This window comes from Brienomyrus brachyistius, chromosome 14 (assembly GCF_023856365.1).
Source record: "Brienomyrus brachyistius isolate T26 chromosome 14, BBRACH_0.4, whole genome shotgun sequence".
Classification (NCBI taxonomy): Eukaryota; Metazoa; Chordata; class Actinopteri; order Osteoglossiformes; family Mormyridae; genus Brienomyrus; species Brienomyrus brachyistius.
The window spans coordinates 2,794,428-2,901,596 of record NC_064546.1 but is presented as its reverse complement, the minus strand read 5'-3'; the positions used below and the strand labels follow the sequence as shown (position 1 = coordinate 2,901,596).

The window sequence follows — 107,169 nt, the reverse complement described above, 5'->3', positions numbered from 1 at the left end:
GAAAATCATTCTCTGGGCATGCTGGGTCACCATTCATCAGCAACGGTGCAAAGCATGTGCTCTTTTTGGATTGTGGTTCATTGGCCAGTACAGTGTTCCCCTGCTATATCACGGTTCAGCTATTGTGCCCCCGCTATATCGTGAATTTTTCCCACAGTTCTCTGCGTATCGCGTACCTTGCTTGTGGTCTAATTGTTTTCGTTTTGTTTTAAGCCCTACGATGGCTCCCAAGCGTCCTGCATCTTCTAAGCCTTCTGGTAGTAGTGAGTCTAAGTGCCAGAGGAAGACCTTGACCATTCAGGAATATAAGACCCATATATATTTTTATTCTTACATGTTCCATTACGTATACAGAGAGAGAGCACGAGAGAGAGAGAGAGAGATAGACTTATACATTACATAATCTTATTATTATGTTACTCATATCCTTAGCCCGACATTCACATATCATATGTGTTGCTTTAATAAGTTTACATGTGTTCAAAGCATGTGGGAGGGATATTTTAAGTCTTAAACTATAAAAAAAATGTTTATACGGTCTTTCTATATCGCAGATTTTCACCTATTGTCTGGAATAGGTGGGCGATAGGCGAGGGATCACTGTACTAACCTCATCTCTCATGGCACTGACGTATGGCAACATGTTGAACGCCGCTCTTCGCAGACTTTTTTTTAACGTTTTTGCCATGACAATGACCTGTCTCTGAATATCAGCAAAACCAAGGAGCTAGTCATTGACTTTCACAGACGAGATGTAGCACATGCCCCCATTTACAGTCAGGTCCATAAATATTGGGACATCGACACAATTCTAATCTTTTTGGCTCTATACACCACCACAATGGATTTTAAATGAAACGAACAAGATGTGCTTTAACTGCAGACTTTCAGCTTTAATTTGAGGGTACTTGCATACAAATCAGGTGAATGGTGTAGGAATTACAGCAGTTTGTATATCTGCCACCCACTTTTTAAGGGACCAAAAGTAATGGGACAATTGGCTGCTCAGCTGTTCCATGGCCAAGCGTGTGTCATTCCCTCATTATCTAATTTACAAGGAGCAGATAAAAGGTCTAGAGTTCATATCAAGTGTGCTATTTGCATTTGGAATCTGTTGCTGTCAACTCTCAATATGAGATGCAAAGACCTATCACTATCAGTGAAGCAAGCCATCATGAGGCTGAAAAATAAAAACAAACCCATCAGAGAGATAGCAAATACATTACATGTAGCCAAATCAACTGTTTGGAACATTCTTAAAAAAAAAGTTCGCACCGGTGAGCTCAGCAACACCAAAAGAGTTGCGAGACCACGGAAAACAACTGTGGTGGATGACCGAAGAAATCTCCCTGGTGAAGAAAAACCCCTTCAGAACAGTTGGCCAGATCAAGAACACTCTCCAGGAAGTAGGTGTATGTGTGTCAAGGTCAACAATCAAGAGAAGACTTCACCAGAGTGAATACAGAGGGTTCAACTAAAGATGTAAACCATTGGTGAGCCTCAAAAACAGGAAGGCCAGATTAGAGTTTGCCAAACAACATCTAAAAAAGCCTTTACAGTTCTGGAACAACATCCTATGAACAGATGAGACAAAGATCAACTTGTACCAGAGTGATGGGAAGAGAAGAGTATGGAGAAGGAAAGGAACTGCTCATGATCCAAAACATACCACCTCATCAGTGAAGCATGGTGGTGGTAGTGTCATGGCGTGGGCATGTATGGCTGCCACTGGAACTGGTTTCCTTGTATTTATTGATGATGTGCCTGCTGACAAAAGCAGCAGGATGAATTCTGAAGTGTTTCGGGCAATATTATCTGCTCATATTCAGCCAAATGCTTCAGAACTCATTGGACGGTGCTTCATAGTGCAGATGGACAATGACCTGAAGCATACTGCGAAAGCAACCAAAGAGTTTTTTAAGGCAAAGAAGTGGAATATTATGCAATGGCCAAGTCAATCACCTGACCTGAATCCGATTGAGCGTGCATTTCACTAGCTAAAGACAAAACTGAAGGGGAAATGCCCCAAGAACAAGCAGGAACAGAAGACAGTTGCAGTAGAGGCCTGGCAGAGCATCACTAGGGAGGTAACCCAGCGTTTGATGATGCCTGTGCATTCTGGACTTCAGGCTGTAATTGACTGTAAAGGATTTGCAACCAAGTATTTAAAAGTGAAAGTTTCATTTATGATTGTTAATTTGTCCCATTACTTTTGGTCCCTTAAAAAGTGGGTGGCAGATATACAAACTGCTGTAATTCCTACACCGTTCACCTAATTTGTATGTAAATACCCTCAAATTAAAGCTGAAAGTCTGCAGTTAAAGCACATCCTGTTCATTCCATTTCAAATCCATTGAGGTGGTGTATAGAACCAAAAAGATTAGAATTGTGTCGATGTCCCAATATTTATGGACCTGACTGTACATCAGAGGATGTTCTATGGAGAGGGTCAACAGCATCAAATTCCTGGGGGTAACTGTCACTGATGACCTCAAGTGGAAAGAGCACACAAGAGTTATGAAGAAGGCCCACTAGACACCTGAGAAAAGCTTGGATGGCTAATACAGTCCCGGGGTAACTTCTATTGATGCACGGTGGAGTCCCTCCTGATTGGATGTATTACATCGTGGTATGGCAGCTGTTCTAGAGAGACCATGAAAGCTCTACAAAGGGTTGTGAAAACAGATTAAAAAAATCATTGGCACAGAGCTTCCAGCAATTCAAGATATTTATACCATGTGCTACATCAGAAAAGCAGGCTGCACTACCTAGGACCCCAGAAATCCAGTTTTAGGACGTTTCTCTTTCCTGATAAATGACTCCTGACCATCAAATCAGTCACTCGATTTAGGGAAAGCTTTTCTCCTAGTGCAATAAGACTACTCAAGTTTCAAACTGATAACTGGTTATTGGTGCAGTTGTTCTACACTGGCATGATTTCTCCGGTTCATTCATTTGGAGTCATTTTACCGTTATTATAGTGTTATTGTATGTTAGTATGAGTATTGAAGTTCTGCTGTATGAAACTCACAGTGTTTCAGTTTGTGCTCAAGTACTCCACTAATACCTTAGATACCCTGTGTGTTAGTGTTTCTTAGTTTGTATATACTGTACAGTTTATCATAATATAACACTTTTCGTTGACTGTTTATGGTATCGTTGCATGTAGATTGTTAGTCTGCAAGAAATTCAAGCTATAATTTCATTGCACTTTGTACCAGTACACTGTACATATGACAATAAACCTTTGAATCTTATCGTAGCCTTGAAGTTACATGTTGGATTCCTGCCCCGTTCTGTGTAATTATGCACGTTCCCCTCCCACAGACCAAAAAAGTAAATCGGTGTCTAATCTGTCCAGTTCCCCCACAAGGGATTAACCCCCAGTACCCCTTGGACAGGTTCACCATGACATATATGAATATCCTGTAGAGGCTGGTTCATACTTCTCCAAGTGCAACACTTGCATATCCACACTGCGTATGCCGGCAGAAAAACATTTATAGTTTTTCGGCGAAGATGCATACTTTGTGCACGCAAATTATTATTCTCATATTCCCTGCACATGTACCACAGTAGTGAGATTTGGGTCTATGTTTTAAAAATTCAGCGAGCCAGTCACAGGGTACTATATTCACCACCATGTGAACACAAAATTGGAAGTGCAACATATGTTCATCTGCAGAGATACCCAATGGCGTCAAACGCGTCATAGAAGACCTCTACTAGTACACCTGAGGAGAAGTATGAACCAACCTTAAGAGTGATGTAGAACTGAATGGCCTCTGTTGAAGTACAATAAAAATTGAAGAGATCACTTTACCCAATTAGGGATATGTAGCCTATTTCATTGCAAGAAAAAGGTTCACAATGCAAAGCAAAGAACTACATCATGGAAGTGATTTGGGGCAATTTATTATGCATAATACCAAGCATCTTCCTTTCCTCCATAAAAATACATACAGATTCCTTCTTTAAAATCCTCCATCTCCACTGTAGCAAGTCCCTGTTCTCCAGCACGTACCTCTGTACCACATTTCTCAAACCTTCTTTTCCTTCAATGAAGTTTTCCTTACACATACAGTTAAGCATCTAGGTTTTCATATTTCTACGCTATAATTCATGCAATGAGTAAGCAGTAGCGAGTTATTAGTTACGTGAGGCACTCCCTCTACTCTGTGCACAACACGGCCACCCCCCGTTCATAGAAGTTGTGTGGGTCTTCCTTGGTGGCGATGTCGAAGTCCACTGTGAAGATCAGGTCCGTTCGGGTGAAGTTGAGGTACACGGGCAGAGTCACCTGGGCAGGGAAGTGAAAACATTAATCCAGAATAAACACCCATCTCCCTCTTTTTTCAAGCAAGTTAGGACTGTTTGCCCAATAATACAGTTGGTTGTCTCTCAATTCAGGTTAAGTGTCGACCCCATCCAGAAACTATGTGCAAGTCCATGCACTTGTAACTTGGAGCCCATGTTCGTTTCATTGTAATGTGCTGCTGATAGTGCTATACGGGTGAAGCTCACCATGTTCCTCTTCTCAGCACTGCTCTGTTTGAGCCAGCGCAGCTGGGTGAGTGGCAGCTCGGTGGAGATTGCTGTCGACAGGGACAGCTTGTTGTTGGTGCAGGTGGCTCCCTGCAGCTTCAGGCCTGTTGGGGATGGAAGGAGAAGTTAACACATGCCCGGGCCTAAAATGCCAGGAACAGGAAAGCGCTCTGATCAGCAGGCCTCATGCTAAGCCACGTTTTGTTGGCACCGTCATCCCACCTTTGATGCCGAAGCTGCAAGCGTCCAGTGCGGCCCCCTGGGAGGTGGTGACGTTGACCTCTAGGCAGAGCTCCTCCAGGGACCAGCTGTTGGCCTGGGCCACGTACTGCCGGGTGGCCGTGATGTAGGCCTCAGGCACAAACAGGCTGCCCAGACACACATGGATGTTCTAAAAAAATATCAATATCAGTGTGTTAAAACCATTCAACAGAAACTGCAGCTTTTCTCCTTGTGATTCCAGCTGTAGTATGACCACCATCACTAAAACAGCTGCCCTTCAGCTGTAAGCAGACCACAGTGCATGTCCAGATCCATCAATTCTGGACTAGATTTCCTCCCTGCCGGCTCTGCGGGCTTTTTTATCTCTTGCCTGAGGTAACATCAGCTCACCTTGAGCTCTTTGGCGCCACCTGTCGCTGCTGCCTGAGAGATCTGCTGCAGCTGCTTAATGCGCTCGCTGAAGTCGGCCACCCACTGGATGACCGTCATGGAGGTGGGGACCGTGTAGCGAGACCAGCTGCGAGGCAGGATACCTGGGGGAGGATTAGCAACGCAACATTAGCAAGTATGCTAACACAGCAAGGAGAGCGAGACCATGTAGTTTGGAGACAAGAGCAGGTGCAGAAGGGAATGTCCTGGTCTCCAAGAACAGATGCACGGCAGTATAGTTCCAGTGAAACTGCAGCAGGGCACAGCACCTTTGACGAGGTCATTGATGAGTGAGCGCAGGTCATTGGTCTGCTTCTTTTTGCCCTCGCACACCTGCACCACGTCGGTGAGATCCTGGCGGACATCCTGCAGCATCCGGGCACCCATCTTCACCTCCCGCTCGAAGAAGCGGAACAGAGGGTCCTATGGAAGATGGTGCAGCCACAAGACAGCAGAAGGACACAACAATAATAATTTTTTTTTTTACCTCTATATTCACCTGCATACATACATACTGGTTTTTCCATCTCAGGCAACATTTTTGAAGCATTTTGGAGGGGGTATCCTCAGGACATCTGTCTGACGTCTGATGGGATTTTCTCGATTTTTTGCCAGGAAACAGCAAAGCCTCCAGACGGTGCTGGTCCCCCTCACCTTGATGTTGTCCACCGTGCGCTTGAGAGGGCTGACCAACTGCGGGATGAGCTGCAGCCAGTTGCAAGCGGTGGTGTGCAGCGTCCTCATCCAGGTGGGCTGGTTGTCGGATGACGAGCTGGTGCGCTGTTTCTTCTCCGTCTCATAGGCCAAGTCGTCCTCATCCTCCAACATCTGCATTTTCAGCATCTTACCCATCATGTCAGTGCCTGAGGCACGCAAGCAGATGGGTTGGGATGGGTGCATGGGAGGGTGTCGGCAGGGAGTCCCGGGGGAAGACAAAATTAATGCAAAAACAAAAAACCTCTAATGATCAGTCACAAACAAAACAGTAAGGATAAAATGATTAAAGTAATGCAGTAATCAAAAACTACTGTGGCAATTTTTGTCAGTCACGCAGAACAAATAAATCTGACACAAAATTGAAAAAAAATTTAAAATTATACTCCAAAATATATTACATACAAAATATACTATCAATAGTAATACTCCAAAATATACTACCAAAAATTATTAGTGACCATGTGTTACAATAAAGTAAACAAACTGGGGGTGGGTGGGAGCCAAGTGGGAAAAAGACGGGATGGGATGGAGAAACACTGAAAGCGGGAAGCGGGGGGCCATCAGGTGACATGATGGTAGTGAAATACAGCTGCTGGAGGCTGAGGAGACCTCCCCCACCCACTGCTATTAGCAGAACACACCCGCTGATATGTATGGTCAGAAGCGGCATCATGTTTAGCACACGTGTCAGACGAGGCCATGAGGTCAAGTGCACGGCCAATGACACCTACGCTGGGTCATCTATTCTGACTGCATTTCACTGGCCTCCTCATCTCCGCATACAGTACAACATCCACAGACCAGAGACCTCAGAACTACCGGCAAACTTGCCATAACTTTCAGTTAATTCAAGTTGTTAATGAGATGGACAGAAGGCACCATACATAGAGAAAGATGTGCTCTGTTAAAGCAGAATGGAAGAGATTAAAAAATAAAAAGTTGTACTGTGAGGATTAAGCCTGAAAAACAAGACTCATTAACAAAAACAGAGCAGTACAGAGCACCATGGGAAAACATCAAGGGAACAGAGATGAATGAGAATGAGAGTCTGTCCCAGGCGACAGCTGGAATGGGACTTTACCCTGAGTGGTGAGCAGAACTCGCTCAGCGTTGCTAGGAAGCCCAAGCCAGGATGGGGTCTGGGTGTCAGGGAGCAACTCCACCCAGTGTATGAACTCCTCCCGCCTACAGGTCAAAACACACAATTACTCAGACAGGTAGAACATCCTGCTGGACTCCAAACTACCATCATATTCAACAAGGAGGCAGCTTTCAGGGCAGATTTGAAGTAAAATGATCAGTTTACAACAAGTAGACCCTTCACTGACCGGATGCCATCAGGCATCTTGATGTCTTTGTGCCCGTCCACCTTGACGGCCAGTTTAAACTCGCTGTCAAAGCTGCTGGTGGTGAAGATGCGCTCCAGGAACGTGTTGAGCAGACGCTGGTCAAACTCATTGTCGATGCGTCCTCCGTAGATGGACTGTGCCATGAGCGTCTTCAGGGCTGCCCACGGGATCTTGTCGGGAGAGATGTTCTGTCGGCCCTGCAGTGCAAGACGTTCGAGTCGCTGTTGACATTGGTCTGCTAAGGACTTTAACCATTTTCCTCACTGAAGGAGGAAAACAGCACAACTATGTGATTTCTGTTATTTTGATACACGCCACATAATGGAAAAACATTCTAGAGTATACCATGAGATTATTTTAATCTTGCTTAAAATGAGATTGCTGTATAATCTGAGAATATTTTAATGTAATCACATATCACAAAAAGACAATGATATCGATCATCTAGAAGAAGTTTGAGAAAAAAAAAAAAAAAAATTGGCAGGGGCAATCTCTTCTGATGACATTGCACAAAAACTACAGCGGTAACTTAAAGCAGGTCTACATTTGCACCTTGGCGGTGTCGTCCAGCCAGGTATCCACGGTATCACACGCCGAACGCAGGTCCGACTCCCCAAACTCGTATTTCTTGGACCAGCCGAGGGGGGCATAGCGCAGACGCTCCTGGATGACCGCATGGAACCAGGCCAGGAGGAAGTAGAGCCGAGCTCGCTCGTTGGGAGACTGTGGTTATGGACAGAACGACTTAATGCACACCAGACACTGCAGCTCTTCCATTTTGTTTTCTTGTCAAGCTAAAGGCGCAAAAAAAGTTAGAAGAAATTCACAACAGCAGGTGTTTCTAAGGTTCGTTCTCTATTCTCCATCACCTTGCACATGCGAGCTACAGGGATGCTGCTGAACGTCCTCAGCATGTTGGCTTTGACACCAGGTGGTGGCTCGAAGACGAAGATGCGTCCGGCACGCAGCAGGTTCACCGGCACCTGGGAGAGAGAGCGGCGTAGAGACGGATCTCAGCGGCCAGACACCAGATCAAGCACCGATAATGGATGTTCAGACACCAAAAAAAATCATCAGCAGTTACAGTAATGCCAACCTTGGGGTTGATCTCCATGGTGAGGAAGAGACGGAAACTGGCGTGGGGCTGCATGGAGTGAAGCTTCTTCTCCAGCTGCATCAGCCAGCCTGGGGCGAGGTGAACATTCTCCAGCATCACCCATCTGCCACACAGAAGATTGAACCATGTTATTCACACACTTCAGTGAGAAGATATAGGTTCATCCTAACAAAGATCGAGCAACATGTAAAGAAAGCAGCGTCTCCCACCTGCCAGATTTGACTGCTGTGTTGATGTCGCGATCGGCTTTATTGAATCCCTCGGCAGACCCTGGAAATGGAAGATTACAGTGAATTCAGATCGATTTCACAGCGTCACCCTGCATCAGATGGAGGCATTAAGACTGAGCCCAGCCCTACCGATGGAAACAGAGGTGATTTGCTTGTTCTGCTCAGCCGCCAGATCCCTCACGAGTCCACTGGCATCGTAGCCGGGTACAGAGCACATCAGCACTGGGGTACTGGGCTTTACCTGGGTCAAGGAAGATGCAATACATTTGGGATGGTGCAAGGGGTGAGAATGCAGTCAAGAATTAAAAGCAAAATTTTTCTACCACACAATAAATGGTTTTCTATACAAGAGACCATAATTCGAACTTTCGATGCAACAGTAAGACGATACAGTAAAAGCCTTTTAAAACAAATTATGAATCGCATTAGAAATTAGATGCTTTGTACACTCAGTGGCTATTTTATAAGGCACATTTAGCTAGTAACAGGTAGGGCCCAATTTTGCCTCCTGAACTTGCTTTAAAGACAGGAAAGATGTGATCTGTAAACTCCAGATACTGTAGCATGAGCCAAAAAAAAAAAAAAAAAAAAAAAACAGAAAAGTTTAAGATCCTGGAACCAAACTGTCTGGCACTAATGATCATGCTGCATTACAAATTACCTGGATGACGCATCTTAGCCATTGTAATGCTTAGGCTGACAGTAACAAACTCCTGACCCCGTCCGCTTGCCATACGTAGCCACATGATTTGCTGTTTGGAGGAGCTGGTTGCTCACAATAAGCCAGTGAACCCAACAAACTGGCCACTAAGTGCATGTATGAAACAATGCAGCAATTGTAACTTAACACATCAGTTCAGGGAGATAATCTGTGGAGTTTTTTTTTTCTTTAAAGGCCTGGATTTCGATGCTCCCGGCTTTTGAAATGCAGTGACATCTAATGGACACAATTAGAGTTGAGAAGATTCGTCAACCTCATTGTCGACAATGCTGGCCAGGTCCAAAGGCTGCTCGATGATGGACATGAAGTTCTCCCCAAGGACTTTGGACACGAAAATTTGTGCCATGGCCAAGAGGCGATCCGGTCGGAAGGTCTGGATCAGGAGCAGCTGATGTACAGCCAGACCAATGGGAGCTGTTCAAGAAAGAGAGACTTCACTGTAGCAATTCAAAACAATGCAATTTTCAAGTCCATTTCCATAAAGACGATAATGTATTTAAACAATACAAATCCAATGCTTGGTTTGATACTCACTTGATGTTTTCTCCTCTGTCCAGAGGTAGGGCACAGACAACTCTGGGGAACTGCTTTCAATCCACATGAAGAATTGCTGCAAGAATATCGTAATGTTATCTTCCCACACCAAGCGGGACGCAGGATGAGCATCTGCAGCTAACAGGACAAACTGGGTCTCCCCACCTCATCGGCCTGCACTTTAGCCAGTAGGTCTTTGAAGGCGGGCAGGCGGCCAAGTCGAATCATGGCCTCTGTCTGCTCTGTGTTCAGCTCTTTCACTTTGGGCATGGAAGTGCCGGTGAGCACGATCTCCTTCCCACGGAGGAAGTGCTGGAACTCAGCATCGTAGGACGGTTCACTGCAGGAGAGCCCGGCATCAGTGCTGAAAGCAATGCCCAGTCGCTGGCCTGACTGACGAGTTCGAGAGCTATCCGGCTGCCTTACCTGGTCATGCCCTTCAGGTTGATCTTGGCCAAGAGCATGGCAAAGGTGATGTGGTCGCTGTGAAGCATTCCTCTGGCCACTCTGTTGAAAGCAACCTGTAGGAAATACAAGTCGCCATTATTTACATCCGAATACAAGGATGACTGGCCATCTGAACTGCATCTTCCCCCAGGCCACTGCCCTCCTACGGCAACGGCAGACTCATTTCTTGATGGAATTTGTTTAAAAGTAATGCACTATAGCTGTTAATTACGCAAGAAAACAAGTGTTCCAACTATATCACAATACTCGCTGTATTCAAATCGATTGCAATATGAATGTTCATGATCACGATACGATATTTTAATCGATCACCCAGCCATACTTGCCCACTAAGGGACCTTCCCACACTTAGCCACCAAATGTGTATTTTAGTATTGACGACGTGTTAAACTAAACTTGAGGAACCACCAAAGCAAAAATTCCTATTACGTTTTGCACATGGCGAATAGAAAGTTTGATTCTCTACTTCTAAGTCACACACGTGTGACAACTTGTCACGGCATGCCACAGGGTCAAGCTGTACATATGTTTAACGAAACCGTACAAAGAAAACTTTTGTTTTAAAAACTATCCTTAACAGATGAAGCTCATGGCTTTTCCCTTATGTTAGCTCTTTTCCTGTTTATTTTATAGATGCGATTCCCTACATACACAAGACAATAACACCTGCTCATTGACGACAAAGTCCTGGCCATACCTGGAAGAGATCCTTGGTGATGTGTGACAGCCGCTGAGTGTGGTCGCTCACGGCCCTCAAGTTGGCATTCTCGTACAGGACGGTGTGGTAGATGTCCAGGAAGAATTGCAGTGAGTACTGATACAGGAAGTGAATCTGAGAACAGAAAAGGACAATTTCAGTGGTGTAGATAACCACAACATACCGGGTGAGACAACCCCACACTGGGTGATCGGGTGGGGGCGGAGCCAGGGCACAGAGCATCACCTGATTCAGGGCCTCCATGGTGAAGTAGATGCTGCTGCAAGCCGACGAGAGCGAGAGGTACTGCTGGGACACGGACTCCACCTCCTGCATGACAATGTCCGTCTCCTCCACCTTTCGCGTCACCTCTGCCGCTTCTTTCTTCAGATTTTCCAGGGTGGTGATGATGGTGTCGTCATCCAAAATGCGACCCTTGACCTCGTTGAGAGCCTGCAGCAGTGACTTTTCCAGCTGTCGCAGACGCAATTGGAACTCGCCTACAAAGGACAAGGGTCATTTTAATGCAGATCCCTTTGTCCAGGGGCTACACCACAAGACATTCCCTACAGAATATTCCTTAGTTCCTGGACTAAGAAAACTGAATTGGAGATGTATGGAATATTACTCATTATTCCAACCCTCCCTCCTTCCTTCACAGAACCTGGAACCTGCAATTTATTGTAGGGCAAAAAGTTTTATTATGACCACTAGGGCAAATGTAGTCAAATTAACAGCTATGATAATGACACCAGCCAGTTACCCTGCAGCTTGAGGAGGTCTGAGCGCTTCTCGTCCACGTCGGGCCGCTCTGCCTTCAGCACCTCGTTCAGACACTGGCTCTGCAGGCTGCTACGCGTCACCGTGAAGTTCACGAAAGTCACACGAGAACACAAGTCTGGAGGGAACTCCACCTATAAAACAAGTCCAATTGATTGACCTCTGGAAAAGACTAATCCACAATTATTTTTTTTTGCAATAATTGACTCAAATTTAGATTCTTTAATTTGTTTTGACACTGAAGTTTCAGACCACCGTACCAAGTGGGTACCAATGTAGGGGGAAGTAGTAAAATGCTTACGGTTGGGTCTCTGGTGGACAGGAAGATGACAAACGATGGTGACAAGTCAATGTCCTGGTCGCCAAGGGTGATGAGCACACGGCCACCGGTCCTGCGCACTTCTCTGTTCAGCACCGGGTTCAGGATCGGGTCGTAGCTCTCCACATCCTAAAATAAGATCCCAGCTTTCTCATCATGTACAGCTTCTCCCAACTCGCAGCCACAGCTAACATTTCATGTGTAACACACCACTGACACGAACTACTAGCAAATATTAGCAGTCCCTCAAGTTACATCAGACCCACACTTAACAGGAGCTGTAGGATATTCTGGCCACTAGCTTTCTTACCTGCACCAACAGAGGATTTCCAAACCGAAGGGCACTCTCCAAGTTTTTCCTAAAGGCATCATCCAAGAAGCTGGTCCTGGTAATCTTACGGTCTTTGTACTCATTCATGATGAACTCAGTGGCCTGGCCCGATGGGTCAATGATCAGAGGGTATCTGGGCCACAAGAAATATGGTAACTTGAATATTCAGTCTTAAAAATGATGTAGTACAAGAAGATAACGCAAAACACAGTAAAATCTATGGACAGGGCTGCAGATCATAGAAGTATAGCATCATGCTAACCTGTTGAACCGTTTCAGCATAATGGCATTCTCAGTGCAAAGGTCATCAGCAGGCAGAGAGTTAGCTTGCCAGCGAAGTCGTTCGTCTGCATTTGACAAGTATTCAGTCCTGGCTATGTCTGTGCGGAACTGGGGGAGGGGGGGAACACAGGACAAAAGCACAGGTCACATGGTTGCAGGGGAGGAGGGGAACAAGTGTATCAAATTCATAAGGAAGGAACACAGATAGTATAATTCCAATCCCAAGGTACCTGGATGTTGGCCTGCTGCAGGTGGTGTGACCAGGTGGTGAAGAGGTTCTGCCGCATCTGCTGGTCGAAGTAACCAGCGTAAGCGATGAAGGCCGCCGAAAGCAGACAGTCGCCGGCAATGGTGGACATCTGGTTCTTGAAGGTCTCGCTGGTCTTCTCCCAGCGCTCCCTCTCGGCAGACAAGCTCTTGAGCAGGGCAGTGCTGCGGTTCACCTGTGCAAAATCAGAAGCAAATTTACAGCTGGAGCACCACAGACACAGGAAGACCCCCCCACCCCCACCTCCGAGCCCAGGGGGGCCCATTAAACCAAAGTGCTCAGGGACCCCACCTTGGCCTCCACAGCCGCCAGGTCAGCCTTGATGGCCTGGGCCTCGGAGATGAGCACGGCGTATTCCTCCTTGTAGCGGGCGATGCTGGACTCCAGGTCCCGGATCATCTGCTCGACTTCCTCAGCCTTGGACTTGTTATCCTTGGCATCGTCCTCCAGCTTCTGCAGCTCATTGCGCAGGGGCTCCACACGTTTCAGCATGTCAGCGTAGTTAAGCTGTGGGGCATTGCACACAGATGGCTTCAAACCAACATCTTCAAACAATACCGAAACACACACTTTTATAAAACAGCTACTAACTAGCTTTAATATGCAGACAACCATGCAAGAACCAGGCCAAATTAGCATCAAACATGCTAACATAGCCACCCGTTGGATAGAAAAAAAGAAAAAAAAAAAAAAAAAAAAAAAGAGAGCAATACTTCAAGCAATTCTTGCAAAAGGTGTGACCAGAAGAAATAAGGTGATGTGTCCTGTACCTGAGCAATGGCCCATTTCACCATAGGCCCACAGGCTAGGGAGGCCCTGTTGACCTGCTCATAGTTGTAACTAGGGTTGGACATGTAGTTCTTCTTCATCTTCTCACGGATCGAGTCGCTGTTATTAAAATGAGCAATGAGCACCAGAACAAGTATGACATCACTGACAATACGGGTGTTAGAACTTAACAGAGCAGGGGAAGGTGGGGTAGGATTGAGGATGGCAGACGAAGTACACGAATCATTCCAATAATTAGGTGTTAAAATTCTATAAGGATTTACTATAGTAAATACTAGGCTACAGTCAATACATACCTCCATTGCTTAAATTGTAATTACACTACTAATTATAAGCAAAATGCCTTAACCAGCCAAGGCAATTTCCAAATCACCAGGAGTGCTCAATTTAAAAATCGTTCAATAAACAGACAGAGCCCCTCTCATTCATGTAGGGGCTAGATTTGTAATAATCATGGTTTAAAGCCCAGGACAGGAGACCAACAGCAGGGTGAGGCAAGGAAGGTTTCCGTGCTGTCTGACGAACAGGAGACACACACACAGGACGGATGACACAAAACAATACCTCATGTCCTCAGAGACAAAGTTGACTATGCTGGAGATGAAATTGTCCCTGATAATAACTTGTCTGATCTTTTTCCAGTCATTAGTCTCCTCCCCCAGCAGGAGGCAGATTGACTCTAGCGCCAGCTTTACTGCGGCGGGTGGGTTGGCCATGGCACGCACTTCAACAAGGTGCTGCTTCTTAATTGAGCTGACAGCTGGTGATGGTTTGGAGGGAGGGAGGGGGGGGGGGGAAAGATGGGAGGGTGCTTTAGGAACATGCAGGATCCTTGGGGTGGTGCGGGCGCCAATGCAGAGCAAGGAGGGACACCTCAAGCGTTAGGCCAGGGTTCTTCAATTCCTGGAGGGCCAGACTCCAGTACAGTTTGCAGATTTCCCTGCTCAAACTCATCTTAATCAGCTAATTAGCAGGTTTAGTAGGTGTGTCTGAACAGGGAAATGTGCAAGGTGTTGGATTCTGGCTCTCCAGAACCAGAATTGGGGAACCCTGATAGGCAGTGGGCTTCTTATTCCTTAAAAATTGGTCAATATTTAGTCAAATATGTATTTTATAGTCTAAGCCCAAAGAGAACAGCAGGGAGTATGACAGCTCACTCTACTGCTAGTTCCGTTTTGTCCCTTTAAAGGGCACCCCTCTGCCCACCAGCATCGGTGTTACTCCTCTGCATATCTGTGGCCACCGCATACCCTCCACTTGCTCTGGTCACCTTATCTCATCAGCAGAAAAATTAACAATGGTGGGGATGAAGTTCTCGCGCATAATGATGGAGCGGATCTGCTTCCAGTCTGTGGTGCTTTCCCCTAGGAGAAGGCAGATGGACTCCAGGGCCAGCTTCACTGCAGCCGGAGGGTTGGCCATGGACCGCACCTCCACCAAGTGCTGCTTCTTAATGGACTTAACGGCTAAGCCCAGCCAGCAGGGGGCGCCAGCAGAGAGAGATGTGACAAGGAAAAAAAAAAAAAAAGGCAAGAAAAACAGCAGAGAAGTTAGCAAGATAGAAGAGAAAGACAACCAAGGGTGAACAATCCAGAGAAAAGGTGAAAAATGCAGGCGTAAGGAGAGGTATTTAAAATACAGCAGGTTGTAAAATTTACTGTACAGCAAGCAAGACACAGTGGACTATACCAGCTAATACAGGACTTCAGCAGTACATCCACCGCACATTGAACCTGACATGTACAAAGAGAAATTCAACAAAATGCTTTGACAAGCAGTGTTCATCCCCAGTAAGCACACTAATGTGCACTTAATTATAAACCCGAGTGCTTCAGAATGTCTGCCACAGAGTACTAAGAACAGCATGATTGTTTCCAGACACATGGCGGGATAGGCTGTTAAATCTTTCATTTCACTTAGACCAGCCTTACCGTTCTGAGCCTCAATGACAGCAGGCTCCACCTGGTCCAGATCTTGCTTCACTCTCAGCTGCTTGTCTTTGATCACTTCCTGCTGCTTGTAGACTGCTTCCTGTATCTCCTGACTCATGACCTGCATGGAAAAAAAGCACAAAGACACCAATCAACCCAAGTATCTCAACCTGGAACCATTCAAAAAGACTGAGTTGGCTATAGCAGGCGGCAGAAAACACACAAACAATCTCACATTACCTTCTTTTTCTCAGCCTCTTGCTGGTCTTTCACCATCTTCTTTAGCTTGTCATTGGCTGCAGCATTCTTCACTTCTAGCTCTTGGCTCTTGATCCTCAAGTCACGACGAAGTTCCTCCACCTAAGACAGAGGAGATGTCAACGGATGTCTGCGGCTAACAGTCAAGAGATGCTATTAAGTTGATGCATTTGAAGACAAGAGCTCTGCATTACCTGGTCCACAGTCTCCTTGATCTTACGCAAGCCCACGTTGAGATGCATCTGTTGCTCCTCCAGCTCACTGCGCTTCTCGTTGAACAGGTCTGCGTAGTGGTTGATGAAGTCAAGGTAGTGGCGCGGCGTAATGGCCATAGTGCGCCCGCCACGTTTGGCCAAACGATTGTTCGCCTGCAATAAGCAAAACATCAAGCAACTTTTTGTGCCAAGGGAATAAATCACACAACATTGACTTGTTTCCCAAAAACCGATGGCAAAAGACAAGTGCCAGTCGTTCATGGAATAAGGTAGGACAACAGAGAAGCACAAGCATGTTTCTGACCTGGTGCAGTGTTTGGTGAACGAACACACAGCCGTTGACGATGGCCTCGCGGTGGGTGGGAGGCTGCGGCAGCTTATCATACACAGTCGGCATATAGTCGGGAACTTTGTAGTTGGGTTTCTCCAGGTCCATCTTGCTGGTAAATTCTTTGCCCACCTGGTACAGAGCCTCAGTAGACCAGTCACCAAACCAGTTCAGCACACACCTATAAACGGGTGCAGGTTGAAGGATCACTTTCTGTATTTATTGCTTGACACAAATAGGGTGGACAGTCATAAAAGGCCATCGAGGTCTGACAGTAAGGCCATAATGGTACACATTATGCAGGAATGCCGTGATTCTGCCCAGCATCAGACCATAATCCTACCTGTTGAACAGGGCGGGGGAGGTGGCAGCACGGTCTTTCAGGCCCTCTGAAGAAGGATTCATGGTGAAGACCACATGCAGGTTCCTGATCACCTGGCTTGTGAACCACTTGTAGAGCTCCTCATGAGTATCCAGCATTAAGCCCTCCTTCTGGGCCCCCTCCTTGCACTGGGTCATCAGTGTGGCATACTCATCACCTTCAAACAAACCTGGAACCTGGGCACAACAGGCACACAGCATTGAAAAAAAATGAAACAGCAGCTCGTACCTAATTATAATAGTACCTTCACTAGACTAACCGCTCCATATTAAAGTACTTTGTGCCCTCACCTCTCCATTGGCCAGCAATGTGTTCATGCGCTCCAAGAAGCCAGAGTCCAATACATTAGACTCATCCATGATGAAAGCAATTTTTTCATTCTTGCAGCCAGAGCGGCGCAGGACTGTCCTCAAGTCTTCGTCAAAGTCCTCGCCTGTGTATTTTCTGTGGACCTAAACGAAGCAATGAGAAGCACTTCAGCAGACGTTCAAGCACGATCACAAGTACCGTATGGCTCTATTCACCAAGTTTAGGCAAGTGTACAGTCTTGAAAGCAAACCTTGATCTGGTAGACACTGAGTCCGTTCATCCAAGCCACAAACCGAGACAGGGTGGTCTTTCCAGCACCACTAACCCCAATGAGGAGCAGATGACCCTGTGGCTGCCGGAAGATTCTGAGGAGAGAGTGTGTGGGCCATTCAGACAGGATAGAGAAGGAAAGGGAAGGGACAAATTCCATCTAATCGTTTCCATCCTTATTGTAAAGGCACTTGCCTGTCAATTCTGAGGACGTGATCTAGGACCTCATTGAACAGCACAAGAGGAACATCAAGTTCCTCCTCATAGAAGACCTTAAGACGTGCTTTGACGTAATCTCTCAACTCCTCTTGATCCACAGGGATGTAATCCTGGAAAACAGTACATTACCAGATAACCAACCCAACGGCGTTTGATGTAAATGCCACTTTTTGAATGAACAAATCCAAAAAGTGTGGTTTATTAATGCAAGGCTCAACTACCAAAATTAGCTCACCTTGGACAACCAGTTGCTGTACAGGATCGGTCTGTTCAAAGCCTTTTCACGATCAATGTTAGGGAAATGCTTGAGGGCCACGATGTCAATATTCTCATCTGTCCAGCGTCTCTCCTCATCCTCTACCAACCTGTAAGTATGTTGAGGTTAATCCACAGAGCAGGGAATCCATGTCATGGTGTAGTTCCCTATGAACGTCAACTTGCACACGTGTTTAATGTGCAAAGAAGGCCTTATGCCATTTTTAGCCTTAATGCTCATTTATAAGCATTAGGAAAAAACACTCATTGTACTCAACTTCTTACCTATCCTGGAAAAGACGGAGGGCTTCATGGGCCCAAATGCGGATGAGACCTTCCACAGGGAGAGTCTCCAATGGTCGCAAGGCCTCAAAGATACCTCTCACCCAGCGGGTCATCTCTCTGGGCGAGTAAATGTAGTGAGGTTGGGTATCTTGGGTGAAACGCTCCTGTCAACAAAGACAGTTCGTCAGTCTAAGAAAAGTCATTCATAAATAAACAAATGTAGAAATACTACTACTCTGAATTTAGCTTTCAATTATCCAGTTAACGTATGTTAAATGAGAATTTCACCTTTTTACAGATTAACATTTTTACGGAGAGGGGCTTTTTTATATTCGATAGGAGGTAAGGAGCATGCACGGATTACGGTATGTTGCCATGCCCACCACACGACCAACCACCACAGGGATGAGAACCTGAGTGCAGCCATGCAGGGGGTGATGCCTCAGCACCACATGAGTCCTAATGGACCAGTATGAGTTTTTTCCAGTGGCTGGAGTGCCTATCCTGCCACCAACCCCCAAGTTCTTCACTGCAAGTTGGATGACCTCCTTTCAGGGCTGGATGTAGATTAACATATCCAGGATGAAGCAATTGTAGGTTAAGGGCCTTGCTCAAGGGCCCAACGAAGTAGGATCACTCCAGGCATTCATGGAATTTGAACCAGCAACCTTCCAGTTACTGACACAGATCCCCAGCCTCAGAGCCATCACTCCGCCCACAGGCACTCTGCTATATTCCATAGCTACACATTTATTCTAACATCACCGATGGCTTGTGAGAATAACCAAACCTGAGACATGGTGTAGAATTCCACCATGGCAGCGGTCAGTGGGTCGGCGTAGGTACGCAGAGAGGGGATGAGCCTCAGCATGGCCCGGTTGAAGGTTCCATAGATCTGTGTGAGGGAGGCTGGACCTGGGTAGTCCACGTACACCACTGGGACATGGCGCAGGAATCTGAGGACAAAAAGTGACCATTTCAGAGAAACTTTTTTCCTCCCCCATAGAGTTTGGGGGGGGGAGGGGGATGTGGCTTCAGATCGGCTGTGTACCTGTGGGTAAGAGGTTTCCTTCCAGGGTCGGTAGGGGGGTTACATGCCCCAACAAACTGAATCCTCTCCAGTTTGACCCAGGTCTGGTCTGAGGTACGGTAGAATCCTCCATGCTCCACCATCTGAGGAGAAATTACAGTAGCTGAGCACAAAGCATCAAATTAAAGACAGTTCACACCCAAGCAGCTACTACTGATTTCTACATTACTACACTGGCTGCCTGCCTTCCTCAGACTGAGACACACCTGTCTGAGGAAGGAAATGACCCTCTGGGTGCCATATTTGTCCATGTCTGGCAGGTTGATTTCGTCACAGAACAGCACCAGCCACTTGCCAAGCTGCACTGGTGCCAGAACCACGCCGTTGGGAGTCCGGCGGTACTCGCAGTAGTGGTCAAAGGTCTTCAGGAGGAGTTCTGGGGTGGTGGCACTGGAGAAGTTCAGGCCTACAACCTGTGAGAGGATAGACAGGCAGACTTATGAACATGATCATCATGTTCCACTTTTTCCATTACATCTTTATGTTTTATGATTGAGTCATCACACACACTCACCTCCATGTCAGGCAGGGCCCGGAGGGCACTGAACAGTGTCATTGTTTTACCAGACCCAGGAGGGCCACATAGGACCAGGGGCTTGTGTTCAGCCAGCCATGTGTAGAGTAGGGCCTCGTGGCGCACAGTGTCCAGCGTGGGCACCACCACATCAGGTGAGGCCACCTTGTGGGTCTCTACCTCAATCTGGGGCACCTTGCCCTGCCAAGACTGCCATTCTCCAGTGATGGATACCTTTGGAAAATAAGCGACAGGTGGGGAGGCGTTTCAGCACATGGTGCTTTTCCTGAGCATGCAAACATTGAGAACTTTCAGACAGATACAAACGCAACCAGCGGCAGGGAAGTCTTTTAAAACGGCTTAGCAGGGAGATTCACTTGTCCTTGCATAATAAACCACTGAATTAACAACTCAGTCTAACAATGTAGGGACGAAAACAGCCAAAAAAGAATGGATGACATTTTAATATCTGCCTACCTCATAGTCAATGATGGGCACGTTGGGTGCAGATGGCAGGGGGATGGTGGTGATGCGGCGGATATACTCGCCCAGCTCTGCTCTCATTTTCAGACGGCCGTCGCCGGAGAAGGACCAAAGGATTGCGTAGATCAGATACCTCTGTAGGGTACATGAATTCCACATTGAGATGTATTGTTAGAAGGCATATTGGAACACTATGAAAGGACTGAACCAAGAAAGATGGTAGACACAATGTATACAAGTAACAACTTCAAGTTCTCAGAAGTCATGCATCATATCCTAACGCTCATACTGCAACAAGTGTGCCATTCAATGATCAAGACTGGTGATGGTGTGGAAGACCATAGCTCTACACTGCGGGTGGGTTGGGGGTGCTGACCTGCATGTAGCGCTCCAGCTGGTCGATGGGCATGGGGAAGTCTGGGTGGTTGTTGTTGTAAAGGGCCACGTTTCTGCATGCCTGGTGCAGCATGGAGAAGAGTGAACCCATGCAGCGGAGCCGGGTGAAGTCCATGATGTGCTCCATCTTTGAGGCATGTTCCAGGGCCTTGATCACCAGGCCAGTGGAGGTGAAATACGGCTGCAGGATGGCAGCTGAATCTCTTTGTATCTGGGGGGGGTCACAATATGGGAGCAGCTTTAATGTATAATCAGCTCAATACTACCACTGGTCTGAGGGGGCTGGACCACATAGGAAAAACACAACCAGGAGAATGAACCATGAAGATACCTGCAGCATGGGGGAGGCGGCCTCCTCGCCCTCGTCCTCCGTGCCTTTGCGCATGCGCTGTGCCTCATCCTCGCCCTCATCCAGCGGGATGCTGCGCAGCCGCGATAAGAAGTTGTTGAAGATCATGTCCGTGCTGAGGACGTCCTCGCTGAACCACACCATGCCACAGCGGGACACTGTGGCCAGCGTGGCATACTTCAGGTCCTGTACCTCAAACATGATGCGGACCTGGGGGAGACAGTCTGCTTAATTAGAATAGGTTTGACCTAATTTGTCTCAACATGCAGTTCTCTCATTTGGTTTTGCATTTCAAATGCTGTAAATTGCTCCATCTTATTCTTGATGTTACACAGGAGACAACAGCTCTATACTCAGGTAGTGGAGATAGGGATCAAGACCTACGTTTGGTGGAAGGCTGAGACGCTCTCCGTTGGGTAGCGTCAGCAGTTTGTTGTCATCCAGCACAGAGTTGAGGTTTTCGACCCACTCAGGGTCTACGTCACCATCAAAAATGATCCACTGTCGCTTTTGGAGCTCTCCTCTGACGTTATCGATGATCCTGCGAGTATGGAAGATTGGTTAGACGAAAGCTTGAGTCTCCAATCTACCATTCAAGCTTTACTTTAATAAATCGAGATTGCGGAGAGCAACTACTGTTCCCAGCATAATTAAAATGACCCTGTAAGAGGCACGGCTTACTTTCTGAGTACGTGTGTGAAGAGCCCGTCGGTCCATTCGCGAGTGTTGGGGTCCAGGGTCCCGTACAGATGGTCCTTACTGATGGCCTTCGGGTCGATAATGTGGGCTACACCCTCAACCCCCTCTAGTCTCTCCAGGGCCTTGAGCAGCACCCTCCATGCCATGGTTTTGCCACTGCCTGAGGGGCCGACCATCATGAGACCGTGGTTGATCTGGGTGATCTGGTACAGCTGTAGCACCTGTGACACAAGAGATCTCAATCAAAATAATAGTCACGAAAGAAACACCTACTCAGCTCCAACAGGAAACACTCAAATGTCAAAGCCGAAGAATACAATGATTACTCGGGGGGACAAAATGACTAAAAGGGAAGTTGTGCAACAGCTTGAACTGAAATCTGCGTAGATGCAGGCAAGTCTGGTGTAAAGACTACAGATGCAAAGATGATGACATCCTATAGTGAGGCACATACCTTCTCAACCCACATGCTGCCGACATCGTCGCCATCCCCGTAGGTCAGGTACATCTCACCACAGACCTTCTTGAGTTCCTCCCGGAGGGCCGTCATCTCCCCGCGCAAGTACTGCACGCCGGGGAAGACGTCCGACAGCAGGCTGAACAGCAGGGGAATGTCTTCGGCCACCAGTTTGGGCACCATTGTCTCGCATACACTCTGGATCAAGATCTGAGGGGCAAGATATACAGTCATGAGGTCATGGTCAGCAGTTTCAAGAAGAAACCCAGGATACAACCTTCAGCAGTATGGACCTACATGGATGTCAAGAAATCCTTTGGGCATATTAGAATTTGTTGCAAACAAATTACATAGTTATAAATTTAAGACAAACTATAGCCAAAGCAAGATACCATAATCCCAGTAATATTTTGACATCTCCGATAAGTAGCAATGCTCAACTGAAAATAAAATGCAGAGTACTGTTTCCGAGCTCTCATCATATAAATTTTAAGCTCAAATGACTCAACAGTTTTTCAGTTCTGCCATGACTGAGAATAAAAAGTAAGCAGTTTGCCACTAACGATGCTCTGGGAGGACTTGGTGCATCTGGGAGGAGTACAGGTGTTACCTCCTGTTCTGGAAGGTTCTCGGCGATGTCGTTCTCGTCCACGTCCTCGCCCCGCTCACATTTTTCCCGTTTTATCTTCTGGATGCGCTCCCGCTTGACGTTGCCGGCGCTGACCAGCACACTCTTCAGGGCCCGCAGGCCGAAGTCGTAGTGGCTCTGGGAGGACAGCTGCTCGTCACAGAGCCTGAGGAGACGCAGCAAGCGAGGACCTCAGAGAAACGCCTATTTCATTTAAGTTGAAACATTTCAGATACCGTGTCCATCATGGTATGGTTCAAGTGTGGTTCAGTTATACTAATGCAATAGATTCCAGAGCTCACATATGCAATCAGATCTATGCCACATGGACAATAAACAGATTCACGCAACAGTGTGAACTAACTTGAAGAACGGGACGATCTTTTTGGCCAGGGTCTCGGCGGTGCGGAATCCCTGAGAATACAGCATGACCTGGGCGATGAGCTGCCGGTCAGGCTTGGTCATGGCCAGGCTGCGGAACAGCTTCTTCAGGTTGTCGGGCAGGTTGGAACGGCCAGCGTAACCAGGGTTCATGGTGATGAAGATGGCCATCTCAGGGCTCACCTTCACCTGCTTATTCAGCAGCTCACAGGTGATGGGTGCACCTATCCAGAGGAAATTCAGTTAAAAAAAATAAAAAACACCACTTACTTTTCTGATATAAAATATCCATGACATCAGGAAACAATGAAATCTCAACTGAAATATGTAGCTTCACCATCCTTAATCTCCAATACCCAAGAGTTACATTAGCGACAAGAGAGGTGACTACATACTGCGGTCTCTGTTGGGGTTGCTGTGCTCCCTTAGAGCCACCTGGATGTACTGGACCTGCTGAGAGACGGCTGACAGCATCCTCTCCTCCAGCCGATTGAACTCGTCAAAGCAGCCCCAGGCGCCCACTTGACACAAGCCCACGAAGATGCGGCCCATTGCCTGGAGGGATAAACCAGGGTAGCTTCACACAGATGCGCAAATCACGAGCATAACCTGAGAAAAGAGCTTGGCTTAGATGAACCAGTCATACCTGAAAGTCAAAGGTCTCGTCGCAGTTGAATACCAGCACAAAGCGGCCCAGTTGATGTCCAAGAGCCTTCACAGATTCCGTCTTTCCAGTTCCAGCGGGCCCTAAAAAAAAAAAGAAATAATGCAAAATTATGGATGAATCTCTCCTCACTGAATAAGCAAACTTCTACAAATGAGAAGAACATTGTACAAACTGTGCACACAGACCATAGGATAGACAAGTTAATGTGGACTGAAATACTGACCGAAGGGGGAGCCTCCAAGCCGTGCCTCCAGTGCCTGGGTCATGGTCAGGTAGCAGCGGTCAGTAAGAGGAGTCTGCACAAGTTTGTCTTGAACACCGAGATACTCAAAGCCGTAGTTAAACTTGGCATTAGCCATTTGGATGGAGAGCTGCTGGAGCACGTCTGTCTGCTTCGGGTCAAAGTAGAAGCGCATCTGGCTCAGCCAGTCGAAGGACTTGGGGTTGTCAATCTTGTTCTTGATCAGGGTCCTGGTCACATCCCTCTGGTGGACCAGCTCTGTAATCTGAAAAGAAAAAAGACAGGATTAATACCAGAGTACACCATACCAGTCCTTTCCATGTGATCCTCTAACACTCAAAATTACCTTCACGCTGCATTAGGAATGAAGCTTTTTAACATGGCAGCGTCAGATTCCACTCACCAAGTGTTCTAGCTTTTTCCTCCGCAGAGGGGGCTGTTCCATTAGCACAGTGTCAGCCAGAACATTCAAGGTGGCCTCCACGTTGGACAGGACACCCTGGAGGGGTGACATGTCCCCACTGCCTGAGATGGTGGTCAGGGCACTCTCCACATTCTCAGACCAGTCAATCTGAGCAGACAAGACCACCAGCTGGGCCTGCACAGGACAAAAAAATTGGGTTTGTGTCGTGACTTGTCATTACACAAAAATGATACTTTTCGATGAGACTGGAATAAATGGAATACCTGATATCTGTCGATCCAGTCGATGTAGGTGCCGAGATCGATGGCCGTGCCCTTGTTGAAGGCACCCACCTCTGTGACCGATTCAGCCAGAAGCTTGGCCAAGGTGACCCGCATTTCTTTCTCCACCAGTGTTAGCCACTCATTGATTTTGGGGTGCTCCGTGATGGACACTGGCGTCTTATAGAGGATCTGAAAAGGAGGAGACAATATTTTAGCTCCAGCGTCAGCATCTTACGATGTATTATAGTTTCCCCCCCAGTCCGCATCAGACGTACTTCCTCTCCTTCACGGGAAGAGATACCCAGAACTTCAGTGTTGTCTTCATTCAGGAGGATACTGGACACTCCAGCAAACATCTTCTTGAAGTGCTTCTGCAGTTTGGCAACGTTCTTGCTATTGCCAATGATCTCCAACAGATCTTCATCACCAACAAAATAGAACCTAGAAAGGTAAAGAAGCTTTAGTCACAAATCAGTCTACACAAATCATCCAAGAGTGTACTATGGCAACGTCACCAAAACGTAACGTGGCAGGCGTTCACCTGGGGAAAGATGAGCGCTCCCGCTCTAGGTACTCTCCAAGGGCTTTCTGAATCTTGCCAAGCAGATCAGCTAGTCTCTCTAGGGATCGTTGCACTCCCTGGATGTTGAGGACGTCCATTACCAGGGGTGATTTGGTGACTTTCTTCATCAGAGCCAGGAATTCTGTGCTTATGCTAAAAAGAGGTTAAAAAGGTAAAGCTTGCATTGCCACAAAAGTCTTTCCAAAGACCAACTCCTTACCTTGTGTTGGTGACAGAAAACGTTAAGAAATCAATGGTGGAGGAAAAAAAAAAAAAAAAAAAAAAAGGTGCAGCTGTTTACCTTTGGAATCTCTGGGTCTCAACAGGTAGCAAGTGCTTGATATCGGCACTGCCAGTGAAGATTCCCTCCAAGTAGACCCAGCGTCTCTGGACATCAATCCACACGTCAAACAGGGCCATGATCCGATTCAGTTTGTCCTCCCAGCTCAATGCATCCTCCTCAAAGACCTACAACCACAGGAAGAAACCCACCCCCCAAAAAAAACTGAAAACAGGCACCCAGATAACTATAAATTTATTCAGCCCAGCAACAAGACATTCTATGGTATAAGGTAGGTCATTAACAGCACTTACTTTGTAGTAAGGGGACAGCTTCATTGCAGACACACTGTTAATGTGCTCTTTGACCTTGTTGAAGAGGTCATCCCACCCACGAATCAGACGGCATTTGTTCTGATAGTTCACCAGATCCAGCTCATAGGAGTTCCAGACTTCTCGGATCTGTACACAATTACACACAAGTCGCAGGGCTATATCTCATCTATGCAAATTGTTGAACACCGCTGTCAACCAAAGGACCAAAATGCCCACCATGCTGAATTTGTGCTGACCTGCTTAAGGAACTCCTCCAGGGCCATTTCTCCCTGGGCTACCAGCAGCACATCCTTCACCACCATCTCATTCTTCTGCAGGTCCACGTCCCAAATCTGGCCCAGTGTCAGCTCAGACAGAACCCAGTTCACATGCAGCCTCTTCATCAGCTGCTTCCAGTGCCGATCCTTCAGTGCTTCAGACTTCAGCTCAATCACCAGCATGTTGATCTGTGTAGAGATACACAAGAAATTGGGCTCATCAGAATTAGAGACTATAGACACAAGAGTGCCATATTCTGCTAAATGATAACATACTGAAAATCAAGGAATTTGGATTTTAGGTTTTATAAAACACACACACTTGAAACAAATGTTTTACTTAAAAATACTTGGTTTCTTTTAACACTCTGAAATTGTTTTACACATTGATCTGACAGACTCACCTTCATGTAGCCCTTCAGCAGCCTCTGTACGTATTCGTAAGATGCATACTGCCGCAAACGAGCTGGGAAATTCTTCAGCTGGTTCAGGAGCCCATCCAAGCTTTGACGCAGCTATAGACAAAGCAGTGAGCATTCAAGACCACTGTACGAAGCAGGATCTAAACAGTCAAACACAGGAATAACTAACCTTGCGTGGCTGCACAGACACCCAAGGTTGCTCCTTCATCTGATCGATCTGCTCCCACACCTTTGACAGCTCAGACCATACGCCTTTCAAGTCCTGAAGCTCTTCCAGAGCCACCTACAAGCGAGGATCACCAAAGAAATATATGGCTTGATGGCTTGAGAACCAGCACATCTTCCATAACAGCTGGGTCTTTACAAACTAAGTCTACCTGGACTCTTTCTTCACTGCCACTGAGCAAGCCAGTGTCAGTCAACTCCAGGGCCTCCTTTGCCTTGGCACACTTTTCCCGGTCATCCTTCAGGCGCCCAAACTTGCCCTCATAGATGGTGAGAGACTGCAGTGCCTCTTCGGGTCGCAGGTTGCCCTGTACAGTAAAATCAGTCATAAATACAACACAGCCTGGCCATTTCGAAGACATAGAAGGTCAAGATAAGAGTCTACTCACGGCAACCGGCTTGGTCTTCTCCCAGTCTGTGAGCAGATCGGTGGTGCGGTTCTCCACAGCACGGTCCTCCTGCACAATCTTCATCTGCAGGTTGGCTACCTGCTGCTGGATGGCAGTATCCTTGCGCTTCATAATGTCACTGAAGGCGCCCCACTCACCCTCAATGTTATCGATATACAACCAGGAGGGCGGGAACTGGAAGCGCTGCTTCTCCAGCAGGCGCTGGCCATTACGGAACAGCTAAAGGACATGGAGAGGGGAGCCTGTTTAAGTTCCCCAGCATCATGATATATAGGTATCAAATGTAGCTACAAAAACCAAACAGAACTCAATTTATGCCAATCATACTTACATCAACCTGCTTCTCAAACTGCTTGATCTTGCGTTTAAGAGTTTGCACATAAGTGATAAAGGTCACTGCATCTGAAGTGCTGGCTGTATCCACAGAGTGTTGCTCCAGTTCTTGGCGGGACTGGATGAGGACACACACACACACACACACACACACACACACACACACACAATGAGTCAGACTGTCATCAATTCAGGTGCAACAGTAGAGTCACATGCAGATGGGCTTACCTTAGAGATTTGGGAATGGAAGTCCTGCATATTGTTGCCAAGCATTTGGCCAAATTTGCTCAAGACCTCTTTGTGCCAAGAATCATATTTCAGATTCACCTTTGATTGAACCTGGATTTTGAACAGAGAAAGGTATTAGACGAAACAGTTCTGCTTACTGCAATATTTTCTCACAAAACTGCACAAGGAAGTGTATACCTGTAGAAGGATGGGAAATATTCCTATTTAAATAAAAAGCTTACCTTGCCATAGTCGATGACTACAGGGCCAAACTCCTTCCTGGTCTCAGCGTTGTCAAAAGTGCCTCTGGCCTTCCGAATCTGCACTAGGAGGGCTTGCCACTTGTTGAGATCCTCACCTAAGCGATTGTAGATGTTTTCTGCCTGCATGTCCCACAAGCACTGGTACTGTAACCACACCTGAAGAGAAAAAGGCAGCAAGAGATGACCAATTCGTCTCTACGCAGACCGATAATGACCACTGTCAAATCTGCGAGACAGATCTCACCTTGACATACTGCTCCACCTCACTGACAATTTCTTTCACTGCATTGTAGGCTTCCTCCAGTGCTGCAGGACCATCAGGCATCCTGGTCAGGGCATTCCGGTAAAATTTCTCTTCCTCAGACAGCTCATAGTGCACACCCACCTGCTCAGAGCACATGAGTAGAAACATTTACATCTGCACTTGCAGCATATCCATCATCAACTTGGATCACTTTACATCCAACACTGGAAGCTGCGTCTGACCTGGTAACGCTGACTCTGGATTCGTGGGAGAGAGAGGATGACCATCTTCCAAGAGAACATCTCTTGGTAGAGCTTGTAGCGGCAGTCTTCGATGGGGGGGTTTAGGTAGATGACTTGGTTGGTAATTCTTAGCTCGTGTACAACATTCTGGAAAGAGAACAACCAACAGAAGTTGGGGAAAGAAGGGTAATCAGCATCATTGTTGGTAACATCTCTGTTACGTTGACTTCACAGTATATGAGGATTTGAAGTTAAATTTTTCAACTTTTAAAACAAAATGATAAAGTATCCAAAACAGACATCTACTTGGAATACTCCAAAAAGCACTGGAACACTTACACAATAAATTAGAATAACTTCAGCACTAAGCCATATAGAAAGCTCAAATCAGTCTGTTAGCCAACCTTGATTTTTGGTTCCCCTCCAGGCTTGTGGCTGACTTGTGGAGCCTCTGTATCCATGTCCACATCAGCCTTGTCATCCATCTGTCCCCTCAGCACTTGTGTCCAAGCCCTTAGACCAGCCTGGAGACGTACCCCCAGGATCCTCTCGATCTAAAGATATACCAGATAGTACCTAGCTGAACTAACATACTCCAGGAACAGTCAGGAGGGAGTTAGGTCAGCTTATTTTTGTTTCACCCCAAAAAAAGGCATGTGATCCATGAATATAAAATGGTTTTACAACATCTACAATACACAAACCTCAATGTCCAGTTTGTTGACCCAAATTGGCAGGTTGGAGTAGGAGTGTAGATTGAGGTCATCAACAGCCTTCTGGACACGATTGAGGATCTCAGTAAAGGTCTTGTGATCATACATGCAGGTCTCCAGTGAGCGTACCTCCAGGTCAATTTTCTCTTCAATCAGGAGGAGATCATCGACCTAGACACAAAAAATAGGACTGTGGCTTATGGCATTTTATGCACAAATACTTTCCTATCCTCCTTTTAGATTAAAAAAAAAATATTCACACTGTATAGCCTTGCAAGACAGTATCCTTTAAAAGAATCTCCAAGGACAGAAAAGAACAAACCTTCTCTTGGAAGTTGAACACAGTTTCAGCCAGGCGCTGGACATAAGGATCAAGCTTGTAGGATTCCCAAACGAGGGCGATACCCTCTGTGATCAAGGCCTGCACCTCCTTCTTCAATCCAGCCACAAGCAGGGAGATGGAGGTGCGCTCCTCCACCTTCTCGCAGGTGCGCTCATAGGTGCGCACACTCTCAATGAGAGAGATGGCAAATGGGTAGAGCTGATTGGCCTGGTGTGCCTTGTTGACGATGGCCAGGGGCACACGAAAGCTAAGCCACTTCAGGTTGCGCACCTCCTTAGAAAGTGTGATGATTTCAGGCAAGAAATTGACCTTGAGCTTCAGTATGTTGCCAGTGCGACCCCTGGCACGGCTGCTCTCAATGGTGAAGATTCGACCCGACACACCCAGGTTGCGCTGCTGAACTTTCCGGGCCCAGTCATCAAAGATCTCCTGGGTGTTGAGTTTCGCACGGAAGCTGTCACCATCTTGTTTGAGCTTAAGCCCTTCAACATGGTTCTCCCAGCCTTTGCCCAGAACATCCTCCACACGCTTCATATAGGCTGTCAGTTGCCGATCTATCTGCTTGGCCCATATGATGGAGCCAGATACTGGGGGCAAGTCACGCACATGGCTCATCTTGCACGACTGGCTCTGAGGGTATTGCACCTTGAACTTGTCATGCAGCGACTCAATGTCATCCTTCACACGTTGGATGAGCTGCGTCTGGTACTCACGAATGGCGCCGCGAATGTGAGGCCGCACGAAGAGGGCATTGAAGCGGGAAAAGATGCGGAACATTTCGTTGGCGTTCTTGGCGGTACCCAATTGGTCACGGAGGCGGGCAGTGATACGAGTCTCCACACGGTCAATGCGCTCATCGTAGCGCTTCATGGCTGCTTCCCAAGCCTCCATGCCCTCCTTGGAAACATCCAGGCCATCAACCTCCTTAACATTCTCGTACGCCAGGTTCACCTCCTCGATTGCATTGGCATCAGCTGCATCAAAGAGAACTTCTGCCACCTTCATATCGGGGGGCTCTACAGCCTCACCCTGAGCATGCTGGGGCACAGCAGATACCTACAAAACAAAAACTCTTTTAGCAAAACACACTTGGGGGAGGGGATCTTTGGACTTGGAGGAAGTCTCTATACCTGAGGTCTCAGCACACGCACTATGACAGCTCTCAACTGTTCATGCTGTCGCCGGAAGCGCCTCATGTGATCCAGGCGTGCTTGCAGCTTGCGGTGGGCAGGGCTAAGACGCCACACCATCTTCAGGTTCTCCTCCCTCTTTCTCTTCACAATGTCCCTTAGCAGAACCTGCAGCTTCTCATACTCATCCTCCCAGGTTTGGAACACCTCAAAGCAGGCCACCATCACCTGGAGAGACACCATAAGATGCATAACACACACATACAGAAAAGCATAAACAAGCACATTATTATCAAGAGACTACCAACAACCCACCTTCTCAAATTCCTCATAGGCAACATGCATAAGCTTTCTGGTGCCAAGGACTTTCAGGAGCTGGGAACTGAGGTCTCGAGAGATGGCCTCCACTAGGCGCAGGGCACGCTGGATGGGGTATTTGGTGTTGCGGATCTTGCGCAAGTGAGTGAAGATGGCGACCAGGGCCTGGCGAATTTTGTCCAGCTCAGTGGCTGACAGAAGGTCATTGAGTGGGAAGTCCTTCATAAGGGGGTTATAGTCATTGACTGTCTCCACAGCCTGCTTCAGACCTGTGGAAGAGTAAGACAATTCTAAATAAACCCAATAAACCACACAAATAACTACGCCTCGAGAGATTTCATCACAGAACTGATCCAGGACAGCAGCAAAGAGGAACTGGATAACATAAGCAATTCTGCACATCTGTTCCATGGGACACCATCTTGGAGCATCTTTAGCAAACAGCTCATTCCTCCACAGTATGATAAGAAGCACTATTGGGGATCCTTTCTTCCTATCTGCTGCCATCAGACATACAATGCTTCCTCCCAGTGTACTACCCCCCCCCCCCCCCAGCTGTAAACACATCAGGAAGCATTCTACATTTGACGTGGTAAAGTCCAGTGCTATCCGCTCATGTACTGTGTATGCACAAGAATTTCCCCCTGCGATCAATAGAGTTTCTTGTTAGATGGGGAAAATACAGCTTTTTGGGCGACAAATAATTCTTACCCGTGTCTGTGTCAAAGCTGACTGTGGCATGGAAGCGCTTGCCATGCTTCAGGATGTCCAAGGTGAGCAGCACCTCTGGGCTCTCTCGCTTCTCCTGGATGCGATTCAAGGCTCGCTCCAGATTAAGCCAGAAGCTGATCTCCTGCAATGCTGTCCCAGAAGCAGGATCTCGGTCCAGCTTGGTCACCTATAAGAAGGCATGCAGAGCCAGCGGTCACCGAAAGGGTTTAAAAAAAATGTTTTCAGTCATGATTTAAAAAAATAAATAAATAATGCATAAGTCTTAAGATGCTTACCAACTTCTGTGTACAGAACCTTTCCCAAGCAACTATGGAAACCTCACCTTTAAAAACATAAGCATGTTAAGGCTTGCTCACCTTCTGGATCTCCCTGATCCAACGATTAACCCCCGACTGCAGCTGGTTGAGGAATGTAGGGTCTTCCACTTTGTCACCAAAATCGGTGACCTTGGGTTTCTCCCCACGTTCGTAGCACTGCTTGGCAACGTTGGTGATGATGGGGTGAATGAGGAGGCTGATTTCTGGGATCTCGATGTTCTGCTGCAAATGCAGCAGCCCCATCTCCAGCTCAGCGATCTTCTTCTCCACAGAAGGTGCCATTTTGTCCCCATCCCTGGAGAAGCACATAACATCCATGGAGACATTAAGCGAAGCTGTTACGAGCATATTTATGTAGGAACACCCCCCCCCCCCCCCCCCCCAATACATTTCATGCTACAAAGAACTCAGACCACACAATGACCTGATACAACTCAAGCCTACCTATCAGCCTTGCCTGACTCCCGGATGTAAGACTTGAAGAATGGAGCCACTGCATTACTAATGAAGGAGTGCAGGGTCTCATAGGGTGAATCCTCACTCAGAGTCAAAACACGCAGTTGGGAGGAAATGGGCTTGTCGGCATCGATGACACCAGTCCTCTTGATAAAGGCCAGGCTGGGGGAACAATTTTATATTATACACATACAAACAAGAATCAGTCCATCACATAAAAACCCATTCAGGTTTATATTGACAAATCAAACTGATGTAACAATTTATATGAAAAAGGGTGCGCTGGCCTAGATCCCAAAGAACAGTTAAGCTAACAACTCATAGGCCACATGCATGTAGCATATATGCCATTAAGGTTTTTACTCAGAATAACATTTTAATACTCCAGTAATGACCTATTGACTGTGCAGAAAATGACTAGTGCATGAGTCAGTACCACACCTGTTGGACTTCAACCCATAGTGAATGTCGATGTTGACGTTGTAAGAGATGCACTCTTTCTCCTCCTCACCCTCATCACCCACATCCTCTATAAAAAGGGAGGGGGGAGCAACAGACACACCGTATTGGAAGAGGATGAGAGGAATATTTAAAATGAAACCATTAATAGGTAGCTGGAGCCATGCTGCTAACAAACTGTCTTTATTTTAAAGCACCACGTTCTTTAACCAACAGCAAAACAATACAGACAGACAAAAGCAAGAACAGAATTACATTCATAATTTGGACTGAATTCAAAATGTGCACATCAGGCATAAAGATATGCAATTTGTTATTGACAACTGAATGGAAGAACATGCAAGCTATATAACCATGTTAAGTAAGCATTATACCACATTATTAAAGCATGACTGTAACTCATTGTCACAACTCTGCTACACCCTATATTTAGTTATACTTTTCTTAAAACACAGCAGGAATATTATAGCCTAATGAGAACTATTTACACATTACACTATTGGTATAACAGACTCAGTTGAATTCTCTCCGAAATTGCATTTGTAATCAAGAGTTCCCATGATTGTTGTCACAAGTCAGTGGCAGCAAGGAACAAGTGGCAGAGTGATGGAAGGGAATTCACAGAGAAATCAGCATCAGCAGCAATTTTCTTTCAGGCTCCCTGCCAGCTGCAGACTCTCAATCCTATAATGGCAGCTGAATGCTGGAGATGCTTCCTGTAGATATGCCACTTTCCTCGATTTCAGAGGCACGAGAACTGCTGCTCAGAGAAACCAGGAAATATGGGAAACATCCGGGAAACCACTTTCGGAACAAGGATTTTCAAAAAAACCAAAAACTACCAAATGTCCAAGACACCCCCTTTGTATTCGAGTACAAATTCTCAAAATCGCTTAAGACGCAGCACAGATAATAATACTTATTTGAAACGTTAATCGGGGAAGTGAAAAGAATTATAATGTTGGACGACTGGCTCTGGGGGGTGCAGATACAATGGTGCTAAATAGATCATAATATTTTTAGTATTCAACATAGGTATGGTGTAAAGGGATGCCAATCATTTACATATAACGCAAAGGATTGCTGTCCCAGACAGCTTCAGCATCAGCTGATGTCTGGGTGGGTGGTGCTCCTAGTGAAATGATGTCATTGCTGCAGAAGATATCCAGTATCCGTAGGGCCAAATCTGCAATGCAGCACCATACTTCCCAAGAATTTGGATTTATTCAACTTTTATTTATTTTTTAAACCCCCAACACATGAAACAAACAGGACAGGCAAACAGCCGAGTCAGGGCAACATCAGCTAACCCGCTGACAGAGTAAGATACTTATATAACATACAAAATTATTCTAAAGAAAAGCAGTAATCAATTTTCCTGAAAGGCATTTAATAACGTTAAGGGTCAAAGAGTGTTTAGGGACTTTTTACTCACACAAATCATGTCCTGTTCCAATTTTAAAGCTCTCCTCCAGTTTCAAAATAGGAAAAGGTTAAACCAGGATTTCTGAATGTGTTTTTTTTCCAGGGCTGGGATATAAACTTAGACCTTCAGATGAACTATTTATAAAGGGAAAGCCTAAATTACAAAACGGCCAGATGACCATCATCTGCTCGAAAACTATCCGCAAGGCATGAAGGCAACGATGCATGTAAGGAATGGTTCATTTGCTAGATGGTAACCTGAAGGGGGAGGACTAGCATATCAAAGCTGTCAGATGCGCGCCACAAAAACAGCAGTCTTCCACAAAAAACCCGACATTTAGTTACTTCGGTAAGCTAGATACTCCACTTAATTCAAAATACTTCCTGGCTAATCTGTTCATATTAGAGGGATGCCGTTATTTTCATTGACCACAGAAATAGTACAAAATTATCCCGATTTGTTCTTTAACATCTTGCACATGCTGTCACGCCCTGGGAACTCCGTGCTCCACACAATGATGCCCTTCGCGTTATCCGTATAAAAAATGGGGAAAAAATATATGTATAAATACGGATCAGGCAGCAACACTAACAGAAATCATGTGGGGATAAAACTGAGAATTCATCTACATAATGACAATGTCTGCCATCTTTCTTCAATACTGTAGTTAACTAAGATGACTACTAGATCCGCTGCATCATTAGGACATTGTTCATGCAACCACTGAAAAGCACACGAGACACGGATGTCCAAGGCAATGCCAATAAACCAACCTTTCAGTGTGCTTCTCTCTACCAGGATCGTATGTACTTGAGGATCTGAAAGGAATTTCCTCATCTGTTCCACCGAGCTCTTCTCTTCCAGGGTGGTTTCCAACGAGGCCGGAGCCTCGCCGCCATCTTCTAGGAGCAAGGGGACAAGTTTACGGATGTGCTTCTGCAAAACCGAAATATCTGCAACTGTCTGTACGGCAGCAGACACTTCCATAGTGACTGCGCTGTCATCGCCTCCTCCACCGTCAGACATTTTGAGCGGGGAAAAAAGAACAAACAGTTGTTGAATAGAGAAAAACCGCTACAGCATAAAGAACCGACAACACCGCCCTTCACTCTCCTCACCACGGCTGAAGTGAGGCTTGATATGCGAACACAGTCGAGTGACAGCGGGGCCAGACAGATATGGGTGTTCTGGGATTTGGTGTTCATAGTAAAGCAATGTGATTGGTTACTGCCCCAGTAAATAATACAAAACCCACAATGCAACGAAGTGGTGAAATCACAGCCAGGCACCGACACGAGACTTCGCTTTGTTTTTGCATTGTCATGGAATACGGCTGCTAGAAGTTCGTTAGCTGGCGATATTATAGGCCTATTCTTCTAATACGCTAGTATGCACATTTACACAGAACATTTTTGTCTGATTGTTTCGGGAGAAGTTAGTAAATGTTGAAGATTTTACAGGATGAAATGACTATGGTCTGCAGAAGAATATTTGATTTATTAATGTGCATATTTATTTTTAATATTCAGTCATCGATACATTCAAATATTTATTATGCGTCTTTCTTATATTGCGATTACTATAGCGATATCTTGTGTCGTAGGCCTATTGCTAACTTCATTATCATTGCTAACTTTTTCGGAGTAATTTCGTAGATTTAAGCTTTAGTTTCAGGTGTTACTCAAATGTCATGCTACTGAGTAAGAAGTACCCGTAAATGTGGAACACATTTTTCATCGTAATTATAAAATATCAAATGCTAATTAAATCTCTTTCAGAGTGAACCGAAATTTGTACATTTTATATAGACCAAGCTTGTTTGTCCGAACTGCAAATAATGTAATTATTTTAGTATTAACAATTGCACATATATCCTAAAATATGTATGTAAAATCCAGTATTTTCTATTTGTAGTATATTATGTTTATTCAAGAACGTGTGTTATTCGTAAATTATTTCATTTCCTATGCCAGGATTGTTGCCGTATTATTAGTAATTTTACAATTCTTTTGTAATTATTGATTTTACAATAGCATGAATGTTGGAAATCTCCACCAGAGGGCGGGAAACTTTCACAAACGATAAACGTTATCCATTATGTATTGCTGGGTTTTAACATCTATATTTATTTTCTGCTTTATTCAACAGATCAGCATTTAATCGACAAAGAACTCGTATTCTTCCTAAAATCGTGCAAATACATGCTTATATATGTTTAGATTTTTCCATCTAAGCATTTTCATTTTTAAAACAATCTCTGAATATATACGTATATAAATACATTTGACATTTTTCTGGTCTTATCGATCTATCCATTTTCCAAACCGCTTATCCTACTAGGTCGCGGGGGGTCCGGAGCCTATCCCGGAAGCAATGGACACGAGGCAGGGAACAACCCAGGATGGGGGGGCAGCCCATCGCAGGGCACACTCACACACCATTCACGCACACATTCACACCTACGGGCAATTTAGCGACGCCAATTAGCCTCAGCATATTTTTGGACTGTGGGGGGAAACCGGAGTACCCGGAGGAAACCCCACGACGACATGGGGAGAACATGCAAACTCCACACACATGTAACGCAGGCGGAGACGAACCTGGGACCCAGAGATGTGAGGCAACAGTGCTAACCACTGCACCTTTCTGATCTTATTTTTATTATAAATATACTAGCCACGTCACTCTGTATATTGGGTGAACCTGACATCCATAACCAGGGTTTTTAAACAACTGCATTCCTCCGTACGTTTTAATAGGTCATGTAAGCAGCTATATGATATTGCAATACAACGTACGTCCATCCATCCATTTTCCAAACCGCTTATCCTATTGGGTCGCGGGGGGTCCGGAGCCTATCCCGGAATCAATGGGCACGAGGCAGGGAACAACCCAGGATGGGGGGCCAGCCCATCGCAGGGCACACTCACACACCATTCACTCACACATGCACACCTATGGGCAATTCAGCAACTCCAATTAGCCTCAGCATGTTTTTGGACTGTGGGGGGAAACCGGAGTACCCGGAGGAAACCCCACGACGACACGGGGAGAACATGCAAACTCCGCACACATGTGACCCAGGCGGAGACTCGAACCCGGGTCCCAGAGGTGTGAGGCAACAGTGCTAACCACTGCACCTTTCTGATCTTATTTTTATTATAAATATACTAGCCACGTCACTCTGTATATTGGGTGAACCTGACATCCATAACCAGGGTTTTTAAACAACTGCATTCCTCCGTACGTTTTAATAGGTCATGTAAGCAGCTATATGATATTGCAATACAACGTACGTGTTTTATAATTTTCGTTTTCAACTGAATCTAGTATATCTTACCAGTCGGGATGAACTGGTCTGTCTTATTCCCCAGATTTAATAATACAGTACCGGCACGGTGAAAACACCATTTCTGATTCTTAGCACTTAATACCCTGGAACCGCTCACATTTTTTCAGAGTGACACAACTTTGCCCAAGGGAATTGGTCTGGATTACTCAGTAGATCTAATTATTTGAGTTTGAAATAGAAGAGTTATTGTACCAGCAGCTATGCAGTACTCAGAAGACCAGTTCAGCTGTCCAAAATTTCACTTGATTTCAGCTACTGCATTTCAGCCAAAATATCTACTCCGGCTTTAATTGGTAATGTCACTTTGAATGCTTCCATTGTTTATTCTTCAAAATTAAGCCGACATAATAATAAAACGTGATACAAAGACATATTATATGAGACATATAAACATGCAAATAAAGCATTATAACGGTTACATGGGCCTTTTAGGATTTTTTAAGAAAATCAAGTAAGCTTTGCATACTTGAATACTGCCAGCACCTAAGCCGCAGAGTGACTTGGGTCATCTGACCAGCGTTAGCCTATCAGATTGATGAAGCGCAGATGAACCGCTGCACGGTGTGTCGGGGTGTGTGTGCTAGCGAGCGCGCGTGCAGGACCGAGAGCGAGCTAGCGCGCGCGTGAGAGAGAGTGTGTGTCTGTCTGTGTGTGTGTGTGTGAAAATAGCAGACACAAGAGAGTGTCGGCAGGGGGACGAGGGAGGTCATTTCTCTGCGATGCCGAATAAAGCGAAAAAAGAGAAGGTGAGTTCTTGCCTTTTCTCTTAAACGCAGTTTAATATCTGAAGTGTTTATGGACATATGAGTCACGTTGCCGTCTGCGGTGTTAAAGTATAAAAGAATAACAGTAAAATCGGTGTCTCAGACTAATGAGGTATCTGAGTAGCACAAGTTAGGTGGGAGTCCCATAAGTTAACCAGTTTTGGTTATGTTACCCTGACTGGCAGCTGTCTGTCTTACTGTCTGACTGACGGTCAAGCCGCGTCCCTGCAGTGTAGGTGCGCTGTCTGTCATTAGTCAGATTGACTTATAAGTACATTACACAGCGAGAGGACGGTTAAATGCGGGGAAGCCGTATGCCTCATATATTCATCACTGTATTACATAAGTGGAGATATCAGATGTCTTGCTCGCTGTGTCTCATTTTGATAATAATGGTTTGTGGTGCGGGTTGCCTTTGACTTAACTTTCCGGGTTGTTATGCTGTTCTGTGTTATTGGAAGATGTCGGCATCTTATGAATACATTAACGTGAGGCACCCATTTGCTTCTGACTTCGACGTAACGCCCCAGTTCCCTCATTTTTCAGGAAACTCCAAAATCTGGAAAAACGGGCAAAGCTGCTGGCAAAGATGGACAAGAAAACTGCGAAAACGAGGTAAAGGAGGAGTGGAGTGGAGTGGATTTGCATGGCGCCGTTCACACGTGTCTCTGTGTTTGGTTTTCACACACTTTGAAGTGCTTTCGTGACACACCTGATAGTCTCCAGAAAACTTTTTCTACTTCAGTAGAATTTGTTTTAAAATGTTTCGCACAAGTTTTAGTATACATCGATTTTGAACGACAAGCCACATTTTAAGTAATTATTTTTGTTTCGGATCTCATTGTACGCGATGATTAGAGCCATTTAGGTATTTAGACTCAGCTGAATTTTTGACATGTAAGTCTTCTGACAATCAGCTGCAGTATAGTTTACGTCTGAGTTGTTAAGCACGACTTCCTGTCTTGCTGGTGTTTTACTAGGTACTTTCTTTTCCCACAGTATTTACTGGCTATGTATGCTTTATAAAAGTCATCTGAATTCTATCTGAATTCCATTTTTTCACTGCTTGTAATACTGGAAAGCATGTGGAGTCTTTCTCTCAAGGTATTGTTTTTTTTGTAGTGATAGTGTTTTTTTTCTCTACATGACCAAATAAATGGCATGCTTTGAGAGGATCATATCTTGTACCTTTCAACATGCACATATTCCCTGCATAACACAAATCAAGATGACTAACTTCACAGGCTCCTGAACCCCAGGAGAGCACTGAAAATGATTTATTGTATGTGCACCATGAGGGTCTATAGAAAGTGATGTGTGATGTTTTAATGGCAAGCAATATTTCTCATGCATTATTCACTCCTGTAACATGACCTTTATATCTGTACTTTAAAAGAATTGCTTTATTTTTGTCTGTGGTTACTGGAAGGGATGGGGATCCAGCCACCACCGAAGTCACAAAAAAACTTTCTTTGTGCTGTTCTGTATCAGCTTCAGGCACTGTGATTGTAGACCATAGGGCCAGAATCTCTGTCTCCTCCAAAGAACAAGCACTTAAGTAAATCCACAGGCTGTAGGTGACTGCTCCGTTTCCCCGGGGACGAAAATGGCTGCCGATATTAGGGTGGATTATGGAGTCGACATATTAAGTTTTCAAGTTGCTCACCCCTGCCGTGCTGCCTAATCTAGGTTGTCTGTTTGGTGCTTTGTGTTTTCTTTGTATCGTATGTGAGTGTGAGTTTTAAATCAAATTGCTGCTATAGCTTGAGGCTGACCACCCCTCCTTTTACAATGATGAACATTCACAAGAAAAAAGTTTCATGCTTCTACCAGAGTTGTTTTCTTAGCTCAGTGGGAATGGCCTTGGGCTGATCCAAGCTGAATTACCGCCCTTTGCACGCTCTGCTTTGTGCAACACGCATGTTCCAGAAAACTCAGAAGAATGTGGTTCAGCATATGAATCTATAACCTGTATGTATAATGGCAGATTTAGTTGGCACAAATGTCTTGGGATGTTTAGAAATTTGATATGGGCTGGAACCATGGTTTTCCACATGTCATTGCTGGTCCTTCTACATGGTTGTAAATGTCTTCGCTTATCCTTTCACTGGGGCCGTTCAAACTCGATCTTGCGTCATGAGACTTGTTGCAGTCAGGTTACCCTGCTTCTTTACTGTTTCTCTTTTGTTTCTGTACGGCACTTTAGCGGAACATTCATTGCGTGGGGGAGCGATTACAGCGAGTGGTGCCCCAGAAAGTGCTGCCTGCTGCAGTTTTGCTGCGTGTTCTAACCACCCACCAGGTCTGCCCACATCCCTCAGCTGATTTAATCAAGGTTATCAGTCTTGTATTGATGGAGGTGTAGAATTTACCATCACGTTGTCTCAAGATCTGAAGTCCACCAAGCCCAGTTGTCAATTAAAGTTTGTCTGAACTAAACCAACAGAGTCCAAGGGGAGAGTTTGGTTCTTCTTGTTGAAATTGATATGTACATCATAATAATACACGTCATCTACAGCAGTGTATTTAAATGATTGGATTGACTTAAACAACCTGGATGAAATAACACAACACTGCTGTCCTGGGTGGTGCAGGTCAAGTGTTAAATTGGAAGACTTCTTCCTCAATACAGCACCTTTAATTGGAAGAGATGTTGGAATAATAATGATTTCTTGGATATAGTTTAAAGTCCATTGTGATGTTGACTTCACAGAAAAAAATGAAAGCAGGCTTGCTAATGAGTCTTTCTTTGTCCGTGACCCTGCTTGTGAAGAGAGGAAAAGAGCTGTACAATAGATGCGGCTAATTTTAAAGAATGAGTTGGTTGGAACTGCTTCAGTAGAGCCTTTATTAGCACTTAAAGTGGAGTCGACTGCATTGTCAAGGCCTCGGTTGCTGAGCTCCCGTGGCTTGCCGTCCCTGAGGAGGATTCGGAACATGTTGTCAAAGTTGTCTGACTTAATTTCTATGGATTATCAAATGTATTGTGACCATTCCAGAGGTGTTTTGCTCAGACGCATTTCACTGCCAAAATCTGAGTCCGCTAGTTTCTGATTTAATGTGTATGCTGTTGGTTCAGTGCATGCTGTCAGAATGGAATTGTACTGTTAGAACAAATGGGAGCGATACTAGGTGTTTTGCTCAGTAATACGCTTATGTGCTGCGTAATGATGTTTAAGTCAGACGCACCGCATATACAACGGTGGTCCCATAAGATTACAATGCAGCTGAATACTTCCTATCAACTAGTGACATCATAGCTGTCGTAGCGTTGTAGCACAACACATTATTGACTCATTTGTGATGAGCTTGGTGTAAAGAAACCTATCGTGCTGGTAATTGTCTAAAGGTCTAACACACACAATTCAAAACATAATTTATTTGCCATTTGCACAAGTACAGCTACATTGGAATGCTTCTCTTTGCCTACCCCATCTTGCTCTCCATAGCTTGGGGATCACAGCACAGGTGCAGCTAACATGTAGCGCCTGTGGAGGTGGGTTTTACAGGCACAGAGCTACTTACTCATGTGCAGTACATAATACTTGATAGAGATGGTAAACAACTGTTACTGGTTTATTTATTTACTATACTGTACTTTTTATTGTTATTTAGCCTATAGTGTATAGTCTAGGTGTATAGTAGGTTCTACCATTTTGGTTTAATAAGTTCCCCTATGACCCTGCCTCGTGCCCATTGCTTCCGGGATAGGCTCCGGACCCCCCGCGACCCAGTAGGATAAGCGGTTTGGAAAATGGATGGATGGATGGAAGTTCCCCTATGATGTTTACCTAATGATGAAATCGCCTAATGATGCATTTGTCAGAAAGTATTCCAGTAGGTAAGCGATGCATAACCTTGTGTATACCATTAAAAGAAAAGAAACATCCAGGTTCTAATGGACTACACCCAGAAATGTGCAGGTTCTAAGCACAGGAGGGGACGTGGTATTTGACTCTTGAGTGGTGTAATCTACCTTCCCTTTGTAAATATCCGGCCATTTAAGCAAACACAGTGGTGTCTTTCCTTAAGTTAGGGCAAAACATTTGTGCAGCCTATTGACAGGGGAGTCTCTGCACCATGTTTCTGGGGGCAAACATGCCCTATTTGGCCATTCCAGAAGTAGCTGAAGAATGCAGCTTTTTTTTCTCCTTCTGGCTGGACTGATGTGGAAAGGGCTTGTTACAGCTATGGCATCCTGACATTACGGATCCTTTTTTGCCTATGTTAGATATGATCAATTAAGCTATAACAATCTGTTGTTTAAAATAAAATGATCTCTGTCCTCCACCACATTTTCAGCTGCCAACCCATTTCTCATTGATGTAGCTGTGACCTGGGGGTATGAGTTTACTAAACAAGGAGTTTATTCCATTCTTGTGTGCTGTGGTTTAAGTATTGTGTACTGTTTAATTATCTTTAATCACCTAAAGCCAGCAAAGGCTTCAGAGGCTTGCATGATTTCAAGATGTTCCTCTCTGAGATTTAGCACACCACATCAGCCTTTAGACTTATTCACGTGTCGAGTTAGACATATACTTCATTATTGTCCTCAGAGGTATACAGTGCACACATCGTTTGCCGTGCCCTTTCCCAAAGCTCCTAATTATGCACCGACTCACTGGTCACTGGTTGTGGAATTTACTCCCCGTGGGGAAAGTACTGATGCCAGAGAGCCAATTATGAGAGTTTGGTTGTTCATAGGGCTTTGTGGTGCAGGAATGAAATGTAATGGAGTCTGCCTTTGTTTTACCTGCTGTGGATTGAAGTGTCTTTAAAAGTCTGGTGGGATAAAAGGAGAGAGAACGCTGCATGGCAGTCAGGGCTCTTTAATCATTTTAAGTCATTTTCATCGTCTGCTGATCATTTGTCATTGTCTGCTGCCATTTTTAGGATTTTGATGGAGAAGTCTGGACCATTGCCCATTGTCATCCTGTGAGATCAGGGCACCCAGGCCAAAATAACATTTAAAAGATTAATGTTAAAGAGATCTTCATGTAAAGACATTTTTGTTTAAGGGTTCCGCAGGTTGCTTTGCATAAGTCATCAATCAGGGTTGGTCCTTCAGGAGAAGGCAGCAATGCTCCATTTGTCATTATTTTCCTTGAATCCTGTTGTGTTTCAAATGTTCAAAATAAAACAGGAAATGTAAAATGAATGGGCTTTGTGTTCTACCCAAACCGGCCAATCAAAAGATGTATCTATTGAGACAGCTAATCAAGAAGATCTATACCACTCTTAAGGAAATTAATGTTAAATAGTTTGGAACAAGTTTGCAATAGTCACTTTTTGTTGGGTTTATTTGTGTATTTGCTTCTTGTTTTTGCCCTTTTTTCATATATATTAATTACCAGAGCAATGTTTAGTCCTGGGGCGGCATGGTGGTGCAGTGGTTAGCACTGTCGCCTCACACCTCTGGGACCCGGGTTTGTGTCTCCGCCTGGGTCACATGTGTGCGGAGTTTGCATGTTCTCCCCGTGTCGTCGTGGGGTTTCCTCCGGGTACTCCGGTTTCCCCCCACAGTCCAAAAACATGCTGAGGCTAATTGGAGTTGCTAAATTGCCCGTAGGTGTGCATGTGTGAGTGACTGGTGTGTGAGTGTGCCCTGCGATGGGCTGGCCCCCCATCCTGGGTTGTTCCCTGCCTCGTGCCCATTGATTCCGGGATAGGCTCCGGACCCCCCGTGACCCAATAGGATAAGCGGTTTGGAAAATGGATGGATGGATGGATGTTTAGTCCTGTGTGCCTCACCTGAGGTGCCTGGCTATTTGTAGGCCGAGCACTCGGCTTAAAGTATGAGCAGCAGTGTCACTCAGTAGTCATTTCTATACTGAGAGCATCTTTCGGAGAGCATGAAATGCAATGACCACTCTGTTGGAAGTGCTTTTTGGTGTGCATGTGTAGCTCTGCGGGTTAAGGTTCCATACCTGTGACTGGAGGGTCATGGGGTCAAATCCTGTGGCCGGCAGGGTAATTAAATTGCTGTTAGACATTTGAGCACGGCCTTTAACTACAGCTGCTCCAGAGATGGTAGCTGACCCTGCTCTCTTATTCTCACTTGTGCATCACTTTGGTGTTGAATCAATAAAAGTGTTGTAAAAATTTCTATTTCTGGTGGAAGCTTAAAATCTCATCAGCAGCCGCAATTGAATGATCCTAACTAACAGCGTCACATGACCTGTCTTCTGCAGTCGACCCGGTTCGCTGAGGTGGACACATACTTGATGCCACACTCCACTTTACAATGGACATATAAGCGGAGGGCCTTCTTCCCCTGCTGTCCTCCTTAAGCGTCTTGTCTCCTCTTGGCACTTAACCACCCTGTGGAGGGGAAGCTTCCTAGCTGTGAAGGAGAAGAGTGCCATTTTTAACCCATTGGTAAATGTTGGAAAACTGGCTGCGCGTTTGCTGGCAGACAGTAGGTGTGCAGATTAATTCAACCTCCTAAGTTAGTGCGTGTGACTCTTCTTTTTTTATGCTCTGAAGTCCATCTTCCTTCCCTCTGTCGCCCACATTGTCATCCGCTTCATGTCTCAAGATACAAAGAGACCCATTCCTTTTCAGATTCCCCCTGTGGTTCTGTAAATGGAAATGAAAGATCATCCTTTTCAGGCAATGCAAGCCTGACCCCTAAACATTAACTGAATAAATACAGTATTGAGTGTGTGTGTGTGTGTCTAATATACAGTATCTCACAAAAGTGAGTACACCCCTCACATTTTTGTAAATATTTTATTATATCTTTTCAAGGGACAACGCTAAAGATATGAAACTTGGATAGAATGTAAAGTAATCAGTGTACAGCTTGTATAATGGTGTAAAGTTGATGTCCCCTCAAAATAACTCAACACACAGCCATTAATGTCTGAACTGCTGGCAACAAAAGTGAGTACACCCCTAAATGAAAATGCCCAAATTGTGCCCAATTAGCCCTTTTCCCTTCCCGTTGTCATGTCACTCGTTAGTGTTACAAGGTCTCAGGTGTCCTTGGGGAGCAGGTGTGTTAAATTTGGTGTTTACACACACTCACACGACATACCCATCACCTTGTCCTCTTCCCACCTTAACCAAGCCAGGTGTCAGCCCCAATAACAGACCCCCATCCCCCCCATCTTCTCCCAGGCTATTGGCAGAAAGAGCAGTGGGGGCAGCCCACCCCCTGCACAGCTGATGAAGGGGAAGCAAACCGGGCCACAGACGCCCATCAGGAAGGAGAAACGGCACAGCTCGTCCTGCTTCAGCTTGAGCAGCAACAGGGAGCTTCAGAAGCTGCCTGCCTTCAAAGGTAATCACTGGCTCTACCTTGGGAGTGGGGGGCATCTTGCTGTACTTTCTTTGATGGTCCATGCTCCCGGGGGTGTTGTTCTCTAACCCTACATTTGCAGAGGTACAGGTGTGATTTATCCTTAGGTAATAGTTTCAATAATGTCTGACTTTCTTGGACTCCGAAGCTAACAGCTTGATTTTATATGTTTATGCAGATGTGTTTAAATTTGTTCCTAAGTTATCTGAAGTTTCCAGCTGTTCAGAGGCTTATGCTCACATTGAACTACTTGGATAAAAGTCTTGAATGCAGTTTAAACTGTCCCATCTCTTTCCATTTAAAGCTGCATACCTTTTGTTGGGTTGGTGTATGCTTTTTTTAAACTTTTATTTAGTATTGCCTTTGCAAAATGGCTTTTTAAAATGTACATTAGCCTGAATAGCTCCCCATTTATTGTGATTATAATACTAACATCTGACCAGTGTTATAATGTTAGCCAAAAGATGTTCCTTCTGTGGTTTTTCCAAATAACATTGTGCTGCATCGAAGGATGCAGCCAGCTTTAAGGCTGAGTGAAGTACTGTGAACTGGATCTAGGATATATGCAGAACTCATGATAAGTATTACGCATCACATTAAAAGTGAATGAAAATGCAGTCGTCCAGCAGTATTGCAAAAGAGAACTTGTATATCACAATAGCACAAATGTAATGCCAATAAATTTTAAAAGAAGACATTTCAGGTTTGACAGACTCACCCAATAAAGCGAGGTTAGCTGATGATATGTGCCATTTAGCCTTTTGGGGTAGCCTAGTCTGTCTTTGTTATTATTTTGACTTAAATTATTTTGCTTAATTTACTTTCTGATGTTAAAATAATCGCTGTTAAAACTAAGGTTAGCCCCATTGCTTAGCTACGTCATTTTATATAATGTAGTGCAGGACCGACCCTGGGTGTTCGGACATACTTTGTGAAATATTGCTGAACCAACCCACCCACCCACCCACCCACCCACCCACCAGAGCAGCACATTTTTGTGAATTCATTTTTTTTAAACATTTCAGAAGCAAGGGGTATCTGGCTGCTAATGAGCTAGCTAGCATCTGTTTCACAAGAAGAGTAGTGAAATATTAAAACTAGTGTAAATAACTGTAATGTCATGGAATGCAAGCAGAGGTGTCACCTGTAGGGTGGGCCAGCCCTGATATGGTACATAGTAACCATATAATATATACAATATCTTATTGTGTATTTTGAGTAGGGCTGAACGATCTTGGAAAAAAATTCATACTGTGATATTTTAAGTTTTTGAAATATTTGGGAGTTGAAAGCGGGGTGGCATGGTGGTGCAGTGGTTAGCACTGTTGCCTCACACCTCTGGGACCCGGGTTCGAGTCTCCGCCTGGGTTACGTGTGTGTGGAGTTTGCATGTTCTCCCCATGTCGTCGTGGGGTTTCCTCCGGGTACTCCGGTTTCCCCCCACAGTCCAAAAACATGCTGAGGCTAATTGTAGTTGCTAAATTGCCCATAGGTGTGCATGTGTGAGTGAATGGTGAGTGAGTGTGCCCTGCGATGGGCTGGCCCCCCATCCTGGGTTGTTCCCTGCCTCGGGCCCATTGCTTCGGGGATAGGCTCCGGACCCCCCGCGACCCAGTCGGATAAGCGGTTTGGAAAATGGATGGATGGATGGGAGTTGAAAGCTATTTATATAGACAAATAAAACTTATTATCTAACAATAAAGTCTGTCAGATAAGCTGGTGGTGAGTGAGTTATGCTGAAAGACAGAAAGCAGTGCTGACATATCGCTTGGTTTTGCTCAATATCATCTCCATGGAATACAAATTTTTTCCACAGAGAAGATGAATGTGTTTTCATGACCAGTTCTTGTTTTCACCTCTTCTCTCATTTTTGTTTAATTTCTCAGAAATGCCACACGGTCTATGAGTGAGTCCAACAGCAAGGATGAGTGGTTATTATTGAGAGCGCATGCCGAGTTCATGCAAAAGCAGCGGCAGTCAACTTTAGATATTTTTTAATATATTGTTGAAAAGGAACTATCATTAAATTGCAAAACCGACAATTTAAACAATGAAGTTGTATATAATATATTAAGGTCTGTGAGAATACTGTATTTAAAGTGTGAGGGATTTTTCCTGTTTTGTTTGAGTCTGACCTTCCTTCATTTGAGAGTTCTGACTTTGTATTAAAATTTTATAGCTCCGGTGGTTCCTAACAACTAGCCTGTTTGATGTTCAGTGGCCTGCTGCATAATTTATAGGAGAAGCACTGATAAGCAAAGTTTGTGTCTTATCTCATGGAAGCGTGTATATCCGGCCTTATCCTTTTCGAGAAATAAATAAATGAAATTCCAGGAGCCGTCATATTTGAAAGGGGTTTTTTCTTATGTTGTAGCAAAGTTGAAAGGTAGGCTTATCACTAGGTCTGTCATTCTAGCATGTTTTAGCCTTCTGAGCCGTGACGTTTCTTGAAAGTTCCAGTTGATTCTGTGATGTGACTCACCCTGTTGGCTGGGACCAACGATTTGCCATAAGCAGCAGATCCAAAAAAATCCACTGCAAAACTTTGTATTTATTTTTTTACCCTGCTAGACTTAGGTGTCTCCCGTGATTTAAAATTATGTTCTGAAAAGTTTTTCAGGATAATATGTAGTGTTTTGGTTAACCTGCATTCTCTGTGCTTAATATGCCTCTGTTCTGTCAAAGTGGGGTAGGCAACGATGTCATGCATCTCTTTCAGATCCAGTGTTTCCATTTATTTAGGTTTATGACCATATTGCTTCCCCCTCTTACAGCAGAAAGATGTATTGCTCTGCTCCTTGGTAGAGCCGCTGACACAATCGTCATGCTGCTGGTGTCCAATAACAAAATGTGCCCAACGTTTAGCTAGCCTTATTATTCTGCAAAGACTTTTACAGGGTTAGAGGGTGCCAGTTTGGCTGATATTGGGAATACTGGAGAAGTGATACTGGGGAGCAAAACTCATTAGGTTTTTTATTTGTTATTGCTACAGACAAGGATATTATGGCTCGTTTTCTTTGGGTAATCTTGCTTTTAGGTATATCTTGAGGTTTTTATCTTTAGATTGATCAGGTTCTTTGCCTGTCCTGGTTTCTGTAAACACAGAGGGCTTGACCATACAAACACAGGCCCAGATGAGCCGGCTGGTCCTTGTGGTCCCACGTTTACATCACTAAGTAATATTGGTGATGAATAATGCCAGCATCCCCCAGTGAATGAATCCAGGCAGAGCTCAATAATAAGACTTTGCTGTTGCAGATTGCCCAGTTGGAGAGAATGACCCCAGCACAAGGCATAGTGCTGTGTGGTTAATTTAATACAATCATTATTGGTACCCCATGCTTTTTTAAGTTATTGTAGGCTAACAGTAACATAATACTGCCCTTTAATGAGCACGGCTGTCACCTGGAGAAACGGGTTGTTCGTGTCCCTTTAAGACTGGAAATGAAACATGACCATGGTGCAAATTTCCAGTTTGGCTACTGGCTCACTGTTGTCACTCCATGTTTTTATTCTTTATAAACGGTTTTTGTAATCCCGCTCGGCAAGTGTTGAAAATCCAGGTTTTGATAGGGTTAGACTTTAATAAAAAACCATCTAGCCATGATTCTCAGATTTTGCAATAGATCAACATTTCAACAAAAAAGAAAACTGTGTAGGAAAAACATTAATAACTTCAGGGCACTGAAGTGAAATGATCTGTGAGCTGAAACTAATTCTTTATGTACCGTGTGTCAATGATATTATGCAGTAAGATAATTCCCTAAATTAACTGTGTTCTCTAACCTTTTTATTTTTTGCTGTAACCCTAATTCTTGTATTTAGGTTATCTGAATAGTCAGAATCCTGGACCCTAAAATGTATTGATTATTCAGTTTGTCTCTTAGCTGACTTGATGGACATGATCTGGCTGGTAGAAGTAACTTAGTTAGCCATAGATCTCTAACAAAACAAAATATCCTGGTTCTAGGATGACATTCTGTAGAGAAGATGGTTTCCATTTCGCCTGAGTTATTTGTCGCTGGGGTTACCATGCATCAATGTTTAATGATATCCACTCAAGAGCGGATATCTGGGCTAAGTGGCGACCTGCGAACTTTTTCCAAAACAAGCCACGCCTCTCTCTCCTGTAGGAACCATTTTTTTTCTCGTTCATTTGAGCAAAGCTGTCCTGTCACCAGCCCATCTTGCGGTGGGTTTTTTTGGCAGTGGCCAAGGCCCTGCTGAGCGTGTCAGAACAGGACCAGTCACATGCACGAGCGGTACAAGTCAGCCCCCAGCCTGGCAGCTTTTACGGGCCGTGGCACGGTCGCACAGCTTGCAGACAGCAGTCTGGACGATGTGCTGTGGGAGCTGGGAGGAATTTTTGTATGCTGCTTGAAATGTTCCATGCATGTCGACAGGGTACACCCCCAGTGAAGCATTCCCACCTCTGCAGGCATTCCTAACTGTCTCCTGGCCCCAGTAACATTCTGCCCTCTTCCTGATAAACACAGTCATGATTAAGGGTGGCCAGCAGTCAGTTCATTTCAAAGGTTTCCCCAAGCCTCAAACTGAGCTCTGAAAACTCCTCGTGTTAACTATGACAAAAAGTCCCTCCTCGGCCTCTGTGTCAACTTTGCTTTGCCTGTTCTTTGTCCTCAGAGGTGATACAGTATCGATAATCCCATCTGCCTGCTTTGGGAGACCAGGTATAAATCGCAGTGTTGTGGTGTGACTCATCTCCTCCAGTGCTCTGACGCCCAGTGCACGTCCGGTGAAAGAAATGCATGATTGCATAAGCGCTGGAGGAGCTGCGTGGGGGGTGGGGGGCTCCACGAATGTCGTTTGTGTAAATAGAGTTGGCAGATGAATTGTGCTTATGAGCCCCTATATTTAGGGGTAATCCCAAGATAGTCTTTTAATGCTGGGTCATTGATGTAGAGCTGATAAGTGGACCAACCTTTATATTAAAAATAAGTGTTATTGGAGGCAGAGATGCTTGTCATTTATCACCATGCAATGGTGCTAACAGATAATCTGAATTTAGCACTTGATTTTTTTGATTCCCCCTTCTGTGTAATGAAATTGTGTGTGTGTGAGATGTATGATATGTATTTTTTTTTATTTGGCTCTCTTGTGGGAAAAGAGTGATCTCATGCCTTACGTAATCAAACGGGGTAACCCTTTTGCTGCTGTGCGTTATCTGCTGGTTGGGTGAAGAGCTGCACCAGGGCTCTCTCACAGGGGTGAGTGTGTGTGTGTGTGTGTGTGTGTGTGTTTGTGTGTGTGTGGTGTGTGTATAAATGGGGGAGGTCAGATATGCATTACATTATGGGGACCATTTTTTCAGCCCCCAGAAGGAGAAATTCAGTTTTATAAAAATCTGTGAATGCAATTAAAAAACTGAAAATGCCAAAAGTCTTTTATATGTTGTTTAGTTACTTATGGTTAAAGTTAGGGCTGGGTAGGGGTTAAGGCTTTCATTGTTGGGATTAGGGGTTTGCCCATAGAAATGAATAGACAGTCCCTACATAGATAAGAAAACAAGTGTGTGTGTGTGTGTGTGTGTGTGTGTGTGTGTGTGTGTGTGTGTGTGTGTGTGTGTGTGTGTGTGTGTGTGTGTGTGCGCGCGCGCGCGCGCGTGCGTGTGTACTTGTTTTCTACTTGTCCATTTCTAGTACTCACCTAGTGCTTGCATTTAGTGTTAAACCAGTCCTGGCTAAACTTAGGATCTAGTGAGAGAGATCAGTGCCTGTGGCAGCATTAATCAGGGATCAGGCTGCCTTAAGCTTTTTATTTATTTTTTTGCAGCTATTTCTGCTGGTAGATGTTTTTCTGGAGAGCTTCAGGTTAAGCACCATGCTTATCAGGGAAACAAACCTCCAGGTTATGAATCCATGTTCTTAGGACCCAGATTAAACAGTTGGTTTTTGTTTCCTTTAAATCCTTGAGGCAAATTTAACATCTTTGCAAACTGTTCCCTCTCACAGCTCCTGTTTGTCCTTGCTTTAAACCTGTAAGCCTCCGTCCCAGACTATTAATAGGCCTATCCCTGGAAAGAATTGATTGGTTTAAATTTGCCCTCAATATTCACACTGGTCCAAACCGTGTTCCTAAAGTGGTTTCTGTTGGTGATCGACTAGTGACAGGTGTGTGCATGTGTGTGCCATAAGGATAGGCATACCCTACATGTGCGGGTGGGTATGTGTGTGCGTGTTATACACACATGTCTTTGGAGAACTAATGTTTAGTTGTCTGTATGTCACTGTCTCATTCGTAATGGTAAGAAAGAGCCATGCTTATATATTGAAGTCAAAATATCTTGGAGGGAGTGTGGAGTAGCGGGAGTGGGGGGGGGGGCATCAACCGTTAAAACCCAACAGCTGTACAACTGGGTCAGTGTTGGATGTAAAACAGAGATTGATAAAAAACAGTTTTGTCCTTGATCGCTCAGCTTTCCTCTTTAATAAATAAAGCGACTGAGAGTGAGTTTTCAGCTCTCGTGGCAAGACAGCGTTTTGTAGAACCTGTTTTTAATGAGCCGCAAAGCCTTTCGCAAGCTTCTTGTGGGGTGGCTTTTTTTCCTCCATGGTGGAGATTTACTCCGAAAAGCACCCCTGACATCTTTCTGCTGAATGACCGTTTTGTTCCCCCACCTTGGAGAAGGAGGGGAGGGCGAGAAAGATCGGCCCAAAGACATGGATGAGCTGGTACTCAATGAAGGCTGGCTCAGCCACTGGGCATCCAGAGGATCGCGGGGGCGTGCTCCAGGCCTGTGCTCCCTGCGGGGGTGAACAGATACTGTACCTTCTCATGTGCCTTCTCATGCTGTACTGCACGTAAGCCTTTCTGGGCTGAGCAAGTACTTCATGGGGAATCCTAGGTAGCTGTTATCACTCGTTTACATCAGAGGGGAAAAAAATCACGGCTTCGAGAAGCAGAGTAGGTGGTTTGTGGACTGCGATGGACTGTCATATGTATATAACTGTGATGGACAGCTGGATACCAGCTGCCAAAATGGAATTTCTATTGCCTTATCTCATTGGACGGTTTTGAGAAGTAAAACTGTGAAGTGAAAAAAGATATATAAATATTTGCCTGTATTTCTTTCTGAAAATGAATGCCATTTAAAGGCCCACTTGCAGCTAGAACGTTAATTGGTTGCAAGTAAGGTCATGTTGAGTCAGTCTGCTGATTGTTCTACCACAAAGTTAGCCCAGTTGTACAGCTCCGGTCATTCTGACGCTTAGCTGCTCCTTTTAACCACAACAAGTTAGTGCATTATTTACAGAAGCGGACATTTAAGGTCCATAATGTAAACCAGTCCAAACCAGGATTTTGTTTCATCCAACCAGTTGAGCATAAAGAGTCACAGTCATAGAGTACTCAACTGGTTGATTGAAACAAAATCCTGGTTTGGACTTTTACTTTCTGGACCTGAAATATCTGCCTATGATTATTTATCTTGTGTGAGTTTATTGGTTTTGAATGGTGGTCCTTGTATGTAAATTGCTGATGAGGGCTTTTCTCAAACCTCAAGTCCCTGAGCTCTAGGCCAGTGTAAAATTTCATGGGGCGGGGCAGGGCAGTTTGGCTGAAAATTGGTAAAATCTAAATCTCTGTACAGATGCAGCAATCATAGTCAATTAAATGCTGTCTGTTCATTTAATTTTTTACTGAAATCTGTTGCTTGGATTAGTTTTGTGAAAATCTTCTGTGAAATTATATTCTAAAATTCCTTCCTGAATGTAGTGTTTGTGAGATTTGATTGCTCTGAAAAACCGGAGGGTGATGTGATCTTTCAATGGCCCTACTTCATGTTTCAGGGACGAAGATTCATGATGCTTTCTGAAACAAATAAAATATAATCAAACTATGTTTAGCATTTTTGTGTATAAGGAAGTTAGTTGCTGGTGTGTAAAGGTCAGCTTGGTGTGGCGTTTAAGAATAATGGGCACTGAGATCCCTTGAATCTTTTTTTTGCAGCTTAGACTGGGTTAAAATTTGCTCTTTTTCTTAATCCCTCAAGAAAGGTGAGAAAACGTCTCGCTCCCTCTCCTCTCCTCTCCCCAGCTATTTTGGTCCTCCCCTTGTCTTCGTGCGTCAGTTTGTCTGGGGAGTTCTGTAGGATCTGCTTCAGTAAGTGTGAGGCAGTCTGACCGAGGAGAGGGGGAGGGTCGTTTCGCCCATCAGATCTTCAGTTTTTGTTTCAGAGCTCTTACTTTAGCTGCTGAACATGGACAGGATTTGGCCATTTCTCTAAAAATCACCATTGCATCAAAGCGATTCTTATTTCATTTCTCCATATTACTAGGTTTTTTGGCCAGCCTTTCTGGTTTACAGGTGTGGGCATGGGCATGGTAAAATTCCAGCATGTCCTTCCATCCCTTCGTCTTCTAAACCAGAGTACATGGAAGAAACTCACTTTGTCCATAAAGAGTGGGGTATCTACCAAGTATTTAGTTGGAGTTAGTCTTTAACTTGTCAGCTACCTTATGTAAATTGTTTGTGAAATAGCTCCGTATTTAATATTCAGGCCATCACTCTGTCAGTGATATTATATACGGAAAGGATTCTGTAGCACAAAGTTGCTCATAATATCCTATATTTGGTAAAATGTTTATTGTAAAAACTACAGGAAATCCAAAATAATGAATCTGCTAATGAAACGTAAAGATTTTTAGTCTTCTCTGTCTGTCAGTCTGTCTGCTTTTAAGCTGCGTCTACACTCTGACCCAGCAATGAGTTGGTATTTTTTGCACATGTACTGCCATCTATTGGCTAAAGGCTGAACTCATTTGGAATTCATTTTCTCATTTGGAAACAGAGATCAGCCGATTGAGTGCATCAGTTTGAGTGGGATTGACCGCTACTTGGTGCTTTGTGGGAACGTAAGTCTTAGTGCTGTGTTCTGAGCTGTCTTTTCTCTAGTCTTTTGAATAATAACAAACCATTTTCCTTTAAACCAAATGCAATAAATGGAATATTTTGCTTGTATCAATATCCTCAATGATGTTTGGTTTTGTACCTTGTTCAGTTCCCATCCTAACCTGGTCAGGATTTCCTACATAAGTCAAAAAAGATCAAATAACAAAAAACACCAATAGGGGAGAAAAGAAGTTCGCTTTGTCCTGCTTTTTTTGCTAAAGGTCCCAATGGCAAAAAAAAAAAAACAAAAAGCCTTTGCAGGATGAGACCCCAAAGGAGCAGCGTGTGACACTGCAGTTACTCACTTGTAGTGGTGCTAAGGGTTGCTGGGCCTGAAGGCCTGTCTGTATCTTCAAGCAGATGACTGTTTAAAATCTATGCTTCCAAGATGGAGCAGTCTTGTGGTGGGTTCAGAGTAGCATTAGGAATCTGGAACAATCAAAGGGACTTTTTCTTTATCTAGAACTGATCCTTTCTAAAATACTTGGAACTATTCAATTAATTATTCATCCGTACATCTAACAAACTCTTATCTTCATCATGACCACTGATGGGGTTGGAGCCTATTGTAGTTAGCACAGGACATAAAGCTGGGCAGTTGATGTTGTTGTAAGAAACATTCATGTAACATTAGGTCTGTTAACCTGATGTCCTTTGGCTGGGGCTGGAGCGCATTGTGCAGCACCTTGACTTTTGCTTTGCAGTCTGGGTTTTGCAGTTTCATGATGGGGACAGCTGAGGTCCTTATGACGATGAAACAGCAGTGAGTGTTTCTCCCCCCACAATGCAGGGTCCATCACCATAGCAACCACCTTGCTGACGCTTCTCTGTGGTTACCATGAATATGGAATGTAATGACACTCGCAGGAAGCCACTCTGGCCCCCCGGTCACAGGCGAGAGAGAGGCCTCCATGCGACAAATCAATCTAGCTTTCTCATCTTTCAGGCGGATACGCCAGAATTATCCAGTGAATTATTTAAGGTATCCCATCTGCATCCAAATGGCACCCATTTCCACCGACCTCTGGTGCACGTGGACTTGCATTGCAGGTGATTGATAATGAAAGGTTGCAAATGGGAAGTCACACTAACACCCTTGACTTCCAGTTTTTACTCAGGTCTGAATCGGAGTTGTTGATGTTGTTGCTGTTGTGCGTATACACGCACGCACACACACACACACACACACACACACACACACACACACGTGTGTTAGGCTCTCCTGGGCTGTTTATGGTTTACCATTAAGCTTTGTCAAAGTTCTCTTCTCTGAGCCAAAAGCAAAAACACCAACATAAACCACATGTACATTTGTAGTACTCTGTTGATGGTATTTAAATCAGTCTTGTAATATTTGCACAAAAATCACACCGTGGGCAGACATCTCAGATGGCCCAGGTATACAGTAATGACTTGTTGGCTGTGTCAGCTGTTACCCTTATTTCCTGATTCGGCACGTCATTCACCGCCCCGAGGGTTCTGTCTAGCTTCCTCCAGTTGGACCATCTCTCTGTCAGTCATTTCAGCTCTTCATTTGGTCTTGAGAACAGCCTCTGCTGTTCTGCTGTAATGTGGATTTAATGCAGGAGAGGCCTGTTAGGGAGTCATGGTGCACCCATAGGGTGAAGGGGTGGAGAGTGGCGCTGCCTTGCATGAGCATGTTGCCGCATCTGAGGCCAGCTGTGGTTCACAGCAGGTCGCAGTTAGCAGCATGCCGCCGTCACATCAAGCCCCAGCTTCCTGTCCCACGTATAGCTTGCACCACAGTTTCTGTCAAAGAAAAGAAAAAAAAAAAAACTGTGGTAAATACACGCTCCAAAATAAAGAGGACAGAGAAATGCTGCTAAAATTAAGGGCTGCCCTGGGAAAATTTGAGCTGAACTTAGAAATTTACCATATCTAAACAAACAGCTCACTGAATAAGTGATGTGTGTCACTGATGAGGCAGTGGCTATCAGGGGATGTGTGGCCTTCCTGTGCCCTCCAGCACCATAGGGTGGTGCCACTGAGTACATCTGTTTGAGGTGTCTGTCTTAGCTGCCTGGTTTCTTTTTGTTTTCTATTCGTTTGTTTTTGTTGTGTCTTTGCTGCGGTGCCTGAAGAGCTGAAGAGTGCAAGGCGTACGGCTGGGGCATACCGTAGACAGGATGCCTGTCCATCACAGGCCAAATACACAAACACGTTTGTATTCCTATCTTTGTGAGGACCGTCCATTCATTCCTATGGGCAAAACTCTAATCCCAACAATGACAACCATAGGGGTACCCAGCCCTAACCTTAACTGTAAGTCACCAAACGAAATAATATACGTCATTTGGCTGTTTGAGTTTTTTGATTGCAGTCACAGATTTTTACTAAATTGAGTTTTCTCTTGTGAGGACCTAAAAAAATGGTCCCCACAACATCAAAATAACAAGTCTTTATGACATTGGGGGACAACTGGTACCCACGATGTAATATAAACATGACCCCCCGAGAGAGAGGGAGATTTTATATATATATAAATATATATATGTGTGTGTGTGTGTGTGTGTGTGTGTGTGTGTACACACACACACACACACACACTACAGGACTATCCCACAGGGCCAAATAATTGTATTAAAATGTTTGTGTATTTAGAAACGTGTTGTTGGTTTGTGTGTGTGTTTGTAAAGATTACAATGTGGGGACCAGATTTCTTTGGTCTTACTTTGTGGAGACATTTTTCCAGTCCCCTCAAGGATAACCTCAGTTTCATAATAATTTGTAAATGCAATCAGACTAAAATAGAGAAAAGTCTTGTGTTTTGTTTGGTTACTTATGGTTACGATTAGGGTTGTATAAGGATTTCAATTGTCATAGTTAAGATTAGGGTTATACTCATAGAAATTAATGAAGAGTCCATACAAAGATATGAATACATGGACTGTTTGTGTGTATTGGTACAGTAAACCACACCTTTTTGATTTTCACAGAAGATTTTTTTAAGTAATAACTTCCTCCTGTTAATAATGGTTAAATGGATTGCACTTACATGTGAGCTGTATTGAAATACGTGTTGAGAAATACCAGTGAGTCAAACAGGAAGTTTAATTAAGGGAATTATCAGTGTGTTAATGTGACATGCCGAGCGGCCTCAGCTGCCTTCATTTCGAGGCAGCTGCAGTAAAGTGCTGAGAACCTCTGAAATGCCACAGAGGCTCTGGGGGGGGTTGTCTTATTTTTTCAATGGCCCTTCCCCTCTACCTCCCTGTTCCATCTCCCATATGTGATGTGTAACCTGTGTGTGTGTGTGCGTCTGTGTGTGTGTGAGTTTGCATAGATCACATTTGAGGACCAAATTGATACCCTAATTTCGGGACACTTATTCAGGTCCCCATTTGGATAACCTCAGTTTTATAAAAATCTGTGAACACAATCAAAAAAGTAAAAGTATCAAAAGTCTTGTATTTGGGTTGGTTACTTATGATTAAGGTTAGGGCTGGGTAGGGGTTAAGGGTGTTGTGACTGGGAATAGGGTTTTTTCCATGGAAATGAATGGACGGTCCCCATTTAGATAGGTAGACCAACTTGTGTGTATGTGTGTGTGTGTATTGGGGGAGGGGGGGGTTCCATCGGATGAATTTTTACAGTTGAATGACTGGGGGCCAGCCGTCCAGAAAAATATGAGTGTGGCTCTTTGTGCTTCTTTAAGGTGCAGCAGTCTTGTAAATACCCGTATTATGATGTATAGAAAGGCTGGTGCGGATTAATGATTAATGAGCAGGTTTGTTTACTAATGCCCTGGTTCTCGTTCTGGGTATCACACAGGACTGTGTTTCTTCTGAACTGGATCTGTACAAATATTCAGCATTTATAAATGACCCTGACCTTGAGGGATTTCACCATATGAATAGTCATACTGGCATCTGGTCGTCAGCTCTATTCTATGAGGTTATGCTCAGGTAAAAATACTCAGCTTTTGTCCTTGCCACTTTACACTTGGCTGTCTGCGACATTTTCTCATGAATACGTAAGCTATTGAGTGGAGAGTGGTGGATGTCACAGAAGCCTGTACAAAGTGTAGCACGTAACATAGATGTCAAGATTGCAGGTAAGTTCCAGTTCCAGGAGAGAGACCTGCAGCCCTGCATCTGAGCAACATCCCAGCTAACAAGGAATGGTCCCAGAACTTTAGCCAAGGTTTTGTGAAGGTCTTCTCAAAGCTGGGAAGTTACATTCTTACTGTAACATTAATGGAATGTTATTTCCACATTTTACATTAGGGCTGAACGATTTGGGGAAAATATATAATCTTCAGGTAGATATTGCGATTTGATGTGCAATATCATTTTTTAAAAGTCAAGCTTCAGTTCAATATATAGTGTATAACAGATTTAAAACATCACGCCACATTACCACATGAGATACCATCAGAATATTAACTGCTCTATACTGTAATGCAAGGATGAACTTAAAGATATGAATTTCTTCCAACATGTATTTACTACTTTTTTAAATTAGCAGAGAACAAATGAATATAAACGGGGATGCACATAGCTGGTATGCATTTACCTTTGTTGTAACAACACAAATGCATTTGTATTTTATGTGCATTTGCTCTGCTTTGACAAGAAATTACCATGTATTTCAACCTTTATATCGCAAAAGAAGCCCGAATTAGCATATAAAGGTTAAAATGCATGATAATTATTTGTCATATCAGCGTGAATGCACATGAAATAAGTAGGCACTTGCACTGTTACAAGTGATTGCTGCCCGTATCGCTTTTGAATGTGAATGCGTACTTATGTACCAGTTATGTGCATCCCTGAACATATATCACAAATATCACAAAAGCTGTGTTATATTAAATAAACTAATATTAAATAAACTAACAGTTCCAATAAGAAAAAATAAGGACATGCAGCTAACCTTTCTGTAAACAAATCTCTGACCATGAAATAGGTAGGTAATTCATTCATAGCTGAACAGAGGAATCGATCATTTTTCGCACCGGGAATATAAGATTTTCCTTGGGTTTCACGTGTTTGTTGTTGTTTGTGAGCCTATACGCAATCGCCTTGGGCCACTTCTGTTCGGTGAGAATGACTGTGACACAAGGAGGATGGCATGAATTTGTAAAACTATTCTCACGATCGTTTAAACCCTAGGTCAGACGTGCTGTATAATGCATACCCCATATTGCAGTCTTTGCAATTCGATAATCGCGTTGCCTCAAATCACGATTTCAAATCGTGATTTGAAATTGAAATCGATAAATTGTTCAGCCCTATTTTACATTTTAACAAAGATTCTGAAAACATCAGCAAGATAACCTTACCTGAACATCCATGTTATGCAATTAATGTTGAAAAATAGTGTTTTATAATAAAATATTCTTTTATCAAAGTGCTGTATGTGGATATTGAGAATGTGCTATCCAGCCTTGAACCCATGACCTTTGAGATACAAAGCATCAGCCTTACCTCCTGCTCCACTATACCCTTCATCTGTTTTTGTGTTGTAAATCTTAGGGCGTTTTTCCACCGCACCAGGTACTGAATTTTTGGTACTTCGAGAAGGCATCAAAAGTGCAGTACTTCACTTGCCAGAAAAACTGCTACTGGTGCTGAATGACATCACAGTGCAAGGCTTGTTTTTTTTTTTTTTTTTATTGAATTCAAAAAATGACTGTGGTATATTATAGGGCTGGATGATGTAAAATATTAATACCAATATGTCATGCACATCCAGTTCTTACATCGCTAGTCAGTATATAGCTATATTAAAATAGGACTTTTTCTTACTTTAAATTCTGCATGGACATTATAGCGTGGGGGTTAAAATTTTGCTAAAACATTTTTACTTTTACTCTGTCATAGGAATAAATTTTAATTATAAGAATGTATAAAATGAATAATATGTTTAAAAATCAGTTTAAAGTTTACCTCCGCTGCTTTTGCATGAGCTCTACATACGTTCTCTGAGACGATCATAATCATTTTCATTCTTAGGTCTTTAAATTACTGGAAAATGGGTTTGTGAGAAATTTCTGGACTCCTTTTTTGTTTTATAAATACCCCAATATTTATTACAATAAAATCGTATCACTAGGACAGCACACTATTTGTCTACTGTATTAGTATATATAGCAAAGTATCAAAGAAGTACCCCAGCTGGTTTATCACTTTTTGTACTAGAACTCGACTGGAGGTCAATGGAAAAGCAAAAGTACGGTACGAAAAGTACCATATTTGGTGTGGTGGAAAAGTGCTATTAGTTGCAGTAGTAGCAATGGGATAATGTTCTGGAAACATCAGGAAAGCTGAGCACTTTGAACGTTTCCATGCTTTAATTGTAACATTCGGTAAACGTTTCTAGAACAAAAAATTGTTAGTAGAGATGTACTCGGTGTTGGTCCTGTACATATGTAAAATAATTTGGTTTGTGTTACAGCACTGGATGAGCAGTATTGATCCGCTGCTGTGCTGCGAACACCTGAGAAGTATCCCTGCAGGGTGCTTCTGCAGTAGCTGCTCAGCAAGAATTGTTAGAAAAGTGTGTGTGGAGTTTGTCACCTAAGATGTGTAAGTGTCTGTTTTGTGTGAAAACATCACAGGTTGCTATTTAGGTTGGGGGGGGGCGGGGGGCTGTCTGAGTTTGCAGGCAACTGTGGTATTAAATGTTCAAAGCTCTTGTGGCAAGAAGCTGATGTGAGTGTCATGTGAGGTAGAGAGGTTGAAGAGACCTCCCAGAGCAGCTGTAATGCTGAAGTCTGGCCCACAGGCTTCCTTTTCCGCCCTGGAAATCAGGCTGGGCCCTCTGCTGCCTGCACCGGCCAGGGATGGAGCAGTAAATCCTGCCTGATCTCAGTCTTTTCTCAAGTAGAAATGGAAATGGAAATTACACATTATCTAGTGTCATTTGTTTTGAATTAGTGTAATTGTTAAATTATCCTTAACAAAAGCACATTATCATCTAAAGCAGGGGTGCCCACACTTTTTCAGCTACTTATAAATGACCAAGTCAAAATGGTCTACCTACTATAAAAATGCAAAAAATATATTTATTTATAGATATACCGAGTATTCTTTATTATTATTATTATTATTATTATTACTATTATTATTATTATTAGTAGTAGTACTAGTAGTAGTAGTAATTTCCCTTTGAGATAAAGCATTTTTTAATTGAACTGGGATTTTAGATCCTTCACCTTTCTCTTTCAGCTCACTTTTCAGAGGGAAGTTAATGTCATAGTTTTTATAACCAGTCTGAAAATGCTGCTCCACATTTCTCTTCTTCAGAATGGCAATGGTAGACTGACAGATGAAGCAAACGCACTTCGAATATGACATTGTGGAAAAAAAACTCCTCCTTCCATTCCGTATGGAAGAGGTAGGTTTTTGGCTTCTTACTTGGTCCAGCTTCCTCATTCATTTTTATACCCTTTCTTCAGTTTAGTAGAAATGAATTGGTGGCGACACTGTTGCTTGCTGGAGTTTTGTGGCAGCAGGCGCAGTTCAACACGTCATCCATCCTCTATTTTTTATGCCATGCGATCTACCCACTCTACCTTTGCGATTGACCAGTATATCGTAATCGACCAGTAGATCGCAATCGATGTATTCGGTACCCCTGATCTAAAGGGTTAAGGCTGAATCAGGTAGGACTTTATGGCCTTTAGTTATTCCTGATAGCCTTCAGACAAACCCTTGAATAGAAGTGTAAATCACTAAATTAGCAGTGTAGCATTGCTTTAATATTCTGAATATATTCAATACTTTTTATATATATATTTCTAAGTATTAGCAATGCACAAATATGCTATTACTTATGTATTAATTAACCACAAACTGTCTGTTACATATTGATTTTATGTTAATTCATCATTAATAAATTGTGATGCATGTTTCATCTCAAGCAGTTACTATATTTGTTACTATATCTGTTAATTCTGTAAACCTTTCTGAACTAATCAATGAACTATGAAAACGAACAAGTCGTGAATAAATAACACAAGTGAAAAACTGATCTCATGTTAATTTATCAGTGGTTAGCACTGTTGCCTCACACCTCTGGGACCCAGGTTCGAGTCTCCGCCTGGGTCACGTGTGCGGAGTGTGCATGTTCTCCTCATGTCGTTGTGTTACATACGTCGGGTACTCCGGTTTCCCCCCACACTCCAAAAACATGCTGAGGCTAATTGGAGTTGCTAAATCACCCGTAGGAGTGCATTTGTGAGTGAATGGTGAGTGAGTGTGCCCTGTGATGGGCTGGCCCCCCCCGTCCAGGGTTGTTCCCTGCCTTGTGCCCATTGCTTCCGGGATAGGATCCGGGCCCCCCGCTACCCAGTAGGATAAGCAGTTTGGAAAATGGATGGATGGATGGATGAATGAATGACATATGTTTTATCTAAGCTGTTACTATATCTGTTAATTCTATAAACCTTTGTGAACTGCTGAAGGAACAAGTAATGAATAACAGTGAAATACTGATCTCATGTCTGTTCATCATTACTGAATCGTGATGTATCTTATCTCAAGTAGCTACTACATTTGTTCATGATTTATACTTCAGTAATAGCTGAGTTATTGCTAAATATTTGTGCCCTGTCATTTAAAATGTTACCAAATAATTTACTTTGCACAGTGGATTTCTAAGGCATTCTCAGGTTTGGTAAAATAATTTGTTTCTGGTTCTGACAGTAGTTGACCTGAAGCTCTTCTATAATTAATGGGCATTTTATACTGTTTCACTTATATTGAAAGTGATACTGAGACAATCAGCATGAGGTCTAAGCCACAAGTCTGACTGATTTGAAATCTGTCTCTGCAGTTAAAATATAGGCACAAGCGAGTTGATGTTTCGCTGGTTGTCAGCCAATTAATAGGATGTGCACAGTGTGGTGTGTTCTGCTCCAAGTGGAAAAGGTTGTTTTTTTTTTATCTTAGGATTGCTGTTTCTTAGCAAGAGCGCCAATTCCTGACTGTCACCGATGAGTGGAGGCGGACCTCAAATCTGGCTATAGGTCCCGCCTCCTTTAGCCTACCCAGCCAATCACCGAGCCCTTTTATTTACAGTCTGCTGGTGTCACTTCTTCTGGCTGTGGCCAGCCAACTGGCTCCTCCTCTTCTGCTGACATCACTAAGTAGCTAGTTCCCTCCAGCAGTAGGGAGCTTCATTTTCTGGTCTGTTTTTTTTGTGCTAAAATGGAGGCTGGTTCCTTGCCTTAAGTGGATTGCCTTTTCTGGTCGAGTGTCGATGTTGACATGTAATAAAGCTGGAAGCAGGATGGTCATGGATGCACCTACTACTAACGGGCCTTTTCAGCCGGTGGCCCTTATGCACTTCAGAGGTGAGCCATTTTATTTTGTTTCTTTTCCTTGCGTGTTTCTGCCTTATTGTCTAGAAGGGAAAGAGAACGGTGCAATGTGTGTGTTCTGTTCTTCTCCAGCAACCGTCCCCCTCACTTTCCTGGGGGGATTGATCGTAGGGGTGCCGTGCTGTATCTTTTTTCTTTTTTTCCTTCTTTTCTTCGAAACAGAGGGGTGTGATTTGCACTGTCGCTTTGAGCGTAGAGGGGAAGGCTCTGCTGAGCTAGCGTAGCATGCAGAGCAGTGGTGGGGGTGGGGGTTGGGGGGTGGGGGGAGCTGGTTTTACTGCTTTCTGCTCTCCCATCTCCCTGCCCAATCTAACCAGTGATGTCAAAGGAAGTGAAGTCACAGCCCTGGGAAGGGTGTAGTGTCGTCCATTTGCCTGTGCCTGTGTGTGTGTGTGTCTGAGTGTGTGTGAGAGAGAAAGTGGGGAGGGGGGTGGTCGCTGGTGAGGGAGATGGGGCACTCCAACCCTTGCCCTTGTGCACTCTCTCTCTCTCTCTCTCTCTCTCTCTTTCTCTCACCCCTCTTTCTCAGTTCCTCTCTCTCTGCCTGATTTGTGTTATAGACAAGTTCATCTCGGCACAAATTGCCCTTAGCAAGCAGACAGCCACTGCTGCAGCTAGTAACAGCCCTTTGTGTGTGTTTTTAAAAAAAAAAAAAGTCAGGCCAAGCACTCCGCTGCTTCTCATCTCTTCCCCTTCTGAACCTCTCCCCTCCCCCCATTCTTTTTCCTCTTGCCTTTCAGGGCAGAGGACAGTTTACTGTCAGGAATGGGCGGGGGGGTGGGGGGGTGTAGCCTAGCCCTTGCTCACAAAAAAAAAAACCACTGGAGATAAGACAAAAACAGTTGACGTTGAAGCGTGAGCCCAGAGTTTCATTCGATCTGAGTAGAAGTAGAGGCCTGTACATTGTTTAAACAATAAAATAAAGGAATAAAAGGCTAGGCTGTTTGCCAGAACGCATTCAGCTACTGTGTCTCATTGAGCGCGATCAGAACGGACACCACAACAACCTCAGCATTCAGTCTATTGATCGAGAGAACTTTTGTACATGCAAACAATCAAGCATTGTATGTTACTAGCTTAATATCATAGCGGCGGAGCGGGAGTTTCCACTGACAACAGAAGTGTAGGGCTTGGAGCGCCCTACAGCTTGATGCAGCAAGCAGAGCTCATCCTGTGGAAATAAAGCTGTTTGTAAGTATTTTACTCAGGCTAGTAGTGTGTTGCTGAATGTTCATGCAGCTTGGCTTATAACCTACCAAACTAACTGTGTACTGTTAATCCATGGAAGTGCTGCTTTCAGAGCGCTTATCTCCAAACAGTCCCCATGTTGCAAATATTATAAGCATAGATGGTAGCTTCATCTGAATTATATGATACCTCCCATCCCCCTCAAATTATATTAAGCTTGTGTGGAAACTTTATCACCGCTGGGAAACTGGATCACCTAGCTAGCATGGTCATGGTAGAGGAGGCCCACATAGCAGCTGCCCACAGGCCCCGATGTGATGGTGGGCTCCCCATGTCTTCCCCTCACACTTGGCCCTCACTGGGTCTCTGACCACAGTACGCCAGCCGTCTGGATGCGTTGAGCGATGGTGGCACCATCTGCCGTGACCATTGTGCACATGAGGAAGGAAACTCTTCCCCTTCCGAGGACACATGAGCTTGTGGAAACCTGAAACCCTGAGAGAGACTGGTAGTCAGGATACTCTAACACGCCATCCTGTTCCTGAAGCTGTGAGAGAGACTGGCAGCTAAGACACTCTAACATGTTAGCCTGTTTCTGAAGCTGTGAGAGAGACCGGTAGTCAGGATACTAACATGCTGCGCCTGTTTCTGAAGCTGTGAAAGAGACTGGCAGTCAGGACCTTCTAACTCACTAGCCTTTTTACTGAAGCTGAGAGAGACTGCCAGTCAGGATGCTCTGACATACTAGCCTGTTCCTAAAGCTGTGAGTGAGACTTCCAGTCAGGATGTTCTAACACGCTAGCCTTTTTACTGAAGCTGAGAGAGTCTGGCAGCCAGAATGCTCCAACATAGATGCATTTCACTACGTGTTATACTTTGTATGACTATGTATGTGACAATTAAAGAATCTTGAATCTTGAATGCTAGCCTTTTCCTGAAGCTGAGAGAGACTGGCAGTCAGGATGCTTTAACATGCTAGCCTTTTCCTGAAGTTGAGAGAGACTGCCAATCAGGATGCTCTATCATTCTAGCCTGCTCCTGAAGCTGTGCGAGACTGCCAGTCAGGATTCTCTAACATGTTAGTTTGCTCTTGCGCTATGATGTTCACTATTTCACAAAAAAATACAACAAAAATTTGTGGAAAGGATTTCCCTGTTCCCTTTTGACTTGGAAAATCCTTCTATATAACTCTTCCTCCATCTTTTAAAAATCCCATCTGTTCAGTTGGCACAAGTGATAATTTTCAGCTCCTAAACTTTCAGCATCAGCGTGGAAAAATCTGTTACAACTCCCCCCCCCCCTCACCCCACTGATAGGAATATATCCATTTAACCATCTTGCTAGGTTTACTGCTGCCACAACCAGTTTAACCTCTATGATCTGAGAGAGCCGTTTGTTTTGAAATCCACTTTCATAATCTGCAAGAGTGGCATAGTGGAGCCTGGACTGGGACTGAGTGTACATATGAGATTGCTGTGAAATCTAACGCTGATGTTGGCCAGTGAGCCTGTACCCTGTGCAGCTGCTGAATTCCAAATGCCCGGTGGAGGCAACTTGGCCCTGAAAGGTGAATGCGGAGGTGACAAGAGTTAACGTGAGCACATCAGAGGGAGGGGCTGGCTGGTCGCAAAGGCTGGAGTAAAAATGCTTTAATCTGTGACGTGAAGCCTGTCTGATGGTGGACCCTGCTGTGATTCTCGGTTTGTCAAGTGGCTGTGTTCTTTAGATCACGGCAGGGCAGGGGGGCAGGGGGGCAGGGGGTGGGACTCTGTAGTGGGTGGGCACTGCTTGGTCCCTCCTACCTAGCACTGTGTCTCATTGGTGCATCCCCAGAGGGGGCTGGTTTTGTGGCTATTGTAAACTCTGAACCCAAACAGTACAAAGTATTCTCCAGTCAAGTGTATCTGATGCCCACACTTATCTTCAGCTTCCCGTGCTTAAAACCATCCTGTATGCACTCATATCTTTCAGTGTTATATTTTAACCAATGTCCTGTGTTTCTGAAACTTTTTCCTACTCTGGTGAAGAACAAATGCAAAGTCTGAATTAAAACAAAAAACCAACTTTGCTTGTATTTTGCAAAAGACAAGTGAACAAAAAATGAGAGCAAAACGTTATTGTTTGTTCTGGCTGACTCTGCCAGGACCTTAACTAGAACTTAATCTCCAGTTTAGAGCTGCAGTATTCACGTTTTTTTTTTTCCTTCTATGGCTGCGGAGAGGAAGGTTGGCCTGTCCCTCTCAGTTTCCCTAGCCTTGTTTCTTGTTCCCTTCCAATAGCTGTTTGCTTCAGAGGATGGGCTCTCAGCTGCCGCCTGCTAAATTCCAGGTGCAATATTATGAGTGAGGAGGTGTTTCACAGGCAAATTCAAATCAATGTCTGGTACCCAAAATACGTGCAACATATGTAGCTATGGTGCAAAGTCACTTAACTAACTCTAGGTTATAAATTGAAGCAATTGAGCTTTGCATCAAAGTTTTAAAGTTGGTTAAAGTTATTGTCCTAGACTTCAGCACTCTCTAGGCCACAGGTGCTTCCTGGAATGGTGATTGGAATCAGCTAAAAAGGATTTAGACTGTCTAAGAGACAGTGTAGCATTGCTTAGAGACCAGTTGGGACTTGAGTGCTGAGGAATGACTCAGGGCCTTAAACCTAAAGGAGCTCTCAGCTGTAGGTCTGCTTTGGTAGACCTATTCCCAGAAAGGGCCTCCACTTCTCATTTCGGTTGTGAAACGTGAAGTGCAATTGGGGTGGAGTGACTCAAGTAAGGGTGGTGTTTGATACACCGTACCGTGGGAAGCTGAATGCCCGGAGACTTCCCCTCGGTCAGCTGTCCGTTCTGGCACGTGCCCCCCCAGTTCACACTATAGTCACTGGTTTTGATATTGCTTCACGGTGAAATCTGTGGTAAAAGCCATCCCTTAAAAAAACGAAACTTTCTATTTTTATCCTCACAGTTTTAATTTTAGAGCCGCCGGTGGATGGGGTTTGGTTCCCTCATGGAGTGGTCGTCCTGTGAGTCATTCTGGACTTTGGCTCTAAATCCGTAATGCTTGCCCAGCGTGACTGCGTTTCCCTGGTAGCCCAGTATGTGCCTTATGTAATCTATCTCTGTTCTTTTCCTCAACATATTGTGGTTTCGGAAGCCAGCAGGACCTTTGGATCCCCAGAGCGAACTCTCCCACACTGACCCCAGGTGGTTTTATAGGAAACCCGACACAGTTTTGCGGTGGCCAATTTTGGAGATATAATCCTGTAATCCCCCCTTTTTCTCTTGATGATATTTAAGGTTGTTTTGCAAAGTGGGTCAAAGAATTCCTTTTGCTTCTATCGTTAAGCTGCTTTATGGTATCAGGTGTCCTGCATGCAGTTATCCATATAGTTAATGTTGTCAGATTAGTGTCATTGTCATTGTCTTTAATATGATTATTGTCTGAAGTCAATGTCACTTACAAAATATGCCATTAACAACCAAGAAAAGATTTAATTTACTGTAGCTGGTGACACCTTCACCAACTGTAGTTGAACCAGTTATAACATAGTTGGCATATAATCTGTTGCATGTCTTTGTATGAACGTTGCAATGTATTTGACGTGGTGAAACTTGCTGCTGAAGAGTAGATGAGTTAGATTAGCCGGCTGTGACTTTTATCAGGGTATCTAGCTGCTGAGAGATGCCGGATCACGGGCCATGTTGCTGTGATTAAGGTTTGTAGGGCTACAGTAAAGCACACCTACTTGTTTTTGAGTTTGCTCCTGTGCTCGGCGACACGCGGACGTTTATTTTTGGAGGTTTGCTTGTGTCTGGTGCCTTTGTGGGTCAGATTTCCCCAGGGTTGTTTTCAGTGCTGTACCTCTCAGTCTTTCTCTCTTTCTACTTGCCTGGGTCCCTCCTCTCAGTGTTGACACTGCAGATGTCGAGGAGTGGGAAGTCCGGGGCGTGATGCAGCACGCCTTCCTCTGTTTGCATGGCGAGATTTTCTCCGGGTTATTCTCCTCAGACATGTGCACGCCTGTGGTTCGCTACAGGTTTCTGCTCTGCCTCGTCACAAAAAGCTCAGGACGCTTTGCTCAGCACAGTTCCCCAGAAATGGAGCAGCCAGAGAACACAGGTCCAAGCCCCTCCCCCATCTTGTTTTGGGTGCCTCCATCACCCAGAGCTCCACATGAAGACAGGAAGTAGGAACTATTCAAGCTGACTTTGTATCCCCAGGGTCAAAAACCGATCTGATTTGAGAACAAAGTCTTGCAGCATCGCTCTCCCAAGCTGACAGACTCACCACTGCCTGCTGAAAGGATGGGTCCTTTCACACAGATGGTGTGATTCTTTGTGAATATCACCAATATGACCAAACATCCCACCGATTCCAGGTTTTTCCTGGAGCAGCCAGGTGGCAGAGAGTCCCATCAGTTTGCATCATGCTGTGGGTATGCAAGCCTCTGCTCCATTCATTCTCTTCCTCACTGGACATGCTCTCCGCATCCTACATACGTAATGCTCACATCTCTTTAACACAGCAGCACCACTGGGTCGTAGCTGCTGCATTACTGACTCAATTATGACAAATGCATGTTAACTGGAGATTCCACATGTCTGCACCATAGTGGGTGACACTACAGTCCCGTACACCGTTAAGCAAGTTAAATCATGGAACAATTTATCTAGTCAAACCAGAAGAACCTTTTCTGTTTTTTTTCCCCCGAATGACAAGCATTTATTTACCTTGTTATTCTGAGCTTTGTAGAGCATTAAGTTACCATGTATTTCCCTTTGTAACCAAAGTTGTGCGTTTGAATTTCTGACATCTTTTTTGCATTTATAGTTGGTCACGTAAGATCACTGTATATGGCCTAGTAAACATATTTTGTCTCTTTTTTTCTTCAGTTGCTGGCTCATTAGAGAGGTTTCCTGAGTAGATGCCCCTCAGGCAGTTGTGAAGCTGTATTTGGCTGACAATGTTACAATAGCATGTGAAATACAGTGATTCTGTAATGGAATGGTTCACTAAGGGAAGCCAGACAGTGACGGCTGGTGTCCTTATTGTGTGTGTTATTGACAGGGTCTGCCACTAAGAGTGGGCCCCAGATTTTTCAATGCATATTCATTTTGTTTCAAAACTGCTGGTGTTTGGGTCATCACCTGTTTCTTTAAAGTTCACCGCAACATGATCTTCAAGGTGCTTTATTTCAGTTTGAGTTATTTTAATGGCTACTGTTTTCATCACTGAGGCAGCTGAGCTGCAGTGTTGATCAAGCCCACCTTTAGCTGGTGTCCACTGGTGACCGCTTCCTATTGCCTAGCAACAGAGGGTGCAAAACTGCATAGGATCTGTCTTTCATGTCAGGTTGCGTGGTCTCGTGACTCACTTGTCCTCCCCCCAGGCTTCCCAGGGTTGTGCACAGTTTGTGTGCACATGGGGCTGTGGTGTCCTTCAGCTGTCTGACTTTGGATCTCCATCCTGCTTCTCTACTAATGCTGAAGTCAGGGAGAGAGGAAATGTTTGGGGGAGGAGAGAAAAACTGGGATGAAAGATGAGTGGAGGAGCAGAGAAAGGAGGAGGGAAGGCCAGAGAAAGTGAAGCGAGAACATGGGGATTATGGTAAAGGGCAGTGGAGATGACACCCAGAGACCCGTCCCGTTGGTGTGAGAGAGGATCAAGCTGGCAGTGCGGTCAGACCTGGGCTTTGTTTGTGTCCAGTGTGCCGCCGCCGCTGCTGCTGAGTGTCTGTGTAGAACTGGAAACTCTGCAGAGTAGCTTTATTCCAGCTCTAACCTGCGGATTGGGCACGGTCGCTTAGTAGAAACTGTGTGCACAGTTTTCTTAGAGACATATGTAGTGCTGGTTAAGGAACCTAGTCACAGGTTAAAGTCCATGGACTGGCACTGTTACCATTTTACTAAATTGAATGGCAGTTTAGTAAGAAGCTTTCTGCAATGCTCAGCTATGTTTCAACTGCCACAAAATTCACGGGGCCTCTGGCCCTTAAGTGATATTTTCTGATTGTGTCCACATGGGTGTTGTATCGCTCCCCCCCCCCACTTTAGTTCATGACTTTGGAAAAGGCTGGGTGTCTGGGAGTACACTCGGCTGACTGGTCTATATATTTATACCTTTTTCTGAATTTTTTTTTTTGTTTTTGTTTTTTTTTATGTCAAAGCATGAAATATCAAACTAAAAGTTCATAAGGAGAACAACAGTTTCTGAAAGTATTTGCAATATTTGTGACTAAGAAGGAAAATAAAGACCCGAGTACATTTGGAGGGGGGGGCACCTTAGGTAGAAATTTACAGCTCTGGGACATTCTGAGAGAATCTCTACCAAATGACACATTTGTTTGGTTGTTTTCTTTGCCCATGCTCTGCTTGCAGACGGACGGCAGCGTTTTAATGTTTCCACAGACATTCCTCAGTTGGGGTTCTGACCGGGCCGCTCAAGGACGTTCCGCTTTCCTGTTCTTTAAGCTGTGTCCCTTCCAGCTCTTTCTGACCTCCTTCTTTGTGCCATTGCCTTGTTTTGCAGGTTTTGTAAACATTGTTTTATGTGCATTTCACCTTCCCAAAGATACTTAAGCTACATATCAAATTTATTAACCTATTTTTTCCCTTATATCTGTACTAATTGTGGTATTTGCAGCAAATATATGAACGGTTTTATTAATGACATTAATGTAATTGGATTTTTTTTTCTTTTTTAAAAAAAGGGAGACTTAAGATTATGTAAGTGCCTTTTCTATGGCCTAGTGAGAAAGGAATGCCTCTGTGGTCTTATGTCTAGAATGTGACTGTCATCCTCTATCATACGGTAAAACAAATTACAGCTATTATGCCACCCTTCCTAACAACTTCTGTTAGAATAAGGGAGACGATTGTTTATTCAGCAGCAACTTCTGGTCTTTTCTGGGGAATTGATACTTAAGAAATCACTTTTCATATTTTCCCTCATATATTTCATACGCTTTCTTAAATACGTTGTAATCAAACCAAGAAAGGTAATGTTGCTGACATGGGGAAAAAAACTAAAAATTATGTTGTACAAGGTATCATTTTCCCAGCTGTAGTTTAGGATAAAACCATATACTACGTATCCATGAAGCAAAGCCTCTTTGATTTTGCAATACTTGTTCTACACCATGAGCTGTTGAACAAGCAGGGGTTTTTTTAACAGTTAGCTAGACCATTAGTCAGAGAGATGGGTTGGATAGAAAATGGCATTCTCACATCAGCTAAGTAATTGTCTGAAGAGTGCCCTTGCACCCAAAGTGCAGTATATTCTTCATTCCATTTGTGTCTGTCGGACGCTTTAGCCAGCTGACAATGAAATTGTAGGTATGGATCTGCATGCCGCTGAGACATGAGTGCAGTTTTTTTGTCCCCCCTCCCCACCAACGGACCCAGTACGCACCAGCGAGAGCCATGCCAGATAACAAGTGTCCTATCTCCACCTAGATGTCCCTCCTGCTGAGCAAGAGAAGCTGTTCATCCAGAAGCTTCGGCAGTGCTGTGTCCTCTTCGACTTTGTGTCCGACCCACTCAGCGACCTCAAGTGGAAGGAGGTGAAGAGGGCGGCACTCAGCGAAATGGTGGAATACATCACACACAACCGCAACGTCATCACAGAGCCCATCTACCCAGAGGTGGTGCACATGGTGAGTCGTGCTCGCCACCCATCCCCTGATGGGGTTGTCCCCCCTCCTCCCGGATGCGATCTTCATGCCTGACTAAAGTTGAAGGAATTCAGGAAAGGCTCTTTTAGAAGACTTGCCATTTCCATTTAGACAAGTCTGTTTACAGCTGTAGCCACACAAGACTGTCAGACTTGCACGAACTAAGTATTAATATAAGTTCATTAAGGATACAATCTAATGGGGCTGAAGAACATCCACATATCCAAATCACAGTCCTTTGAATTTTCATATAATGTTTTTTTTGTCCAAAGCTCATTTTTATTCTAAGCAGCAACCCTGCACTATTCAAGGTGCAAATGCATTCAGTCTTTTTAGACAGGCCATCTTTTTATTTGAACAATCTGTTTGGGGTGAAAAATGAATAGAATTGAAAAATCAGTATGGAAATATAATGTCCAGTGTTCCACCACCCACCCCTCGCTCACTCTTTGGTACATACATCGACTTTGAAGTTTCTTGCTTTCATCATCAAAGCTTGTCTACAGGGACGGATGCTAATGAGTGTATTATTATGATTATTTGCTGCTGTCAGTGCGTTGAAAGCCTCTCCCGATGAGTGAATGTATCCCCTTCAAAGCACAGTTCAGGTTAAATGTCTTGTTGTATCAACTCTCCGCTAATGCAAACATGCCGCCTCTGCCTCGCTTGGCCTGCCTTTCCTTCTGAGACACGGAGGTCTATGCCCACTTCATTTATCGTAGGAAGGAAAGAGTTATGATTAAGTGTATAAATGTGTTGGGTCGGCACATTGAAGAGCTTGTAGGTCTGCATCTGTAGCAGAAACCACAGTTCTTTGTCAATGCTGTTAATCTTTGTCAAAGCCTTTATTGAAGATAAAATGCAATAGATGTTTATCACAAGGGAGCCAAGACTACTAGCCCTCTATGTCTTGCCAAGAGCAGTGTATAAATCTCACTTTGGCTGTCATTTGGTTGCAGTTTGCAGTGAACATGTTCAGGACGTTGCCGCCATCGTCCAACCCCACGGGGGCAGAGTTTGACCCCGAAGAAGATGAGCCAACACTCGAGGCTGCATGGCCTCACCTCCAGGTATTTTCTCTCTCCTTCGAACAGTTAGATTGTGATGCCTGTGGTTTTGTTTGTGTCAGGTCTCCACCCAGATCATTGGAGTTGTGGTGAGTCTGAAGTTGATCGCTCATGTGACAAAAACCGAAAGGGATGTGTTTGGCCAGCAACGTGCAGCGGTTGCAGACCACAGCCACCTATAAACATGGGGTCACTGGTTCTATTTTCTCGATCCTTCTGAAAGTAAGAAAGAACACAAGCAAAAAAAAAAAAACATCATTTGTGGATTAAAGCTTTCAGGTGTCCTCAGCATCTTCTCTAATTGAGTGGATCAGCTGGTCTCTTTGGAGTTTTATGCAGTTTCTGCAGTTCAAAATTAATTTGTACGATGAGTTACAATTAATTATTAAAAGTATTAAAAGTGAACGGGAATCAAATAAGCATGTGCATTACCTTTTAATAATCAGCTTGTCTAAAGAGAAGGCAGTCTGCATGTTATCGTATAGCTCTGATTAGAGAGCATTGTGCACAAGGTCGAGGAGGATGCTGTTTGGGCATACGCATACCTTGGTTTTTACCTTTGTAGGTCGCAGGCAGGTTAGCTTAATTTTTTGTATAGTGAGCTACAGGATGTTGTATGTTGCTAAGGTTTAAGAAGGGCTTTGCTGCTGTACCACAGTATGTTTCAAGGGTGAGTATTCAACAGTAAAATGCACCATGTAAAGCTAAATCACTCACACTGCTTAAGCGTGACATCCTAGCAAAGGAAGATATCAGTTGTTGCTAAGGTAAGGTCTTTTAGTCAGAAAAAAAAATTGTTAAAAACTCACTAGGAAGTTCATTTCAGGCCGCTTGGTCACATTATACTTTAACCGTAGTAAGTTTGATTTTCTAGTACTTATTAATTTTCAATGTGGGAAATGGAATTATGAAATTTTGCATGTTTTTGGCTGGCAGACGGACATTCTAGTTGCTTGTCAAAGAGTTACAGGCTTTACTCGTGCTGGCCTCACCATAATCCTGGGAAGGCTTGGACAAGACACTTGTCATGTTGTCAGTGATATTCAAACAGACAGACTGCACCTGTTCTGATTTGCATAGTCGTTCTACAGTAGGTAAATACACTCGGAAACCACTCGCAGAAGTCTTAACAATATGCATTTCTCCCCAAATCCAGCCTTAAGTCTCACAAAAACTGTTCAGTATTGTTTAAACCAGCAGACTGAGCTACAGCAGGGCTCCTTCTGAGGCCTCATCATCACATCTAACGTCCATCAAGTCTCCATAGCCAGTCTTACCTGGTGTTCTCTCATTTATTTTTGTTTTTTTTAACTCTTTCCTATGGGGGACCATTTCAAGGTCTACATTGTTTTCTTGTTCTCCTTTGTTGTTATTATTCTTTATTATTATTATTATTATTGTTTGTTTGTTTATTATTTTTGGTGTAATGTGTGATCACCTATAAATGCTGCTATATGTAACATAACACTTCGTTCTTTTTCCAGCTCGTCTATGAGTTCTTCCTTAGATTTTTAGAGTCTGCAGACTTTCAACCAAATATAGCTAAGAAGTACATCGACCAGAAATTTGTGATGCAGGTAAGAGCAGGTTTTTCCCCAGGAAGTCCATGCAAGTACCCTGCCTTGCTGTTGCCCAGATGTGAAGAGTGATCTATGTTGTCCTGCCACTGCAGCTTTTAGAGTTATTCGACAGTGAAGACCCCCGGGAGAGAGACTTCTTAAAGACCACCCTGCACAGGATTTATGGCAAATTTCTGGGCCTGCGCGCATACATCAGAAAACAGATCAATAATATTTTTTATAGGTGAGTGGAGGACTATGGTCTCATGCGACAGTGAAATCTGGGAGAACTTGTTCATACACACATGTTCATATCTCTCCTAAAATAAGATCTTCTAATATTAACAGTTTTTAATATTAATGCTTTGCTAATTTTTCCTTTCTGATGGCTGGGGATGGGTGAATTTAATTTGAATAAAATGATATTCTTTTCAATTATGTGTAAAATATTTGAAACAATTTTTTCCCTTTTTTCTCTTGAGGTTCATTTATGAAACTGAGCACCATAATGGGATAGCTGAATTGCTGGAGATCCTTGGAAGGTATGGAAGGATCCAGATTATTTGGTGTCTTGGCTTGGGGTAATAATAACTTTGTGTGATTTAAGTTGTTTTCACCTTTCAGAAGACATTCTAGATTGATACCTGTGGCTCAGCTCACAGGAAGTAAAACTGGGTCACATATTTCTTCTGTAACCTTTAAGGCTGGGTTACAGTTCCTTGCGACATAACTGTGTTTAGTGTGTCAGAGGCTCCTGCCTTAATCTCTGCATGAAATAATCGTTTTTGATATTAGCCGTGACTGGATACTCAGTTGCCAGGCAAATCAGGCATATTGAAATTGTACCCCCCCCCCACACACACACACACACACACACCACCTCCTTTGTATAAAAGGTGTTTTTTTTTTTTTTTTACTTTGGGATTGATTGAGTTGATATTTTGAGTCTCAAAACTTCCTTGTAGTCTGTTTCCTGTCCATGTAATATTATTTTGTTATTGAGATATTAGATTAGTAGTTTTGCTCTTCTCAGTTTTGTAACTTGGTTTTTTATTTGTCAATTTAACCTCAGATTTTCTGCGGAGCTGTGGATGTAGTTTGGCTTTGTGGTTGTATGAATAATGCATGTGCCTTATTTTAATGTCCCAATTCATTCTCTTCCGTAGCATAATTAATGGCTTTGCCTTACCATTAAAAGAAGAGCACAAGATTTTCCTGTTAAAGGTCTTGTTGCCTTTGCACAAAGTCAAGTCCCTTAGCGTCTACCATCCACAGGTATGTTTGTCTGTGTTTCTTATTCTGGGGAGAGGATCATGTAACTCATACTGGTTTTCATGTGGATTGCCTCAGAATCGGCTAGTTCATGAGTACATCCTTTTTTTTTTTGTAACAAAGTTGATGACGATGTCTCCTGCAAATGGGCTCTGCTCTTACTGTATTTATTGAAGTTTTTGTGTGAAAAATATTTGCAAGAATTCACAGCTGGCAACAACTGTGTGGTTTAGGGCTGAACTTTTCACAAGTTCCCAGCCAGTTAAAACTAACATATTAAAACGATCAGCCGGCAGATATTTATAGCTTGCAGCGCTGTGATCAGCCCAACATGAATATCTGAATAGAAGACTGCAGTATGGAAGTTATTACCCCATTCACAGTCCAATCACGCCATCTTGTTTTCCGCAAGTTTTGCGTGTTTTGATTGATAATTTAAATAATCATGTAAGTTGAGAAGGTTTAGTGATTATGCCGTCTACCTTCCCTTGCCCTCTTTTTTTAAAGCTGGCATACTGTGTGGTCCAGTTCCTAGAGAAAGACAGCACTCTCACTGAACCGGTAAGTCGTGTTGGCCTATTCAGCTTGCTTTAAAATTCTGCAGTGATGCAGAGGGATCAGAAGGCCTTAAAGCCCAGCAGAGAGAAACACTGCACTATAGAGCTCCTCGTTGTCAAGCTTTGTTGATTGATAACAGTTGTTCTGGAATTGTTTTGGAAACTCTTCAGATGTCTGCATCTTGAACTTTTGCTTTGAGTGCTTTGACTTTTGCTTTGTAATGTGCTGGATATTGATCTGGGGGATGCAATTTATAGTCAGCTGCCATGTCTCATAGAATTACTGTGTTTTAAGCCTGTTTATGAGTCTTGTGGTGGTGTTACGTGTATCCTTATTAAACCCACCTGTTCACAGCAGGTTCAGAACTGAAAATGAACCTTAATCTTTGTCAATGTGAGTGAGTCGTTGTCCTCCGCTTGTCCAGGTGGTCATGGCCCTTCTCAAATACTGGCCCAAGACTCACAGTCCAAAGGAGGTGATGTTCCTCAATGAGCTGGAGGAGATCCTGGACGTGATCGAACCTTCGGAGTTCGTGAAGGTCATGGAGCCACTATTCCGCCAGCTGGCCAAGTGTGTCTCTAGCCCACACTTTCAGGTGAGCCCTGCCGGGCATGGGCGCTACCACTGACACACTCGCCCTGAGACTCCCCAATTCATTTTGTCCAGCCCAGTAATCCCTTACCTATAATTCATTATTTGCGACATTCGCTGTGCCTTTTGGATGAGTCACTGCCCTTTGCCATGTGGTTGCTGTATCATCACATCCATCTCTGCCCTCACACATGCATACTGTCCACGCAGGTAGCGGAGCGCGCACTGTACTACTGGAACAACGAGTACATCATGAGCCTCATCAGCGACAATGCGGCCAAGATTCTCCCAATCATGTTCCCAGCGCTGTACCGCAACTCCAAGACCCACTGGAACAAGTGAGAGATCTGGCTGGCCTCAGCATTCCAGTAGCACAGAAATTAGTGAAATATGTACTGACGCCTTTTTATTTCAGACCTGGAGGTCAAGCTGATCTTCATTAACTGCAACTGTGGTGAAGTCGGCCTTTAACTAATTCACACACGCAAAACTACCCATAAAAGGGAAGAAATGATCGACAGCGTGGCTGTATTTAATGAGGGAGAATTGTGACTGTAAATTTTATTAAGTAATTAGCTTTACTCAGTTTGAGAACATGTTTTTCACATTAATGTCAAACCAAAATAATCAACATTTTCAGTTTTCTTATTTAGGCAATACATTTTTGGCACTTCAGTAGAACATCTTTTCCTGATTAAAAAGCAAAAAACAAATAGCTCTGCAGAATGAGAAATAAGAAAATTTGTTGTATCATTATTTATACAGTATTTAACTTCAGAGTGTGGATGATGGAAATAAAGGGTTCTGACCTGTGTTGAGGTTCCGCTTGGGATTTTCCATCATACACAGAAACTCAAATGACATGGTGGCTTTGTGTGTTATGAGAATGCACCTTGGAATTTTCAGTAACTGTGAGTCTTTTTTTAGCTAGTACCATCATCAGAGGTGAATGAATAGTATGAATTTGCCTCCCTTCTTTTGGACAGGACCATCCATGGCTTGATCTACAATGCCCTGAAGCTGTTCATGGAGATGAACCAGAAGCTCTTTGATGACTGCACACAGCAGTTCAGGGCAGAGAAGAATAAGTGAGTGATCCCAAGAGGCATGACAGGATGAGCCTGTCTCAAGCGGCATTGTAAATACATAGTTAAGCTATGTAAACAGGTGGCCTTGGTAATCTGCAGCTCACCATTTAGGATGGCGGCAGATTTTACAGCCATTTTGCTTAAAGAACAAGTGATGAAATGGGAGGAAAAAAGAGCAAGGTGTGAATTATCCATTAGGCAGAATTACAGGTGCCCTGTAATTCAAACTAAGGTTATAACACTAACCAGGATTTTTAAGGCACTGTCATGCTTAATGAGAAACACTCAACACATGTCATTCTTTAAACAGCAAATGCATTTTGCCCTTGAGTTATGTTTTGTTTTTGTGGTCTGTAGAGAAAAGGCTAAATTGAAAGAGCGTGAGGAGGCATGGATCAAGATTGAGAACTTGGCCAAATCAAACCCACAGGTAACTATGCATACAGGTCATTGTCCTTCCATTAAAATGTACCCATTTTTGTTTATCTCAGTTTTTTTCTGTTTAAAATTAAACACAATGGGTTGAAGTTTCCATAAATTGCTTTGGCAAAATTTGTTTGTTTTGATTATAAATAGAGGCTGAATGTTTTGATCTCAGTTCCAGTAACCTTTTAATCCATGTCATACTGGTTTTTAAATACTGGGGCACACTTGAACCTGAATTGAAATTGTGTGGGGGTGGTTTCTGCATCTTCCTGTTGCATGAGCAGCTGGGCTTGAGTTTTGCAACTGCAAAAGCTCCTCCTTTATTTCAGCTGTTTACACTGTACATTACATTACATCATGGAGCTGCTTCAGTGACCTTAGGAGTGGGACTGTATGTGTGCTATGGAGGGCATATACACTCAGCGGCCACTTTTTTAGGTACACCTGACTAGTACCCATCTCTAAATTCTGTGCCTTTTCGGTATTAGAATGAGTCTTCTTTTCATATGCATTATAATAACTAATGGTTTTAAGAACAGCAATATGATTAGATTTTTTTTTTTGGGCGTGGGAGTGTTAATCTCCTTCCCTTCAGCATCTTCCAGGAAAGGAGCCACCAAGGCAGCATTTTTCTTAGAAATAGCCCCCCAAGTCTTTCATCCTGCAATTTCATGACCTTTGCACCTCACCTAGATTGTTCCTCAGCCTGAATATTCACGTCAGTGTCATGTTTTCTGCTTCTTGCCGAAGGATGCTGACAAGTATATCTTCTGATTGGTTTATTTTCCAGCAGAGTTTCATAATGAATTTATCCTTATCTGAGTGTGCTGTCTGATGCTGTATATTTGTGCTGTCCCCCCTCCCCTGCCATAGCTTGGGACTGACAGCTGTTTACTTTTTTCTTTTTTGATTTCACATTAGTTCCTTAAGTACGTTGATTCCTCTGGCCTCAGCACTCCAGTAGAAATGGAGACAGACGGCCCGTTGATAGAGGATATTCTGACGTTTAAAAAGACCGTAGAGGATGAAGCGATAACGCAGGTATGCATGACTTCTGTCTCAATCTCCCTGCTCAGCTGCTATTCTCACAAAAGGCTGGCAGAGTCAGCTTTGTGCTGAACACTGGAATCAGTGTTAGCAATGTTTCTGATTGCTCCAATGGTTACTTTATTCTAAATTTGAATATGCACTCCCTCTTTTTTGCCATGATTTTTGAAGAAGACTTGGACTCATTAACTTTACCGTGGTTCTGCTGGTGTGTGCCTGGCTTAGAAGATGAGGAGTACTCTGAATTTTGATTCCTTTTCAAAGTATTATTATACATATTTGACAGTTTTACACAGTCCATTAATGATATGAGATATTCTTTGACTTTAGGGTAAATAGTGATTCAGGATGCGTTTATTGCTCCATTTATCGTAACGCTCTTAGCCGAAGGTGTCCATTCACCCTGTTCATCTTGGTAACTCATTGCAGATGAATCTGAAAGAAAGGGGCAACGGAGACTTCATTTAGCTCTTGATTTAATTCCCATTTCACGTCACTTTCTTCTACTCTGATCTTTGACGTATTGTAGTCTTTGAAATCCTATGGTGTGGGAATGGATAACAAAACGGCCCTGCTGACAGTGTACTTTGGTGGCTGTAGCACACAGAATGGGTGTACCGCAGTTCCCTCCTGTCTACTTAAATCAGCCCTGTGACACACTGAGGGCTTTGAGCTCACACTTCCCTTCGGTGCAGATGTTTCCCCGCCGTCTCTGCTTATCTGGGCACAAGTCTGCACAGAGTGTAGCGATTATTCACACAGCGCAGCGATCAGCCTCTCAGTTCACGTGGCCTCTACGCTCCGGGCAAACACTGCACATGTCAAATTTTATGGGACCTACAGGAAAATTGAAAAGCAAGGGGTTGTATTCTTTGGATCAAAATCGTACACTAAACATGCAAATGATTAACATAACAACAAAAAGGACCAGTCTGTTCCACAAAACAGACACGCACATACATGTGAAATCCAGGCTTCAGCTGGGGGCTGTCATTTTTAATCCCTGTTCTCATCCAGGTTCTGTTTTCTTCCACATTACACCTGTCATCTTTTACAGCGGCAGCTGTAACCTGTGATTTAATCGGCAAACATAATAGAAGGTGACACTGAAACAGGAAATGTTTGTTTCTCAGTTATTTCTGTCTGAACATTTGTAATATTATTTCTTTTATTTATTGTGCACATTCTGAAATGATGTGGCCGAATGCTGGTTGGATCATAGTGCCAATGTTCTCATTGACGGGGGGGCCATGATGATCTGACCACCATGCCCGCCCCTCCCCAAACCCAGAATCCGAAAGACCAGCGGAAGGAGCGGCCCCTCATGCGACGCAAATCTGAGCTGCCTCAGGATATCTACACCATGAAAGCCTTGGAATCCCATCGCCGCGCCGAAGACATGCTGACCACCCGTGACGGGCACTGATCCTGCCCTTGTGCCCCCCCCCAACTCACCTCACCCCTGTGGAGTCTGACCGTATTTAAAGTATTGGCACAGGAACCATGCAGCATACCCCTCACCCAGTTCCAACCCAATTCTGCCTCCCCATCCCACTCATCATGGGTTCTGCTTCTCAGGTGTTCCGTTCTGCTAGTCTTTGTTCCGTCTCTGTTCTCCTCTCCCTTTAAAGCACATGCTTGTGCCCCCACCTCCCCGCCCCGTCCTTTCCAAACGTAAATAAAAGATTGTCTGTTAACAAAAGCTCTGGCAAAAGTCAGTCAGTAAGACAGTGGCCTGCGGAGCCCTGGTGGCCCCGAGGTTCAGACGTGGAGCTGAGAGAGGTGTGAGGTTCTGCAGCGTTATTGTTTCAAAGGGAACAAACAAGCAAAACCCACAGTTGGGGAGCGACTTTTTTTTTTTATCTTCATAATACCCAGGGACAGCTGCCAGCGGCATAAGCTTTCTGATTATTTTGAATACATTGGTATTTTATAGTGAGATTTTAACTGGGGGTGGGCTGGGTCCATTAGGGGCTTTTGTAATGGCTTTGGACATTTTGACACATGCTGAACCACACATCCAAAATTCCCTCAGGCCAGGTTTTCAAACTGAAATGAAGGGTCTAGTGCCCCCCCCCCCCCCCAACTTATTTTTGGAACCATTTCTCCGTCGAAATGACAGTTCTGTGCCATACCAGCTGCTTCTTTCTCTCGTCTCTCTGTCTGTCTGTCCAGCAGCATGTAAACAGAGGTTCAAACAATGGTACACGCATCCCGAGGAAAAAACACCCGGGCTCTGTGGCAGGTGTCGCATTAGTCTTTGTTTGTAAACTTGGTTGACCTGTTCACTGCTTGAATATGAGGGTCTTTTCTAACCATTGTTGCATTGCGAAGGTCGACTTTAAGCGTAACTGTGACCGCAGACAGAGCTACAGACCTCATCACCTTCACCGCGCATGCAGCATAACATTTACTGCTGTTCTCAGTACATTCCAGTGACCATGTCTATTGTAATGGCTGTTCATGCTGTCCTTTTAATTTTATTGCTTGGGTGAAGCATGCACTAATTCCACAGGTGGGGAGTCAACCTTCTCCTGGCGTCTTACCTGTAACAACTGGATTGCACCTGTATTCAGGTCTGGAGGGGCTGTACCAGCAAACTGCTGGGTATTAGTACAGGAGCTACGTGTGCTGCTCGACATATTAAACGGTGTGTAGGCTGAGGGTAATTTTGTCCTCCTTTCCCAAAACTCCCCAGGGAAACATAACCTTTAAGGTATTTCCACTCAAAGTGGAGGCTCAACCAGTTTTTGGGGAGGGGGTTAGTACACTCAGCATGGATGAAGAGCAGGTTCTCTGCTGAGTTCCCAAGTCTCCGCTTTTGGACCATGTCAGATCAAAGGACTGTTACTCTTATTACAATAGTGAGGTGTGGAGCTGCCCTTCACTTGAAAGATCTCTTATAGTGCCTTTGGACAGACGGTGGGACTTTACTGGCCTAAAGCAGAGGTATCAGCTGTGAAAGCCAAACCACATTTAACTAGCTTTTGGTTAGGTGTGAATATAGACATGCATTTACGCAGAAACAATTACCTGTACGTACTCATTTGTTGACATGTTTTGGAGCATTCCTTTATTAAATCATGCATTTCTAAATGCGGATTAAGCCCTTGTGCAAAAAAAAAAAAAACTCAGCAAAATACCATACTGAGCTACCGAAGCACTTCCCGTTAAATCTGAAGGAAGAAAGTTGTTTTTGGAATCCCAAGTGAAGCAGTTCTTTATGTGTAGATGGTTTTTTACATTTGGAGGCAATTGTTTACTTGCAAATAAATTCCAGCGTAGCATGCCATGTTACCCGCCACCCCCACCATCCCCAAAGTGAGGATAGTTTGGTGCTTTTTTTTTCTCCCCCTTTGTTTCCTGGAGCTGTTATCTCTGCATACCATTGTTTGAACTTCCATCTTTGTCAAGCAGTTTATTTTTATTTTTAGCTTGGGTGTTTGTGTGAGGTGTTACTGAAGTTTGTATGACTTTCCTCACATCCTACTCAACCATGTATATGAACACTTGGTTGAATCAAACGTATCAAATAAAATGCGATGTTAAGTGTTTTTCTTTTTTTAAATTGCGAAAGAATAACATTCAACAATGGTTGCCCTCTTTCTCGAAAAAAAAGCATAAGGATTGGAATCAATTTGGTCAGAATTAACCTTTGTTACAAACATCGTATACGAATCTATGACTGAATACATATTGGAGAAACGTTTCTCATATTTATCCCCCAGTCGCTTTACTTTAGCTTCCATTGAAGGTTCTGCTTTTACACCTGCATTTCAAAAAAAAGGAAAAAAAGAAAAAAAAAATGACAAGTGTCCTTTAGTATGAGACCTGTACTAAATGGCTTCATTCAATATTGTACATATAATGTACTTTGTTTTATGTAGTGTTATATCTATTAAACAGTAGATTTCATATTTTGTACAAAATGGTCCTATGTACAGAATAAGACATTATTGTGGCACAGATGTTGACCTGTGCCTGTAACTATCTGCATTAGAAATGTTAAAAGTTAAAGTCTAATATTTTTATCAGTTTGTAATTCAAAATTTGTTCCCACATTGCTGTCTGTGACAAGAATCTTCATACATTAGCCTTTGTGTGCTTTTATCCAATTCTCAAGTGGTGTACATCTATATAGAATAAATAAAGAGAACATGTGGATTTTATATTTTCATCCTAAAACAATTCTGGAGTGGAGTTAATTTTTTTCTGTGAAGTACAATGGTGACTTAAATTGACCATGGTCCTCCTTGAATGTGAGATAATTGGTACGGCTCGGTACTAATGTAGTGATCAGCATTGGGCATTTCTCTGGACAGCAGCTGAAGTGAAACAAGACCAGACGTTTCCAGATGATGGTAGGGAATGCTCCCAAACTGGTTCTGCTCTTACTCATTTAGGAATGCTGGAATTCTCCCTCTGGTAGTTTTACTTCAAATTGTAACTTAATCCACATTTGGATACACTGCCTTGTAACCTACGTTTCAGCAATGCTCTCACCTGTTATCAGATATCACACGAATACAGGCATCTAAGATGTAGTTGCTTTTGAATGAAAGGAAAACATTCCTTCAACATGAAATTAAATGCATGAATCATTTTTTGGCCCTAAACGTTATTTAAGCACAGATAATGCAATATGACATATACATATATATTAAAGAAATGTCTAAATATTAACTTTTTTTTCCAAATATAAGAAACCTGTTGGTTGTGCAATACCACTGCCCATATGTTTTCTGACTTATCAAGGACTGGGAGTGTCTTGAGGTCGATCCCTGGCATCAAATGGCACAAGGCTTTAGTACACCGTGACTGGCATACCAGTACATCATTGGGCACAGACATGCAGTTGTGCACACGAGAGCCGACCGCCCAACCTTCCTTGTGAGGCATTAGCGCTATCCAATCAGCCATCCTGAGAAACACCCTTAAACCAACTGAACAAATGAGACCCGTATACTAGCGATGACCACAAGAGGGCAACCTTCTTATGAATTAGACATTGACGTAGAGAGCGACTTTTTAAATATATAAATGATATATTTATGGTTTGATATTTTGTTTATATCCGTTTAACTACTGATAAATATGACGTCCCGCTACTGCCAAAACACTGCGCATTTAAACTCAAAATGTAACTCGGTGGTCTAAGTTTTTTGGAGACAATTGTGAATCGCATGGTGTATTTCTAATACAGGTACTTCTCATTTAACGACCGAGTTCTGCTCCTACGGCTAGGTCGTTAAGCGAATTGTTGATAATCGAGGAGCCGCCATTTACTGATATTTCAGGTGTACTGTAGGCTAGTGGTAGTGGGTTTGCGTCGACCATCTTTAGATATTGTTTTAATGTCGACTTTGTACCATTTGTAACATTTTAGTATATTTATAAACTGGAATGCAAGAACGCATCCACCTTTAAAACGATACGTGTAGCAATCGATTGTTGTAACAGTACAAATATGTAATAATTTTATGTGCATTCGTGCTGGTATGACAAGAAACCTTGTTTTTTTAACCTTTCTATGCTATTCGTACTTCCTTTGCGCTATAAAGGTTAAAAGCACGGTAATTTCTTTTGCATTTTGTGCTGTTACAATAATCTGTCACAGTTCTAATATACATTACTTAGGTTTGCACACTGTTAATCAAATCACACTTAAAATCGCTTTAAATGCCGCATGTCGTAGTCGGATTTTGATCCATAAATGCACATTTAACCAAGCTGCATAATTCTGCAACTTTGCTCCCACCTAGTGGTGAAGAGTATTATAAGGCTAATTGGGAAATATCTTCATATACAAACAGCCAGAACTGTGCTCCTAAGAAATAATAATAAAATATCATTAAATTATTTGGCAATGCAGCCACCTGGGACCTATCTATCACTTTTTATATTTATCTCTTGAAATTTCTATAAGAATTACACAGGATGGCCGAATTAAATCCGCAACATTTCTGATTCATTTATTAAAGTTTCTACAAAAGTTCCATTGTAAATCAAGTTAGGCATGTAAGGAATACATGCATAGGCATGTAAGAAATGCAATTGCTAGAAAAAGTAATGTATCAACCATGTACAAAAAATCATAACGTTTTATTTTTATGTTATCTTTTTATATGTTATTTTATTGGTAGTTTCATTTAAAACATAAATGTTTCCGTTCAAAATAGACTGGTAAAGGCTTCAGTTAAAACAGGTACCCGTCGCGGTTTAACCTAGTTCTTTCTCACAACTAACACCCAAAGATAACCGATTAACTGAGCTTAATAAGCGTATAATGAATTATAAACCGGGCTGTGCGCGCGGCACGTGCTCACACTCGTGTAGGCGGGAAGTGAATCAACTCCTGCGCGAGGCATCGGCGCTTTAGCCACCGAGGACGAACCGAAAAGTGAAAACTTAATCTAAAAACGGTCAAACTGTTTACGCCAAAGCCTGCTCTGTGGCGAATGAGGTCTCGAAGTACTGCCCTTTAGGCAAACATGTTTAAACGGTCAATTAAAAGGTTATGAAATCCTACGATACAACCCGACGATCGATGACATTTGGTAAGTTCTTGCCGAGCCAGTATGACTGCTGGCCGGTCCAGCCCTGGTCACCCAAGGTCAAATATAGACCATTAGTACGTAACATTTTTCTCTGAACAGATAACATTTCTTGATTTATGCTATTTTTTATTTCTTTATTATTCATTTAATGTGATTTGCATATTACTTTCTGTCTGGTAGGTACATTTTTGTATTTGGAACACTGTCTGGTGGCACTATGTAGCCGCAAACTTACAGGGTTGGGGCTAATTTCGAGCATCTGGAATTACCTCTTGTTTCCTTCAGTGCAGTGCGGGTGGCTGCTGAGTGACATCCTGGTCATTGTGTCTCCTGCTTTGTGCTGTCTGCTTCCTGAGGTGGGATCCAGGCTCAGTGCTCACCTATGTTAAGTAAAACAGTTCTGTGTAAAGGAAGTCTGAATTCCAGATATGGGTAAGGGTGAACACATACTAATTGTGACTCACTTTTATTCCAAGCAACTTTTAGTTGTGCAAAGGTTATTTCACCAGTACGACTGTAGGGCAATTTCATGTTTTCAAGAAGATTTCTGTGGAATTGGTGAGTTTTGGAAATGTAGCAAAAGTTCTTCGTTGGACAACATCAGGACTGATTGAGTTTTGGTTCCCAGTCCTGTAACATATGATGAGGAAGCCTGAGTTTTGGTCATTGGTGGGTTTCTCTGAAAAAAATGACAGTAAAATATACTGAGTGAGTTTTGCTTCGATTAATATTTAAAGATATAACACCAGACATCCACCAGACGTAAATCAACAACCTTTCTTCTTACCTCTCCTTAAGGTTACTTCTCTGTCTCCTTAATTCCCACAGAACCTGTTGTCCTAGGTATAAGGAATAAATATCTAAATAATGTTCGGACGCACCCACATATTCGTGAACAATTTTTTCTCCTGACTGTCTGTCTCCTGACTCACACCTGTCTTTGTGAGTTCAAAGTTTACTTGAGGACAATAGAGAAATTACATTACAAAGGCAGTCAATGGGTAAGTATGCCACATTTCATAATGTTAATCTGAAGTAATTCCCTCAAGTTCTGCAGAGATCACTAAATGAATGAACCATTTATTCACAAATATTCTTAAAAATTAGACCTCACACAAGAAGGGACCTATAATTTTGCATTGCATGATATTTGGCCCATGAAAATATACTTTCTGGAGTATCAGAATATTAAGAGGTGAACATGTTTGCTATCATTTTGAACTTCTTATGTTTCCACTGAGGGGCGGCATGGTGGTGCAGTGGTTAGCACTGTCGCCTCACACCTCTGGGACCCGGGTTCGAGTCTCCGCCTGGGTCACATGTGTGCGGAGTTTGCATGTTCTCCCCGTGTCGTCGTGGGGTTTCCTCCGGGTACTCCGGTTTCCCCCCACAGTCCAAAAACATGCTGAGGCTAATTGGAGTTGCTGGATTGCCCGTAGGTGTGCATGTGTGAGTGAATGGTGTGTGAGTGTGCCCTGCGATGGGCTGGCCTCCCATCCTGGGTTGTTCCCTGCCTCGTGCCCATTGATTCCGGGATAGGCTCCGGACCCCCCGCGACCCAATAGGATAAGCGGTTTGGAAAATGGATGGATGGATGGATGGATGTTTCCACTGTTGGGGTTAGGACCTGGTAATGCTTATATTCTAGAAAGTGCTTGCTGTATTGTGTTCTGAACTCCTGATAGCGTAAATCACAGATTATTGTCATGACTATCTCCCACGCATTTACTATGATACCTGAATGAGGTCATATTCTGTCATTGGTATCCTATTGCTTTGGTGCATGAGAACTGACGGATGTACAATGTCTACATGTGGAAACTGCATCTGTCTAAAGCTTAATCTTACATTATATGTCAAGTGCTAAACAGCTTCGACACATTTCAGCCAAGCTGCTTGGTTACCATTGTGTTCACAGAGTGAGCTGTCAGAACAGGAGATATATTTAGTGGTATATTCTGGTATTCATGTCAGACAGGAATCGGTGGGATTTATATGAAACATTGCCCACAGGTACTGCTTCCTGTCAGAAGCTACTATAACAATTTTAGAAAGGACAGTAAATGCAAAATATCCTAATGAAGGTAAATAAGGACAATGGCCTCACCAGGGGAGACAGGTCCAGATAAGGATATCAGTTAATTCCTTTTTAAAAATTTAGAAAACAAAATCACACATTTGGTTTGTCATGTAAGTTATTTAGTACCAATCTGCCTCAGGGACGGATTATGGGTTGTGTGGGCCCCTGGGCAAAACGTTCGCAAGGGCCTCCCCCCCCCACCACCACCAGCACCACCACCACAATTCAAGGGCCCTTGGCAGCCAAACGCCCTCCCTATAGGGTCAGGGGCCCTTGTAGGCAGAGGATCAAAGAATGTAGGCCCTCTAAAATAGACAAACGAAAATACATTGTTGATAAGCGTTGCAAATTGTTTTGGGCTAGGGGCCTCACGGGCCCCCTGCACCCCAAGGGCCCCTGGGCAGCGGCCCCGCTGGCCCGGTCCGTAATCCGTCCCTGATCTGCCTTGTGTAGCACCCGAAGTATAGCTTCCTTTTTCCTTGAACATCAAGTTTAGAAGAACAGCCTGATTAAGGCAAGGTCTGACTTGTGTGAGGTATCTTCTACTTCCTTATTATGGTCTTTATTGTGCTACAAAGGACTGTTAAAGCCTTTGAGATCTTCTTATACCCTTCACTGTACTTTATCTCCAAGTGCTTTTGAACATACCTTTCAACCCATAGTGGATTTTTTAAATCTCAGGGGCACCAATTATCTTTCGTAGTCTGTACAGTAATACCAGATAACATTTGCAGATGCGTTTAGAAAGGTTTTTTTACTGTTACAGTTTTAATTAATTGCATTTTTAATTTAATTTTATTTTCACTTGACTGTGGTGGGTTACTGGGTATAAATGAAAAGGAGATATTTTATAGTTTTTCACTCTCAGCATGTAATTCAACAAAATTTATAAATTTTGAATAGGGCCTGAATTCTTTCTGCATCCAACATTATCTTTGAAGGGTATTATCTCTGAGTATGAACTGAAATACTTCATTCAAGTATTTCAGTTCAATCAAGGGTTGAATAGGTGGAATTGCTTCATACCTTCAGGGCTGAAATCTGCCTCTCTGTATCATGCAGGTACTCCAGTGTCTTCTAAAATTTCAAAAACATGCAGTTGGGCTAATTGGTGTAGTGTGGGATTATGCTTGCATGTATGCGACCTGCAATGGTCAGTGTGTACCCAGTGTCATGCCCCATTTTGCTTGGGATATGCTCCAGCCCCCCCCCCCCACAACCCTGAACAGGATTCATTAGAAGATGGTTGGATGGACATATAAAATATAAATCCCTTATAAGGTTCAGTCTTATTTTAATAAATTTCCATCCATCCATTTTCCAAACCGCTTATCCTACTGGGTTACGGGGGGTCCGGAGCCTATCCCAGAAGCAATGGGCACGAGACAGGGAACAACCCAGGGTGGGTGGCCAGCCCATCGCAGGGCACACTCACACACCATTCACTCATACATGCACACCTACGGGCGATTTAGCAACTCAAATTAGCCTCAGCATGTTTTTGGACTGTGGGGGGGAAACCGGAGTACCCGGAGGAAACCCCAGGACGACATGTGGAGCACATGCAAACTCCACACACATGTGACCGAGGCGGAGACTCGAATCCAGGTCCCAGAGGTGTGAGGCAACAGTGCTAACCACTGCACCACCATGCCGCCCCCTTTAATAAATTTAACAAAGTTAATTGAAATCTATAAATCTAGACAGAGTTCAGAGAGCAAGAGTTAAAATGGAATGGAAATGGAATATGAGATGAGATTTAGGGAGTTAGCAAAAGGCATGGGTTTAAGTCCAGAAGAGTAAAATTGAGATAAATTCGACAGTGCAAACTGGCAGAGTGCTCATTTTCAATTGCACTGAACACTTTAGAATAATTCAGAACAAACAGAATCTCTCTCTCTCGCATGCACACATGCACACAAAGGTTTGTAATCATATATTTGTGGGGATACTCCATTAATTTCAATGGGGAAAACAGGTTTTTCTCACATTGTGGGGTACATTTGGTTCCCACAATGTAATATAAAACTAATCCACACATACACACACAGCCCATTAAATCTAAACTTAAAGCAGATTGGCAGTAGATGTGAATTCAGAGCTTCATAATTGAGCTGATATTGACAGAGATGGGGAGGGCACTGGCCAAAATAACATCATGAATACATCTTTAAAGAGAGGAAAAGTGATATGAAGCAGTAGTTTTCATTGTAATGTGATTCATACCTTTAACTCAGTCAGGCATTCTTATGGTAAAATGCTTTAAATACTTTTTCCACACACCTAAGCAGTCAATGATTTTCATTACATTTTATATAAAATTATTAATAATGATTACGGATAATCATTTTTCATGTATACATGAATGATCCCTTTATGTAAATACCCCAAATTAACTGAAATAAAACAGCTTACATTTCATATAATAACTGAGGTTAGCACAGTAACTCATTGGGTAGGAGTGTTGCCTTACACCTCAGCATCAGGGGTCCCATTCCTTTCTCTACTGTGTGCTCTCCCCCCATAATGTGTGTTTCCTTCTGTAGTCTAAAGACTTTTGGCTAGGCTAATTGGCCATTGACTGTGTATATGTGTGTGCATCCTGAGATGTAGAATGCTGCCCAGCTTGTACCCTTGTATTACATGGGATGAACCCTAAGCCCCTCGGTGTCCCTGTCTAAGATGAGTGGTCAGAAGAAAAAAAATTTTTTTTTTACCTTATACCATAACTTTGCATTTGCCATGTTTCATAATATATAAGGTCAGTGCATTATATTTTTTTGTCTTCGCAAAATGATTTCTGGGATGTACCTAAGTTCTAGATGAATGAACCTTCTCATCAACTGTCAAACATCAGCAAATACTTATATTCCTAATTTAAAAGGAAAATATCTCACTTCTTTTAGTTTTTGGGTTTTGCAATAAATCAAACTTTCTCTGTACACACTCCTTCAAAGTGTACACAAGAATGTTTATTGGTGTTACCCACTTGTATTAAAAGTGAAATGGAATATTTTGTACCATTTGTAACAGAAACTATATTTGTCGAACCTGCCTCCAGTCAGCACTTCCTGCAGCCATGTCCAACTAGACCCTGCCTTTGTCACGCCCACACGGGCGGGATCAACACCTGCTGATGATTAACGCCTGATCACTCCCCTTTTTAAGACAGCTACACCGGAACACCGGTGCGAAGTATTGTTGCCATTTACAATGTGCCATACCGAGCATGTAATTTGTGTCTTGTCTTCCCTGTTCATCCTGCCTGCTGTGTCCTGCCCTGCCGTTCCGCCCTTGCTCCATCCTGCCCTGCTGCCCCGTCGATCCTGTTCCTCCTATCCGTCGTCTCCCTGTCTCGTTCCTCCATGTAGGACTGATCCCTCCGGTGAACGACCTCTGCCTGCCCTTCGACTGTTCTTTTGGATCGCCCTGTCGGACTTGATTACCCACGGTTAATTTAATAAACCGTTTAGCCACTGCACTTCGGGGTCCTCCACTCCTGCTGTACATCACAGCCTTGTCTTACTTGAATACTACACTACACATCCCTTAATCATATGAAGACAGCATTTCATACATTGCTTGAAAAAATGGAACTTAACAGTAACAGCCAGATAATATGAGAACACTAAGAACACTGATGCCTTTGAACACCAGTCTGTTATGTATACCAGCATCCACCCATGAATGCCCAGTGGTTGGGGTCTTCTAGGTGATGCTTTGAAGATTTTAATATAGTAAATTTCTAAACTTTGATTAAGAAATTCCTCTGTGACCCAGACCAGGATTAGCAGTTGGCTTGATGGAGGAATAGGTGGATGGATGATATAAAAGTGATTTCTATTTTGAAATTCTAGAACTATACTTGCTCTTGATATTTTCTTTGAGTAAATAAAGGAAGTAGATGCAACTAATAAAAATACAGATAATTTGAGGGAAGGAGTTAATTAACTTCTCCATTAAAGAATTTGAGGTAAAATTGTACCTCATTTGATTCGGTCTGTGACCTTTAGACACACAGACACTAACACATTCTCTAAGGCCACAGCAGGCCACATTCTCTGAGACCACAGCAGCTTCAGACAGCTGCATGATCAATCTTCACCATCTCTCACAGGAGAATTTTAGGAACAGCCTGTGGTTGATTATTTGCTGATTTGAAACTGCAATTATTTCTTGTGACTCACAGCTGCAGCCTTCCTGCACCCCAGAGGGGTACAAGATGACGAAAGGCATGACCACCCCCACTGTGAATCATTTACCCATTCCCATCACTTGCTATCATCATAAGGACCCTAGCAAGCGCAAACACCCCAGTACTCTCAGCCACTTCCTGTGGGAGACCTAACTGACTTCAAGCAATAGCAGGAATATGACTGTGTATCTGGTATAGGCGATGGAACTCTTCAAGGACCTAAATTTGTACCTTTAAATAGGCAATTGGTCTAGAATAACTGTCAGTGCAACAAACTGTACATCCATCTCATCCATCCATTTTCCAAACCGCTTATCCTACTGGGTCACGGGGGGTCCAGAGCCTGTCCCGGAAGCAATGGGCACGAGGCAGGGAACAACCCAGGATGGGGGGCCAGCCCATCGCAGGGCACACTCACACACCATTCATTCACACATGAACTCCTATGGGCAATTTAGCAACTCCAATTAGCCTCAGCATGTTTTTGGTCTGTGGAGGGAAACCGGAGTACCCGGAGGAAACCCCATGACGACATGTGGAGAACATGCAAACTCCGCACACATGTGACCCAGGCAGAGATTCGATCCCGGGTCCCAGAGGTGTGAGGCAACAGTACTAACCACTGCACCACCATACCACCATACCACCCCCCAAACTATACATACTGTAGCAAAATGAATATAAATTTCAAGTTAACCAAAAATCATTAACCTCTGCTGTGTACCACTTGAAGAATTTTCTGGATGTTGTGCAACACCAATAACAAAGTCTTTATGAGTACAAATAAAAACTGCCTCCACAGTTCTGATCTCTGAAGAGTCACTTGGCACATTCTGACACAACACACAATGTGTCATTCTATATCACAGTTGTCATGAAACTCATGAATGACTTTCCTAATCAGCTGGGCATTCAACAGTGGGCATTCAGCCATGCATTATGGGTTTTACCTCTGGTGAATTGGCTGTCCTTTACTGCACCCCAAATTGACTTAGCTGCATTGTGTGGGTGAAATAATGCACGTGTAGCTTAATCGTAAAACATTCACATGTTTCTCCATCAAATACCTTAGCTGATTATCTTTTTATTCTTTGTCAGAGGATGTTAAAACTTTGCAGTAGCCAACTCAGGGAAACAAAGATATTTTGTGCTTATTATTTTATTTATTTTATATTATTTTAATTGATTAAACCAGACAAAATATTCTTGGCCAAGCCACGCAAATACTGAGTGTAGTTAAATGTCTTGTTAATTTCCTATGAAGGTCTTTGTCTTCAAAGATAAAATACATTTCTTCCAGTTACAATCATGGTTAAAGGGTAATTATTTCTGTTCCCTTTGTGCGTCATTCTGCTCTATACATAATGAAGACCCTTCATTTCAAATTATGAATAAAACAAAATAGACATGTCCACTAGTTAATGGGCTGGTTTTTAGTGGTGACATGAATATAAATAAGTGTGTCCCTGAAGTGCATTAAAGGGATACTTAAAAAAATGACCAGCCAGTCTAGTTGCTGAGAGACAGACGAGCCTGTGTGGGATATATGGAAGGCAGCAAAAGGTTACACATGGATGTGCTGTTGGATGGCCACATACATATAGTATTGCCACAAAATTAGCCGGTCACTCGCATCTTATTGCAGCATTAAGGGAGAGCTTTAAAGGTGGTCCTGGAGGGGGGCATTTATAGCAAGCTGGGCTTCATGGGCCGGGGAGGGGGGTGAGGAGGTTATAAACAATGGCTCCAGTCCTCCCACAGAATACTAGATACAGTGGGCATATGAGGACAACGCTCTCCTGCAGGACGTGCCAATCGCATCCTCTGAAGAGCTCCAAAAGCCAAGGGAAGAGCTGCGAGCTGAAATGTGTGGCATGAATCTTACCACTGAACGGGAGCCTTTTTTCCCAAGCCCACATGCACTGAGATCACGATCATTTAATCATCCTGAGGGAGAGAGAATGAAGAGAGAAAAGTTTGTTTCTTTTTTCTGTCAAACAGCCTGGGCATTCTGTTTGCTCTGGAATCGAGGTGCATTAGGGCCTGAAGGGTATTGTGGGATGCAGCCAGGGAGTGAATGATGAAGGCCCGTTTTCTTCCCTAAAGGGCAACACTTCTCAGAAGCAACGATAATGACAATGGTCACATATTTAGTTCATGTGTCTATGCCATGATGAAAATAACTCATTCTTGTCATACTTTTTTCAGCAGATAAAGAACATTCTTGTGTTCAAATCCATCCTCAGGTCTTTAAATTCCAGTTCCTGGAAGAGCGTATAGTGTAATTACTTCTTTACCAACTCTCCACTAAATGTCCTAGGCTTAGGAAGTAAATAAACAGCAGGAGTTGTATGTCCCAATTATAAGAAACAAAGAGCTATAATGAAAGTCATCTGGCTCTATGAATAAGGGCCATGGTAATCTTTGATCCCTCTGCTCTATCTTTGCTTACCTTGTGGTTTCGCATCCATTATTTCCCAAGCTGAGCCAAGTCCCAGCAATATAAATGTCATCAAATTTTCAACTAATTAGGCTCGCATCTTGCAGAATGAATCAGTTGTTGATGTGACCTAGTTTCCATTTGTTCTTATCGACTAGGGCCTTTGAAGTGCATTGAGTTCATTTCTTTCCCTAAGTGCCTGGTCTTTTGCAGAAAGAGGAGTCGAAAAAAGTGGACCTAGTATCAATTGTACCACCTTTCTCTGGCAAACTTGGCCATGACAATGCACTACATTCATTACACCAGACAAAGACATCTTGAGGGGAAAAATGGCAGACAAGCTTGCGATTTCCACTGTAGGACTTTTCCAAAACAGCTCTCTTTGTTTCTTTTTCATGATTGCATCTTTTCATTCACATTTACGAATTCATTAGGACCCGTAAAAATAAATGGGTGAGACCTGCAGTTTCTTTGTGAGACACAAGTTTGATGGAGCCTTCTCGAAGGATTAGGGAAAGGGCTTCATCTTAATGCGATTGGCGCCCATGTGGGCTTATTATAGATACAGTGGAGCCCTGCCAAAGGTATTCTCAACCACTTGCACACTGAGGGATCTGTTAAACAAAAAAAAATCTCAAGACCAGCTGCCAAAAGTACAGCTGCTTTTTTGAACTGCTTCCCTGCCACGTCCTCAGTGGAACAAGGGTGTTCCCAGAGGACCATGGTATCCAGGGTGCCACGTATGAGCACTCTGTGGGCCTTTGTAGTAACTCGGGTCATTTCAACAACTAGTTTGCTATGATATCACCAGCTTGTTTATAGAATACCACAATGAGTAAATGTGGATGGCAGTGGTGTTTAAACAGGTGAAAATGTACATTAAACAGGCAATATCCCACAGCTTCAGGATGCTTATTTAACATAACATACCACTCAATGATGGACAAGTTGCAGTAATCTTCTACTAATGTATTGGAAAGATAGATATTATGTTGACCTGAGGAGACCAAACGTGAAAACGTTGGTTAAGGTCAGAGGATTTAGCAAAGAGATTAATGCACATGACTCATGACTATATGTTGTAGGGTCACACTGTTAATCTGGACAGAAAATGTAATTTAATAAATCCATGGGTATCCTGAAAATGAGGATGTGGTGACCACCAACTTCTCATACCTAGCTCTGCTAGCTGTGCAGATCTTTGCACACATTTGGAGTGTAATTCAAATTTTTCCCATATGTCACCTGCATCAGATAATCCATTTGTGTAGCTTGTTGTATAACTATGTTGTCTAGCCCTTCTCACGATGGTTTTACTTCCAAATGGTGATAACATCTGAAATGTCAGATTATGTGACTTAATAAAGAGTGTCACTACCAGTTAAAAGGAGACTACCAGTGGAATTATGTTGATCCGTACAGATTCACAGTAAACAAGATAAGTCTAGATAATCAAAGGTAGAGACTCTCAACCAGACCCTACTTGCTTCTGGGTACCACACTAGCCTGCTCATTGCACCCATTTGGAGCGAAAGGAATGATTTTCGCCCAGGGACCATTCTGTTTCCCAAATATGCCCTGAAGGCACACAGAGGCAGGGCTGATTGAGTTTTCAGCCCAGGAGTTATAGGATGTAAACCAGCCCACCCCAAACCATCAAAACCAAACTAAGACACAATTGAGAAATCAATAAAAAAATCCATTGAAAGATCACAAGTGGACTGTCTGTAAAATCTAGAAAATCTGCCAAATAGAGACTGGCCTACCTTAACAGTAATAGTTGCAATAAGTCACTAGTCTCTGCAAAGTTGTCAAAGCTTATCTTTGAGTATTTTTTTCCGCATTTACTTTATCTGTATGAGTGTTTCCTTTCCCTGTCCTCAGCAGTCTCTTTTCAGTGTCTGTTATGGACTATTAGGGGATTCTCTCTCCAATTTCTTAGTCTCATCCATGTCTGCTTTTAAATATAAAATAGACCAAACCTTAAAATAGCAATTATTGCTAATTATAAATTCATGGCTAAAAAATGTTATATAAAAACTTGACTTGTTTGACAGTTTTAGACCTAAATAATAACTATATCTTTACACTATATCCATCCAGCCATTATCGTAACGGCTTAATCTCCACTGGGGTCGCAGGGGGCCCAGAGCCCATCTCGGGACAAACGGGTGCAGACAGGAACCAACCCTGGGCAGCCGCCGAAACACCACACCGCAAGCTTTACAAGATGACCAAATCCTGACCCTACAAATATTGCAGATATTTTCCATGATTTGCAGTCATAATAACAGATTATCCTGTCCAAATTGTACCCACAGCCTAACATTTGCTGTACTCACTGTTTAATGTGCGTAAGTGCCCCTCCCCCCACCACTAAATTTGCCAGGGTATCCATGCCTCTACAATGCCCTTGTGCACACCTGTTGAGAAAGTAATACTATACACTTTGTGTCACAATAACTAATGACTGACGTGTTTGGGGAGGAGGGGGTCAAAATAGGGTCACTATATCACATGCTTTTCTCACACTTACAAATTACATCACATATTCCTGTCCCAGGAACATGGCACTTAAATACATATTTTGTGGTCAGTTTTATGAGAGTGTCAGCTGCAAGGCAAAAAAGAAAAAGAGGAATAATGCCTGATATTGGCCACACTTGCAAACTTAGCCGGAAGGTTTACTTGACTTCTGCTACATTGCTCACAATCCCCCAGTTCAGTGGGATACACTTCAAACACTGTATAACAAGGTCCAGCTACATTGGTAAGTGTGGAAAATTTCAGCCACTTCTCTGTGGTTGTTTTTTGCTCCATTTTTTCTTGGGGTTGGAATATGTGACATAATCACCACGCATGACAATGGTATGCAACATCCTGATCCTTTTTGACTCTCCCCCTCCCCAACACCTTTTGCTAGGGCTGGGTGATAAAAAAGATATGTAAAGATATATAGACCTGCCATCCAGTTGAAAAGGGGTTCTTACCTAAGAGTCTGGGCCTTTTTGGGGCATTAAATTATTTTGCAAATTTTCTGCTTTGCATTTTTCTACATTTTCTTTTGCTCTCCCTTTTCCACCTTTGAAGAAGCCATCCACTTTTGCCATTGCATTTTGGTCTGGTTGCCACCAGTCCCATATTTAGAGTTGCAACCTGTCCCATATGTTTATGGGATCATCCCATATTGAAAAAAGTAAAAAAAACCAATATGGGATGTAATTTGTCCATTCTGTGATTTGCCCCTTTACTCAACAAATTTTATCGCGGGGAACCCAGGGGGATGTCTCATATTTCTGCAGATTGAAAATGGAAACTTTAATTACTGGTGTCTGCACCTTCAAGTGTTCATATTCTGTATGTTCTGTTGGATGGCAATGCTTCAGATGGTGTAACAGGTTCACAGTACTTCCAGTTATATTTGGCACAAGTTTTCGGAAGAGTTTGTAATACAAACCATCCTTCACGACTCTCACGGCCACCCTGGAATTATGCTGCGACCCACGAAGGGGTCGGTGAAGAAAGTGACAGCACAGCAGCCACAACATCTTGTACAACATATACAACATCCATCCAAACATCCATCCATACATCCATCCATATATCCATCCATACATCCATCCAAACATCCATCCATACATTCATCCATTTTCCAAAACCGCTTATCCTGGAAAGGGTCACAGGGGGTTTGGAGCCTATCCCGTGCAAGTGCAGGAAACAACCAAGGATGGGGCATATGGCATGTTCCGCTAACTCAATCAACAGTTTGCAGTGCATTTATAGGTTCATCTGTTCTTTACAATACCCCTGCTATCCACTGCCCCCGTGCTGTGCGATTTACCCAATGCTCAGGACACAGTGTGTCCTTTTTTTTAGAGTATGTTGCTGCATCCTCCTTGAAGTGCTTTCTTCCTTTTAATTCATGCTTTCCCTGTATACCACTTTGTGTTTTTGCTGTCACTGTTCATCTTTTCTAACACGTTGCGTTTCCAAACTGGCTACCAGGTCGTCCTGCGTAATTAGCTGCAATTCATTGAAAACTGGGACTGTACCACTTGGAGAAGGGATGCTCATTTTCTCTCCCATATTACTGAAAATGAAGACTTGGGTTGCAACCATAATTTTAGCCCTGTGAGCACGTGTGTGTGTTTAGGTTATATGCGGTAGACAGTGGGGGCCTGTGAGTTCTCATCTCGTACAGGTGGGATGGCGCAGCAAGGCACTTCAATAAACACAATATTGTTAGCCCATAGTAATCAGCCTGAAATGTTACAGGCCTACTGGGTATTCTCCTGATGCTCCCAATTACCACTTCAGCATTGCACCGAGGTCACACTTTCTGCTAATACACAAGCACCATTGTTCAACTGGATTATAGGGAAGGTCAGCTGTTTCACAGGGGGATGAAAGGGGGGCAGAATGGCAAAGAACACAGATAAACTTTTTCTTTGTTGTTGTTTTTTTTTTCTCCCAGATACGTATGATTCTTTTTCCAAGCCTATGGAAGTGATGGAAATGATGGGCTATAATAAAATGAAAGATGCTCCTGGGCACTACTGGGTGCTGTTATTGTTCTGTGTGAAGCATGGGCATGGAAGGGAGGGGGGCTGATGGATGGAGGGGGCAAGGAGAGGTGAGGAAAGAGCAGGCGAGGTGAGCGGTGGGTGGCTGGGTAAAGCCTTCCTACTGTAATCTAATCAGCTCTTGCCACACACAGGGAGCCTTGGCCCCAGATGTCTGTCTCACAGAAGCTCATTGGCAGGGGGGTGGAACACAGGCCCTGCAAATGCCACATCAACTGTAGTGCACCTTTCCTCCTTCATCTACTAGACCATCACTCATCTGCAGCACGAGGCAGGGATTTGATTACAAAATGAGTAAAACGATCCAACCTCCCACCTCTTAACAAAGAGAATAAAGATGGGTGGTTAATGCTCTCAGCAGTTTATTTTGGCACTTGGAACATCAGCCAACAAGAACAACAAGCTTGTGCCTGGTTTTGCTACAGCACTGAAATAATGTGTTTGAGCAAATACTGTCTAGAATCATTCTGTCCAAGTTATTTCTCATTATGTTACATGCTTAACTAAAGAACTTTTGCCAGTCTGTCAGTCATGGGTGTAAATATGCACCAGGGCATTACCTCCAGTACATCATTCTTTCTTGCCTTTTTCATATACAACCTTTAAGAATGGATTCTGTGTGGAAAAAACAACAGCAGATGAATCTATGATGATAATCATAACTTGGATCTTGGATGTGAACACTGTGATAGTGGATTTTATTTTTATACCTTTATTATACCTCTTATTTGAGGTATTTTATACATTTTTTATACCTCTTATTTGAAACCTTTCTATTGGTGCATTAAAATCTAGTTGCCAGCTATTCTGAATGAGATACTTAACTAATGCTCTTTAGGCATGTCAGCAGTGAATCCAAGACATATTAATCACTGAACCAAGAATGGGCTGTGATGTACAGTAGGTGTTGAGTGTTGAATCATATGTTATGAAAACATTAAAAAAAAAAATACATAACCCCCTCAGTAGATTTGCATTTGAAATGGTGAAAGAGTGCAAAGAGTAGGGAGACCAATTCTGATGTTCTTTTAAAGTAGTAGAATTTGAATCCCAAGGTCATGTAAAATGTTTGATTTAAGGTTAAAATCAGACTCCCTACTTTTAAAAGCTACCAAACAGTGATTTATTTTTCAGGTAATATGAATATTTCTTTAGATCATTTAATAACTTAAATTTACATAGATGAAAATAAAACCGACATTAATGTGTTTATGGTTTGTACTGAGGAATTCTGCATAGATTAATGCCATCCTCATGAACTGAATAACTTAATGCTATTATTTTTTATCTAACAAAATCTTTCTATTGGTTGTTTTTAAAAATGTTGATAACCTTGTTGTCAATGCCATTGGGCACAACTAAGAACCATGAAACCTGATGGATGTAGTATACAATACTAAAAACACAGAGACAAAATCTTTTCTTGACACATTTAAGTCACACAATATGCTGGGCCGGTAAATCCTGTAGGTGACATTGTTGACTACCTGGCATGTCATCTTCTGAGGGGATGCCCATCAGCAAATCAGCAGCTTCACTACTGGCAATAAGGCTGGCATAGGGCACCACATGTGCTTCATCCAGCACTAAGAATATGTACTTGGTTTTGCCATTATTGAGAAAAAAAACTAATCAACAGTGAGCCCTAACCTTCACAGAGGACATTTAACTAAACATAAAGTGATAATTTCCTCTCAGGAAAAGGATTTGTACACGTTGTGTGAACAGTTTAACACCAAAGGACAATGGTAAATTTATCACTGCAACCGGGTATTTCAAAAGAAATAAATTTCACCAATAATGTTTCATTATTGGTGTGTCACGGTCTTTTCAGATGTCAGAGACACAGATACAGAAACCGTATTGACATAGCTCAGGTGAAACCATTTTTGAAATCTGTCAATGTCATGAAAATCACAGAAATCATGAAGATTGGCCATTTTTTTTTGTACTGAGGCCAGTAACTTACCCAAAGGGCCTGCGATTTATGCTAATGTTAGACAGCCTGCGCATCCTCAGTTAACATCACTGATGTCAGGGCGAAATCTGCCAGCTGAATAGAAAAGCATAGCATCTCTAGCTCATTTTTTTTTCTTTTTAAATCAAATCCTGCTTTTCACAATCTGACCGAATTGTATACACAATTTTAACACTTTACATTTTATTTTCTATAAAGAATAAAAATTGCCATTAGGGTGAAAAACGATCATACGTCCATTCAAGAGTCATGGGGATCTGGAGCTCATCCAAAGAAGTATATCGTACCAGTCAAGGTAGACCGTAAACTACACATCAATCGCTGGGTAATAACATACATACAATCATACGCTAAGAGAAATTTAGGATCCAGATCACCAGTACAACCCATCCTTGGACCATAGAAGGAAACTGTAATAGGTTAATCAGTGAAAACCCATAAATATGCAAGGGAAGGCAAGCTCCATTTGTGGTATATCCATCCATCCATCCATTTTCCAAACCGCTTATCCTACTGGGTCGCGGGGGGTCCGGAGTCTGTCCCGGAAGCAATGGGCACGAGGCAGGGAACAACCCAGGATGGGGGGCCAGCCCATCGCAGCATTTGTGGTATATAATGTCCATAAATGTACAATGATCAAATAGTATCTATATATTACATGTGTATATATGATACTCACAACTGATAATGGTTGGGGTTTTAGCAGCATAGGAGACGGTATGTTTAAGAAACGTTTACTTGTACAAATATAGAAGGAGTAGTTGGCAGAGGACTGAGAAAAGCTGCAAATGGTCGAGCTAGAGCTGCATTCATTAACAGAAGACGATAAACAAACACTCAGCCTCTGATGGCGATGAGCAATAAATAAGGTCACTTTGCTGGCTACAGAACACAAATTAATAATTTATCTAACAAAAAAATAAGAGAGCCTGCAGTAAATTAAATCAAAACAAAACTAGCATAGATCAGATCCTGCTAGTCTGATTTTAAAGACCTAAGTTCAATCTGATATAAATTTTACTAAACTGAACCCCAGGCACACAAACTAGAACCAAATCTTACTTGGTCTACTACCTGATCTTACCAAAAATGCGAAAGATTATTAACTTATAAAAAAATCCAGCACACAGACCATGGGCATAAATTATATGGGGATGGGGGGGGGGAGTTGTAACCCCCCAAATAATCATTGCCAGCCAATACAACCCCCTGGACCCCCTTAAACGGCTGGAGACCTCAACCCACCCCCAATGGTCAATTCAATGTTATACCCTTGATACAGACCATTTGACACAGATTTTTTAGATAATTTTTTTTAAGTTAACTAAATGAGAAAATGTCATTACCAACTTAGCTATGCTAAATTCCGTAGATGAGTACCTCTCATCTACATTCTCCATCATTTCACATGCAGATTACTTTCTCCTAGACTCCTAGATCCAAGCCCATGTTTTTAACTTTAACCATTTTGCTGGTTATCTACAGGAACTGGCCCAATGCAGGACTCCAGCTTGTTTTTGCTATGGTGCTTACTCGGTGGGACAAAAACCAGCCGCAATGACACTTTAAATACATTATGATGGCCTACACCTGCAACAAAAATAATTGGGCAAGCTTGCCAAATTTGTGAATGCAAAGCCGTTCTTGATAATATTGAGGCGAATATTTAAAATACAGGCATACTCAACAGCTGCTGGTGAAGACAGTAAGGGAGGAGAAAATGTTTGTCAGCAAGCATGTTCAAAATGTATATGTTTTGGGGGTTTTTTTACCCAGAAATATGTAAATAGCTACAATTCCATTCCAGTAACAAAACTGAATATAAGAACTCTGTATTGGTTCATTCTACATCAAAGAAATGCAGTTAACCGTGGTTTGTGCACTTGCTAATGTGGACAAAGGAACTGAATCTTCCCAGTTGTACCTCATCCAAACTGTGGTGCAGAATAGAGAGACTCTGCATTTATATAGGAAAGTCTGCTTGACTGAATTTCCTTTTTAAACAGCTGAGTCACAAGCATGAGGTGTAGATTGGAACACAGCAAACAAGAGACAGAATGAAAAACAAACACAGAATGAAAAACAAAATACCCAGGAATGATGCTTTATTTAGGTCAGTTTTTCATTTTTGGGATCACACTACGTCAAAGCAGTAGATTCTTTCACCAAATAGAACATTTAGAAGGCCCGAATGCTTGATTCATAATTGATTACAAAATTTAGTAAATATAACTTAGCAACTATGAATGTACAGTGAATATAAAGTGTACATGCCCCTGTATGATTTATGCAAGAATTTTGTGATGTAATAAATGAGACACGATAAATTATTTCAGGACTTTCCCATGTTTAATGTGACCTATAACTTGTACAATTCAATTGAAAAAAAAAACAAAATACAAAAAATTACAATAAGGTGGTTGCATAAGTGTGCACCCTTAAACTAATACTTTGTTGAAGCACCTGAATTACAGCATTCAGTCTTTTTGGATAGGATTATATCTGCATGCCACATCTTGACTTGGCAATATTTGCCCACTCTTACTTGCAAAAGTGCTCCAATTCTGTCACATTGTGCAAATCTCTTGGGCACAGCCCTCTTCAGGGCACCCCACAGATTTTCAATTGGATTTAAGTCTTGACTCTGGCTGGGCCACCCCAAAACTTCAAATTTCTTCTAGTGAAGCCATTCTTTTGTTGACTTGGATGTATGCTTGGGGTCACTGTCCTCCTGAAAGGTGACATTTCTAATCTTCAGCTTTCTAGCAGAAACCTGAAGGTTTTGGGCCAAAATGTACTGGTATATGGAACTGTTCAGAATTCCCTGCACCTTGACTAAAGCCCCAGTTCCAGCTGAAGAGAAATAACTGAAAAGCATGATGCTGCCACCGTGATGCTCTTCTTTTGGTGATGCACACTGTTGTTTTTGTGCCAAACCTACCTTTTGGAATTGTGACCAAAAAGTTCAACCTTGGTTTCATCAACACATTTTCTCACTTGCTTTTGGGAGACGTGATGTCACATGCAGTACACAACCATTACTTGGCAGAAATTCCTGCAGCTCCTTCAGTATTGCTGTAGGCCTCTTGGCAGCTTCCCTGACTAGTTTTGATCTGGTCTTTTCATCAGTTTTGGAGGGACGTCCAGTTCTTTGTAAACATCACTGTTGTGCTATATTTCTTCTTTTTCCAGTTCTGGATGACTGTCTTCCCTGTGTTCCACGGTATAGCTAATGTTGTGGAAATGTTTTGTACCCTTCTCCTAACTGATACCTTTCAACAATGAGATCCCTTTGATGCTTTGTAAGCTCTCTGTAAATGATGGCTTTTGTTGTAGGACGCAACTAAGTCAATGTCAGGAAAATCCTACTAGGACAGCTGAACTTTACTTTGGGTTAATCAGGGCCACGTTAATTGATGGCAGGTGTGTACCCAGAGAGATTGAATGCTGTAATTAAATCAAAAGGGGCTTCAACATAGTATTAGTTTAAGGATGTGCACTTTTATGCAACCAGTTAATTAGATTTTTTTTTATTTTTCATATTTTCCCCCTAACAGGTTTGTACAGGATATACATCACATTAAAAGTGGGAAAAGTTTGGAAATGATAGTCCGTGGTATAATTTTTTTACATCACAAGAACCTGGCATTTTAACGCTTTTTGTATCCACTGTACCAATAGTGCAACATGGAATCTTGACATACTACATTTAGAGCTTTATGTAAGGGTGTACTCTAGGGCTGAATGATTTGGGAAAAATAACTAATTGTGATTTGCCTGAGAAATATTGCGACTGCGATTCACGATATTTTTTAAAAGTGAACTGTCAGTTCAATATTGAGTGCGTAAGAGATTTAAAACATATCACACCGCATTACCACATGATATTAGTCTATATTGTAATGCAAGGAGGAGAACTTAAAGATATGAATTGCTTCCAACATATTTCAGCTTTTTTTAACCCTTGTGTACATACTGAGTCTTTAGTAATCTGGAATATATTTAAACATCAAGCCACCAGTAACCAGAACTGTGCAAACTTTTACTGAATACCCCATTCTTGAACACTAAAAAGTTTCTAAACAAACAACTTTCTACATTATCATGTGGCGATGGTCATATGATTCAATGTGGAAGCTGTTCTCGGATTATGCCACATATACTCTTTATCCGCAACAATTTAGTATAAATTTAAGGCAAAGTAGCTAAAAACTGTTGTTTATTTTTTTATTATTTTCATTTATTGGTCAAAAAAAGTGCTGGGCCGCTAGTGACTTGAACATGGTAAAGGAGCACTGCACTTCTGATTGGTGCTGCAAACAGAAATCCCATATTTTGTGGGTTGCATCCAGTTGTTCCTGGATATTCTAATTTGCTCAAATTTCCACCAAACACTGCACACCAAAGTGATCCCTTTCCCGCTATGTTTGTTAAATGTTTGTCTGATCTGTAAAGCCTATTTGCTTCAGTTCATTATAGTGTACATATGTGCATTCAGGTGCCAGCTGCATCACATATGCCATGTCTTTGTTCCATGATTGTGCACAGTACATATCTATTGTAATCACCAGCTGTGCCCAAGCACCGCCTCTTCAAGCAGGCCTGGGCACAGTTCAGCTTACCGTGCCCAGGCATGGTACGGATTGCCTAGTATGAGTAC

General features: G+C 43.3%; 2 protein-coding genes and 2 long non-coding RNA genes across 9 annotated transcripts; 2 read left to right on the top strand and 2 right to left on the bottom strand.

Annotated features, from left to right (window-relative positions):
- Nucleotides 1-3,898: 3,898 nt before the first annotated feature.
- On the bottom strand, nt 3,899-35,680 carry dync1h1 (dynein, cytoplasmic 1, heavy chain 1). Of its 2 annotated transcripts, none has more exons than XM_048975610.1 (78): nt 35,311-35,680; nt 33,094-33,181; nt 32,641-32,814; nt 32,236-32,491; nt 31,859-32,045; nt 31,145-31,416; nt 30,830-31,057; nt 29,679-30,755; nt 29,348-29,527; nt 29,048-29,197; nt 28,644-28,790; nt 28,402-28,542; nt 28,137-28,313; nt 27,895-28,005; nt 27,665-27,784; nt 27,313-27,552; nt 27,076-27,231; nt 26,868-26,981; nt 26,681-26,791; nt 26,256-26,465; nt 25,999-26,145; nt 25,706-25,872; nt 25,384-25,557; nt 25,118-25,283; nt 24,843-25,031; nt 24,559-24,753; nt 24,138-24,420; nt 23,894-23,994; nt 23,643-23,802; nt 23,231-23,471; nt 22,849-23,032; nt 22,236-22,448; nt 21,764-22,002; nt 21,467-21,623; nt 21,065-21,292; nt 20,714-20,944; nt 20,332-20,472; nt 19,855-20,088; nt 19,547-19,753; nt 19,302-19,423; nt 19,041-19,206; nt 18,251-18,414; nt 17,946-18,075; nt 17,687-17,820; nt 17,472-17,586; nt 17,203-17,364; nt 16,874-17,088; nt 16,507-16,711; nt 16,182-16,355; nt 15,970-16,089; nt 15,730-15,850; nt 15,069-15,264; nt 13,780-13,897; nt 13,301-13,516; nt 12,972-13,184; nt 12,722-12,849; nt 12,439-12,592; nt 12,111-12,257; nt 11,793-11,943; nt 11,276-11,529; nt 11,030-11,164; nt 10,291-10,385; nt 10,030-10,204; nt 9,865-9,940; nt 9,584-9,744; nt 8,739-8,850; nt 8,589-8,649; nt 8,359-8,482; nt 8,132-8,245; nt 7,815-7,985; nt 7,242-7,459; nt 6,995-7,098; nt 5,851-6,059; nt 5,466-5,619; nt 5,158-5,300; nt 4,768-4,936; nt 4,525-4,649; nt 3,899-4,300 (listed from the first exon to the last, which is right to left on the bottom strand). In XM_048975610.1, the coding sequence occupies exons 1-78, from the start codon at nt 35,561-35,563 to the stop codon at nt 4,172-4,174; spliced, it is 13,929 nt and encodes a 4,642-aa protein (XP_048831567.1). In that variant the 5' UTR covers nt 35,564-35,680; the 3' UTR covers nt 3,899-4,171. The 2 variants fall into 2 exon arrangements, with proteins under 2 accessions (XP_048831567.1, XP_048831566.1); XM_048975609.1 differs by lacking the exon at nt 15,069-15,264 and adding an exon at nt 14,363-14,558.
- Nucleotides 35,681-38,461: 2,781 nt separating this feature from the next.
- On the top strand, nt 38,462-84,864 carry ppp2r5ca (protein phosphatase 2, regulatory subunit B', gamma a). 4 transcript variants are annotated; one of them, XM_048973992.1, is made up of 16 exons: nt 38,462-38,635; nt 39,200-39,268; nt 45,776-45,938; nt 72,851-73,050; nt 74,028-74,138; nt 75,620-75,712; nt 75,808-75,938; nt 76,177-76,236; nt 76,861-76,969; nt 77,474-77,527; nt 77,949-78,119; nt 78,326-78,453; nt 79,102-79,203; nt 79,561-79,633; nt 80,551-80,670; nt 81,968-84,864. In XM_048973992.1, exons 1-16 carry the CDS (start codon nt 38,609-38,611, stop codon nt 82,100-82,102), a joined length of 1,746 nt encoding a protein of 581 aa, XP_048829949.1. In that variant the 5' UTR covers nt 38,462-38,608; the 3' UTR covers nt 82,103-84,864. The 4 variants fall into 4 exon arrangements, with proteins under 4 accessions (XP_048829949.1, XP_048829950.1, XP_048829951.1 ...); XM_048973993.1 differs by lacking the exon at nt 80,551-80,670 and having other exon boundaries at nt 38,464-38,635; XM_048973994.1 differs by lacking the exons at nt 38,462-38,635; nt 39,200-39,268; nt 45,776-45,938 and adding an exon at nt 63,954-64,188.
- A 2,035-nt stretch (nt 84,865-86,899) lies between these two features.
- LOC125707098 (uncharacterized) lies at nt 86,900-93,435 on the top strand. 2 transcript variants are annotated; one of them, XR_007382184.1, is made up of 4 exons: nt 86,900-87,233; nt 87,519-87,665; nt 88,062-88,234; nt 92,685-93,435. It is a non-coding gene; the product is annotated as an uncharacterized LOC125707098 (long non-coding RNA). The 2 variants fall into 2 exon arrangements; XR_007382183.1 differs by lacking the exon at nt 92,685-93,435 and having other exon boundaries at nt 88,062-88,634.
- Nucleotides 87,394-88,167, bottom strand: LOC125707096 (uncharacterized). The gene is made up of 2 exons (XR_007382182.1): nt 87,698-88,167; nt 87,394-87,613 (listed from the first exon to the last, which is right to left on the bottom strand). It is a non-coding gene; the product is annotated as an uncharacterized LOC125707096 (long non-coding RNA).
- Nucleotides 93,436-107,169: the final 13,734 nt, after the last annotated feature.

What these genes read in the sequence shown, in the direction of transcription:
- dync1h1 (XM_048975610.1), bottom strand. Translation starts at nt 35,563, where the DNA reads ATGTCTGACGGTGGAGGAGGCGATGACAGCGCAGTCACTATGGAAGTG. An exon ending in AGAAGACCAAGCCGGTTGCC is followed by an intron (nt 27,232 to 27,312) that starts GTGAGTAGACTC and finishes TTTACTGTACAG; the next exon opens with GGCAACCTGCGACCCGAAGA. An exon ending in CATCAATGACCTCGTCAAAG is followed by an intron (nt 5,301 to 5,465) that starts GTGCTGTGCCCT and finishes ATCCTCCCCCAG; the next exon opens with GTATCCTGCCTCGCAGCTGG.
- ppp2r5ca (XM_048973992.1), top strand. Translation starts at nt 38,609, where the DNA reads ATGCCGAATAAAGCGAAAAAAGAGAAG. An exon ending in AAGAAAACTGCGAAAACGAG is followed by an intron (nt 39,269 to 45,775) that starts GTAAAGGAGGAG and finishes ATCTTCTCCCAG; the next exon opens with GCTATTGGCAGAAAGAGCAG. An exon ending in TTCAGGGCAGAGAAGAATAA is followed by an intron (nt 79,204 to 79,560) that starts GTGAGTGATCCC and finishes TGTGGTCTGTAG; the next exon opens with AGAAAAGGCTAAATTGAAAG.